Source organism: Callospermophilus lateralis, unplaced genomic scaffold (assembly GCF_048772815.1).
Source record: "Callospermophilus lateralis isolate mCalLat2 unplaced genomic scaffold, mCalLat2.hap1 Scaffold_182, whole genome shotgun sequence".
Taxonomy (NCBI): domain Eukaryota; kingdom Metazoa; phylum Chordata; class Mammalia; order Rodentia; family Sciuridae; genus Callospermophilus; species Callospermophilus lateralis.
In genome coordinates this window covers 2,190,730-2,334,908 of record NW_027512854.1, presented here as the reverse complement: position 1 = coordinate 2,334,908, position 144,179 = coordinate 2,190,730, and the positions used below count along the sequence as shown (strand labels likewise).

At 33.5% G+C, this 144,179-nt stretch overlaps 1 protein-coding gene and 1 pseudogene across 2 annotated transcripts; one reads left to right on the top strand and one right to left on the bottom strand.

Annotated features, from left to right (window-relative positions):
* The first annotated feature begins 33,350 nt into the window (after positions 1–33,350).
* Positions 33,351–140,771, top strand: LOC143387551 (transcription factor 12-like). Of its 2 annotated transcripts, XM_076841893.2 has the most exons (6): positions 33,351–33,562; positions 34,443–34,539; positions 35,473–35,545; positions 105,295–105,368; positions 113,189–113,250; positions 140,476–140,771. In XM_076841893.2, the coding sequence occupies exons 2-5, from the start codon at positions 34,465–34,467 to the stop codon at positions 113,204–113,206; spliced, it is 240 nt and encodes a 79-aa protein (XP_076698008.1). In that variant the 5' UTR covers positions 33,351–33,562; positions 34,443–34,464; the 3' UTR covers positions 113,207–113,250; positions 140,476–140,771. The 2 variants fall into 2 exon arrangements, with proteins under 2 accessions (XP_076698008.1, XP_076698007.1); XM_076841892.2 differs by lacking the exon at positions 113,189–113,250.
* LOC143387552 (U2 spliceosomal RNA) lies at positions 108,947–109,096 on the bottom strand (annotated as a pseudogene).
* Positions 140,772–144,179: the final 3,408 nt, after the last annotated feature.

Sequence of the window (144,179 nt, the reverse complement as noted above, 5' to 3'; positions counted from 1 at the left end):
GGGTGGGAGAGGAAAGGATTACAGTCATCTCTTTTTCATGTCTTTCATTTCACAACTTCTTCCTTCCCATGCCTGCAGGTGTGCTCACTTGCCTTGCTCCAGAGCCAAGAGACAGGTCAACTTTACTGCTTCTTATCCAAGTTGACAGAGGTTATGGCAGCAGGGTGGTAACTCTGCCCGATGTTCCCAGGCTGCAGTTGGGATGTATCCAACAGCAAAGTCACTCGGTAAACAGTTCTCTGTTTCTCTTTCCCCTAAGTTGGCTAGGCCCTAGTACCACCCACTCTTTAATTGAAGACAAGCCCACAGACCAGAAACTTCACAGATCACCCTGTCTTAAAACAAGTCTTTTGTTAGGTACAAAATATCATCTACAGAGTCATCCATACACTACATCATTTCAACTCCAAACCTAATAGAGGTCTTTTTTGATGGTTTGACTTTTCTATTTTCAGTAAGATTTCTTGACCATCATTGAGTTCAATGTTCAAAAACCTTATTGTGTCTTTTTATGCCTTTCTTTATGTCACAGGGGGAAAGGTGAAGGGGAGATGAACAAACACTGTGTTTAGCAGTTATTTATCTTAATATATTTATAAACTAATTGGAAAGATAAACATCAATGTGAAAAAATTAAATAATTCAGGAAAAAATATCTTTAAACACCACAAATGAGGGGTTGAGATCAGAGAGTCATGGAAAGGTTAGGAAAAGAATCAAGAAAGGTGTGTGCTGGAGATGGGTTTTGAAGGAAGGGTGGAAAGTTGAGAAGTCTCCAGGTGTGACAGAATGGTCAAAACCTCAGAGGGTAATTTCAGCAGAGCAGATTGTGGGACTGTCAGAGACCAGTCCTAATAAAGCAAAGCTGACTCCAGAAAACAGAAAAACAAAACAAGCAAATAAAACCAAGGGACCAGGGGCATTAAGAAGTTGGTGAAGAATATGTTGAGTCCTAGAGCTCAAATAAAATTTTTGAATCATGTTGTCCACCTGCACACCTTCATTTTACAGATGAGAACACTGAGGATTAGCATCATAAAACAATTTCACCATATCAGGTAACACATTAGTACCAGAGTAGAAATTCAACTCCAGGGCTTCTCACTCCCCATGCATCACACTTGGCTTCAAAACACAACACTCATGCTCAGATGACACCAAGGCCTGCTGAGGCCACTGACATACTAATGATAACAGCATGATTAATTCCAAATTAGATGCCTTATTGAAGGGATAAAGCTCATTTTGTGCATAGATATTTCTAAAAATTTCTTTTCTTGAATTGCATTACATATTGCATTATATTTCATCTCTAATTAACATTCAAAATCTTCCATGACTCTGACTGACCTTTCTGACTTTATTTCCCAACACTCCCCACTGTAGGGCCTCCACTCCAACAAGGAACATCCATTCTGTTTTTGACTTTTGCCAAGTTCAGGCTCACTTCTGGGGGGCATTGCTTCTATCATTTCAGCCTCTAAGATTTTTTTGCCCATTTTCAACCTCAACAAAAACCTGACGGCTCAGTTAGGGTCTTTAGCTACCTCCTCTGCACTCCAACTTAACTCAATGCAACCTCATTCATGTCAATAAAATTTTATAGAGGACCTGCCATGTGGTAGGCATTCTACTAGACAGTAGAATTCCAAGATAAGAAAGGCACAGGTCCTACCTATTCTCAGGGTGATAAGAGTAGAAAGGGAATGCAAACACAAAAACAAATCTTTGTCACCCAGACTCATAAAAGTAGGCACAAGAACCTCAGAGACAGTAGAGTCTAGAGGGGTGGAGGGGGAGGAGACCTCACTGAGACTGATGTCTCGGCTCCGTTAATGGTGGAACAGCAGTTCATCAGGCCTTTACTGGGGGAGGGAAAGGAAGGAAAAGGCCATTCCAGACAGAGAAGATTGGATGTGGAAATTTACAATATCTGGTGACTTTGGTTTTGGTATCAATTTTTTGACTCAAGTAGGTTTAGGTTTGGCACAAGGATTTGGTTTGCCTTCAAAATAGTGTGCAAATAAAGGAACAGAAAGTGAAAAGACCAGAAAAGTGGTAAGGGGCTCTGATGAAGAGCAGTGGAGACACTGTTAAGTGGGACAACTTAAATCAAGTGTGGGGGGAGGGTGGTTCAGAGCAATAAGGACCCCTCCTTATATTCAAGCAATTAAGTGAAGGTATGTGAAGAAAAGTTCTGGAGACAGACTTTGAAGAATGGGTAAAATTTCAACGGACTGCAATGGAGGTAAAGTCATTAATTACATCATTAGTGGAAACTGCAAAGCGACCACTTAATTGCTGATTGTTCCAGGTATGCTAATTTTTCTCTCCTGAGACATATTACCTAAATTCTTCAAGGGCAGGCATTATTTTTCAAATTTCTTTATAATTGCTCCTCCAAGTCACTAACAAAGCTCTGGATACAAAGTAGGTGTTTGATCAATTATCAATAATCTTTTGGAGTACAGCAAAAAAAAAAAAGAAAGAGAGAGATAAAAAGAAAACCCTCATATTTGTTCATGACAGGAGCTTGTTTTTGACCTAAATCTGTTGCTAAGAATGAAAATTCATAAGCTTTTATAAATCCATATTTGAAATGAAGATGGTGTGTAAAATTGGAAGCTTATGGTTGTCTAATAAAGAACAGAAGATTCGAATTAAAGCCAAAATTCCATCTCTAAGCAGCCTTTCTCACTGTGTGGGCATCGCAACTGCTAAGTTTGTTTAATAGATCAAATTAAATGGATTACTGCTTTTGAAGGGCATCTTAGGGACTTGGGACTTAGCTTTGCTTTGGTGTGAATTTCCCTAAGCTCACTACAGACAGAAGTATTCAGTCTTATTATCTGAAAGTCAAACCACTTTTAGATATTGGGGAGAATGATGTAAATACTTCAAGAAGGACCATTTATACGTGTTATTTATTTTTCTTGCTGAGGAAAAAAAAAAGGAGCATTGAGTTTCATCAATTCTTTCTCCCTGACCCAAATCTAATAGAGCTCTGAAAAATACTCTGACAAAAAAGTGCTCTAAGTGCAAGGGATAATTTATGTTAAATAAAAAGAAATGTCGTTTTCATGTGTTCAACAGTGTTCATATCACATTACATATGTTATTTTTAACTCATAAGTAGTGAGATACTGTCAAGCAAGGATGATATTTCAAATAGTTAACAGTGGTACAGCATGTAAACTAACATTCAGATGAACCCCTGAACAATCTGGCTGGATTCCAGTTGGTTCACTGACCTTGCATACACACCTACATGGAAGCCCTATTGTAGTAGACTGCAAAGCTAACTTTGTTCATCCATTTCCCTTCCAGTAGCAGCCACACTTTTTCCTTTGGCGACCTACCCTCCCTCAGAGGAAATGGCCATCATGGGACTCTACATTTCCTGGGTCACAAGGGAGAAGCAAGCAATCTGCATTTTAGCCAATCAATATGGGAAGCAGGGGGGGGGGGAATCCCCCCAATCAAAATAGTACATTTTCTTGATCTCAGTAATTAGTTGAGGGTTATGTGTATGAAAGAGTTTAGGCCAAGTAGAGTCCTCCCCAGAAATTTTCATCTGAAGTTAAGGGGATGATTTTCTCTATTTAAGAGATTGCTAAACTTGAAGGATGTAAGCCCAAGGCACTTGGAGCCCATCTTATCTTTGTAGAGAAGAAATCTTAACCAAAGACTGAAGACAAGAAGAAATAAGAGAACCCAAGAAACATGAGACACAAGGTTCTGAAAGCAATATTTGGGCTTCTGGAAGGCAGGCCTACAGCCAGATATGATCTCCTAGACTTCCTAGCTACTCAAGGAATATTTTTTTCTTTCTTTTTTGTTTTTGCATAAACTAAATTGAGTTGAACTTCTGTTCCTAACACTCAAGTAAGAACTGATTAATAATCATGCCCACAAAATACAGTCTATATGATTTGTATTACACAATACTGATGAAATCTTTAAAAATACAAATCTATGTAATTTCTATTGCACAATGCTGATGAAATCTTGAACTTGATTGAAAACTCTGCTTTAAATTAAGTTTTTCTAAGGCTCTATACCAATGTATCATGTAACTAGAAGCCATCATGGGCCCTTAATTGGGGAATAACAAAATCGAGATGGTGTTTTGGAAAAGTTTGGCAGGCACGAGATGTATGCAAATAATCAAAAAAACATGTTCATACATGTACTCAGGAATATATGTGTGTATGTGTGTGTACATATATATGTATGTGTATATACATATATATATACATATATATATGTACATATATATACACAAACATATATATGTACATATATATACACATACATGTATATGTATATATATACACATACACACATTCTTAATTTTCAAAGATGCCAGATGCCATTTCTTTTTGTTAGCACAACTGAAAAGAACTATTATTGCTAGTACCATTAAAATGTTTGGAAATTATTATACCCTCTTCCTTTAAATTATTTAGAACATGGAATCAGGTTTACTACATTCATTTATCCTGTAAGCATATTTTAGGAAATTGCTATGCACAGGTTACCAGTGTAGGCACTAGGGATAAAAAAGATGAATGAGACAACTTCTCTGCCCTCCAGGAGCTAACAGTCTAGTAAGAGAAACAGAAGTGTAAATAGATAAAGGGCATAAGAATTGGTGGTGTCAGCACCCTTCCTTCTACTGGAGGTGGTCTCCTCTTCCTCCTGGGAAGCACAGGTATCTGAGAGCTAGATACAAGGAGCCCAGGATAAATGCATAGCTCCCCAGTGTTCCAGGCTAAACTGCTCAGTAAAACCTAGGATTTTCTGGCATTTCAGGCTCAACTCAGATGCAATACTATTGCTTTGAATTTATTCTTTGATTTTTAAAGAACTTTCTCACCAGAAAGATAATGAGTTAGGTATCCAATAGTTGATAAATATAGTCTTGTTTTAACTCTCATTGCAAGGCTAGATATGGTCTTTAGGAAATTACTTTGGTTGATTTATGCTTCAAATCGAAAATTAAGGTTAGATTCTAAAAAGCTTAATTACCAACCAAACGCTGGAGAGCACAGAGAGGGAACCACCAAATTTACATTTTCAGTCATTGTCAAACCTATTTATTCCCAGCCATCCTTTCCTACAGAGGCAGAGCAGCGAGGTCTTGAAGTGGATTTCTTCACAAGAAATTCCTTGAGGCTATGTCATTTTCCTCAATTCCTCATTGGAATCTCATGATAATTTAACCCATAGCTGGAATTCACTTAGAGGTTCTCAGAAGCTAGAGGCCAAAAAGACAGAGTCAATTTCTTTCATCATTTTTCCCCCTCTTTAGTTCCTGGATCTTTCTGAGTGTTGTTTTGTTTTGGTAGATGAGAGAGATACTTAATAAATGAAGAGAAAAAAAAAAAAAAAAACAAGTCTCCCATTTCTTTTCCCTTTTTATTCTAACTGGCTTTTTTCCCCCACTGTGGACTTCCAAATGAGATGTAATCTAAAATGGCTTATTTTTTTTCCCAAAGTAACTCTTTCAAGGGGGAAAAGAAGCATCAATTGAGTTAGATTACTTGTTATAAACAATTTAGTGCCTGAGTTCTAAATTAAGCTAGAAAGCACTTTGGAAATTACCTTGCTCAAATTCCTCAAATATTTCAAATCTTCAAATATTCAGACTGGTTTTCCCACACAGAACTAGACAGTAGCACAGCCAAGAACCCAGATCTCAGAAGGCATTTGGTATTGCTAGAAATTCCCTGCCCATTTCTCATAACAACTGTTACTGCTTTCATGAACCTACTACTTTCCCATCACTCTGGCCCCCTACCTCAAGGGAAATTAAAATCTACTTAGCACAAAGTCCAGATTTCACCTCTAAAATTTCTCATCGCCCATAGCAAAATATTATCAACACTTTTCAGGAGTTATCCTGTCATTTGTTATCTGGGTCTCATGGAGTCCCATTCCCTCTAGAACTCTATTCTTTTGTTTTGTAATATTTATTTTTTAGTTATAGCTGGATACAATATCTTTATTTTTTATTTTATGTGGTGCTGAGGATTGAACCCAGGCCTCACACTTGCTAGGCAAGCATTCTAACTTCTAAGCCACAACCGCAGCCCTCTGAAACCCTATTCTACTAATAGTTTTGTTTTATCTGCATAGGGATCCTCACTCCATCTGCATCTCCTGTTCAATATGTAAACATGCTTGCATATGATATTTATGGTGAGTTTGTCCCCCATTCCACAAACTCTTTTCTTTTCATCATAACAAAACTTAAGAAAGTTTACACATTCTCAACTCTCAGTCACTCCTTCAACTTCAAAAATCCAACTTTTTTTAAAGAATTTTTTTATTGTAGATGGACACATCCCTTTTATTTATTTATTTATTTATTTATTTAGTTAGTTAGTTAGTTATTTTTATGTGGTGCTGAGGATCCAACCCAATGCCTCACACATGCTAGGTAAGCACTCTACATCTGAGCACAACCCCAGCCCCCAAAATCCAACTTTGTTACTACTATTCTACTAAAAATGTGTGGTCTAAAGCCATCTGTGCCTTTCAAGGACATTTTTTTAAATTGAGAACTTGCTTCTCCTTTGGCTTCCTTATTCTCCTCTTCCTGTTGGTTTACTTCTAGGTTTTTCTTTCTTCCTTCATTCATTCCTTAATTACTGATGTTTCCCAGGGTTCTGTTCTCGGCAGCATTCCTTCTTATTCTCTCCTACAAATGATAAGTCTCATTTATGCCTCAGCCCTCACACACATCTATATAATGTACACATACCATTTAAAGGAAAAGATTACTCCTAGATATTCAATGGTGACAAATTATTTTTATTGTAACATTACTTATTTAAATATAAAATTAAATTTCTATGTTTATAGTTGTTATATGACTTTACAACTAAAACTTTGCAAAATGAATGCAAATAAAACCAAACATCTTTAAAAAACCCTCATAAAATGAAATAAACATTAATTTGTGTGTTAGTGATGTTGTTTTTTGAAACTAAATTGCTGCCTCACCAGCAACTGGTTGCTAATAACATGGCTCTTCTTAATTGAAATAGAGCTGAGTGCTGTGTGATGATTCAGTTCTCCCACCCCTCTTCTCTATTCAAACTACAATGAAACTTCTTTCACATTGGCAAGCACAAAATGACACTTGACCTGATTGCATCATTTGCATATTAAGCCTGGCTCTATGACACTTGGCACCAGCAGGATTATAAACAGAAATACAAATGCTGTCACTAGAGTAAGTTGTCAATACTTACTTACATGGTGGTCATCCAAATAATCCAGATTATGGTTGAAATGAAAACATGAATATAAGCATGAATATAAAAACCAATGTAGTGAACACACAAATCCCTGAAAATACATGTGGAAACATCCCAGAGATCTGGGGACCCCAACTTTGTGAGTTTCAGATCTGTATCTGCAGCTCAAATCCCTCTCTCAAGTCTCTACCCTGTATTTCCAACTGCCTACTAAAAATTTTTCTACCTACATGACATCGCAGATGCAACATGTCCAAACTGAACTTGTTATCATTCCCCACACACACACCCACCTTAACTTCTATTCCCAATCTTAGTTAATGACATCATCATCTACCATGATACCTAAGCCAAAAATTTAAGTCTCATCCTAGATTCTTTCCTCTGCCTCACCGCCTACATTCAAGTCTTATTGATGTTACTTCCTAAACTTCTTTTAAATCAATTGTCCCTTTACCTTTGACCCAAAACTTCTATTCAGAAACTATCTCAAGGAAATAATCTACATATTTAGAGTTGAGGCAAGTCTAAGGGAACCAAGAAGGGAGAGTAAAGGATACTGAGACTGGCAACGGTGGGAAGCCAATACTAGAAGGCCCAAAAGGGAAGGAAATGTGAAGCTGTCATTGGACCTCAATGAGAGTTGTAGCTCCGATAGGAGCTGTGGCCATAAGAGACTTTGGTAATAACAGCCTCTGACAGAAGGCAGCCAGATAGAGGAAGCCACCCTCTCAATCTTATGGAATGTCCTATTTAGGAACCTAACCAGAAATCAGAGGGCAAAGGAACCCAAATGATAACCAGCCTTATAGAACACAGAGCAGAGCAGAGAAGAATATTTAAAAAGAATTGAAGCTCGTTTTTATTTAATTAATTTATTTTAATTAGGTATATATGAAAGCAGAATGCATTTTTGATTCATTGTACATAATTGCAGCATAACTTTTCTTTTCTCTAGTTATACATGATGTAGTGTTGCACATATGTGCAGTCATACATGTACCTAGGGTAATGATGTCCATCTCATTCCACCATTTTTCCTGCCCCCATGCTCCCTCCCAACCACTTCCTCCCCTTTGCCCAATTAAAGTTAAAGAATGGCATCTAGATTGCTTCCACAGTTTAGCTATTGTGAATTGAGCTGCTACAAACATTGATGTGGCTGCGTTACTATATACCGGATGCTGATTCTAAGTCCTTTGGGTAAAGACCAAGGAATGAGATAGCTGGGTCAAATGCTGGTTCCATTCCATGTTTTCTAAGAAATCTCCATACAGCTTTCATAAGTGGTTGCACCAATTTGTAGTGCCACCAGCAATATGTATGAGTCTGCCTTTTCCCCCACATCCTCACCAACACTTATTGTTGTTTGTATTCTTGATAACTGCCATTCTGACTGGAGTGAGATGAAATCTTAGCATTGCAGCTCTTATACTTGCATTCCCATGTTTATTGTGGCACTATTTACAATAGCCAACATGTGAAATCAGTCAAAGTGCCCATCAACAGATGAAGTGATAAAATAATATGATATATATATATATATATATATATATATATATATATATATATATATATATAGAGAGAGAGAGAGAGAGAGAGAGAGGAGAGAGAGAGAGAGAGAGAGAGAGAGAGTACTATTCATCCATAAAGAAGAATCAGATCATGTCATTTGCAATAAAATGGGGTGACCAAAGGTTATGTTAAGCAAGATAAGCCAGACACAGAAAAACCAGTACTATATGTTTTTTCTCATGTTTTCTCACATATGGATAATTGGGAGAAAAAAAAAGGATGACTTAAACACGGAAGACTGACTATTAGGAAAGGGGAAGATGACCACAGAGAAGGGAGTAAAAGAGAGTAAAGGGAGAGTGAAATGATCACAGCACAATGAATGCATATGTGGAAATGTCACAGTGAAACCCATTGATTTGTACAATTGACACATGTTATAATAACAAGAATTGCAGCTCTTATGAGTATGAGTTAGCTTTAGCACCCCTACTCAACAGATGGTTTGATTTACCAGAAAATAAAAGCAATTGAAATGGAAATACTGGAAGAAAAGGAGAAAGAACTTCTGGGAATTAGGGTGTTCTAAATAGCCAGATATTCTCAGAACTTAGAAAACCACGTGCATGCCCAGGGTGGGATGCATGCTGGAAAAGACCTGAGAAGATGAAGCCTTTGCCTCTGGCTGGTCTCCAGGCTCTGTGCAAGCAGGAAACAGAAGGCTGAGGCAGAGGTGTGGAGCCTGGTCTGAGTAATGAAGGATTGTTCTAAGCCAATCTCCCAAGACTGGGAGAAGCTTTTCTTCTTTCTTTTCCCCTTTCCCCTGCCATTTTCCCCCTTTTAAATTTTTTGTTTTTCTTTTTCTCTTATGTTAATCACGGCAAAGCTGACCTTGGAAAATGAGGGAGAGGGACTGGGTTGTGGCTCAATGGCAGAGCATTTGTCTAGTACATGTGGGGCACTGGGTTCAATCCTCAGCACCACATAAAAATAAACAAAATAAAGGTATTGTGTCCACCTATAATTAAAAATGAATAAAAAAAATGAGGGAGATAGTAAGACCTTCCCAGATAAAAGCTGAGAGAGTTTGGTCTTGATAAACCACTCTACAAAAGTATGTTTTAAAAGAACACTTTTTGCTGAAATGACAGGGCACGAGAGAGTAACTGGAAGCCATATGAAGAAGCCACAGAAAGAACTCCAATACAGGTGATCATATAAGAAATAAAAACCTCACAACTTTTAGTTTGTAACTCCTCTTTTATATTTCCTACATGATTTTAAAGATAAATACATAACAAAAATTATATCATTTTGTAGGTATAAAGGTATAATTTGTGACAATAACAACATAAAGCAGGGGGCAGAACTGTATAGGAACAGAGGTTATGTGATATTGAAGCTACATTGGTATCAATTCAAGCTAGGTTGTTATAAGTTTAGAATGTTTATTGTAACCCCCATGACAACCACTTAAAAATCTTTAAAACTCATATGAAAGAAATAAGAAGGGTAGGGCTGGGGTTGTAGCTCAGGGGAAAAGTGCTTGCCTAGCATGTGTGAGGCACTGGGTTCCATCCTCAGCACCATATGCAAATAAACAAAATAAAGGTCCATCAACAACTAAAAAATATTTTTAAAAAAGAAAGAAAGAAGAAGGGTATCAAAATTTACATTCCACAAAGTCAACCAAATATAAAAAAAGGACAGTAATAGAGGAAATAAGGCAGAAAAGGATAAGACACACTGAAAACAAACAGCAAATGGCATTCCGTTCTTATCAGTTATTCCTTTACGTAAATAGATAACATTTTGAAATCAAAAGATAAAGAGATTGGCAGCATGTGTGTTTTAAAATGATGCAACTGTAAACACTTTCCATAAAGAGACTTGTTTTAGATCCAAAGACCCAAATAGATTGAAAGTGGAAAGATGGTGCCATGAATCGAATTTGCACCCCCTACAAAATGTGTTAAAATCCTAACACCCAATACCTATGAATGTGAACTATCTATGAATGTGAACTCTTCTGGAAATTGGGTCTTTGCAGACAACCAAAGTATGATGAGGTCATTAGGGTGGATCCTAGTTCAATCTGAGCAGAAAGCTGATAGAAAGAAGGCCAAGTGGAAAGGCAGCAGAGATGGGAGCCATGTAGCCACAAGCCAAGGAATGCCTGGGACTCTCAGAAGCTGGAAGAGGCAAGGAAGGATTCAAGGAAGGTTCCTGCCAGAAAAACTCCAGAGGGAAGCCTGACCCTGATAACACCTCTATTCAACATTTCTGACCTCCAGAACAGTGAGAGAGATGTTCATATTACTTTATGCCACTCTGTGACACTTCGTTACAGTATCCTTAGGAAACTAATACAGAGAGGAAAAAGGTATTCCATGAAAATAGCAATCAACACAGAACAGGAATGGCTACACGAATATCAATTTAAGCCAAAAACTGCCAGAAGAGAAATAGAAGGTGATTTTGCATTGATGAAAGAGTAAATTCATCAAAAGGATGTAAAAATTATACACATTTACACCAATAGGATAACTCAAAAATGTGCAAAAATACTGCCATGATTGAAGGAGGTTCTACAACATTAGGTGGAAACTTCAATACCCCAAAATTGTTACAGCATCTAGAGAGAAAATCAAAAAGAAAAATTAAGTATTTTAAACAACCTAGACCAACCAGACCTTTACAAACCAACAAGACCTAACAAACTTCACCTAACAACAGCATTAACAATCTTCTCCAGTGAGTATGGAACATTCTTCAGGTTAGGCCACAAAACAGACTCAATGAGTTTTAAAAGATTAAAATCATACAGTGCACATTCTCTGACCACAATGTAATGAACCTAGAAATAACAACAAAGGGAAAATTGGAAAATTCATAAAATGGGAAATTAAAAAGCACTCTTAAATAATGAATGGATCAAAGAGAAATAACAAGAAATGTTAGAAAAATACTTAGAAATGAATGAAAAAGAAAATACAGCATATCAGAAATTACAGGATACAGCAAAAGCAAGAGTCAGAGGAAAATTCACAGCTTTAAACATCTATAGATACTCCCAAATTTATTATAGCATTATTATATCCTGATAAACCCATAATGAGTTGAAGATATTATAAGTCAAAAATGTACTTAATAGATTTAACACTTATTTACCAAATATCAGAGTTTAGTAACATAGGACAAGTAGAATGAAACAAACATTATTACTGTATGTATATATGTGACTGCATGACCAATGTGATTCCACAACATGAATGCTCAGAAAAATGAGAAATTATATCTCATCTATACATGATATCTCAAAGTACATAAATGCATTCAACTTCATGTATAACTAAAGCAAATTTTTTAAAGAGAGAGTGAGAAAGAGAGTGAGAGTGAGAGAGAGAGAGAGAGAGAGAGAGAGAGAGAGAGAGAATTTTTTAATATTTATATTTTAGTTTTCGGCAGACACAACATCTTTGTTTGTATGTGGTGCTGAGGATCAAACTTGGGCCGCATGCATGCCAGGCAAGCGAGCTACCACTTGAGCCACATCCCCAGCCCCTTAAAGCGAATTAAAAAAAAAAATTAAATTAAGTAAATGGGAGAATGTGAAAAAGAGTGAAAGAAAGCTGACAAAAAAAGGGATTGAAAAAGAATACTACAAACAATCATATGTCAAAAAAAAATTAATAATAGCTATACATGGTAGCACATACCAATAATCCCAGCAACTGGGGAGGCTAAGGCAAGGTCACAAGTTTGAGACCAGCCTAGGCAATTTAGTGAGACCTTGTCTGTCTCAAAATTTAAAATAATAATAATAATAAAAAGGGCTGGAGATGGAGATGTAGCTCAGTGGTAGAGTGCCCCTAGATTCAGTCCATAATACCACACACACACACACACACACACACACACACACACACACACAAAAGTGGATCAAAGCTCTAACTGTAAGAGCTAAAACTACAAAACTCTTAGAATAACACAAAGGTAAATTTTCATGCCCTCGTGTAAGATAAACAAAGTTAGATAATCTAGATGAAACGAGCAAATTCCTAGAAACACACAATCAACAAAATTGACTCAAGAAGAAATAAAAAATATGAGCAGAGTCCTAACGAGTAAATGGGTAGTTAAAAAAAAATCCCAACAAAGCAAAGTCCAGGAATAGATGGCTTCAGCGTTGAGTCATACCAAACATCCAAAGAAAAATTAACACCAATCCTTCTCAAAATTTTCAGAACACTAAAGATTAGAGAACACTTCCTACTCAACATATGAGGGCAGCATTACCCTGACACCAAAACCAGATCAAAAGCTGAAAAGAAAAGAAAATTACAAGCTGACATTCTCAACATATATGAATATTGATTGCAAAAATCCTCAAAAACTGCTAGTAAACCAAGTCCAACAGAATATTAAAAGATTACAGACCATGAACCAAATGGTTTTTATACCAGAAATGTAAGGATGATTCAACATTTTTTTAAAAAGCAGATGATGAAATTCATCATATTATAGAATGAAGGGAAAATACCATGTGGTCATCTGAATGATGCAAAAAAAATCATTTAACAAAATGACAAAAAAAAAAACAGAGAAAACTAGGAATAGAAGAGCTCTTCCTCAATGTTATTAAGGGCATTTATTGATTACCCACAGCTAGTATTGCACTCAGTGGCAAAAGACTGAAAACTTCCCTCAGGAACAAGACAAGGATGACCACTTTCACTTATGCTATCATTGTATTGGAAATATTAGGTAAGAGAAATATTAGGTAAAAAAATAATAATAGAAGACATACAATTTAGAAAGAAGTAGTAAAACTATTTCTTTATGCACATGGCATGATCCTCTCTATAGAAAATCCCCCAAAACCCATAAAAGAAAATGAGCTACTAAGCAAATTCAGTAGTTTTGAGTATAACATCAATACTAAAAAATCAATTTTATTGCTATACAACAACAGCAAACAAGCTGAAAAAAAAATAAGAAAAAAACTCAACTTACAAAATCATCCAAAAGACAAAAAAACCTTAGAATAAATTTAAGGAGGTGAAAGACTAAGAAAGCAATATGGCAAATGATTGCAGTTTGTGAACTTAGGAAAAATAATGTAAGATATTACCATGATTTGGACCTGGTTTATCTCCCAAAGGTTCACATGCTGGAAGCTTGGTCCCTAGTGGAGTCCTGTGAGAGATAGTGGGACCTAGTGCAAGGTGATTAGGGCAAATGGGGGTTCTGCACTTAGAAGGGTTTATCGTTGCTCTTGCAGGAACCCAGTTAGTTCTCACAGGAGTGGGTTGTTAGAGACCAAAGCCACACCATGCACTTGGCTCCTTCTGCACACAGTTCCCTTTCTGATTGTCTACCATGTGGTAACACAGACAAGGGGACCCCTCACCAGAGACTGAACAAATGAGGTTGCCCAATCTTGGACTTTCAGCTTCCAAAACTGGAACCCAAAGAAACCTTTTTTTTTAAATAAAATATCTAGCTTTGGGTTTTATTTGTTAGAGCTGAAAACGGGATAACACATATAGGTATTTGTTGAAGGGTTATTTCAAATTTTATAGAGAAATGACTTTTCAAAATAAAATGTTGAGAAAAACTTTTTCAAATAACAAAAATATTATTTTATTATACTATTAGCTTCAATATATAGAATTAAAAATTGGCAAAATTCCAAAGAGAAGTTGGCAAATTCACCATCCAAGTGAGAGATTTTAATGAACTCTGTTAATAACCGGTAAAGCAGCTTTAAAAATCAAGAAGCATGCACAAGGCCCTAGGTTAGATTCCCAGTTCCACTCCTCATATCAATAAGAATAAAGAATATCTGAACAAGTTTGATTTAATAGATACATATTTATACAACAACTGGAAAACAAAAAAGTGTAACCTTTATAATCACATAGAGTATATACAAAAATTGACCAGGTGTCAGGAGATACAGTGTCTCAATAAATTTGGATGAATCAATATCACACAGAAAACATCATGACTGCAATGCTGCTGATTATACTAAATCTATGAAGATACAAATTTGGAAATTTTAAAACATACTTCTAAATCTAATTTTCATTATGAAAATTAGAAAAAAATGGGACTAGGAATATATGTATAGTCAAACTTTAGAAAAAATAAAAACTAAAACTTAATAAGACCCAACTTTTTGTTTGTTTTTGTTTTGTGATGCTGGAAATTGAACCCTTGTGTTCACAAGGCAAGTGTTCCACCACTAAGCTACATCTCTAGCCCTAGGCCTAACTTTTAAATATTAGAAAGAGTGCAACATAACAAAGATATTAAAAGTTGGAAGATAATTAAAACATAAATTAATGAAATAAAAATAAATATATACCAAAGAGCATTAACAAAGAAAAAAAGTTATTTTTTGAAACAATGATAAAATTGGCAACAAAAATTATTCAATAAAAAGGAGAGGAATAAATTAAAGTATTAGAAAGTAAGTACAGATGCAGCATACATTAACAAACTAACATAAAACATTAGGAAGATATGTATACCAATAAATTTGAGAACTTGAATAAAAAAACAACTTAGAAAACAACCTGAAAATTCAAAAAATATTACAAGTTAATTTATAATGATAACATAATTTGATACCAAAGTCAAGCTAGGTTATTACAAGGAAGAAATTTCAACTCATTCTCACTCATAAACATAAATGCAATAATCATAATTAAAAAGTAGTAACCCAAATTGGAATGGTTCTAGACTTTGCAGTGTCTTCAAAAAAGGGATCCATGAGCTGGGGATGTGGCTCAAGCGGTAGTGCACTTGCCTGGCATGTGTGTGGCCCGGGTTCAATCCTCAGCACCACATACAAAAAATGTTGTGTCCACTGAAAACAAAAAAATAAATATTAAAATTCTCTCTCTCTCTCCTCTCTCTCTCCTCCCTCCCTCTCTCTCTCTCTCTTAAAAAAAAAGGATCCATGGGCTGGGGCTGTAGCTTAGTGGTAGACACCTGCCTTTCATGTGTGAGGCACCAGGTTCAATCCTCAGCAACACATAAAAGTAAATAAATACATATATTTAAAAAAAATAATTAAGGAAACTAAAAAAGTTTTTTTAAAAAAGTGACTCATCATGAATAAGCCTATTCTACAGCCAAATCACCTTGGTTTACTGTTACTAAATGCTTAACATGCATTCAACCTTCACATTAAAACCTTGCAAGATAGAAATTATACTATTATTCCTGTTTTACAGACAAGAAACCCAAGGTATTGACAATTTAAGGAAACAGTCCATGTCCTAAAGCTGAGTTGTACTCTCAAGAGCTTTCCAAGCTTTCAACACAGGTTAATTCTTGAGTTGGGACTCGTTTCACAAGCTGGGGCACTTTTTCAAGTGGCTTCATTTGTATGTAACTGTAATGCCCAACTAAAGGAAATATAAACAATGAAAAAGTCTGGCACTAGCTACTTTTAAAGCTGGGCATAAATACTTAACTTAACATGCGAGGCTTTGGTTGGCTTTTGTGTAATTCTCATGGCTTTCCTTCAGAGTGACAGATCACCATCCAGCTCTAAGCCATCACATTCTGACATGCTCACACAAAGTATTAAAATACAGTTGAAAATTGGTAGGGATTTTTCCTCACACATTTTTTTTTCTGGGTGAAAATCTTCCCAAAAGCTCCATGAAGAACTACCTAGATGTTTAATTAGCTATAAATAAATTTGTCAAACCCTAAACCAGATACACGGATATAGAATAACTATCAACAATTGCAATTTGCTGCCTAGACTGTCCACCTCCCCCAATCATGTTGCCACTCAATAACTGAAAAAAATGGTCTATTTCCAAGGGAGAAGAAGAAATGACTGCTGGGGTGGCAACCACTGAGATGTCAACAATCATTTTGATTTTACCTATGTACCATAATTTAATTAAAGTGATCCCATGTTGAAAGATACTTAGGTTGTTAATTTTACACTATTATAAAGAAAGCTACAATAAACATTTCTAACATTTTTATATTTTTAATTTTTCCTCAACATAAATTCCTAGAATTTTTGTATTGAAGCTGATTTTTAGGCCTTAAATATACATACATATGTATATCGCCAAGCTACAATCCAAAATATTTATGCAGATGTAAGCTCACACCAAAAGTATAAAAGTTCCCATTTCTTCACACTTTCAAAAATGTTAATTAACTTCACTATTGCTTTAAATATTTGAAAATACAAGAAAAATTATATAAATGTCTTCTTTTAAGGCTTAGCTTTAAAATTACAAAACAAAAATTGTTTATTGATAAAAATTTAACAGTCCAAATGTATAAAGCAAAAAGTACCTCCTTTTCCCAGCCCACTGCCACCATTCTCATTCCCCGGGGGGAATCACTGTCAACTATTTGTCAACTCCACAGCTGCAGAGATCTTGTTCATTTATGGCTCTCTAATTGATGGCCCGATTTTTCGCATATTCTGCACATTAATAAATGTCTGTTTATAAAAATGGCATCATAGCTACATTATTTTCCAACTAATAAATTCTACCCAACAGCATACTATAAATATCTTTCTGTACTTTCTATACTTTGCATATAGGTCTGCTTCATAAAAAAGTAAATAAATAAATGCAGGAGAGCACTTGCCTCCTGTGTGTGAGGCACTGGGTTTGATCCTTAAAATCACATTAAAAATAAACAAATAAAATTAAGGCAGGCTGTCCATCTACAACTACAATATATATATATATTTAAATGTAGGGCTGGGGATGTGTAGAGTTCTTGCCTTGCATGTGTGAGGCCCTATGATCCATCTCCAGCACCACCTAAATAAATTAATTTTAAAAATAAATAAATGCATAGTGTTTCATTGTACGACCATGACATAATTTATCAAACCCCTACTTAGATTCTTCCATTATTTCACTAGTATAAGCACCAGTCACAGAAATATCCTTGGAAATATATCTCTGTGCAAATATTTCTAAGCAATAAGATCCAATAACAGTTTCAAGGTAAAAAAAAATGTGTTTTTGTTTTTTTTTTGTGTGTGTGTGTGTGTGTGTGTGTGTGTCTCGAAACTGGGCATAGTGTCACATGCCTATAATTACATTTACTCAAGAGGCTGAAGCAGGAGGATAGCAATTTTGAGGTCAGCCTCAGCAACTTAATGAGATCCTGTCACCCAATACAAAATAAAAAGGGCTGTGGATATAGCTCAGTGATAAACACCCCTGGATTCAATCCCTAGTATTTGTCCCAAAAGTGTGAAATTGTTTTCTTCCGTATCTAAATGTTTCCCTATTCTTAAGTCAGCATTTGATATTGAAAATATTTAGGCATTTTTTACTATTAGACATAAAATTTTTCCTCATTATTTGAATTTTAGACATAATCAATTAGGCAATAACTAATATTTTCTTATGATTACTGGCCATTTGTATTTCATCTGTAAATGCCTTGTTAGGTCCCTTATCTATTTTCCTATTAGTTTTTGTCTTTTTCTTACTTATCTCAAGGAATTTGAGATATATAATTAATATATTTTATATATATAATATATATAATTAATATACTTTAATTACCTTTAGTCTACTACATATTTTGAAATATTTTCTCCCGGTTTGTTTGTTTTTTCTCTCTCTCTCATTGTGGTATCACAGATCTTATATTCAAGTTTCTTTTTTAATATACATAAATATTTAGTAGTAGAAGGATACAATACCTTTATTTATTTATTTATTTATTTATTTATTAAATGAAAGTTTTTTTTTTTTTTTTAAAGAGAGAGAGAGAATTTTTTTAATATTTATTTTTTAGTTTTCGGCAGACACAACATCATTGTTTGTATGTGGTGCTGAGGATCTAACCCAGGCCGCACGCATGCCAGGCGAGCGCGCTACCACTTGAGCCACGTCCCCAGCCCCAGTTTTATTTATTTTTATGTGGTGCTGAGGATCAAACCCAGTGTCTCACATGTACCCCTGACCTTCAATCCTGTCCCTTCAAATTTATCTTTTTGGGTATAGTACCATGGTGATTTAATTACCATAGCTTTATATAATATTTTGCTATCTGGTATCATAAGCCACTCATCAAAACTCTTTTCAAAAATGTTTTGATTTTAGGGCTGAAATTGTGGCTCAGTGGTAGAGTTTTTGCCTAGTGTGCATGAGACAGTGGGTTCAATTCTTAGCACAACATTAAATAAATAAATAAGTAAAGGCATTGTGTCTGCCCACAATTTATATATATATGTTTTGACTTTAGTTGACCCTGTCTCTAAATAAAATACAAAATAGGGCTGGGGATGTGGCTCAGTGGTTGAGTGCCCCTGAGTTTAATCCCTGGTACGTGCCCCATCCCCCACAAAAAAATGTTTTAACTTTTACATTTCCAGTTTAATTCATTAGCTTTCCCAGAAAGTTTTTCCTTTTATTCAAAATTTTTTTAGTGGACTACCATATCAAATCACCCAATGCAAACATCTTTGTATCTCCACTGAGTCTTTCCTCTCTCTCCCCAATAAACTTTCTTCAAGATTTCTCAAACCTTCCCCTGTTCACTGCTCCCATAGTCATTGATTTATTGCAGTCCTCTTTGCTTCTGAGTTACTGCAATAATCTCCTAACAGGCCTCCCAATCTCCAATCTCACCCTCCTCCAATCCATTCTCTACACTGTGATCAGACAACACTTCTCAAAAAAAGAAAATCTGGTTATGTGACTACATGCTTGAAATTCTATGAGGTAAAGTTTGGACCCTCCAATTTCTGGCAATGTTTACCTACCAGTCTAGTCTCTTTCTCTTCCTTCTTCCTTGTTAATTCATGGTGATTTTCTTCCTTTTCTTTCATGACTCTTCTTCTCTGTGTAGAAACTTTTCCTTTTCTTTTATGTTTAATCATCTTTTATTCTCCTGAAAACTCTGCTGAAGCATCACCTTCCCCAGAACCATCCATCTGTGATCCCACAGCATTAGTGCCCACATATTTCTGTCATAACACCTGTCAAACCACTCAGGACATGAATGTTCATAGTAATTCTGTTATAGCCCCAAATAATCTAAATGTCCATTAATAATAAAATGGATGAATAAATATGGTTTGTTCATACACTGGGATGCTCAATACCAATAAATAAATAGCAAGCCTCTGAGACATAAAACTACACGGATAAATCCTACAGACATAATGTGAATACAAGAAGACAGACTCTTAAGATGCATAATATACCATCCCGCACAGCCACACTGAAAAACCTAATGAGTCACAAGACACTGGGGTAGGGTATACAGCTGAATCATGCCTCCAAAGTGAGAAAAAAAATAGGTGTAGATTGAGCTCTTCTTCACTCTGCATAACAAATCTTTTTACAGTAAGACTAGAAAGAATCAAACTATTGTACAGTAATTAACTGTGTTCCAGGGCAAAGGTCAAAAACATAGGATACAAAATATCTAGCATCTAGCAAGGTGATATCACCATATCCTGAATCCAGTAAAAAATTGCCAGACATGAAAAACACCAAGGAAAAATGACTCATAATGAGGAGAAAATTCCATCAGTTGAAACCAATCCAGAATTGACAAAGCTGAAAAACTTAGTAAACATTATTATAACAGCATACTTGCTACTTGTTCAAAAATTAAATGAAGATATAGTACATATGAAAAAATAAATTCAGCTAAAACTTTCAGAGATTAAAACTACAGTGGATGAAATGGAAAACACTCTGAATGATATTAACAACAGATTTGACATTGTTGGAAGAAATTGATAACAGAGAAGGAAAGATTAATTGATTTATAGAAATAGCAAATAAAACCTAGAGACAAAAAGTAATTTTTAAAATAAGTAGAACATGAATGATCCACAAGATCAGAGTCCTTCATGGAGAGGAAATATGGTGGCAAAATTTAAAAAAAAAAGTATTTGAAGAAAGACTAAAATCTTCCAAACTTGATGGAAATTATAAACCCAACCTATTCAAGAAGTTTAAGCACTCCTGAGCATAAAAACATGAGGAAAAACTACACCAAAGCCCATCATAATTTAATTACTCAATACCAGTGATAAAGAGAAAATGTAAAAAGTAGCTGGAGGAAAAAAAGACACATTATGGAGAGAGCAATAAAGATAAGGATAATAGCATGGTTCTTATCAGACCCAGGCAATAGAAAAGCTAGTGACGCAACACTATTAAAATACCAAAAGGAAAAAAAAAAAAAACCTGTCAACCTAGAATTCTATACCTAATAAAAATATCTTTCAAAGAAAGGTGAAATAGACTTTTTCAAACATATATATAAAAGCTGAAACATCCCTCATAGAAGACCTGCACTACAAGAAATGTTAGTGAATGAAATGAAATCCTTAAGGCAGAAGAAAAATGATACTCAATGGAAATTAGGGATCTATACAAAAGAAGGCAGAACAGTGAAAATCATAATTCTCTGAAAAAATATATATGAAATTTTTATTTAAATAACTTTTAAAGACATTAACAAATAAAATAAAAGCCCTATATCATGGAGTTTATAATATATGTAAAAGTATAAAGACAACTCTCATATTATAAGGCTGTTATATATAAAGTATAGTGTAAGATGATAATATCACTTACACTATGCATTATAACCCCTACAGAAATCTCTAACAAAGAGTTATAACTAGGACAGGAGGTACAGCTCAGTGGGGGAGCACTTCCCTAGCATTGTGAGGCTCTGGGTTCCATCCCCAGCAAAGCAGGAAAAAAAGTTATAGCTAATAATAACATTAAATGTAAATATAAAACCTTTAGGGAAAAACATAGAGGAGAAGTTCTATAACATTGGTCTGAACAATCATTTTTTTTTATATTAGTCTAAAAACATGGGCCAAAAAAGCAAAAATAGACAAAAAGCATTACATCAAATTTAAAAAGTTCAGGCTGGGTGTGGTGATATGAGCCTGGAATTCCAGCTACTTGGACTAAGGCAAGAGGATTGCAAGTTCAAGGGCAGCCTGGACAAACAAAAAGTGATAAGGGTTAGGGATGTAAGTTTTGTGGTGAAGCACCCCCAGTACCACCACCAAAAAAACAAAACAAAAGCTTCTGCACAGCAAAGAAAGCAATTAACTAAAGAGACAACCTACTGAATGGGAGAAAATATTTACAAACCATATCTCTGATGAGGAATTACTATTCAAAATACATTAAAAACTCAATAACAAGAAAAAACAAATAATCTGCTTTATAAATGTAATATATATTTCTAAAAGAAGACATACAAATGGCCAAAAAAGTACATAAAAAACTCTCAACCCACTAATCAGGAAAATGCCAATTAAACCCATCAAGAGAAATCACCTCACACTTGTTAAAATTATTGTTTTCAAAAAAAGACAGCAAAAAGATAACAAGTGTTGGTTAGAATGTGGAGAAATTGTAATGCTTATACACTGTTGGTAGAATTTAAATTAGTATAGTCTCTGTAGAAAAAAGCATGGAGGTTCCTTGAAAAATTAAATATATGGCTACCATAGGATCCAGCAATCACACTTTCGGATATTTACTTAAAATATTTGAAGTCAGGGGCTGGGGTTGTGGCTCAGAGGTAGAGCACTTGCCTAGCGTGTGCAAGGCCCTGGGTTCGATTCTCATCACCACAAATAAATAAATAAATAAGATTAAAAGGTATTGTGTCCAACTATAACTAAAAAAATAAATATTAAAAAAAGTTGTGGGGCTGGAGTTGTGGCTCAGAGGTAGAGAACTCGCCCGGCACACATGAGGCATTGGGTTCGATCCTCAGCACCACATAAAAATAATAAAAATAAAATAAAGGAATTGTGTCCACCTACAACTAAAAATATATATTTTTAAAAATTGTGTATTTAAAATAAAAAGATTTGAAGTCAGTAAGTCAAATAGACGTCTGCATTCCCGTAGTCATTGCAGCATTTTTTGCAGTAATCAAGATATGGAATCAATTAAGTATCCATTAATGGACAGAAGAATAAAGAAAATGGGCCATACAGCCAGGCACAGTGGTGAACACTTGTAATCCCAGCAGCCACCGGAGGCTGATGCAGGAGAATTGCAAGTTCAAAGCCAGCCTCAGAAACAGTGAAGCACTAAGTAGCTGAGACTGTCTCTAAATAAAATACAAATTAGGGCTGGCTCACTGGTTGAGTACCCCTGAGTTCACTCACTGGTATCCCCCACCAAAAAAGAAAATGAGGTACACATACACAATGGAATACTATTCTCCCTTTAAAAGGAAGCAAATGCAGTCATTTAGAACAAGTGAATGAACTCGGAGGACATTATGTTAAGTGAAATAAGACAGGCATAGATAGATAAATATTGCCTGATTTTACTTACATATGGAAACTAAAAAAGTCAAACTTAGAAGATGAGAGTAGAAATGTGGTTACTAGGAGATGGGGGTGGTGAGGGTAGAGATTGGGATTGGGAAGATGTTGGTCAAAGACACAAAATTCCAGTTAGGAGTAATAGGTTCAGAAGATCTGTGTACAACTTGGTGATCATAGTTAATAAGATTATATTGTATAGGGCTGGGGATGTGGCTCAAGTGGTAACGCATTCACTTAGCACTGGGTTCGATCCTTGTGTCCACCAAAAACTGAAGAATAAATATTACCAAAAAAAATTATATTGTATACTTAAAATTGCTAAGAAAGTAGGTTTTTGTTGTTTTGTTTTTTCAGTGCTGAGGATCAAACCCAGGACTTCATACATGTAAGGCAAGCTCTCTACCACCGAGCCCCAGCCCCAGCCCTGACAGTAGATCTAAAGTGTTCTCATCTCAAAAAGAAAGAAGTATGAGTGGTGATAAACATATTAATAAGCTTGTTTTAGCCATTCACAATGAATATTTGTTTCAAAACATCATGTTGGGACTGGGGACTTGACTCAATGGTACCACGCTTGCTTGGCACGTATGAGGTTTGGGTTTGAAACCTAACAGTGCCAAAACAAAAAAAAAATATGTGCCATAAATATATGTGATTTTAATTTGTCAATTAAATGTATAAAAATATAAGCAAAAGTGTAAATAACATAAACATACCCAATTAAACTGCAGAGCCTATCAGATTGGATAAAAAGGAAAACATGATATGCTGTTTATAAGAAACATACTTTAAATACAAAATATCAACAGGTTACAAGTTTAAAAAGTAAAAGAAAAATACATCATGTTAACACCAATAAAAGAAGGAATGAATGCCTATACTAATCACTAACAAAGTAGATTTCAGAACAAAGAATGTTATCAGATCCTTACAGGTCATTTCATAATGATGAAGGGTTCAATTCGAGCATACCATAATCTAAAAACATTCACCAAACAAGATAGCTTCAAAATACATGTAACAAAACTTGATAGAACTACAAAGAGAAAAATAAAATCCACAATTGTAATAGAAGATTTCAATAACCCTCCTCTCAATAGTTAAAAGAGCAAAGTAGCAGAAAATCAGTAATGGTAGAGTAGGGATTTTACAAACATTATCAACCAAGTTGACATTGCTAATGTGTAGAGATGTCTACTCAATAATAGCAGAATACACATTCTTTTCAAGTGTGCATGGAATATTCTAATACCTTAATTTTTGTTTAGTTATAGATGGACACAGTACTATTATTTTATTTATTTATTTTTATGTGGTGGCGATGATTGAACCCAGTGCCTCACATATACTGGGCAAGCACTCTGCCATTGAGCTACAACCCCAACCCTATTTTAATATATTGATAGATAACATTCTGTGCCATAAAAAGTCACAATAAATGTAACAGTGCCAGCCGGGCTGCAGCATAACAGGATTCAAGTCATATGAAGCATATTCTTGAACTTAGAAATTAAATCAGAAATCAATGATAGAAAGATGTCTGCAAAATCTCCAAATATTTGAGCACTAAATAAAATATTTATAAACAAACCATGGATGAAAGCCGTAATAGAAAAAGAAATTAAATATTATTTTACACCAAATGAGAGTGAAAACAAACATAAAACTTTCTGAGTTTTATAAAAGCACTACTTGGAATGGGAGTTCTTTCTTGCACTAAAGCCTATAGTGATAAAGAAGAACAATCTCATATTGATGACATAAGTTTCTACCTTAAGAAACTAGGGTGAAAAAAGAGCAAATTAAACCTGATAAAAGCAAAAGAAAGGAAAAAATAAAGATCAGAAGCAGAAATAAAAGAAATATAAAAGGAACAGCAAAAAACAGACAAAATCAATGAAACTAAAAACTGGTATTTATGAATTGATAAATTGCTAAACTTAACAAGAAAAGAGAGAAGACACAAATTACCAATATCAAAATAAAAGAGATGACATCAACATAGATTCTACAATATTAAAAGAATAATAAGAGAATATTGTGAGCAGATTTTTGCAAATACATTCAACAATTGAAATGAACAAACTCAAAATCAAACTAGAATTATGTCCAATCTAGTTTTCTTAAGTAAGAAAACACAGGGCAGAAAGATCACAGTATTGGAGTTACAGTCAGAAAATCCAGACTGGAAAAATCCTATAGGACAAACAACCCAGTTTTGCTTCAATAAATCGATAGGGGGGGAAAAAAGGAGGGAGAAGCAATAGTTTAAGAGATTTTAAGACATGTATCAATAACGCAATGTCTTCCAGGTGCAGTGGCATACACATGTAATCCCAGAGGTTTGGGAGGCTGAGACAGGAGGATTGCAAGTTCAAAGCCAGCCTCAGCAACTTATCGAGGTGCTAAGCAACTCAGTGAGACACCATCTCCAAAAAAAAAAAAAAAAAAAAACACAAAAAAAGGCTCAGTATGGGGCTCAGTGGTTGAGTGACCCTGGGTTTAATCCTCAGTACCAAAAAAGAAAAAAGAAAAAAGAGAAAAAAGAAAGATATGCAATCTGTGAACTTTATTTTGATCACAATTTGAACAAATCAGCTGTGATAAAATAATAAAAACATTCATGAGACAATTGAAGGGAATTTAAACACTGACTATTTTATCGTAAAGCATTTTTATAAAAATTATAGATGTGATAATGGTATTGTCAATATATATTTTAGAAGTAAGTGCCCTTATATTTTAGCTATAAATACATAAATAGCTGTGGGTAGAAATGATTTGGTGTCTGCTTCAAATTAATTTGGGGGTATGTTTGAATAATTGTTGAAGCTGAGTGAAGCTTCAAAGGGATTAATTTACTATTCATTCTACTGTCTTTTGTGTTTGCATTTTTTCCTAAAATAATTAGATTATAAAATTATATTTACAGCATGATGTCAATTTAAGTTCTTTATATATATATATATTACTTATGTGTATTAATGCATACATAGAAAGGAAAAGAAGCTTAAAAATTCTTGGTGATTAGCACTTTTTGATGAAATTAGAAATGAAAAGTATAAACTGGTTAAGGTGGTACATGCATGTAATCCCAGCAATTTGGGAGGCTAAGGCAGGAGGATGTAAAGTTTGAGACCAACCTCAGCAATTTAGTGAGATCCTGTCTCAAAGTAAAACTTGAAAAAAGAACTGGAGATGTAGCACCATCAAAGGAATCTCAAAGTAAGGTACCCTTGGGTTAATTCCCCTGTAACCATCCCCCTTCAAAAAAAATGAAACATGCATGTTTTTTATTATTATTCTCTATATTCTTTATTGGGGGAAAACAAATTTCAAGAGGCACAAGACCCAATTATTTTCAACTCTTTTTAAATTAGCATTCACAAATAATGAAGACAAGAAGAAAAGTCCCTAAACTACTAAAAGTTGACATTATATGGTGGAACCACATGACATTTTTTTTCATTTCTGTATTTTTTAACTTTAATATAAAGGTTAATTACTTTTAGGATTAAAAAATTCAGGAGCTGAAGTTGTGGCTCAGCGGTAGAGCGCTCGTCTAGCATGTGCAAGACCCTGGTTTCAATCTTCAGCACCCTGTAAAAATAAAAATAAATAAAATAAAGGTATTGTGTCCAACTACAAACTAAAAAATAAATATTAAAAAAAATTTATAATAAAACACCACTAAATCTACAAGCACAATTTACTAAGCATAAACAAAATTATGTACTGTTTAGTAAGATTTTAGAAAATACTAACAGATGTAGGTAACATTGTCTAAACTTCAGGTGCCTAATTGGTTGATTATCCCTGAGATGATGGGTTAAATACCAGTCTAAAGGTCTGGAGAAAGAAGGGGGAAGGAAATCAGACTGTGAAAAAGCAGAGGGTGTTCTTGTGATTCCGAATCGCAAAAGCTGAATATTACTATCAAATATAAGGAAGCATACCTCCAGAAAGATATCATGCTTTGATGATTTTGTTGCCTCAATTTGTTTTGTTTTGGCATAACGCTATATCTTTAGCAATTTTAAGTAAAACTTCATAGATTTCATTTTTAGAAATACTACATATTTTAAAAATATCATGGCTTTAATAATTCATGGAAGAAAAATAAATTTTAAGAGGCATAAGACCCAATTATTTTCAACTTATCTTAATGTTATCACTTTCTCTTCATGATATCTTTTTTAAATCTGTTTTTCTTTACACATAAAACTTTTTCCTCTATTTTCTTGTAACTAGAAATTTTTTATAAGTGGAATCACCTGGTCAGGAGTATGAGCATTTAGAAGGCTCTTGATATACATGATTGATAACTTGTTTTCCATTGTGTTTTTTACTAATTATTAATTTACTAATTCATAATCTACCCTCTACCCAGAAGTGTTTGTGTGTCACTGAATATTCACCAAATTGATCATTATGTTATTTATTTATTTATTTACTTACTTACTTACATTTTTGTGGTGCCAGGAATTGAACTTATGGCCTGAAGCATAACAGGCAAGGGCTCTATCATGGAGATTTTTTATTTCCAGCCCCATCATTATGTTTTTAAATATATTTGGGCTAATTTCTCAGTCATAGGATTTTATTATATTTGCATATCTTTGATAGATATTTGTATTAGCTATTTTAAAGTCCTTTTTCATTAATATTCCCTTATATACATTGTCTGCAATGTAAATCTTAACTGTCTACATTTCTATTTAACTAAGAAAATAAACAAAATCAAGGACCCATTTAAATATATTGAGCACAAAGGCATGTTTTGAGAACATGGCATAGTCTTTGAAATGTGAACTAGTTCCCATTTGAGCTTGTGTCTTCCTCCCAACCTCCAGTACCTATGTCCTACCTAATAGTTCATGCTAATTATCATAATGTTTCAAAGAATTCTTGTCTTTAAGTTCTCTATTTGCACTTATCTATAAATCATTTCAATTTACAGATGCAGCAAAGAACACCAATGATATTACTGGTGGGCTAGACGCATTCTTGTGCTCTTCCTTCTGGGTCCAAAACTTTTTGAGATGGTCAGGAATAGAAGACTGATCTGTGGTGAAAAAAAAAAAAAACCTGCCTCTCTGAGAGAAGTTAACAGATACTTTGGGAATAAGTCTATGATTTTGATTTGTTATTAGCATTGTGAACTCCATTCAAGTGTGACTGACAGTTACACAAGTCAATACAGAAACACTTTAGGACAGCCAAGTTTCAGAGGTTTGTTTTCTTTTTTCTTTTTTTTCTTATAAATTAGTGCTTCTGTTTTTACAGAGTTCATTGGAAAAATAAATCAGAGCACTTTTGATTCTACAAATAAATGTAATGAAGCAATGTTTCCAAGAAATCTATCATTTGGCTAAAAGAGGACCAAAATAATAAATTGATTGTTTGAGGAAAATACTACTGAAGGAACTGAAAGTACATTCTAGATGATTATTAATGCTTTCATTTTCACTTTAATTATTGTTCAAGTCATACCTAAAGACTAAATGCAATTGCACAGGTTTAGAAGGCAAAGAATATTTCTGGGTTTGACAATTTTGATCTCATCAAGCATTCTTTATAAAGTGTTGAATAATGTCAAGATGGAACAGGGTAGTCAAAGACCTAGGAGATAATCAGCCAGTTGCATTTATTGATTTTTGGTTTTCATTCCCAATTCCAGAGGAGGTGATATCCCTCAATGTAAAAGATTTTAAAATATTCAATGGCATCTTTTCATTATGCTCTTGAATATAGTTCAAAAGCTTATGGTGATATGTTTAAATATTAGACCATAAAAATCCTGTAGGTTTATAATACAAATAAAACTGGAAAAATTACAGTAAGAAATTCTGGATTTAGAGAAGAATGTGCCAATCACCAAAACTTAATGTGTAATTGCATAAAAATGCTGGTTTAGTGAAATTAGAACTTCAGCAAATGGATCCAAAATAAAATATTTTGGTAGTATAGGAAACCAATTGTTCTCTAACTCCTCTTAAATAAAAGTGTGGATAATCAAGTGCAATTTAAATAATCTAATCCAAGTCAACCCATTCATTTCATCAAATCATCCAGGGAAAAGAACTTTAAGACAAAGCAACTTTCACTGAAAATACAATTTCTCATTTAACTAATAAATAATTACTTAGGGATTCTTGGCATTAGAAGAAAGATGGTTTTTAATAAGAAACAGAAAATATAGCCTTTACCCTTGAAGAACTCATATTGGGGGGGGAACAGAAAATATGTGCCCCCAAATCTCAGAATATGGACCATGTTCTCCTATTTTCATGAATGTTAAAAGTAAACAACAAGTTGACTGTAATAGACTGCATTTGCCAAAAATGCCAAAGACTTGTAAGCAAAGTTTTATAAGCTCTGACATATACTGAGAGTTGAACCAAGTGTCCTTTTTTTTCTGGGCTTTTCATAACTTTTTCTTTTGCAATCATTTGAAAGTGGTTTATTCAAATACATCTTTTTTTTTTTTAGCATTTCAGTATCTTGTTAAGTACTTGCTCCAATGGTCTATATCTATTTAAGGTAATATATGCTGGCAGTCCAATTCATGTTCAACTTAATTATCCTGAGTAGTAGTTGGAGAGTCACTACTCTGAGGGCACTGTTTTCCCACTGTAGTGTGTGCCAGAATCACAGGAAGAACATATTACAAAACAGATAACCAGTCCCACTCTCAGAGTTTCTGAGATGGATGAAGTTCCATTAACTGAGTAGTTCTAGGAGAAGTCCAAGAATTTGACTTCCTAACTAGTTGCCAGGTCATTGACATGCTACTGGTCCCACATCTGAGTTTCAGTCCTTTTTTTTGTTCTCTCTGGAAGCTTGAAGATCTTTTCTTTGTCTGCTATGCACTCAGATTTCTGGATCATGTTTTCAAGTTGATCTATTTTTATTTTGTTTTATTGTTCGGTATTGGAGATTGAACTCAGGGGCACTGGACCACTGAGCCACACCCCCAGCCCTATTGTGTATTTTATTAATAGAGAGGGTCTTACTGAGTCGGTTAGAGCCTCACTAAATTGCTGAGGCTGGCTTTGAACTTGCCATCCTCCTGCCTCAACCTCCTGAGCCGTTGGGATTACAGGCCTGTGCCACCATAACCAGCTGATCTATTTTTATACATTGTAGCAGACATTTAATGAACTTGTTCAATTTGATAATTCATGTATTTCAGTTCTGGGAATTTTTTTTAGATTATTTAATTAATGACTTTTTCCTTTTTTTTTCTCTTAATTAATGATTTTTTCCCTTTCTCTTCCTGCCTTACTCCCTCAACCCCCAATTTCTCTGTTATTATGTGGATTTTGAACCTCCTAAATTAGTTCTTTCTTTTTTGCTCTGATTTCTAGGAAATTTCCTTAACTTTCTCTCTTTCAATAGTTCATGCCTCCACCATTTATATGATTCCATTATCAATTCTTAAGGCTTTTTCTTGTATTCTGAATATTCCTTTCTTTCCGCTGAGCCACAATGTGCTCACCTAGCATGAGCAAGCCCTGTGTTCAATCCTCAGCACCACATATAAATAAATAAAATAAAGGTATTGTGTCCAACTATAACTAAAAAATAAATATTAAAAAAATATTTTTCTGCTTACTTGTCTTTCATGGTTGCAACTCTCTCCTAAAGATAATTTTTTTTCCTTGAGTAGGAGAAAAGTGTTCTTGTCATTTGTTTTGATTTCTGTCTTCATGATAGAGGCTTTTGTTATATACCTAATAATCTTTGGTGTCTGCTCTTTTACACAAATAGGGTAACAAAATGCTGATGGGAAACTGAGGAAAGAGGTAGAGGTTTGTTAAACTGTAAACTTCTCTGCAGAGTTTGGGCTTACAGCTGGAAAACCTTCTGTATCTTCAGGACTTTTCACTTGGGTTGATCAGCTTACATGGAGAAGGATCATCTAATCTCCTGAGAAACAGAAGGCCTGGCTGCTGGATTCTGGGAACCAAATTGGTAGCCAGGAACCTCAATTTTCAACAACATTCAAATGCTGACTCAATATCCCTGTCGCCTAGAGACCTTCTGCTTCACCTTTTGCAGATAATACATTTGTATTACTTTTCTTGGTTAGGAGAGAGGCATTTACTCTACTGTATGAAGTAGGGAAGGAAATGGGTGGGAGGACTGATTGCCTTTGTGTGTGTGTGCTGGGGATTGAACCTGGGCAGTGTGCATATTAAGTACAGGCTGTACCACTGAGCTACACTTCCAGCCTCCTGACTGCTTCTTGAATAAACTTGTAATCAATCAACCTTGTGGTAGTTCTTCCTTTCCTTCTCTTCACTTCAAGAGGCACCTGGAACTGGATAGTTAAGTCTTTTATTGACTCTGTGGTATGCATGGGTTTGGTTATTGATTTCCCTCATTTGTTACCTTGGGATTCTGTTTTAAACTGAGTCTCATATAACTCATAAGTGTTTAATCTTCTCAGATTTTGTTGCCATTGTCTTGTCTCTTGTCTTCCATGCTTTTAATGTTTAAAATGTCATTTTATGAGTGGGGCAGGGAAGTGAATGCCTGTATTCCTAGTTGCTTGGGAAGATAAGACAGAAGGATCTCAAGTTTGAGGCCCACCTGTGCCAGTCAGTCAGTCCCTGCTTACAAACACAACAATAATAACAACACAAAAACAAGGGCTGGGAGTGTATCTCAGAGGTAGAAAGCTCCTGGGTTCAATTCCCAGTATGGGGTAAAAAATCTTATGAAATTATATGATGTATTTGGTTAAATTTTACTTAAGGTAGGGGATGACAATGAAAAGATAAATAAAAAAACATAATTATTAAAAATGGGCAATTAAATACATAGATGTTCTTAATACTATTCTACTTTTTTATATACTTGAAATTTTCCAAGAAAAAATTTTTTTTAAAAATCCCTTTGCTCTTGGTAGGTGGAGGCAGGAGGATAATAAGTTGGAGGCCAAACTCCTCAATGTGTGGAGATCCTGTCTCAAAATAAATAGAATAGGAATATATCTCAGTGGTAGAGCGCACCTGGGTCTAATATGTAGTGCTTAACAACACAGTCCTTTTGTTGATGTCTTAGAGTAGTTTTGAGGGAGTGTTTAACTGCTATGTTTATATAGAAGAGTGGAATCATTCACTTTTTAATAAATCTTTATCAAATATCTATTATGTGTTAGGCCCTATGCCAAAATGTGCATGGGAATACGCACATTTTACCTGATCAAGTATACTGAGTTAAAAAAGCCCAAATCTATGACTCTTTTAAGTATGATGTTTTAGAGTGTTTGACAGTGTTTTCCCTTTTCTGACCTCTGAATGTTTTGATTTAAATACGTTTTTATGAAGTATGAAAGAAGGAATCTTAAGGGGGTAAAAGGAATTGAGTGTAAGATGGACCATAAAGGGGTATCTTCTCAAATCTGAGTATCATATTCATATGAGACATCTAAATAGCTTAAATAGTGGATAAAAATCATACTAGCAAGGAGTAGATAACTATTTTTATTTACTCACATTCAGAGAGAAAAGATAAAATCTCTACCAGAACCCACAAAGGTGGGAGATTCTTGCTGGTAGAAAAGAATGGGGAGTATACGATAAGTGATTGATTAGTAGAATCTGGTTTATGATTAAGTGAAAAATCTTGGTTTTTAGTTTGTCAGTAATGAGAATACCATGAACTGAAGTTATTAAATTAATTGTTACACAAACTTGTTCCTGTTAGTCTCAAGGGGACAGTCTGCTCCAGACTGTCCCCCCTCCCCTCCCCTCCCCTGCCCACCCCTCCCCTCCCCTCCCCTCCCCTCCCCTCCCCTGCCCACCCCTCCCCTCCCCTCCCCTGCCCACCCCTCCCCTCCCCTCCCCTGCCCACCCCTCCCCTGCCCACCCCTCCCCTCCCCTCCCCTCCCCACCCCTCCCCACCCTTCCCTCCCCTTCCCTTCCCTCCCCTCCCAGCCGGCCTCAACTCCGGCCTGCCTCACCCGACCGCGGGCTTTGTCCAGCGTCCGCACAGCGGCCCCTCCCCGTTTTCGCCGGCTCCGCCTCCCTGACCCCCCCAGTCAGCTCCACTTCCTGGGTGCAGGAGGCGGCAGTGGGCAGGGGACGAAGGGGTTAACCACAGGCTCTTCCCGGTGCGGAGGGATCCGGAGGGATCCGGAGGGATCCGGAGGGATCCGAACACGGTGCTGAGGGAGCCTCAGCGAAAAAAATGTCCGCCTGAGAAGACCCACAAGTTCTATTCGGGGACCGCCAGCCCGCCCCAGGAGGAAGGGGCGGCCAGGCCAGAGAGCCGCCTCCCCCGCCCAGACCCGAGAGCTCGCACGCGCCTCAGTGAGCCGTGCCGCTGGGCGGTGCAAGGGGAAGCCTGAGTCCGCTCTCCTGGGCAAAGTGAACTTTAATCCGGGTGGTTGGATGCAGAGACGGGGCGGCAGGTAATTGCGGGTTGGCGAGCTGGAGGGAGACGGCGTGGTGGGGCTGGAAGCCCCTGCCGGAGCTGGGGCGTCGGCCTGCTCCCCAACTCCGCGCCCCATTGTACACAGCCAAACCCGAGGTCCCCTCCAAGTTGAGGCGCGGAGTCGGGTGGAGGTGCGGAGTCGGGTGGAGGCGCGGAGTTGGGTGGAGGCGCGGCCCGCTGGGCGGCAAGGCCCGCGCGCCCCGCTCGCCGCTCGGTTAGGGCCGGCACCCGGTTCTGGGGCGCGCGGGAGAGCAGAAGGCTTCCGCCGCTGAGCCAGGCTCATTGTTCGGCAGGTCCGGGGCAGGGCAGCAAAAGTGGGAGGAGACCAAGCCCGGGGAGAAGGACGCCCAGCGAGACCGAGACTAGTTGTTGGAGTTCCTGCTTTCTTTTTTAAAACGCCCCTTGGGCGCGCGGGGCGTGCTTGCGGACCCCCTGGGCCCGCCGGGGACGTCCCTTCGCTACTGCTTCGCTCTCTGGCAGCCGAATTGCCCCTCACCCCTCCCCACCAGACCCCCGCCCCGGGCCGCCCCGCGCGCCAAGCTCCCTGCGACTGCGCGGGGGCAGTAGGGGGGGGGACCAGAACCAGCTCGGAAACTTGCGGGAGAGGCAGCGAGTTGCGGGAGCCACCGCGTCGCTCTCAGGCTGCGTGATTCAGGGACGCGTAAATTCAGGGACCCGGCGCGGGTGCTGAGCTCTCCCGCCCCCTGCTGGCGCCGTGGTGGGAAGGAGTGGGGGAATTGGAAGTCAGCTGGGCGCCCCCCGCCAGTGCTTTTCCTCCTCCCTTAGGCCTCTTTCCATCCCCTCACACACTTTGGGCCTTGGTGCTCTCTCGCTCAGCCCGTTTTCCCCTGCCTTAGGACCTGCTAGAAGTGGCCGAAGATGAATTCCCAGCAGCAGCGCATGGCCGCTATAGGGACCAACAAGAAACTGAGCGACCTGCTGGACTTCAGTGCGGTAGGAAAGCGTTCCACGGCATCTTGGGGTTCTACTGAGGTTTACAAGAAAAAAAATCAAGCAGAAAAGAGGGGAGAAAGACCTAGACACTAGGTGGGGTGAACTCCATCTGTTTTGAGCAGTAGTTCTCAGGGCTGGAGTTCAGCTCCCCCAAGTTGGACACCTGAACTTTGATGTAATGTCTAGACTTGCAGATTTCAAATTTTAATGCCAGAGGGGTCGTTTGATTTAACCAGTTAAAAGAAGAACAATATAATCATGAGCTTTGGTTGAGTCATTCTTTGACCCTGATGATTATTAGTGATTTTAAACTGTATATAAATACAAATTATTTTTTCTTCAACTCTCCTCACCATTTTCCTCCCTAAGATATGTTTATGGTACCTGAAAGATGTCAGCTGCAAGAAAGTGAATCCAGGGCTAAAATTTTCAGCTATTTGAGCCAGTACTTTTATTTTAAGGTGCACATATGGTATACATGTACGCACTCTATCTGTAGTCTCAACCGGGAAATATCTTAAAAATATATGGTGAAACCAGAGAGCTGGCTTGAATTTCTTTATCAGCTGCTATTAGAAGACAGGACTAATACCTGCTTTGTAGGACTGTGTTATCCTTACTGTACATAGTAATTTCATTGGACATGATTCTGACTGTAAGTGCATATTAAGTAATGTTAATATAATGTTAATATAATGAGATTCACTTAGTTCCAAAGTGAAGATCATGGGTAGAAACTTACTATTTAAACTTAATTAAACCGGAATCTTTATGTAAACGACTGGGTTTTCAGAAAAGACTGTAGTCAGTTTTTTCCAAATAGTATTAGTAAACAGTATCAGTGTTTCCATTCTGAGTCTGAATGTATCTCCAATTTTATTTCAACTTCCCTATGAATTCAGGATTAATAGAAACATTTGGGGTATTTTGCAGATGTTTTCCCCACCTGTTAATAGTGGGAAAACCAGACCAACAACACTGGGAAGCAGTCAGTTCAGTGGATCAGGTAAGATGTCTAAAACTAGAAACTCATGTTTTGGTGGTGTGACACATTTTAGTAAAAAAGTATGAAGCATTTTAGTATCTCTTTTCATACCATTTTCTAGTGTGTCGAGTTAAAATTATAAATAAAAACAAAAAAGCATCAAACATGGACAGTTTGCTAAAGATTCATTGATTCAGTTACAAGAATTTTAATACAGATTTAAAGTTGTTCATTTTCCTATGAATTTAAAATTGAAAATCATCTTGAGTTCAAAGGATTGTTTCCAACCTTTATATTTAGAAACATGTCACAAAAAAATAGTCCATGAGTGGTCTTTAAAACAAATTTTTTCATATATATATATATATATATATATATATATATATATATATATGTAATTTGCTAAATTTTAACTCACTGTTACTAAACCTGGATTCTAAAAAAATGGTAAAATACTATTATTGATTATGTGTATACAATGATTGAGTCCTGCTATAATTAGTAAGATGTATTTATTTTAAAAGTTGGCTACTGGAAATTTATAAGTAACTAATTTCATGGGCAGTTATTTAAAATATTAATGGATGAAATGTTAGAAATGAATATAAACTTATGTTTTTTTAAATTACGTGTCTTAGATGAATAAGTTCTGTCTGTTCTATATTCACATTACATTAGGGTAATGTTTATTAAATTCCTATTTCTATACCAATGCTGTTATCTTTGAATTTATTTTTGGTGTATTTATAACTATTCTGTTCCATTATTAGACATTCCATTTTTTTCTAACTTTTTTTAAAACTCATCAGTTTAAAATTAATATTCCAGAAGTAAAGTCGAAGCCGAAATGAAAATCACATAGAAAAGATAATTCAGCATTTCAATACTGTAGCTTTTATTTTCTAGGTCTTAAAATGAGGTTATTTTTAGAACTTTAGCAGGTCATTGCTTTTATTGCTCTTTTATAGTACTTGATTTTTGGATTTTATTTTCATGGTATTTGCTGTTAACTTGAGTAATACTTAAGTGTATAGAAAACCAGCTTTATTGGTTTGGGAATGTGGGAAGTATAAGTTGAAAAGAGATTAAAAAGCAGTTTCTTTGGGTTAGAAGTAATTTACATCTGAAAATATATCCTTGAAGTCTGGTTGTAGTTTTTCTGTTATTTGCAAATACATTTGTGATGAAATTTTGATAGTATATCCTATAGAAATGATTTCAGAGCCTCTGTTTTCTTTCTAGAAAAGCTGTAATTGTAAGCATAATTTGGCCATGTTGGTTTTGAGTAGGGTGTTAAATCTTGCAGGTAAAAACAAAAAAGGGTAGGGATTATTCTTAACCAAGATACCATGCTTGTATGATTTTTAATCTTTATTTTTTAAAAAGAGTGCTTTGAGATATTAGAAAAGGAAGAAATCTTTGATCAAATTTGAGTTGTTCTCAGTGTTTTATTTTGGCCTTCATACTTGAGAATATCAGTTTTATAATATGAAAAAGGAGGTTCCCACCCACAACCTTCCCTCACCCTTTCTGCACACAGCTATTTATTTTAAAATGATCCTACTTCTTTATGAACTGTCAAATATGGCCTGATTCTTTATATTATAGCAAATAAAAATTGGTACGGATGTGGCAGGATGTGACCTGTGCCTCAAGGAGGAATCAGACAGAGTTTGGACAGCGTTCATGTATGTATCATAGGGTGCTGCTGACTTGGTTCCCAGGAGAACATGAGATTGCCATGGCAACATAGGCTCTTTGAAGGCAGATATCTTGGCAGAGTGGTTGGGTCTTTTGAAGTGCTGGGTGTGTTGATAGGAAAAGATCCACTCAGCAATAAGCAGACAACTGTAGTCCAGCAGTCAAGGAAAATAAGAATTTAGTTTTAACTTTAACTTGAGGACAGATATCTTTTGAATTTTCCACTCAATCCCAATCTTCCTTTAAAAAAATATTTATATAAGATTTTCTCTTTACATTGTATACTGTTTCAAGGACAAGTTTCTAAGCATGTGCTCTGTAATGTTTTTGCTAAATAAAATTGTCTGAATTTTTAGTGAAATTAATATGGTGTAATGCATTCTGATATTATTGGTAGCTTCTGATATTGAAAGAGTTGGTGAAGGTTATTATAAACTATTCAGTTTAGAATTTGGTAGTGTTTAAAACTTGTAGCAAAAAAAAATATATCCCGACTCCTTGATCTGCCTACTGTTTTCAAGATCCTTTTCTTTAGGTAACAACTTTCTCTCTCACATTTCTTCACTCTGAATGTCAGCCTGCTTTTTTGGTTTTGTTCTGTGGAGGCTCATGTCTGCCTCTGGGCCTTTACTCAAGTTTGCCTCCTGCCTAGTATGGGTTCTCATCTTTATGCCTCTCCAAATACTACTTGGAATTCACCTTTATTAGTAAAACTTTCCCTGACTCCTACAACTCCAAGGACCTTTCTTTCCAAATGCTTGATTAAAAATTGCATATTAAATTGTTTAGAACTTAATAGGATTTTTGTACATATCTTTTATTAAGTGCTGGGTGTTGTATTTAATTCCTGAGTAATAAGCCTTTTATGATCAGGAGTTGTGTCCTTTAGTTTTGTGCCTTATAATAAGGACCAGACACATAGTAAAACTAGTTGATTATTGGTTTTAACTATGTTAATAGTAAAAGTCATATTCAAATAGGGGATTATTTATTTAGTTATTTTTCAAAGTTATATAGGCAATCTCCTTAGCGTACTAAATTGAAGATCTTACTTTTAATTGTCCCAGAACTAATAATAATTTGCATGGAACTTTAATTCTACATCTAAACCATAATTAATCATCTAAACTGAAGAAACCAGAAAATAATTTATATTTGGGTCTTCTTTTTTATTTTTTTAAGTTGAACTTTTTTTAAAAAAAATTATGTTTGTTTAGTTGTAGTTGGACACAATACATTTATTTTATTTGTTTATTTTTATGTGGTGCTGAGGAGTGAACCCAGGGCTTCACATGTGCTGGGTGAAGGCTCTATTGCTGAGTCACAACTCTAGCCCATATATTTGAGTTTTCTTAATTCTCCCAAGAGTGATACATAACTAATACTATTCTAGATGCTTAGGAGAGAAGTCCATTTAGTGTACACCGTGACACCATGACAACTCAGGGCACTCGTGCTTATTAATTCTTGTGGAACCACTATTGAGAACTGGACAGATAGTGTAATTTCTTTATTATATTTAGTTTCCTAATATTCAGTGGCTCATTTGAACCTTTCTGTATGTGAAATTTATTCTGTTCTATTACTTCTTTTTATAAGAAATATTGGTAAAACTTTTAAAGAAAGCCATGTCAGGGACCAAGTAGAAGTTTTGCTATTGTGATTTATTAGAAATGATTGAAATGATTACCTAGTTTTGAACACTACTGTCTGCAGATGCAAAATACAGTTCCCACATTATAAAATCAATTCATTGTAAAGTTGGGAAATTTTTGGTTCTACAAAAACTTGGAGATTTTTCTCCTTCCAATCTTGGAATGAAGAAGATAAAACCAGTTGCTGAATCCAATATTTTAGAATTTTTTATGATGTTTGTAAAGAAATCTGTTAGTTATTTGCATATGTTTTACATCTGAAAGTGTTAAGCTCCCCGCCATACTTTATTTTTAAAAGCAATCACTCCTTAGAGAAATATTTAAAATACATAGTTGTTCAGAATCACTATTACCTCTTTGCTTTTGTTTATTTAGCATAGGGGAAATGCCTAGAGCCAAGGGGAGTACCAGGATCTTGTGGGTCTGATAAAACATTAGGGTTATTCCCATTCACAGGATAGTTATTATTCCCTTAATGCAAGTGTACTAAAAAAGCTCCTGCAATTATCCTAATAGGGGATGGTTTGATGGTTAATGATTTATATGTACTTCTTCACTGGTACTGAAGAAGCAGCAATTTTTATTAGTTTTTGATTAAAATCTTTATACAATACATTATGAATTTTATTGTTTTCTGAAAGTTTACCTCAAATATTTGGCTTCATCAGGCTTATAGTCATGAATATTTGTTGTATTTAGCATCATAAGACAATACAGTGATAGTATATGTTTTTTTTTTTAATGAGGCTATGAAGAGGCTTGGAGAGGTGATTCTTAACTCTATTATGAAGAAGAGACCATGGGTTTATTGAAGCTCTTTTTCTTGCTATTTACCCATCTCTGGGTGTAATACATTGATTTTAATTACTTGATTCTGACTACCAGATATATGGCTGTTGGTAATTCTTATTCAGGTGACTTTCATATTAAACATTTTTTTAAACACTTATTTCTTCTGCCTCATGTATGTGCAAAGTTTGAAGATATAGAAATGGTTTATGCATTTAGGTGTGTTTGAACATGAACTTTAATGTCAATAATTAGAGGTATTTCAAATGATAAACAATAGAATATTTTTAGCATTAAGATTGGTTTATATTTAAAATTATTGGTAGTGAATATAATTTTTTAAATTTTTTAATTGTAGTTGGACATAATACCTTTATTTTATTTATTTATTCTTATGTGGTGCTGAGGATCAAACTTGGGGCCTCTCACATGCTAGGTGAGCACACTACCACTGAGCCACAACCCCAGCCCCGAGTATAAATATTTCAATAGGCTGAATTAAATTAAAATATGTTCTGATAATGCATATTTAATTTTACTTGTTCTTTTTAGATGTACATGGTAGTAGAGTATATTTTGATATATTTAACAAACATATAAAGTATATCTTGTTCTAATTAGGATTGCATATTCTTTTGAATACTTTATACCTAGACTGGTGTGAAGTCTTTCTGTAGACATAATGGGGGAAAAAAGGACAACTTAAAACATCTTTTGGTTACTGCTAGTAGCGACTGGATTGGTCAGTGAAGAAATATGCGTCAAGTCCATTGTTTGATACTGGATAGAACATAAGAAGCTTCCTATGATAAGTTCTATATAGCTCCTGAAATCTTGGCTTTTACTTGAGACTTTCTTTAATGAGCTGCTTCTCCTTCTTCTATGTTTATAAATCTGTCTAGTTTATTGAGTGAGATGGACAGGTAGAGCTGTGTTTGCCAAGGACCAGATGTGCCGCTCTACTTGCTATGGCACTCTTGGTTTGGATTTCACATATAAAGGATTGGTCCAGACCCAAAGGAGGAGATGTAGGGAGTCAGCTGATTAGAACTTGCTCTGGATTTAAGGAGTAGACAGAAGATGTGCATTGCTGAGAATGGAGCGTAGGGTACTGCCCCAGGTTTTTAAATTTATTCTTCATTAGAGTGAAAATTGGAGATCAAGCCTCAGGGCAGATACTGTATCTGTTAGAACCTCTCTTATCTGAGGGAACTTGAACATAGCAACCTTAGTGGAATTGCCAGAAAAGTGTAAGTGTTGTTTTATTATAATCTAGTTAAGTGGAGAAATTTTTTTTTTTTTAGCTAGATAAAGATATAAATCACATTAGTAATTCAGTGGTTACTAAATGAGAATATAATTTTGATACCTGTGTTTTGGTTTGGTTTTAATTAGAAATAGTAGGAAAAACTGGGTCCCATTATTTTGTATTTATTCATATTAAATTTTATAGTACTAGTGTAAGAACAATAAGAGTGCTTTTCAGCCAATTTGAAATAAATAGGGGCTATCTGTAAGTACAAGACTATTGTTTGGCTTTCACTGAGTTACATTTTACCAGGATCATGTTGTCTTCTGAGTGGAGAGTAAGGCAGAAAGAATAGATCATTTAGGAGGCTGTAGAAGATATGGCTAAATTTTAGATATATACTGAAGGTAGAACTGATGGATATTGGGTCTGTGTAACAAAATAATGGAGTTACAGTTATTTGAGAATGGGGAAAACCGAAGAAGGAGCATAGTTTTGTTTTTTAGAAATAAGATGGAGAATTCACTTTTAGACACATTAGACATTTAGTTGGAGAGATTAGTAGGTTATTAGCTACTCTGGTCTGTGGCTTTGGGTAGAGATGTGAGCTGAAGATAGTAATTTGGATGTCATCTAAGAATATATGGGATTGGAAAATAATGAGGTTGGAGTGAATGTAGATGAAGAGGAGATCAAAAGACTATGTATATACTTCAACATTTAGATGTTGGAGTGATGAGCAAAAGAGACTTGAAGACATATTCAGAAATACAAGTGACTTAATCGGAGTTGACTGTGACTATGGTTTAAATTTCTTTTTAAGAGTTAAATATAGCTTGGTATTCCTTCCATTCTATATCTATCTCATTTTGCAGATTAGATTTTTTTCAATGTCTTATAAACAGACCAGTGGAATAGAATAAAAAAGTGGAGATATACACCCAAGAGTATACAGAAGTATGTGGCAAACCTGACATTTCAGAGCACTGGGATAAAGGTGAATTTTAGTTTTTAATTTTTAAAATATTTTAAGTGGTAGATGGATACCATACCTTTATTATAAAGGTATGGTATCCATACCTTTATTTATACCTTTATTATAAGACTTTTGCATGGCAAGAAATCCACTAAATATAAAGTCAAAAGGCGCATTCAGAACTGGGAGAAACATTTACTGCAAATAAAGGGCTAATATTCCTCATATGTAAAGAACTTTTTAAAATTGAGAGTAAAGAAAGACGAATAGAAAGGGACCCAGACAATTCTCACAAAAAAACTATAAAAATTGCCCTTATACATATGAAACATATTCACTGTCACTGAGTTATCTGTTTTTTACCTATCAAATTGGCAGCATTTAAAAGTATAATCAAATACATTGTTGTGAGGAGAAAAGTATTTTAACATGTTGTTGATTGAATGGAAACTGGTAGTTTGGTGTAACTGTACCCAGGGTTTGCACAGTACATCCTGACAAGTGGCCTTTGAGAACAAGATGGAACTAGAGAAGGGTTCATTTTCTAATGCCCTTTAGGGTATATATCTGACCACTTGTTCCTTTTTTCAAAATTCCTGGGACCAGAAAAAGGTGGGGATTTTCCCTCTTGCTACTTATTTTGGTTCTATGTTACTTAATAGTAATGTCTCTCCCTTCAAAACTGGCTTTTGAGATGCTACAGGACAGTATAGGGGAAAACAAACAAATAAATAATCCTTTCTCTAGAGAGTAACTGAACTACAATGTTGAAAATTGTTTTTGATGGTTATGAACATGTTTACTAGCTCTATTATCTTAGATTCCTTTAGTAGCAAATCATAATTTCTCTGGAGATAAATGGATTCATTAGGCAGGTGCAAGCAAATGACAAGTGATTCGAAATTCCAAAATTATTTTAATAATTAAAATAATCCACACTATTACTTGCAGAATGGATGCATTACATATGTATAAGTGGAGAGATGTGTTGGGCCTTTATTCTGTGGAATCTATTTAAAAATGTACTGAGAATGAATGGAAACTATCATGTACTATGTAAATGCAAAGCTCCTGCCTTAGCTCACAGCAATTATTATATTTCACACTCTTATATACAGTAACTGATGATTGATATTTAGATTAATGATAGTACAAGGAATCTCAGTAATGCCTTGGTTACATATCACCATACTTGAGTTATTTGTTTATACCAGTCATCAGAACTGTAGAAGAAGGTAATGTTAACTAATAGATGTAGAAAGAATGATTTAAAAAATCATCAGTGTGCAACAACTTGATAGTAATTTGTTCAGATAACGATCATTAAAGAATGCTAAAAACTAGTGAAGTGAGCTGAGTGTGGTGGTAGTACACACCTGTTATCCCAGCTACTTGGGAGACAGGTGGGAGGATTGCAAGTTTGAGGCCAGCCTGTGCAACTTAGCAAAACCTTGCCTCAAAATAAAATCAAAAGGGCTGTGGACTTAGCTCAGTAGTAGAGTGCTTGCCTAGCATTTGTGATCCCTGGGTTCAGTTGCCAGGACTGAAAAACAGAACACAGCTAGTGAGTTGAAAGTTTGATGATTAACGAGATACTTATATACATTCCAATTATCCTCCTGCAAGATACTTATTAATTTCAGAGGGAAAATTATAAGTTTACAGTGGAGAAACCTTGCTGACAGTACATTAAACATATGGTTAAAGTTAGATCACCAGTTAAAGGACAAGTTTACAAGTGCCTCCTGACATAAAGCACTGAAAACATACCATCACTTCTGTGTTACACCTGCCAAAAGTATAAAATCTGAATCTAATCATAAGAAGAAAATTCAGACAAACTCACTTAAGGAACATTCTACTAAACAGCAGAGCAGCAGTACTCTTCAAATGTATCAGTATTGTGACAGATGAAAATTAAGGAACTATTCAGATTAAAGGTGCCACAAAGAAGTGCATGTTCTGGAATTTTCTTTTTCTACAAAGAGCATTATTGGAACAATTGGTAAAATCCAAATAAGGCCTGTATATTAGATAGTAGTGTTGTATGAGTGTTAGTTTTCTGATTTTGATAATTGTATTTTGACTTTAAGAGAATATTCTTCCTTTTAGAACAAGTATTTAGAATAATGGAGAGAAGACAGTGTTTGATAGTTACTCCCACATGGTTCAGAAAACCTTTGCAGGTAAACGTATATAGAATAAGAGAAGAAAAGAGGATATAGCAATTGTGTCTTTGAAAAGAATGAGATAAAGTATTTATGAAGTGTTAGCATATCTGGGATTTGGGTGAAGAATGTGGGAATTCTTTTCATGATACCCCATTTACTCTCCTGTTTTTCCTCCCCTTTTCCCTTCTCCATCCTCTACTTTATTGGACTTCCTTTCACTCATCTGTTAATTAGTATTTGATTGTTTCTTTATGTAATCTTAACTTTCCCTCTCCCTTTCCTTTATTTTACTCTAGCTTCCTCATAAGTGAGACAGCAGAGTATGTAGAGCAGGTGGTAGAGTGCTTTCCTAGAATGTATAAAGCCCTTGGTTCAAGCCCTAGCACCCTCTGCACGCCCCCCAAAAAATAATCTAAGAGAATTAGAAAACATTTGACCTTTGAATTTCTAAGTTTTAAATGGAGCATGATATTCTTCATTTCCATTCCTTTTCTAGCCAATGCCATAATTTCATTCCTTTTTATGACTGAGTAGAACTCCATTTTGTGTGTGTGTGTGTATGTGTGTGTGTGTGTGTGTGTATACATACATACATATACACCACAGTTTCTTAATCCATTGATTTATTAACAGATCTGGATGGATTCCATAATTTAGCTAATGAGAAGTGTGCTGCTATAAACACTGATTTGATTCTGTTGTAGTATAAGGCCGATTTTAGATCTTTTGAGAAAATTCTCTTATTTTGAAGTATTCAATTAATTGTTGTCAACAACAGTTATCCTGACATGTTATAGCACATTAGAAGTTATTTCTCCTATCTAGTTGCACCTCTGTACTCATTAATCATCCTCTTTCTCCATCCATTCCCACCATTACACCCTTCTCAGGCTCTGGTAACCACTCTTCATTTCTCTCCTTCTTTGAGATCAACTTTTTCTAGCTTACATATGTAAGCATGTCATATTTGTCTTTTTGTACCTGACATTTCACTTAACATAGTACCCTCCATTTTCATCCAAGTTTCTGCAAATGGCAGAATTTCATTCCTTTTATGGCCAAATTATATTTCAATGTGCATATAGGCCACATTTTTTATCCAATTATTGATTAATGGGCACATAAGTTGATGACATATCTTGGCTATTGTGAATAGTGCTATAGCAAACATTTTAAACGTATGTACAAATAGAAATCAACATGTTTGTAGCTCTCTTTTATGGTTAATACCTTAAATTCATTTTGATATTTAAAGGACTTATGTACCAGCATCTTGCTTATGGCTATGATCTATAATCAGGATATGGTAACAGGTAATTTAAATAATTAGTACTCTATATGTTTTATCTATAATTGACAAAATGTACTCCACAGTAAGAATTAAAGGGAATGAATGTGCTTTTAAACCCTGCATTAAAAATATTTAGCAATAAACTTTATACATCATTATATTCCTATACTTTGGGAAAGAAAACCATGTATGAATCATCATTACCTTAGATTGTTAAAAACTAGGTATATTATATTGCATTCTCTTTTGGCGATTTCATATTTTTAGAGTGAGTTGTCTTATGGAAATTGGAGATGCAGATATAGCTCAGTGATTGAATGCTAGCATGAGTGAGATTCTGGATTTTAATTTCTAGTACCCACCTGCCCCTGACACAAGTGTTTAGGGCTGGGTATGTAGCTCAGGGGTAGAGTACTTGCTGAGTATCCACAACGTCCTACGGTTAATCCCTAGAACCACAAAAGAAAAATTAATTTACCTAAAAGTCTGCCTACCTTTACTATTTCTATGAATATGTTAACAAACAAAATATGCTCACAACCAAAAGCTAGTATTTTATTTTTACTATTTAATATGAGGCAGATAACTGACAAATAGCTAATTACAAGTTATAATTTTAACACAGCTTTAAAGTTTCTTTGAATATAAGTTGAGGTATTTACATTATTTTTCACTAAAAGTAATCAGAGGTATTTGGAAATGGATTTGTTTTCTATCTCATGCAAGGAACATACAAAATAAGATTGGAACATTTTGTGATACCTGTAATAAGAAAGCTTTAAAGACTACTGGGGTTAGAGAACTTAGGGTGCATTGAAGAATTTACTGCTGAATTAAAAATGGCACAATTTGAGCATTAATAATGATAATATCTACAGTGATTTGAGTTATATATGTTAAATGTATGAGTTCATAGTGACTCTTAAAATTACTGATTAAAAAAGTGGAGGAAGCTAATAAAACAATCATTATTTTAAAAAGTGAAAATGTATGAAAGAATTGCACTTATCCAGTCTTTTCTATTGGAAATGTACTGTTGGGCAACTAAATAGTAGATGAGGGGATGTTTCCTTATATAGAATTGTTCAAGTTAACAAATAAGGTTGTAAAATTAGACTATTATCATTTTGTATTTAAGACCTTGTAAATTAACATATGTAGGTATTGAGCATTATACAATTCGTATTACAAGAAGAAAGAGATCCAGACACATTTGCTTCCTGAATAAGACAGTGTCACATTCAAAGTAGTCTTTTCTCCCCAGAAAATAATCTAACTTCAGTATTAGACCATTCCAAGTACTAATTTATGGTGAATACAACATATAAAGAAAATGTTAATTAACAGGAAATAACAGAAAAATCCAGATTGTGGGAAACACTGTAAATTTGGGAAAGCATTTGTAATATATGACAGGGGATTGAGAGCCTTTATACATAAGAAGCCTCTATTGTTGTCGTTGTGTGCCTCCTTCCCTCCCCTCGCAATTCTTATTAGGAAAACTGGAAAAGGACAGTGAACCTTGCCATCTAGAAAAAGTGTTAGAAGAATTACCACAGTTAGAAAATGGTTAATTAAAAAATTAAACATTCTTAGAATAGACATTTAGTTAAGTTTGTAGTGCTTTTTGTTACCAAGAATTGAACCCAGGGGCACTTAACCACTGAGGAAATCCCAGCCCTTTTTATTTTGAGACAGGACCTTGCTAAATTGCTTAGGGCCTTGCTAAGTTTCTGGGACTGGGTTTGAACTTGCAATGTTTCTGCCTCACCCTTGGGAACTACTGGGATTACAGGTGTGCACCATCATGCAATTTTTTGTTGTTGTTGTTGTTGTATTTTGATCAGTATTGTTTTGAATTCAGTATTTTTAGTAATTTAAACCAAAATTTAAAAAAAAATCAACAAAGAGAGTAATTGAGTTTACTGGTTAAATGATAGAAATTTCTGTGTCTACATGTGTTTATTAAACTGTTATGTATATTATTAGGGTACTTCTTGAGAAGGTCACAAATTTTAAATTTCAGCACTTGTGAGAATCACCTGTAGTGACTTTTTTTTTTAGTACCAGGAATTGCTTTACTACAGAGATATATCCCCAGTCCTTTTTTATTTTTTTATTTTGAGATGAAGTCTCCTTAAGTTACTGAGACTGACCTTGAACTTGTGATCTTCCTGCCTCAACCTCCCCAGTTTCTGAGATTACAAGTTTGTTCTACTGCTTCCAGTTTATTTGGAGGGCTTTTGGAGGAGATACAGACTATTGAACCCCATCACCAGGAGTTTGTATTCATTGGGTTTGGGATGGTGCAGGTACTTAGAATTTGTGCTTCTGACAACTTCCCCTGAGATTTGAAACTGCTTGTTGAAGCACTACACATTGATGATCAGTGTTCAACAATTAAATAAAAATAAAAACAAAGGATACATATGTATGTGTAACCATGAAATATTTGATGCACAAAAAGCTCTTCCTATTTTGGTTTATGATCAGTTAAATGTATATTTAAAAGGTTGCATTTGCTTTATAGAGAATGATTGGAGCCTTAAGTTTTTAACTTGAACATCTTTGACTCATAAATGATAAATTTATCTAAATAAAACTTGTTTCTTTGTGTTATACTATTAATTATATGGATGAGAATAAACTTCAGAGTGAGACTGAAAAGAGTAAGTAAAGAAAAACTGATTCTAAATATAGAACAATACATTTTTACAGAAACATTTGGTAAAATTATTTTAAAAATCAAGTAAATTCACAACATTGTGATTTACTCTCCAGTGGAGAATTTCTATTATTTGTCTATACCTCTAATAATAATTTCTTTTTTTTTTTAATTCAGTAAGAAAAATTAAAAACTAAAGTAAAATACTGTTTCCTTCCTGGAAAATAATAAATTACAAAGAATAAAGGTCTCTTAGGCCTTTTAGTTGGGCTAACTGAATACATAGGCCAGTATTGTCTGATAGAACTTCTACAGCGGTGAAAATTTTTTATTTATTTTTTTACATCTATGCTGTCAAATAAATGTGACCATTGAGCACATGAAATGTGACTAGTGTGTATTGAGCAACTGAATTTTAATTTTAAGTATCTAAAATTTGTATTTAAATAAACACATGCACCTGGAGGCCATCTCATTGGACAGCACAATTCCAGGCAGTTTGGAATGAGACTAATCTCTTGTTATAAATATATTAATAATTTTAAAGTATTTTTTTACATTGTAGATGAACACAATATCTTTTATTTATTTATTTATTTTTTATATGGTGCTGAGGATTGAACCCAGTGCCTCACATGTTCTAGGCAAGCATTCTGCCACAGCCACAACCCTAGCCCTATATTAATAAATTTTAAAAAGCATATTCAGCGTTTGGTTTGCTGATGTTTTGCTTTGTCACTCATTTTGTTATTGTCTTTTTTCTTCGACTACCACTTCTGCTTCTTTTGTGTAATGGTAGCAGTTTGGCTTACTTTCATGTACTAAATATTCCTAAAATTAAATCTTTAGGATTTGAAGGTTCTGGTTTAGAGTTTGTTGGCAACATAATAATATTTCTTTTATAATATTATTTGTAAATTTTATAGAATCATGTTTTTTTATGAGTTTTAATTGTTTATATTAACTTTATTAAAAATCTCTCCCATTGACTCTTTTGATTCTTAAAACAAAATTCTTTTTATTTTTATTTTGTTTAGCTTAAACCTGGAGTTATTCAATGAATATTATTTGCTTATTTTGAAGCATGCATTATTGAGAGATAGGGAATGGTAGAGGAAATAGACCCTGTCATATGATGTGCTTATAACCAGGAGAGGCAAACATCCTGTTGTGATCATATTTGGAAGTGTTTTTAGGAAGCAAAATGTGTGTGAGGGAAATGCATTGAATAATCATATAAAAACTGGAAGAATTGGAATAGACAAATACATGAATGGCAAGGGGCCAATCAAGAATCTTTTATAGATTTCTACTTTCTATATTCTTTGTTTTGTGACTTGACGGTAATGGAGATTGAGCCTCACAGTTCTTAGCAGTGTTGTGTACCTGCTACCATTTCAATGTTTTGAGGTTTTTCTTTGGTATGGTGTAAGGGATCAAATCCAGGGCCTCTTGCTTGTTGGCAAGCATTCCCAGCCGAAATCTTATAAACTTTTTTATTTTTTCAATTTTATTTTTTTAATAACTTTATTTGTTAATTTTTTTTTATGTAGTGCTGAGGATCAGACCCAGTGCCTCACACATGCTAGGCAAGTACTCTACCACTGAACCACAACTTCAGCTCAAATCTTGTAAATTCTTAATGCCTACTTTACAATTTACTTCTACCCTGAAAATATTTATTACTTTTGTTTAGTTGAATAAGCTTTAGTGAACAGTTTTAACAAACATTCTGTGAAATGTAACTGAAATTTTCCTGTTAATCATAGCAGTGGATTTGTGTCTGTATTATGTTTCCTTAGTGTTCCTCAGTTTGAAGGCTAGGTCATTAATAAAAGTAGAATGCTTGAAACTATTAGATTTCTATAGTCATAATTTGTATACATATCAACTGTTGTTTATGTCAAGACTTTATTTCATCATGAACCCTGTTATATGGTGGACACCAACTTTCCTAAAATCATTTTGCTACGTAAAATACTTTTTGCCATTTATGGAATCTATTATGTTTTCATTTATGTTTCTATTTTACCTACAACTCATATTTTCCTAAAAACTGTTATGACTAGTCAAAATTTCTCTCTCTTAATGATTCTTATATCCCCTCTGCTACCTACATGGTAGTTACTGAGTTTACTAATTTAATATTAATATATGAATTTGTGACGCTATAGCCTTGTTCATCATCCTAGGTTGAGAGCTTATTATATTGTGTTTTCCAAATGTCTCACACCTGCCATTTAGTGCTCAGAAGAGCATTTTTTAGCATGTAGTTTTTAGTTGAGACCTTAAGAGTATCCTGAATGTGTAGAATGAAAATGGTTGAGGGACTTTTTTTTTAATTTTAATATTTATTTTTTACTTTTCGGCAGACACAACATCTTTGTATGTGGTGCTGAGGATCGAACCCGGGCTGCACGCATGCCAGGCGAGTGCACCACTGCTTGAGTCACATCCCCAGCCCTGGTTGCAATCATGAGCTTTTACTAACTATTGTTATAGTAAAAGCTCATGATTGAAAAAAAAAATAGAAACAATTTTAGTGTTGAAATAGAGATATAAGCTATCAGGGAATTCTACATTAAAAAAAATAACATTTAGGTCTTATAGGAACAGAGTTTATTTTTATTTCCTTCGGGGTCCTATAGTTTCTTGATTCAGGTTCCAAGGTGGGTGTGTTTGCCTTTTACTGTGTTCTTTTTGCAGACTAATTTCTTCACTTATTTATTAGTTTGACAAAATTTATAACATCTCCAGCTTACCCACTATCTCTGTGTTAACTTCCTGATTCTAGTTCTCAAGATAGAGCATTTAGTGATTAATAAGCCACTGAATTAACTAGTCTTGATTTGGCTATGTGTGCATATCTGATCCACTTAGCTTGTGGTAGGATCATGGTTGTTGTTCACTGATATAGACATGGCTGCCCTGATCTCATTCAATAGGGACTGTAAGTGATTTTATGCATATGTGTATTTCAAAAGTAATTAAACAGATTCTCCATGCCATCAGTTCCTTTAATTATTTTTATGCATATTCATTAACAGACTTTTTTTAAGCACATATTATAAAAATATACAGTGTTGGGTGGTGATGTTACAGACATAATTAGAAGCCAGTGTAAACCTTGCCTCCAAGCAGCTCATAGTTTTAGCAGTAGGGGTGACACATAAACACTAATGTCATAGTGATAATAGGTAATTCTAATACAAGTGGACTACTCAATAGTCACATTAAATGAGAGCTCAGAGTTGAATTTCTATCCCTAAGAAAAACTGTGTGACCTAGGGGTGGGCACAATGGCACATTCCAGTAATCCCAGTGGCTCCGGAGGTTGAAAGAGGAGGATCGAGAGTTCAAAGCCAGCCTCAGCAATGGCAAGGTGCAAAGTAACTCAGTGAGATCCTGTCTCTAATAAAATATAAACAAGGGCTGGGGATGTGGCTTAGTGTTTTGAGTGCCCCTGAGTTCAATCCCTGGGACTAAAACAAACAAAAAACCGTACATGACCTTGAGTAAGTTTTTAAAAATACCATTATACCAATTTTTTATTATTAGTTGTTCAAAACATTACATAGCTCTTGACATATCATATTTTATACATTTGATTCAAGCGGGTTATGAGCTCCCATTTTTTCCCTGTATACAGATTGCAGAATCACATTGGTTACACATCTATGTTTTTACATACTGCCATACTAGTGTCTGTTGTATTCTACTGCCTTTCCTATCCTCTATTATCCATTATACCAATTTTTAAAAGGAGAGTGGTATGTGTTTTTATTGTGGAACTTCAGATAATATACATGAAAGTAAAAGTATGAATGAAGTATGACAAAAATATTAAGAGTTTTAGTCTAGTGACTGATTTCATTGCCTTTCAGTTCTAGTGAAGTCTTTTTTTCTTTTTTTAAACACAAAGATTGTTTTCCCTTTCTATTATGTGATGATACATTGAGAAGGTGGCTGTATGCAAGCCAGGAAGTTTTCCCTTACCAGAGCGTGACCATGGTGTGCCCTTGATCTTGGACATCTGGCTTCCAGAATTTTGAGAAATAGATATCTATTTAAACCACCTAGTCTGGGCCAGAGCAGTGGCTCTGTGATAGAGTGCTTACCTAGCATGTGTGAGGCACTGGGTTCGATCCCTGGCACCACATTAAAAATAAAAACAAAATAAAGATATTGTGTCCATCTATAACTTAAAAAAATACCTAGTGTGTGGACTTAGTTATGGCAGCCTGAGACTTCTACAGGATGGGAGAAGGAGTTGGACCAATGTTACTCTCTTTGAAAATAAGGAAGAGAACCATGGAAAGTAGTCAGCATCTAGAAACTGGATAGGAAAAAGAAATAGATAGTCACCTAGATCTACATGACAGGAACATAGTTTTGCCAATACCTTAATTTTAGCTTTGTTAGATATTTGTGACCTAGACAACTGTAGGATAATACATTTTTGTTGTTTGAAGCCACCACACGGTGGGGGAGATTGTTTTCCTGTTCTTACCAGGAGAATATATTATCTTCTTAAGACTTGACCTTTGTATTCTTTTCATGTAAGACAAAACTTTGTTTCTTTGGGACTGGGGTTGTGACTCAGTGGCAGTGCACTTGCCTAGCATGTATGAGGCACTGGGTTCCCTCTGCACCACATAATAAATAAATAAACAAATAAATAATTTTGTTTCTTTGACAATATTGTACTTTTTATATTACTTATGTTCTTTTGGTTTGGGTAGGTTCTTTGACATTTTTCTGATTCTTTCCTTCTAGGTTCTTTTGCCTTTTTGTATTTATTTGTACTTTCTCAAGGAATTTAATTAAAAACTTGAACTTTGTTTTACATATTTGAAACTGTAATTTTATCCATAAGCATTCTTTTTTAAATTTTTTTCTTAGTTGTTGATAGATCTTTATTTTATTTATTTACACGTGGTACTGAGAATCGAACCCAGTGCCTCACACATGCCAGACAAGTGCGCTATGCAGAGCCACAGTCCCAGCCCACATAAGCATTCTTAAATGTGTATATGTATATTATTTCTAAGTTGCTTTATTTTAAAATCTATTTTCTTGAAAATCTATCTTGCTATTGTTTATATTGATATTATTGTTTTAATGATTTATCTGAAGTAAAATTACCTGCCTCTTCTGTAATCATGAATAAATACATATTTTTTCCCAACTCAACTACAGATTTTATTGTTTAGAAGCTTTAAAGTTACTTTGACCTTTTTTTTTCTTTTTTGTGCTATGAGAAATTGAACCTAGAGTCTTATGTATGCTAGGTAAGCACTTTACTATGTCCTTAGCCCTCCTTTGCTATCTTGAAATTTATTTTGTTGGAAAATCTGAAAATGATAATTATTTTGTTTCAGTCAAGACAAGAACATGCCTTTGACCCTAAGTCACATATTGTTAAATATTCTGACACATTTGAATGACTTGAATTAATGAGTATGCCACTTAATTTTTCTACTTGGGCTACTTCTCCTGAAGGTCCATGGTATAGTTGTATTTCTCTGATGTGAATTTGGTACTTTACATAGTCTTCTTTCTTTATTCTTTTCTGGTTTGGGACTCAGTAGTAATTGAAGTTTGCTCCTTATGAATTCAGAGACAAACTTAGATGGGAGAAAGAAACATGCATTGGATTATCTGCACTAATTCAGTAATAGTTTTTTGATACTTTGTTTTGCCTTTCAGAATCTAAGCTGAGCTTGCCAATTTTGATCAGATGACCCTTCTTTTCAAATCAGAATTCCCTGCTCTATTGAACATAAGGATTCTATATTTAAGGCCCGGTTTTAATTTCCTTTCCTAAACTTGAATTAAAAACAAACAAACAAACAAACAAACAAAAAAAACAACTTTTCATGCTAGGTCATCTCCTTTGTTTCATTTTTTTAAAAAAAACTATGTTTACATTCCTCGTTTTCTCATATGCTCACTTAAGCTTTAGAAAATAATCATTAATGGCCCTTAGTACATTTTTATCTGCAATTCTATAATGCAAGCAACATGAAAATGTTTACCTGTTTTCAGATGTTTCTTTTGCTTCACTGGTCCCTTCTTTTGATTCTCTTCAAGGATCACTCCCACACTGTAAATTTTCATAGTGTTAATTTAAAAAAAAAGAAGAAGAAGAAGAAAGAAAAAGTCCAAGTTCAAGTTTAAAGGAATATGGGAATAGAAGGCAAAAGCCAGATTATAAGCCCTATGTTTTTACAATAGAGTAATTTTTGTATCTGGTTAGTAAATTATCTGTGATGCCAGTTTCTAAAATATAGTTCCAAAATAGTTTAAAAAGTAGAAGCATAAGTTAAGTATTAAGCTTTTCAAGGAGTCAGTTTTGAAGAACAGAATTGTTTTGGTATAAGTGTTGACATGCTTATTTTAAAAAGAATTAACTTTACTGAAGATCTTGTTGAATAATTTTAAGTTATTGTTGTAACCAAAAATTGGTAGTTGTAACCAAAGATTCTATGGTTTTTTGGCCCCATTAGGAAAATTTCCCAGTTTGACTTTTCAGGATCAAATTGAGTTTTCTGTGCCTTTGATTTTGGTCACCATTTAAGACAACACGTGGGACTTACTGAGGTCTTAAAAGTAACAATGTAAAGATATCAGAGGATGACAAGTTTGGTGAAGATAAATGCTGGTTCATGATACGTAGAGGCAGAGGCAGGTATTGTACATCAAGAGTGTCTAAAAGAAAATTGAAACTTGTAGTACTCCTGAAATAACACCTCAAAACAAAAGCTTTTCTTCTTCTGAGATATTAATTATACAATAATACTCTGTCAAGAAGTGAAGAGGGAAAAAATGATAATTGAATAGATGCAGGTCCGTTTTATTTATCTGAAAGATATACTTTTTATAGATCATGGTACAAATTGATTATAAACTTGTGGGGACACAAACATAGCTTTATCTTTAGAACCTCGTGTTTCTATTATTAGGTAATTACAAAATCCTTCTTCAAAGTATTTTTTTTAACCCAGACAATGGTAGGCCCTCTTTCTTTATAAAGAATTTTCCAAAAGTAAAGGACAAAGCAGACCACACCTCAATGACAGCTAGCTATAGGCAAGGCTGTTATGTTGAAAAAACACTGCTCAGAAAACAAATCTAGATTTTCCCCCCCACTTTTTCTTTTAAAGAAGGGCTTGGGTTGGGGTTGGGGCTATAGCTCAGTAGTAGAGGCTTTCTTAGCATGCATGAGGCACTGGGTTCAATCCTCAGTACCACATAAAGATAAACAATAAACAAATAAAATAAAGGCATGCGGTCCATCTACAACTACAATAAAAGTGTGTGTGTGGGGGGGGGGGTTGGGTTGGAGCCTATCAGTGAAATGAAGGGATTAGTATAAAATTCTCTTAACAACACCAAGATTAAAAAAATCTAATCAACAGACAGCTTGTAGTTTCTGTGACAGTAATTTCTGTGTAGTTCATTAAGTGAAATAAACCAGTCACAGAAAGATAAATAACAGTATGACTGATAGAACTTTCTCCGAAGCTCAGAGGTTGTAGTCAAACTCAATTCGGGGTATGATGGCAAGGTGCAAACTAAAAATTTTTAAGAGAATAATTTCTACCTATTTCTTAGTTTTCTTATCAAGTGTGATCAGCTATAAAGAAAAGCTACAAGGCTGTCTACCTCTTTGACATATTTTAAAGTACTCTGTGTTATAAAAAAGTAAGTGCCTTCATCTCAGTAGATAGTAAGTATTCAGTTGACTACTGTATTTCTAGATCTATGTAGGGGAACCCTCAGACACTCTTTAAGGTATGATTTTTGTCCTAAAGGAAATTATGTTTCACTTTGGATACATAAGATTAATAGCTATGAAAAAATTAAAATCCAGGAGTTTAGAGTGACTGATGTGAAGGTCATAAAAGTGCTGAAAATGAAAAGTAAGGATTTGAAGCCATCACTGATGTGATTTTAGACGTAAAAGGAAATGATATAAGGTTTGTTCTACTTATTAAAGATAACAACAGGTTGTTATTTTTCTAGGACTATTTATAAATTGTATCCTATAATTTTAGATTCCTAAGAGACTAACATTTGATTTAGATTATTTTGTTAAAGGGTGTTGTAAGAAAAGAATGCTTTATGATAATGAGATCCATCTCAAAAATGTTTTAATTTTAATTAAACTGAAATGGTTTACTTTTAAAATACAGGTTTTTATTTCTTTTTTTCCTGGGGATGTATCTTACTGGCAGGGTGCTTCCATAGCATTGTGAAAGCCATGGGTTCAATCCCCAGCATCAGCAAAACCAAAACACTGTGTTTGTGTGTGTATTCTTTACTTTTCTCTGTGTGTGTGTGTGTGTGTGTGTGTGTGTGTGTGTGTATTCTTTACTTTTCTACCTTTGTGGTATTGTTTAATGTTTGTCCCCTTCAAAATTCATGTTGAAATTTAATTTCCATTTTAACAAGATTAATATGAGACTTTTAAGAGATAATTAAGCCACAGAAGGGATTAACGTCATTATAAATGGGTAAGTTTGGCCTCCTTTGGCCCATTGCCTTCTGTTTTCTGGTACATGAGGATCCAGACAACAGTCTGTAAAATGCTATCTTGGAAGAATTGAATGGTTTCACTAGTCACCAAACCTGTGTCATCTTGACCTCATACTTCCCAGCCTCCAGAACTATGAGTTAATAAATTAATAGTTTTAGAAGTGACCTAGTGTACAGTATTCTGTTAGAGCAGCACAGGATAGAATGAGACACTTTTTTATGCTGGTATGCTGTTCTTAATATCTTTTTTTGATACCTTGGATTGAGCATTCCCTCAGTTTTCACATATTGCGCTCATTACTGTGGCAGTCAGATAAGTTGCCACCTCATCTGTGAACCACTTTCAGTTATTTTCTGTAAGATTTGTTAACTCTGCCAGTCATGTTTGATTATTTACTCATCTGGCTTTCCTCTTACATTTATGTTTATATTGTTTATATATTTATTTGGAATATCTGGCATAATGCTAAGCACATAGTAGATAGATTGTAGATAAATAAGTTACTTAAATTCCCATACTAAGGAGTAGAGGTTTTTTTTTCACATTTGTGGAAAATTAGGTCTTTCATTTTCAAAGATTAGATCTTAGGCTATAAATCCTTAACTTTCTGTATTTTCAGTAATAAATTCAGCACCGATGGTGACTTAGAACATGAATTTATAAAAGTTGCTTGTTAAAACAGTTTATTGAAATAATAAGCTTGGAATAAGAGAGACTTAACAGAAAAATTATGTTTCAGTAGTCCATTTTATGCTGCTATAACAGAATACCTGAGTCTTGAAAATTATAAAGAACAGAAATTTATTCTCCCAACTGTTGTTTGCTGGTTCCAAGATGGTGCCTTGTTGAGACAAGGAGGAATGGTTATAACCTCATGTGACATAAGAATAAGAGTGAACCTATCCACTCTAAGCCCTTTTCATAGCAACTTCAATTCATTCATGAAGGTAGGCCTCACCTCCTAACACTGTTGTATTGGGAATTAAGTTTCAAGATGAGTTTTGGAGGGGGGAAAAACATTCAAATCATAGCACTTTATATATTTTTACTGATTCTAAATTTAGATGTGATTTATTAATAAATTCATTTAATAAGTATTTATTGAATATCTGCTAAAATCCAGGGACTGGGGTGGACTTTGGTGGTATATTGGTGAGCAAGATATCTAACAAGGTCTTAAAAAAGGCAACAAATGAATACGCTGAGTTTCAGGTTTATTCAGTTGATATAATTGAATTAATTTTAGACAATCCTATTTTATATCTAATTAATATAGTTTAATAATGTTAAAAACAAGTTTTAGAATCCATGTGCTCTTTTTTTTTGGGGGGGGGATACTGGGGATGAACCCAGGGGTGCTTAATCCTTGAGCCACATCCCAGCCTTTTTTTTTTTTTTTTTTTAAGTTTCGAGACAAGGTCTCACTAAGTTGTTTAGGGCCTCACTGAATTGCTAAGTTCAACTTAGACTTGGTATCCTCCTGGGCTGGGGCTGGGGCTCAGTGGTACCGCACTTGCCTGGCATGTGTGAATCACTGGGTTTGATTCTCAGCACCATGTATAAATAAAGGTCTATCAACAACTATAAAAAAAAATTAAAAAAGAAAAAAACTTGCTATCCTCCTGTGTCAACCTTCTGAGCAGATGGAATTACAGGCATCTACCACCGTGCTTAGTTTACTTTTTAAAAGTAATAAATTCAAAATTCTCTTGGTTTTGATGGTATTACATGTAATACTGAAGTTTTTCATAAAATCCAATTAGCCTGGGGCTGGGATTGTGGCTCAGCAGTAGAGCACTCGCCTAACATGGGCAGGACCCGGTTCCATTCTCAGCACCACATAAAAAAAAAATAATAAAGGCATTGTGTTGTGTCCATGTACAAAAAAAAAGATATTCTCTCCCCCCCCCCTCTCTCCTTTAAAAAAAATCTAATTAGCTTATTGGATTGGAGCTGATTCACCATGCAATGACTTAATAATTATCTGTTTCATTTACCATTGTAAATTCAATAGCTAGGTTATTCAGTTGTCAGACAAATTTGCAAAATTAACTTCAGTAAGTATTAACTATAGTACTGACTTAAAGTTTTAATATATATGGAGAGAGAGAGAGATAGATATTTCATTTCTGTCAAAATCTGTTAGTGATTTTTTCTGTTAGCTTTTTTTGGGTTTTAGGTGGACACAATATCTTTTTTTTTATTTTTATGTGGTGCTGAGAATTGAACCCAGTGTGTCACACATAACAGGTGAGTGCGCTACCACTTGAGCCACATCCCCAGGCCCTAAAGTTATATATTTTTTTAAAGAAAAGAGCTATATCTGCAGGTGATTGTATAGAGCATGCTTTATAATGTTTTAAAGAAGATTGTATTCTCTGTAGAAGATAGATTAAATGGAATCTTCTTGACTAGTGATGATTTAAATTGGTTTAATTCAAAACAAATTTTATATCTTCAGTGAAAATAGTTGCTCATCAAATTTAAAAAATAAATGCTAATTGAAAAGTAGATATGTATGTGAATTACTTTTGAGGTAGCTGTTGAAATAGTTGTATGTGGTATGTGTTAGTGTGGGATTAAAAAGTGCAACAATTCTGCAAATGGTAGGGTGTAGAAAAGTCACATGACTATATGGTAGCTTGGAAGAAATAAAACATTGTTATATAAATGTTGTTATTAGAAAATAGTAGTAGTCTTTATAATACAAGGAATTCTTAAGATTAAAGATTCCTGGCTTGAATCTTTTCTGTGAATCTTGCTATGCTTTAGCCATGTCCTGTTGTCTCTCTTATAGTCAAATAAAGAAATAAAGAATATCATCCAGGTTAAGTCTTTCTTGGCAAAAGAGATTAATAAACATTAAAGAGAGGAATTAAGACATATGGATCTTATTCTGACTACTTTGTCTTTGAGATTAGAACTGATAGAAGGTTACAATGAAGGAAAGTTGTAGAGGGAAAGAAATTACATATACATTAAGAAAATGAAAACAATGAAGATATTATTCCATAGTTCCTTGATTCAAAACCTTGATAATGTATTTGTTTTAGAATTCACAATTTTCTTTTAATTTTAAAAACCTGAATTAATATTATGTACTACATATTATTTAACATTCCCTAGATAACACTATAGCAGGATCCTATAACCAAATACATCAATATTTCTGAATTGAAACACCAAAATATACACAGAGCAGAATAAAATAGGAGTATGATCACTCTTACTTCCATTCAAGTGAGGTTTTACCACCAAATAACTTATTTAAAACTTTGTTTTTTAAGAACTTTTTGAATTTTAGTTAAGGAGTTATGGACCTCTTTCTGTTTTACTCTTGAGTGTCTGTACAGGCTACTCTTGTGAAGAAAAGAAGATACACTGCTCTGTTTTGATTTTTATGAAATACATGTTTCTGGTGAAGTAATGTGTATGTATATGAACACAGTTTTACATAATGCATCTATACAGACAGATGTATATTATCTATATACAAATTTAGGAAAACTTTGTGCATGTTTTATTTGTGAGTGGGAGAGAGATAGTGAGATAGTCGGGAGTAAATGGATTGTAGGGAGAGAAGTGGTGAACTGGGTCATTAACACTGTTTCCTCCTTGTGCTAGTAGGTCAGGTTTGGTTACTAATGTGTGAAATAAAACCTTGATTGTAGTTTCACAGCTGTGTTAGCACTTAAGCTGATCACTGACAGATTTTCTTGACAGAAATAAAACCTAGACATTCCAGGACTATGTAAAATCACCAGTAAGCAGAATATTCCATATGCCACACAAAACAATGGTAAAAAAATTGAAACAGTCACAACAGAATGATTTGAAATACTGCTTTATTAATCTTAAGGAATTGGAAGTGTTTAGTGCAGTATGTAGGTACCCAAAAGCTATTTCAATTTGCCTCTTTAATAACTAGTACAAGCCTTGAGCTTTAAGACAAAGAAATAAAGAATAACTGAACCAATTGAATAGATAGTAGGATTTAGGTAAGCAGAATCTAATGATTCAAACTGGAAAAAGGCCTGGGCACAGGGGATTAACACCCCAACCATTATGAAAAGTCACACAGGATCCTCAAGAGGGTTGCACTTTTGTTTATTAAGAACTTTTGTAAGATTGTGCTAAGATACTATGAAGAATACTTGGACTCTAGTATTAACAATTTAAGTGCCAATACATGTCAATAGAAATTACCATTATTTTTACTCAATTATAGCAACTAAAGGTCAGGCCCTGGATCAAATGAAATGAGTTCATGGGTTGGAATGCATGTATGTATTTCTTTTTAAATATTAAATATTTTTACAATTTAATTTAATGTTCCAGATCCATATAAACATTAAAGTAGGATTATGATCACCCTTATTTCAATTCAAGTGAGGTTTTACCACCAAATGCACAAGAAATGTTTTCATTCCCTTCCATTGCTTTTTACAATGCTTTTTCTCCAGCCTTCTGTTCTTTGCTGACAACAGCAAGTGTACGTACTTTGTTAGATCAGTTAATGCTGATTCCTGCAAGAAGAAAACTCAGGAAGTGAGCTTAGACATTGTGAAGAGGAAGCACAAAGAATGAGGCAATTGAATGAGGAATATTGGAAGGATTATTTAAAAGTGTGAGTCATGAGCTGTATTAATATTAATTTCCCAGGTTACCAGTCTTCATATATGTATCATGGTTTATTTTACTTGGTTCATTTATCCACATATATAGATGGTAGCAAGTGAGTACAAAATGGTGAATACAAAGAAAATTATCAAATTTTCTTTCAGACCAAAAAGCTTAATAAGTATGCCTGTAACCACAGTTCTTGTCCCATAATCATGTACTAATAAACTTGAGCCATGCAATATAAGATTATAAAACAGAAGACATTTAGTGAAGCTAAAGCAGCTTTTACATAAATCTTTATTTACCACATGATGCATACTTGATGAAATATATTTTTAAAGATTCCCTTTAGGACACTAACACTTATTCTGTTATGTTATAATAACCTGTTTAATTCTGAATAATTGTTTTTTTTCTATTTAAATGAAGAGCTCAATGATGGAAAAAAACATTTCCTGCAGTTTTTATTCCATGCTAGAATTTGGAAATTATATGTGGTAAAGCCAACAGGAACAGCTGTGAGACTGACGGAATTTCAATTATGAGGTTTTTATTTTATTAATTTAAACTGTGTTTTGGGGAGTGGACAGAAAGGGAAGAGGAAGATTTTTAAATCATGCCCAATAGTTTTTGGTTTTCTGTCTTTTCTTTATTAATGGTATAGATGGCTATAACTTCAAATTTATAATATGGGAGATTTGTGTATTATTAGGTAATTCACATCTTGTTGCATTTTCTAAATATCTTCAATCCTTTTTAGAAACAGGTTAAAAAATATATAACATGAAAATAAGATCATATTTATTCTGCAGGATTGTAAAACCAGCAGTCTGTATTCCAAAGATGAAAATATGGTTTTGTTCAGCACTATAAATAAATAGACTTTATATTGCTGCTTACATTTCTGTTTTCTTTTGATAAATTATCAATATTAACTAAAATGAACTGAGTGTGTTGACAGACCAGGAAAAAAATAAAAAAGCTTGTGTTGCTTAAAAAAAAAGCAGCTTTTAAAAATAAAACTTTACTCCTATAGACTGTTATATATGATCTGTGTTTCCACAAGGAAATGTTGATTAAGTAGTTTCCATTTTGGTATTACAGTATGTCCTGTTGTAAGTTGCTGACTGTATGAAAATCTTTTAAGTCAAAAAAGCAGCTCGGCTTAAACCCCTACTATTCATTATGGCAGAAACCAGAAATAGAAATCCACCAGATTTATAATCTTTTGAGTTCCTGCATATCTTTTAGAGTAAATTAGTTTTTTTATAAAGTTTTAAGAAAGGCTATTAGCTATAGAACTAAGTCACATTATGTGTTCTTATACAAAAGGTCTTTTAAAATGTGATTTACTAAATGCATATCTAGTGGTGGTGGTGGTGTTTTTTTAAAGGAAACCTTAGCCTAGAATTAGTGCCCAAATTGTCTGTTAGTGGAACTGTAAAATATATTGTTAAACTATAAAATAGGATAATTAAGCATAACTGACAAAACTTGTTTATATGTAATACTTGTCAGGGTAGACTTATTTTGGATGTAATAAAAAGTCCAGATATCTTTTCTGTTAAATAAGTAACTCATCCCTGGATATATTGAGGATATTTGACTAAGTTTTTGCCAGTAAGGTCAATACTGAATTGTGAATATGTCTGCTTGCAAAAGTGTAGTAGTAATTCAGTATAAAGTGAGATTAAGTTTTTGTCTTTAAATGTTACAAGTTCTGAGGAGTGTGACTTGTGTTTTCTGAATAAATGATTCAGTTTCTATCAGTACCTGGAAGAGGAAGGGAAGGAAACATCCTTATATCTGCTATTTTATAAAAAATTTAAGACTAGTCAGTGTTAAGTTGCTAAGTTATTACTTTTCAGTAGTTTTGATACATGCCATGATCAGTAATTTTTACTTCAAAATTATTTTTATGTTTAATGAGATTTAATTGTTTACAGGTTAATATTATACTATAAAGGAGACAGAAACTTGAGTGGCACTTGGAAAGAAAAACTGTCATTTGTAGTCTGATATGGCGTTCAAATTTAAATTTGTGATTTGGGAGAATTAAATTAAGATTTTAATATCATTTAGAAGTAAAACTTTTATGCCATTTCAAGATAAACTAAGGAAATAAACCATAAAGCAAAGACTTTCTTTTTTTTGTTCAGATACAGTAAAGATGGGACTTTAAAAATGCTTTCTAATGTTTATAATACACCTTTCATTTGTCAAGTTAGAGTTCAATTTGTCATATAGTATTTTATATATCATTTATATTAGTATGTTGTCTTATACTTTGAAAGTTAATGTTCTCAAAATAATAGCTAAATTTTATAGTTAAAGATTATTAAATAAGAAAAATTACTATTCATGAGAACAATCAAAATTGTTTAATTGTACTTTAGTTTATTGGAATGCATTTTAAAAAATAAGTTATTATTATTATTTTTAAAGAGAGAGAGAGAGAATTTTTTAATATTTATTTGTTAGTTCTCAGCAGACACAACATCTTTGTTTGTATGTGGTACTGAGGAACGAACCCGGGCCGCACGCATGCCAGGTGAGCCTGCTACCACTTGAGCCACTTCCCCAGCCCCAGTTATTATTATTTTTGAGATGTGTCTTGCTATGTTGTCCAGGCTGGCCTCAAACAGTTGAGCTCAAGTGATCTTCCTGCCTTGTCCTCCTGTGTAGCAGGAACTGGACTATAGGCTCAACCCAGTTATTCTGGGCTAAAATAGTAATCTTTTCTATCTGTAAAGATGTTTTTGTTTGAGTTGTTTAGTGACTGTCAACAAGAAATTTTTTGTTCAATATAACTTTAAATGTTAATTGGTATAGTAGTTATAAAGAGTACATGAAATATACATAGAATGTATTTATTATTTTGTTCATAGCGTATTTTGAAAGAAACATTGAAGCTAATGTGAATATAGTAAACAATATTGGAAATGAACTTCAAATTGTATTAAGTATCTTAAGATATGTCTAAACTGTTAATTTCAAGGAGGTAACCCTGAAAAGTTAGATCAACAACACTGAGTAAAGGTTTTCAAAATAGAGGGCCTTCTCTTTTTTATGAATGGCAAACAATGTACAAAACAGTTTTATTTTGAGGTAATGGTGAATACAAAATGTAACTGAAGCTATGTAAAGTAACCATGGAACTAAATTCAAGACATTGGTATTTTTGATCTATATAAGTACCCTATAGTTTGTTTACTGATTTTAACAGTGGTTGCTCACTTTAAGATTTGGAAAGTACAGAAAAAATTAAAAGTGATAATAGCATTTGCTAAGATAAGTACTTAGGAACATTTTGGTGTTGATTTCCTTCCTTTTTTTTTCTCTGTATATTCTACATATTACACATGCATGTTTATACCAGTGTTTAAATTGGGATCATCCTGTTTCTGTAATAGCATTAGATTTTAACATAAAAAAATTGATTGTTTATATGATCACATTCAGATGTTACAATTTGTAGGAACATAGTTTTTGCTTTTGAGAAGAATTCAACAAATTGTCTGAAAAGGCCAGACAGTAAAATATTTGAGCCTTTGCAGTCCAAGAGTCAAAATGAAGATATAATATAGGGTTTTATAACCACTTAAAATGTGAAAAACATTATCAGCTTATGCGCCCCACCTCCAAAAAAAAAAAAAAAAAAAAAAAGCAGCTGGTTGGGTATGACCCACGGCTTTAGTTTACTAACCTCTGCTTTGGAAGATTATTTGTTTATATCTTATTTGTATTTCACTCTGTGTGTATGTGTGCATGCACATCTCTCTGACTATCCATCTAAATCTTTTAACACTTCTTGATAGGACTCAAAGGCACTAAGCTAGGCTGTGTGTTTTTAAAAACTAGGGAGTTTGGGCTGTGGCTCAGTGATAGAGTGCTTGCCTAGCATGTGCAAAGTGCTGGGTTCAATCCTCATAAAATAAAAATAAATAAAATACAGCTATTGTGTCCAACTACAACTAAAAAGTAAGTGTTTAAAAACAAAAACAAAAACCAAGAAAACCGAAGAGCTTGTTCGCAATCCCAGTCTTATCATTGCCAGAATCAGTTTGCTGGCTCCTGGAGAGAGGGCTGATCGTCACTTAGTGAATTCTGCTGCTTATAGTCTCCCAAGTAGATGTACTTGCTGAACTTAGAAGTGAACTTGATTTAGCCTTTATGGGAAACAGGAAACAGATATACTTGGGTCTAATGCTAGGAAATGAGGATACTGTATAGAAGATATTAGACCTAGCTGAATTTGGCCTTGAAATATCATGGGCTTCTTTCCCAAATCTAGTTTTTCTTGACCTCTTGTTATTTTAGTGTCTTTTTTTTTACTTTAGAGATGATCTTAAACTATTAATAAATAATTTTATATGTTAATGTAAAAGAGTAAAGCCTAAAATGAGAGCAATAAGTTAGCTTTAAAAAAAGTCTCTTTTTCTTGGGATATGAAGTGTGTCCTACAGTGTATTCAATTGGGAACAACTGCTGTAATTTTGATATTGCCATGGTACTGTTTTTAAATATGTTTTTTTAGTTGTACATGGACATAATAACTTAATTTTATTTATTTATTTTTATGTGGTGCTGTGGATTGAACCCAATGCCTCATATGTGCAAGGCAAGTGCTCTGCCACGGAGCCACAGTCCCAGCCCTGCTACTGTTTATTTTTAAAAATAGTTTTTATTTTCTTTTTTTGGGAGGTCTATATGTAAATACTATAACTCTCATTTTTAACTTATGTGTGCAAAGCTTTTCTAATTAACCTTTAACCCAATGAGTCTCAAGTTTTCAATTCTGCAAGTACTTCAGTAAAATTACCAGGTACATTAAAGTAGGTTGGAAATTTTAATCTGGAGCTTATATATATTACCATAATTAATATTATAATCTATTATTATATATTATATATTGTGTACTATATTTATGTTTTTATAGGTGTTCCACGTCTGGAATGATGGAACAAAATGAATTAAACAAAATGTATTTGGAACAATATTAGTAAATAAAATTACAAGATGTTACTTTAAGCTGTTATCTTAATAATATGTACAAAAATTACATGGTTTAACTCCCTTTTGGGGGACAATTTACAAGCTTACAGATTTGTAGTTATAGCACAAATTTATACTGAATCTTTGTTCCAAAAAATTCTATTTTAAGATGTCTTTCCTTCTTGGCATGTTTATTTCATAGGAACATGAAGAGGAACACAGTCGTTTGTATTTTTCTTTGCCCTTCTAGTGAGCAGTTAAAAAAACTAGTAAGCAGTTAAAAAATAGGTGTGAATGGTAAACTAGGATTGCATTTCATAGCTTGGTGTTGCCTTTAGTACCAGAAATACTTATTTAGATAAGGAGTGACAATAAGTTTCTAACTTGAACAGATTTGCTGTTAACACTACTCTGCATGTCTGTTGGCCTGTAGGTTCTTTCCTGCAGAATTTGGAACAGAGGATAATATGTGTTTTAATGGCTAATGTTTTGTTCTTATGGTTCTGACATGTTGCTGAACTTTTAAAAACTTCTTAATAATTTTCACCATAACATCTAACTCAAAATTTCCTTTTAATAAAGCTCTTCAGTTTGTTAACTTTTTTTTTTTTTTTTTTTTAGTTTTCGGCGGACACAACATCTTTGTTTGTATGTGGTGTTGAGGATCGAACCCGGGCCACGCTCATGCCGGGCGAGCGCGCTACCGCTTGAGCCACATCCCCAGCCCTTCAGTTCGTTAACTTATTCTCAGATGTTTGCTTTAATTTCACAATTTCCTTATATAGGACTATGTTTTAGATTGAAAGATGATTTTCCTGACTTACTACTTCACTTACTGTGTTGTTTTCCACTGATGGTGAAGGATTTGCACTGTTGTATGTTTACATTCTTTGCTGATTTCATTCGCATTTTTTCCTGTCACCAACCCTCATTTTCCATCCAATGCCAGTGTGCCACACTTAACAAGAAAAAATGGTCAACCAAATCTACAGGCATAGAAGAAAGGTTTGAACTTGTGATGTTTTATTATTATATTATGTTATAATGTCTTAATTGATTTATTCAATTCAGACATTTAACTGGTTAACAAGTATGGACTTATTAAATAAAAATTTGGAGGAAATAAGATCTCATCAGTATTCACTACAGAAAATGCGGGTTGTTTTTTTCATTGTGTGGTTGTACAGATATGCCCACTGCCTGAATGAAGATGGTCTAAAAGATTTAAAAGGTTTTTAGAATTAATACTTTTTTATGGCAAAGCATTTAAAATTTTTTGAAGAAATGACAATCAGGGCTTAGGATGTAGCTCAGTAGTTGGCGCTTGCCTAGCATGCATGATTCCCTGGGTTCCATGCCCAGTACAACAACAACAACAACAACAACAAAAGAAATAAAAACCAGTTACTCATTTTTGAGTATTTGTTGCTTTTTTGTTGGAACTACAAGATTAAATCTCCAATAAACAACTACAGTATAGTACTTTTTTTTTTAACTTAGGGAAACATTTGTCTTTGACCAGTTGTACAATGTATTGCAAACTGTCTTTTAGTAATCAGAATGTAGAAAAAGTATTGATTAAAACACATTAGTAATGTTTTTAGTTTGTAGAGACAAATGCTTCTGTATGTTTTCCTAAATTTCCTTAAAAACTGACCCAAAATTTAAAGGTTTGCCCAAAATCAAGTTTTCTTATTCCAAGATTTGTTGCCATACTCTTTCTGCTTTTTTGTTTGTTTGTTTAATCTAAATTTTGAAAACTTATTATTTCCCAGATAGGAGCTAGAGTTTTTTTTTTGTTTTTTGTTTTTTGTTTTTTTTTTTTTTTTTAGTGAGAGAGGGAGAGAGAGAGAGAATTTTAATATTTATTTTTTAGTTTTCGGTGGACACAACATCTTTGTTTGTATGTGCTGCTGAGGATGGAACCCGGGCCGCACACATGCCAGGTGAGCGTGCTACCGCTTGAGCCACATCCCCAGCCCGGGAGCTAGAGTTTGAAAGAGATTAGGGATCACTCTTTGGAAATAAAAGATGTTCTTAATGATTTTAATTTGGGTCCACAACTGAAAATCATTTTAGTATTGTGTTGAATAAGAATTCTTACCTAGTTACCTATAAAAGGATCATCCACATAGATTCCCATTGCTGTGCCATCATTATGTCATTGCAATTTTCATAGAGTCTAAGGAGTGAGGAAGCATAATTTTTTCTGATAGTGCACTATACAATTCTGAGAACCTTGCTGTTGCAACCTGAAATCATAAAAACTCTTTACTTAAAACATGATTGGATTTTTCTGGCAGTGTGATGGCTGTCTTTCCATGACTTAGTTTTTGTGTAAACTAGGACTCTTGGTGAATGGAAGAACTCATTAGACTTTTCTTATTTGAGATTATTAATATCTTTTGATAAGAATTTTGAGTAGTTAGTGAGAGTTGACTGAGAAGTTAGAAGCTAGTTCCATATCTGTGTATAATGTATTAAAAAACACATACACCTAGTCTCTTCCTCTGAAAATGCATCTATAAAACCAGGCTAAAATGGATGGAAGAGCTATTTGACGACTCTGCAGAATAAATAATACCAGGTGGATTGAAAAAGAAGAATAGAATTCAGAGTATCATCAAAATGGCTGTTACTTTACAGTTTTTTTCTTCCAGTGACCCTAGGACCTGAATTCAACAGTCTGAAACCTAGATAGTGGAGAGAGAGAGAGAGAGACAGAAAAAGAGAGAGGGGTAAAGATGGAGATAATCTGCAAAAGAAGCCTGATAGCTGTGACTCAGGATCAAAATCCTTTCCCCTTTTCCCCTTCTCCTTTCTCTCTGTAACTCTGTGATAATGTCATCAGAAGCTGTAGTGGAAGCCTGCAGCTGCAACTCTGAGGGATAGGAAAGTTACTGTCCAATTGACAAATCCTATTGCTTCCACCTTCTTTTCTCTGACTTTCTACAGCTTGGTCTCAAAGCAGATATAGTATCAGAAGTGTGTTACTAAGCAGGATGCTGAAAACTCTAGCATTCTGGTAGGAGAAATGAGAAAGGGTGCCCCTTGAGATTGGAAAGTGGTAATTGTGAATGCTCTAGAAATGAAGAGAAAAGTCTTGGCAGACTGAAGATAAAAAGAAGACATGTAAATGTTAGAACTAAAAAATACAGTAGGTGGAAAAAACTCCACTGGATGGCTGACTAGTAGAGTGTGATGACACAGGGAAATATCAATGTATTTGAAGATAAAGTAGAAAAAAAAATTATCTGAACGACAGTTTTAAGATTGAATAGAATCTCAGTGAAGTGTGGAAAAAAAAACATTAGGCATTTTGAGAAAGAATCGGTGCTAAGGAAATACAGAAATAAGTGACTTGAAAACCTCACAGATTTTGTGAAAGCCTAAACACAAATTCAAAAAATCTAACATGGAATAAACCCAAAGAAGCCGATCCACAGAAATGTCATAATCAATCAGGAAAGTAAAAAGAAAGAAAAACGGTCAAAAGCAAGCAGAGAAAAACCATATGTTATTTTTGATAACTGAATTCCTCATCAGAAATTATGTAAATGAGAAGAAAAAGGCAAAATATTTCATAAAATACTGAAATATAAGCATTGTTTATAAACAGCAAAAATACCCTTTACAAACAAAGGTGACATAAGGGTATTTCCAGGGGAAGGAAAACCTGACAGCATTTGTTTCCAGCAGGCCTGAACTGAAAGAATTCCAAAGGCGGTTCTTAAGACAGAGGGAAATGGTATCAGATTGGAATATGGATATTAGGAATGAAAGATGATAAATGGAAATGCTAGCTATCATAGAAACTGTTCTCTCCATGTCAGTCCTAAAAAAATAAATGGGCTATTGAAAATATAATGTCAATTTATTCAGCAATTTTATAGTTGAAAGCAAAAATTATGACATGAACAGATGTGGTTTTTAATGGAGGTAGTAATATATATAAAATCTACAATCGATTTGAAATAGTAATATGCTGATTTTACGTGGATTCTGAAAAGTTAAACATGTTTTATAATGCCTAGAGCTTGTACTTATAAAATAGATGTTAGAATCACAATGGATAAATTAAGATGGAATGTTAAAAAAGTGCTCCAGTAACCTAAAAAAGGGAAGGAAAGGGGAAACAGAAAACAAGCATAAAACAAGTAATAGAATCATAGATGTAATCCTTACACATCAATAATTACATAAAAATTTTAAATGCTATAAACACAGTAATTAAGACTTTGTCAGAGTACAGTAAAAAATGACCCCACTTTATGTTGTCTCACATCAAATGCAATAGTGTAAGTAAATTGAAAAGGAAAAGATGAAAATAGATATAACCTGCAAACAGTAATGAAAGGAAAAATATTTGCTATATTAATGACAAAATAAACTTAAAATACCCAGCATTCAGAGTATAAAAGGATTGATAAAAGGATTAGTTTACCAATCATAAGTGTGTGATTACATAACAATAAAATCAAAAGTACACGAAGCAAAACTTTACAGATCCTTAGGGAGAAATAGAGAATGCAGTGTTTATAGTTGAAGATTTTAACATTCTTTCCTTAGGAATAGATAGAACTAGTAGACAGAAATTACCAAGAATATAGAATATTTGGATGACACTGCCAACCAACCAGCTAGATGTAATTGACATTTGTAGGATATTTTATCCAACAAGAACAGAATATTCATTTTTTTACAAGTGTACCTGGAATAGTCACCAAAATACACCACATATTACTCTTAATACAAATCTTAACAAATTTAAGACAGTTGAATGCATACAAAATATTTTTCTCAGATTATAATGGAAATCTACATGAAATAAGGAACAGGAAAATTTTCGAGTATTTAAATAATTGATAGGGAATGTCTAAGTAATGTTTTAGTTGGGTAAAAGAGGAAGGGGTCATGGAAAATTAAAAATCATTTTCAACTGACAGTAAATGAAAATATAATGTCAATTTATTCAGCCTAAGCTGTTCTTAGAAAAACAAAAGCAGTTCTAGAAAAACAAAAAGACCTCAGATCAATAATCCATGGTTCCGTCTCAACACTAGAAGATAAAAATGAAACCAAAATGAGAAATTAAGAAATTCAAAAGAAAAGAGTAACAACCAAAGTCAGTGAAATTAAAAGCTGTGTTTCTTTTTCATAGATCAGTAGAAATTGATTATCTTTAACATTATGATAGAAAAGATAAGACAGGAAGAACCAGTGTTATCAGTGAAAGAAGGAATGTAGTTAGTCTACTGGAATCCAGAGGACAATGAGGAAATGTAGAAAGCCTCTCTGGACATAAATTTAACATTTTAGGTGAAACGGACCAGTTCCTTCCAGCAAACTTCCAAACTTTACCTAAGATGAAACAAATAAGCTTAATTAATTCCTTATTAAAGAAGTTGAATTCAGCTGGCCTTGGTGGTGCATACTTGTAATCCCAGCCACCCAGGAGGCTGAGGCAGGAGGATCTCAAGTTTGAGGCCAGCCTCAACAACATAATGGGACCCCAAGAAACTTAGAGAGGTCCTGTCTCAAAATAAAAAGGATTGAAGATGTGGCTCAGAGGTTAAGTACCCCTGGGTTCAATCCCTGATTTAAAGAAAAAATAGTTGAATTAATAGTTAAAACCTTCCAAAAATATTCAAACCCTGAATAGTTAAAATGGTCAAGCCTATGAAATATTTAATGAAAAAATAATATTATTTCACTGACGATGTTTTCCAGAACATGAGAAGTGGAAACACTTCCCAACTTTATATGAAGCAGAATAAACTGATACCAAAACCAGACAAAGACAGTAAACAACAAAGGAAGAAGGAGGAAAGAAGGAAAAAAACATTGTGGACTAGAATACCTCATAAGTATAGTTGTGTAAATTAAAAAAAGGAAAGTGGATCCTACTATTCAAAAACAGAATAATATACCATTACCCACAAAATCTATAGTTAATGCCATAGTTAACGATGAAAGCATGAAGATTATTTTCCTCCATGAATGAGAATAAGACATGGATTTTATTAAATATTTTTCTAGACATCCTGATCAGTGTTAATATGGTAACAGAAGGACATAAAGGCATACAGATAAGAGGCAATGTAGAGAATCCCTCAAAAAACCTGAAGTTTAACAAGGTTCCAGAATGCATTGCATTTACCCTTCCCTGCAGTTTTTTTTAACTTTTTTTAATATTTATTTTTTGGTTGTAACTGGACACAATATCTTTATTTTATTTATTTATTTTTATGTGGTGCTGAGTATCTAACCCAGGGCCTTCCATGTGCTAGGCGAGCGCTGTACTACTCAGCCACAATCCCAGCGCCCCCTGCAGTTCTATTTCTATGTACTGTTGCCCTTCTGTGTTTGCAGGTTCTGCCTCTACAGGTTTAACCATTTGTGAATGGAAAGTATTTGAAAAAAAAAATTCTGTCTGCACTAAACACATAGAGTCTTTTTTCTTGTTCTCTAAACAATATAGTATAACAACTGATTATGTAGCATTTATAGTGTATTAGGTATTATGAGTAATTCAGTGATGATTTAAAGTATATGGGGGCTGGGGATGTGGCTCAAGCGGTAGTGCACTCGCCTGGCATGCGTGCGGCCCGGGTTCGATCCTCAGCATCACATACAAAGCAAAGATGTTGTGCCCGCCGATAACTAAAAAATAAATATTAAAATTCTCTCTCTCTCTCTCCCTCTCTCACTCTCTCTTTATTTTATTTTTTTAAAGTATATGGGAGGTTGTATATTGGTTATATATAAACACTATGCCATTTTGTATGAGGGACTAGGGCAACTATGGATTTGTTATCTGTGGGTGGTTCTGGAACCAAATTGCTCTGAATTGTGAGATAGCTTACTAGCAATGTACAATTAAAAAAAGTAACAAACCCAGTTCACAGTAGATCCAAGGGAATAATATACTTTATACATATAACATACTAAACAATGATGAAGCAAATTAAGAAAGACCTAAATAAATGTAGAAGCACACTGTGTCTAGGGATTGGAAGATTAAAAAAATTTTAAACTGTCAGTATTTCCCAATTTGATTTACAGATTTTTGAAGAATTCCATTTGCAACTCTAGCAGTATATTTTGTAGACACAGGGAATTAGACATCAGAATTTATGTGGAAAGGTAAAGAAATAAACTATTGAACCTTCAATATAAAACATAGACAACCTTCCTGATCTGGGGTTAGGTAGAGTCCATGACATAAAACAGCATGATTCATTAAAGAAAAAGTTAATAAACCAGAATTCATTAAAACTAAAAATTTTGTAGTATAAAATCCAAAGTTAAGAGAATGAAAAGGTATGTCATGGAGCTAACTATGAAATCAATATAATATTTGGAAATCACCAAAGAACTTGTCTCAAGAATACATAAGTAAATAGGGCTGGGGCTGTAGCTTAGTGGCAGAGCACTTGCCTATCATGTGTGAGGCACTGGGTTCGGTCCTTAGCACCACATAAACGTAAATAAATAATTTGAAAAATATATATGTAACTCAAAAAGCAATAGGGAGAAAAGTAGAAAAGTAATAGCTCAATTGAAAAATAGGCAAGCTTGAACAGATAGTTCACCAAAGAGGATTTAAGGATCTTGAGTAAACATCTGAAGAAAATATTCAACTTCATTAACCTCTGGGAATTTGCAAATTAAAATGATAATGAAACATACACATTGTAACAGCTAAAATTAAAAACAAAGAATTGTACAGTACTGAGCTCATGAGATATGGATCAATGGAACCGTCATATGGTGATGATGGGAATGCAAAATGATAAAACCACTTTGGAAAATAATTTGACAGTTTCTTATAGAGTCAATCAACAATTCACTGCTTGATATTTATGACAGAGAAATTAAAATATATGGTTACACAAAAACCTGGCAACAAGTATTTTAAATGTTGTATTCATAATTGAAAAAAAACTGGAAACAGCTGTTGACAGGTGAATACAATATAATGCATTAACACAATGAAATAACATTAGTAACTTAAAAGACAAAATATTCATGTATGTAGCAAATTAGTTGAATCTTGAATGCATTATACAGAATCAAGGAAGCCACTTTTAAAGATTCAGTGATCAATGTGATTCTGTTTACTTAGCATAAATTAATATGAAAAGATGAAACTGGTTATAGAGAACATACTAGTCTTTGCCAGATGTTAGCTTTGAAGGGAGTATATGATTTTAAAGGCAAAAGGGAGGATTGTTGTTGATGCCGTGTAACTGGTTTGCTTCCTTATTGGTACCGGCTCAAGAATCTATACTTGTGTTATAATTTATAGACTGGAATACCAAAAATAAAAAAAAAACAATTTTATTGTATGATAATTTACCAAGTTTTTATTTTTTAATCTCATGCTAACGTGTCTCATTTCCTTTTGTTTAAAGCAAGCAATGAGTTCTGTAGTAAAATTTGAAAGACAAAATGTATTCCTTATATATAAAATGTCTGGCCAATATTCTTTCTGACATTTTATAAATTATTTTAGTTCTTAAATTTTTTTTTAAAACTTACAAAGTAAGGAATGATAGCATATTTCTAAAAAATAATGGCTTAAAGAGGAAGTTGCAAGAGAAATTAAGATGTTTGGACAAAATAAAAATAAAAGCAGCTCATCATAATTTGTAGAATGCAGTGAAAACAGGGCCGAGGGGAAATTTGTAGCATTAAATGTATTTATAAGAAAAGAAGAAAAATCCAAAATCATTATTCTAAGCTGCTACTTTAGATTAGAAAAAGAAATGCAACTTAAATCTAAAATAAGCAAAAGAGAAAACACAAAGAGCAGAAATGAATGAAATTAAAAATAAGAAATCAATAAGGAAAATCTGTGAAACCAAAAGTGGGATCTTTTGAAAGATAAGAGCAGATGCTTTTCAAATGTCATTTTCAGAGTCTAGTTTTGTTTTTATTATCTGTGTCTATTAACGAACAAAGTTCTGTATGCCATGCCCTGTTATTCTCCCCTGAGGTATTGTCTAATCATACCTAACATGACTAGGGCTTGGCTTTTATTTCTCCATTATAGTCTTTTACCACTAAATTCTACCTCAGTGCTTTAGTTTGTTATGTCTCTACAGCCATATATTTTCTTTTAGCCACAAATTTTACTTTATTTTTCTACTGCTTTTATTTATATTTCATTGTTCAGAATTAGCATATCTTCTATTGGGTTTTATTGGTTTTATAGTTTAGAGTATCAGTGTGCAATATTTCAGTAAGCATTTCCACCAAAAAGAATTTTTCCACTGAAACTCACCTTCCAGTGTCAAGGAAAAGTAACATTATTTGTTTACATTTTTTGAATTGTCCTCCAAATCTTCTATGGATTAAGAAATATCTATTGCATTTTTAGTTTTTTAAAATTTGAAATAGTTACCTTTACAATTGACATTTTAACTAAAGCAGAGCACCTGTCTACTACAACTGTCTCACATTTTGAATTTGAAGTGTCATTTATTTCAGTGTCTCTGATATGCTAAATTATTATTATTTTTTGGTTGGTAAAACTTTGTAATTGATGCTTGAATCTGGAGGGACATGCTATTGAAGGACTGGTTCTTATTTTAACCTTTGGCTCCTGAAGGTTTTTTTTTTTTGGTGAGAGTTCAAGGTAGAGGAACAGTAGAAGAATTGCCCACTGTCCCTAGAAAGACTTAGGAGTAAAAGAGTGAGTCCAGGTTTGGTAGTTTTAACAACCCTAGCAAAACTGTTTGGATTGAAGGAGATACTAAACTTTTTAGGAAGACAAAACCTGTGTCTCCATTTGGGATTATGGGTATTTTGAAGTTGTGCATTTTTCTTTCCTTAGTTCTTCTGTGCAGAGTTTTTATTGTCCATGTTTAGAAGTCATTCCAGGAGCACAGATGATCTGCACTTAATTGCTCTAGAGAGAGATTTGGAGCTGGCTCTGCAGGCAAAGAGCAGTGATCAAAGTTTTCCAAGGCTAACCTGGGCAACAGCCTAGGCTCAAGCATGGGCTACAGGCACAGTTGTTTTTGCTTTATTTATTTATTTCTTTTTTAAAAAAACAAACTTTTGTTGTTGCTATTGTGCTAGGGATAGAACCCAGGGCCTGCTCTAAAACTGAGCTACATCCCTAGTTCTTTTTGTTCTATTTTCTAAAGAGTGAAAGGAGAAGTATGGTCTGGGGTTGTGGCTCTTCAAAGAAATAACATCATTATCTTTTTTTTTCTCCCCTCGATAACCGCCTTTAAATCATATTCAGTTACAGTTGAAGTTTGGATTATTTAACTTGTGATATCTCTTAAGACAGAAGCATGATCCCCTAACATTCTCATTTTCATAAACCAAAAACCCGAGATTTCTTCCTGTGTAGAGACCTCTATACATGTTGATTGATTATAGTTAAATGACTTTTTCATGTATTTTTGGGTAGAGTACTCCATCAGCAGAAGATAATTGCCAGTTAAGCATGACATTTCTAGAGAGTCATACATAGATATACCCAACCCACAAAGGAAACTGATTTTAAAAAAGTTGCTAAAAGTGTTCCTTTTGATTTACAACCTGTTTCCATTATATCTGTGTAAAGCTTGAAGCTTAAATGGGTAAAATAAAGCAGAAATGGTCTGTGGTGCTTCTCATATTATACTACTTTTGTATAATACTGTAGCACTTTGTGAGTAATAATTAGTTCAAGTTAATCCTTTGCCATATTTATACCTAGAAAACCAGCAGATTACATGAATTCTGCATCTAAGAAAAGTTAAAAAAGCAATGAATTCAATTTGTGGGTGAGATGAGAGAGTTCACCATTAGAATTGTGTTTCCAGAGTGCTTTGCTACTTCATTAATAGCAAATGTAGAATAAGTCATTCTTCTACATGAGGAATGTAATTATTTCCTAAAGCCTCTTATCAGAGAACTATTGACTAACCTTTATTCATTTCTGAAAACTTTTTCAGCAAATCCCTGTTTTCTGTGGGTTGAAGGAACCCGTAGGCGATGTTGTGTAGGGCACTGGTTAACTAAAATGGATCTCTTTCTCACTAGTTATGTTCAATAAAGTCATCATGAACTTAATTGGCACATACTGAACTACTGCTCTGAAGGGAAATACAAGATTAAATCCCTTCCTGCAGCCATTCAATATACAACCTTGCTTTATGTATATTTATGTATGGTTTTGTTTAAAGATACCTTATTTAATAAATCTTATTGATTCATTAATAATAAAAAGTCCACAGCCAGCAACACAGTATCTGATGCCTGAATAAAGCTTATCTAACATGTTTTGTCTATAATGCATTTTATTTTTTCGAGCTCAGGAACACTAGACAGTGTTTAAGATGGCTTGGGGGCCATTTTTAAACAGCAGAATTACTAAACAAAAACACAAAAAATTAAATAGTGTGGCACTAAATACACTGCAAAAGAGGACACTTGTTTATAATACCAGCACTGAAACAAGAAGGCCTTGTTCCATCTTGGCTGAGAACATGCCTGGTTGGTGACTCAAATTTTTGCTGTATTGCACATGTCGACAAATGACTGAAAGCCCAGTGACTGTGCAAATAAATTTTAGTACATAAAAATTTTTAAAGACAGATTTGCAAGTGTGGAATCCATGAATAATGAGAACCCATTAATTCCTTGGGTACCTGTACAGACTGAGGACAGAATTTATATAGTCCTTTTATTTCTCTTTTGTGCTTTTCACTTCTTCCTCTCTTTTCTACTTGGTAGGTCCAACAGACATACTTGGAACCAGATGGAGCATTTTGCTGAAGCTCTATTTGGTAAAGATTTATTGGCTCAAGCTTCTCAGGGTAATGCCTCAGTCTCCCTTCATTTTGAAGTATAGATGGATTATTTTGATTTTTCCTAAGTGATGCAATTCATGACTTTTACTTCAAGTAGTAATAAGTTAAACTTCTTACATTTTTCATATGAACAGTTAATATAGCTAGATAATTTTCTCTCTTCCTGTCAGAATATTGGTAATTAAGAATCCAACTAATCTAAATAGAGGACTTAACATTTTTTCTTTCTTTTTACTTCATTTCGTGAGTTTACCCTATGTTCTCTAACTTAGGAAAATTTAGAAATTCATTGTGTTCCTTAAAGTGATATCTGTACTATTAATTTTACAATCAGTAATTTGAGAGCTTGTTTGGAGGTTCTAGCAGGGGAGCGCAGCTACTCGTATACCCTTGACCGAAGAACGGTCCTCCTCTATCGGGGAAGGTCGTCCTCTTCGACCGAGCGCGCAGCTTCGGGAGGGACGCACATGGAGCGGTGAGGGAGGAAGGGGACACCCGCCTAGCCAGCCAGATCAGCCGAATCAACCCTGGCGATCAATGGGGTGACAGATGTCGCAGCCAGATCGCCCTCATATCCTACAATCAGTAATTTGTACCTAGGAACGAAATCTCAACTAAATCATCTACTGTTGTATGTATTTTCGGGAAGTCTTTCTTTCTTTTTTTTTTTTTAAAGAGAGAGTGAGTGAGAGAGAGAGAACGAGAGAGAATTTTTTTTAATATTTATTTATTTTTTTAGTTTTCCGCGGACACAACGTCTTTGTTTGTATGTGGTGCTGAGTATCGAACCCGTGGTGCTGAGTATCGAACCCAGGCTGCACCCATGCCAGGCGAGCACGCTACCGCTTGAGCCACATCCCCAGCCCGAAGTCTTTTTTCTGAGATGTATGATCAGTGCATCATCATTAGAAAAACATTATTGATACTTCACAGTATTTCTAGCTATTTTTGAGTATTAATTAAATAAACAAAGTAGTATAGCAACCATAAAAACTAGTGGTGAAATATTTGGAGAACACCTGATTAAACAAAGTTTAAAGAGGTTTCCTTAGTATAGGACCTTAATGTCATGTACCTTTTTTAATCTTCCAGAGAAATTCTAGTGTCAGATATACTAAATAAGCACTGTTTGTTTCTTGGATTTATATGAATGTGGAATTCTTTGAAGCACTTGAGGAATTACATGCTCTATGGAATAAACCTGGGGAGATGCTGGTTTTTAGTAGCCTCTCTGCAGTTCCTTCCTTTAGATCTCATTTCTACTGTTGAAATAAATGAGTATTTTTCTTCTCTACAGTAGTTCACTGAGTATTTTACTAAATTGGCACTAAGTTTTTCTTCCCAGATAGACTGCCCTTTGTTGGATTACCAAATGTATTTTATTGGACATATATAGGTAGCACCCTTATTAGGCTGTCAGGCCAATTATGGCAAAAGATGTCTTTATATTTTCTGCCTGTAGTGTCTGTCATAGAGCAGTGTAGTACTGTATGCTTAGATAATAATTAGTAAATAAACACAAAACCTTTACTTTTCATTTCAATTCTATTATTTCCTCAAAAAGTACAAGGAACCAGTGATATGTTAGATGTTTGGAATTTTATAATGAAATCATATAAGGTCTTTTTTTTGAAAGAGAGAGAGAGAGAGAGAGAGAGAGAGAGAGAGAGAGAGAGAGAGGGAGGGAGAGAATTTTAATATTTATTTTTTAGTTTTCGGCAGACACAACATATTTGTTTGTATGTGGTGCTGAGGATCGAACCCAGACCACACGCATGCCAGGCGAGTGCGCTACCGCTTGAGCCACATCCCCAGCCCCATGTAAGGTTTTTATTGTCACAGAATGTACTCATTTTGTGCCAGAAATTATGACTTTGTCAATGCTAGAATTGTTTTAAGATTGCTGTTAGTTTAAAATATCTTTCCTTTTAAAAAGAAGAAACAAAAAGAGATATGGAAATTCACAAGTTAGTTAAAGCATATGTGGCATTGTGGTCATTAAAATTTTTTCAGGTAAAAAATTTTAGTAATTAATGCATAGTGGTTGTATTCTTATAAGGTTAATGAAGTGTTTAAAAGATTTTAGTTTTTTTAGCCTCTCTATTTTCTACAAGGTATCAGTAGTTATATAAGTATATAACATCACCATCTGAATTTCTAAAGAAAATTTAGTATCCTAATGTATAATTAATTTTTTTTTTCTTGCAAAAACAATACAACCTGTAGGTTAATGGGCTATTTTATAATCTGCTCAGAAAGCTAAGCATAGGTTAATATTTTCTTTCTCCACCATTATGTTTAGGAAGCCATTCCTAGCAAACATAATCTGTGTTGTCTCAAGAAAAAGGTGTATGTTTCAATTGATGTGAGTTACTGGTTTCCTGTCATCTTCTGTTCATATGAAGGAAATAATCAGTGTGAAAGATGAAATGAGGGATTTGTTTGGTAGAATTTTCTAAAGTGCATTCAACAGTCTTCACTTTGTTATAAAAGAATGCTTTCTTTATTAAGATCCCTTGCTCTGCCATTAACGATTAATATCAAACACGTCACTTTAACTTTCTGGGCCTAAGTTTTTTCCTTGAAAGATGAGGAAGCAGTATTAGATCATTCCTAAGTTCTTTTCTAGCTTTAAAATAGTTTGGCTGTGTGTGTGTGTGTGTGTGTGTTGCTGGGGATTGAATCCAAGGTTTCATATATGATAGACAAGTGTGGTACCACTGAGATATATCTTCAATACTAAATCTTGTAGTTTAATGTGTAATGCTAACTTCCTAACATAATATATCCAAGCTACTGACAAACTGAGAAATATTTTCTGAAAAATTAAAGAGAAAATGATATAGTTGAAATATTCTTTTGGATATATTTTATTATGTTTTAATTTTTTTAAATTTTATGGTATATGTGATAACTCTCACATGAACTATTTTTTTCTCAACAATTTTTTCTTCAACCAGTGTTGATTAATAAAAGTTCATTTAAAAAATTTCTGAAGTCCCTTAGAATCCCTTAAATCAGTTTTGTATCAAAATCCTTACTATATAAATATTCATAATCATAAGGCTCCACAGAGAGATTGCACAGGGGAGCAAGAGTTAGGTGAATCTACTCAGTGTTGGATCAAAATCTTTATTGATTGCTCTCTGGAGACAGTATAGTATAAACTGAACGTAAAGTAAAATAGAAAATGCAAAACTTGAGTTATTTCATGATGTTCACGAATGAGTCATGAGAAAACAGTTCTAGTCACAGGCAAAACCATGGATAGGAGAGAGACTGACAGAATAGTTAAATTGCTGAGGCTGGCCTGGAACTTGTGATGTGCCACCATGCCCGGCTTCTTTAACTTAAAGTCCATTTTATTTTTTATTGGTTGTTTTTGGTGTCATATCTCAGATTTCTAAATGGAGCTAAGGAAAGAGAGAAATAGTTTCTATGTTGTTTCCTTTTGTGTAGAAGAATTTTTTGAGGTTTTCCTTATAGTGTGTCATAGGTTTGGGTCAGTTGCACATAACTAGCATTTTGGAATTATGTGGTTAGTTCAAATAAGGGGAGAGATCAGCTTTTCCCTGGACAAAGAAGTTAAAAACAACAACGACGACAACAAACTGATCATTTTCTTAAATTAATGGTTGCAAGGTGATAAAATGTAAAGTAATAAACCCAGAGTAATTTGGAAGATGATTTCCTGTACAGATTTAAAAAGGAGTATATGCTGCCTAACTATAGCATGATGTGGGAGGTAATGGGAAAATTGAGACCCAGTGCAAATGTGTAGAGGCAGAGATAGATAGGCAAGTCCAGGCTGTCATTTCCTTACGGTCATTTTGGGTCTTGTTAACAATTTTTGGTAGCCTTGGAAAATTGTTCCATTTCTTATGTACATATGCTCCATTTTTATTCTATGATGCTGTAAAAAGTTGCCCTTGTCTTTCAATGGGCAAATTAGTTGAAAGGTAGTATCCATTTTATTACTGAAATTTGTTTTCTTGCTCTATTCTTATGAATATGTAGTTGACATTCTTATGAATATGTAGTTGATCTTTCCCTCTCTCCCACCTCCTTCCCCCCCACCCCATACACACACTTGATTTAGACATAGTAGAAACCAGTATTCTCTTTTTAAAATATTTATTTAATTTAGTTGTAGATGGACACAATGTCTTTATTTTTATGTGGTGCTAAGGATCCAACCAGTGCCTCACATGTGCGAGGGGGTGCTCACCACTGAACTATAGCCCCAACCTGAATAACCAGTATTTTTTATCAAAGAAGAATTTTATCTCTCATGCTAAATGTGTGTATTAAACTAAATCATGTGGTCTATTGAGAGTCATCACTATAATGTGAAATAAATAATGTTTAAAACTGCTTGATGGGTTTCTAGAAGAAAGGAGTTTTAAGTACAAAATGAAATAGTCTTTAAAATAAACTGATGTATTAAGAATTTAAGGAAAAACTAAAGTGAAAATTGTTCTGTTGTAACTTTATTTAGAAAGGGTTAATAACTACAGACTCACAACATCTGATTTAGAAGCTGGTGCAATGGAAGTCATCATCAATAAAAGAAATAATTTGGGTACTTTTTTTATTGTCACAGATTGAGTTTTTAGCATCTTCTGCTTCAGATTTTTAGAGATGAATCACCTTAAAGTCTGCTATATTCATCTGAACATTCTTGCCAAAGCATGTCCTACATTTAATTCAGAGAGGACAATGAAATATAACTGGTATACAAAAAAGGAAAAAGATACAAAGAAGCCATAGACTTTACATCAATTATTTTGTTGTTCTTTCAGAAATATTTTAGTTATCTTTACTGGTAAACTTCTACTTTGTGAACAGAGACAAGGAAGGTTAAGGAGATCTGTATTTTTCTTTAGCTCTTTTTTACTGTAAAGAAATAAAGGTAGAGATAAAGGTAAAACAGAGTTGTGTTAAAGTATAGTGGTTTCCTAGGTATTTGCAAGTATGTTCATGTCATGTGTATTATAGTTGGCTAATAGCAATTAAGCCTTTCTAGTGTGTTTTTCCTTGAGTGAAAGAGGGAAAGGGAAAAGGTAATTGAGATGCTTTGATTTTTATAGTGGGGTGCCTTGCCTAACTCTTAATTTTCAAATGATCCCCTCTCTAAGTATCCTACATTTCTGACACACAGACCCAGCTTCAGTGTTGGGGCAGTTCTTCCTGACATGCTCTTATCTTCATTCTGTACCATTCGTTCACAAAAGTATACTTAAAAATTTTCTTGTACTTGCATATTTTTTTGTTTTAATTTGTTAAAGGTATATTGAGGACTCTTCTTGTAGAGCATTAGGTTTGAACAAACACATCCATATTCACATCTCTTTGTATAATTGATTATTTAATCATGGCTCATTATTTGCTGATATCTTGTAAACTGAGCTTGGATAACTTTTTTGTTTTATATTTGACCATATTGAAACTCATTTGATACTTTCCCCATCTCCAAGGCCCTGTGAAATATTCCAACAGTATTTTAAGCATTCTGTTAGCCAGTTACTTCATTGTCATTTGTATACCCAGCTACTTAACTTGGTTTTCTGATATTTTCTGATCAGTTGTGGATATGTTTGCATTTCATTTACTTCAGTACATATTTTCCTGTCCTCATCATACCTTTACCCATGACTAAAATGGTCCTTAATTCCATCATAACTTAGCTTTTCTATTTGTTGTTGCTTTGAATAGTCCATATTGTAGAATATTTTTTATGTCTTTAAAAAGAAAATAAATTATGCCTTTGGGTTACTCTTTGACATTATCTTTACATACCCTCTCATGGAATTCTAATGGAGACCAGTTTTTGCTCTCCTTTCATGACTTTCTCTTTCAAATAGACTACATTCTCAGAGGTTATGCTTGCTTACTGAATCAGTGGAACTTTCTCCTTGTTCCAGGCCAGATTTTCGGGTATCATGAGACAAGTGGATCTGTAAGTTTAGGGTTTCCTCTGCACCTTCTCAAGGACAAATAGTTACTGATCTTTTTGCCCTCTGACACAGTAACTACTAATCACTCAGGTGCCAGGGATCTTTGAGATTTTTCAGAAGTCATAGTTGGCTAGCTTTCTGACCTGGTTCTATCAATAATATTTTATTACTTTTTGATCTAATATTTTAAACATATGCTTCAAAAATTTTTTTCAAACCACTCTTGATTAGTTTTTCCAGTAAATGCTGAAGCTCAGAATCCACATTATGTCTTTTATCTTTCTTCTCTCAATGAGAATATTTATTATTATTTAAGTTACTTGGAAAACGATTTCAAATGCCTTTTTCAGGATTCTTATTTCTTCTAAGGAAAACTGTCTTCTGTCTGTGAAAGTGACTGTGGATTCTTATTTATCTTCTATTATAGAATGAATTTCTAATGCAACCTCTTAGAAAGGAATTCTGAACCAGTAATTTTTTATTCAGTCTGGATTACTGATTTTTTGTTTATAATGTAGGCTGTAGATTTGATTGTGCAACCTATTTTGACATTATGCATGATGTCTTTTTATACTTTAATGATGTTTGGTTTAAAAAATAAAAGTAAATTGATTTTATTCCATTTGTCTTCACCAGTGGATTCAGAATCCAGTGAAAGCTCTTTGGCAAGTGCATACCTGACTAAAATGTCAGAGAACAGATGGAAAGGAATTCCGTAAGAATTGGCTCTACTGCCTTTTCTCTTCCCTGAAAGTGATCTGAGGAAGAGCTTAGCCTTCAAATGAAGAAATAGCTGTTTTTAGGCTGATATTCAATAGAGGATAAAAGCTCTTTCAAGTAAGTTCTTAACCCTATGATTTCTTTCTTTTTGAAGAGCCATGAGTTTCAGAACATTAAGAATATCTCATGATCAGATATCAATATAAAAAATAGTTCTTAGCCAATATGAACAGTTCTTTTGAATTTTCTTGATGATATTGCTGCCTTGATTGGGCTAAAAATGAATTTAGGGTAATTAACTTATAGTATGAATATTAAAGCAGCTGTGTCTATTCCTGATTATAACTTGGTGTTGGGAAGGTTCTTACAGTCAACATCTCTGTTTATGCTATTCATATACATTTTAACATTTCACTATAGAATGCTAAAGATCCAATTTATTACATAAATCTCTTTATCATTATTGATACAACTATATGATCTATTTATGTGAATCTGTAATGAGTCTCTGACATTAACTTTTGTAAATTTATCATTTTCACAATTATATGAAGAACTTGAGCCAGGACAGCGGCGTATCTGAAATCATGTACTACTATATTAGATTAAAACCAAAATAACACTGGAAAACAGATACAGTACATTGGAAGATGAAATAGAAAAGTACAATACAGAATAAAAGAAGGATGGGCACTTTGGCAGCCAAACACATTTAACTTTGCTGAAGTCTCGGTTTTCTACTCAGTTTTTAATGCAATAAAATCAGATATAATCTTCATGATGAATCTTTTGTATATATAAAAAATCAAATAGTTTTTTTTCCCCCTTACTTGTTTTTTATGTCATCTTCAGGTGAAAAAATTAGATGATGGTATTTCTCTTTGTTTTTCCTTTTGGATCCACCTAAGCATATTTATAAGCTGTTGCCATAGTGGAAATTAATTGTGGAAATGAAAGCTAAAAGTGTTGTTTCATGCTAATTTTATAATGTGTATATACTGCAGAAGTTAGACAAAGGAACTAAGTTAAACAAAGATCTAGAGCTATTGCCAAACCTAAAAACAACAATGGCACCAAGAAGAGAACAGAATGCAGGGTCCAAAGCCAGCAAAATCCAAATGTAAATTTGCTAGTTGACAGGCATCACATGTAAATGGGCTTATTTTGGCAACTCTGAGAGTTAAAAATACAAAAGAAATCACTTATACAAAAGCAAAAGTAATTGAAGGTTGTTTTTTTGGGGGGAGTGGGTGAGTGGTGGGTGGTTGGGATGATGATGGTGGTTTTAAAAAGAAAATTGTCTTTGGAAATTTATGGTAGTCATTTAGTTTGTATGAAGAATGCTGCCTTTTACTTTTGTTAAAACTCATTTATTGTTTACTTAATCCCATTACTAGTGTACTGTCTTTCTTCATATTCATAAAAGTTATTTTGGGTGACATAGAAGAAGACATGACCATTATGCCAAAAGCTTACTGAACACATTTTTTCCCCCAACCTTTGGATTGGGGCCCATAGTTAGAATCTTTTCTTGGTATGTTTGCAGCTTATTTTATATTGTGAATATAAATTGCTATTTTCCAGTTCTTGCTTGTGTGGCCATTTACTTGATATAATTAGAAAAATAATCTTTTGCTTTATTTTAAGGGAAATAATAAGATAAAGTAACTCCTTAGGTACTTCTGGGTCTGGCTTATTTGTGGCTCATCAGGTGACTGTAGGTGAAAGGAAACAAAAATAGACATACTCCTTGGAAAAAAGGGAATTAAAACAGCACTAGTGCAAAAAAAAAAAAAGATAAAATAGGATTCTTAACTATATATGTGGTATTATATAGCAGAACTCTAAAAGTCTGTCATCTTGTTCCCCATTTTATTCTCCCCCATTTGCCCTGGCAAATGCCATTATATTTTCTGCCTGTGTGAAAAAATAGAGTCATGCAGTATTTGTCCTTCAGTGATTGGCTTATTTCAGTTAGTATTTTGTCTGTCAGGTTCATCCAAGTTCTTGTAGATGACAGGATTTCCTTTCTTTTTTCCCCCTAAATAATATTTCATTATATGTATATATCACATTTTCTTTGTCTATTTCCATAAAAATATTGTGAGGATGCTGCAGTGAACAAGGGAGTGCAGACACATCTGTGATATCCTGACTTCAGCTGTTTTGGGCAGATGTCCAGAAGTGAGATTGTGGAATTATATGGTAGTTCTATTTTTAATTGTTCAAGAAACTTTTGTGCTGTTTTCCATAAAGGCTGTACCATTTTTACTTCCTGTTTCTTTACAATTTGCTAACATGTGCTGTTTTCTGGTGTTTTGAAACTAGCCTTCCCAACAGGTCAAGATTATACTTCATTGTGGTTTTGATTTTCATTTCACTGGTTATTATTGATGTTTGACATCTTTTCATAAGCTTGTTGGCCATTTGTATGCTTTCTTTGGAGAAATTAGATGTTCTTAGTTCATTTAAAGTAGTAATCTAAATCAGTGAAATAGTAGTGCAGAAAAAGACTGAATTTCTTGAAAATTTTCTGATGCATTTGAATCATACATAAATATTTAGATGATATAGTGTATGAAGTGTTAAGCTAGCATTAATCCTACATTTGTCCAATAATAGCTTTTTTTATAAGTAATTTTTTTTGGTGGTGGGGGGTGGCAGGGTCTCATGTGTTGCCCAGGGTAGTCTCATACTTCTGGGCTTAAGTGTTCTTCCCACCTCAGTCTCCCAAGGTGACTCTAGATGTGTACCATTGTGTCCAGTTGTTGATTTAAAAGGAAGAAAAATCCAGCTTTTAAGAAATTATAGCAAGTAATATAAATTTATTTCAGGAATTATGAAAAAGATAAAGATAGAACTTTGCATTAAAACTAAAACTAGTTTTTGTAGTTCTCATAACTGTTTTGCCTCATACATTTAAAAAAACCAGTTTTCATACTAAGCATCCATTTAATATCTTGCTGTTTTATTTAACAATATGATGAAAGGAAAGTTTTTATTTAAAGAAGCTTTATAGATAAAAGAGGAGAAAAGGTAGAATGAGTTTCTATATTCAGATTGAATACTTTTTAATTGGAAACAAAAAGAAAAGCATTTGGAATTTAATTGAAAATGAAAAAAAAAACAGGGATGATGGATGCTATGCATAGTTGATTTATATGATCTTGGAAACATGGAAATGAATTAGTACAACTTAAATCTATATCACAATATGCACATGATTCTACTATCCACTCTACTGTTGTTCTATTGTTTAGGAATTTACTTGTGGATTATTTAAATAAAATTTAAAATTCCACACTATTGTTTACTTATTATTAAAATGCAGTTTTTGTTCATTAGAACATCTTCCAGGGCATTAACTGTATTGTTGGATGAGTCATCATGCTCTGAGAGTGTTTCACATTTGTGACTGATTCATCTTAATATTTTTTCTTTGCTAGTAATTATTGTTATTTTTTTTCAGTCTTTTATACATTTTTTTCTGATTTAAATTCTTTGCATTTGTCCTTTGAACTGAAACTTCTGACTTCTAGTCAGTGTGATTTTTAGGTTAGTTTATTAGAGGACTATTTTAGGATGACATCATCATCTTGGAAACAATTCAGTATTTTCAAAAAGTTTTTGAAATTGATATGTTTGGGAACTGGAGTGTTTGATATAATGGATTTTTTTTTAAAATTGTGGAATATTTGCACAGACTGAACTGATTGAGCATCCCTCACCTGAATATCTAAAATATGCTCATATTCTTAAAGTGTCAGATTTTGTATGTTCAAATTAGGAATGCTTAACCTGTATATATCTTGAGGTTGGACAAAATATGGAAGTGGGAATATTGGGATAAAACTTGGTTTGTTTTATTGACTTTAACTTGCTTAACCATTTGTGCTGCTGATGAATACTATACAAAAGAGATTTACAAAAGAGAAATTTGGTGGAGGAGTAAATGACAAATTATTTTGTCTCAATAGGTGTTTGCTAGATACTTATTGAATAGAAATTGTTAAATTATAGAAAACAGATTTAATTAGATCATTATGCAAAACAGTGACATAATATTATTTTCTATCATGTGTTACCTTAATCTTTTAAAATGACTCAGTGAAATAGTGCAGTGAAATAGTTTTGCCAGGATAGATGATCGTAAGTATTTAGAAACTACTACTTGCAAGATGCTTTCCAGTCACATTATATGTTGTTATCTGGTTCTCACAGATGAGGAAACTGAGGCACAAAAGATGTGACATTCAAGACACACAACTTGAACTATGGATTGCTACCTCAATTTTTTTTATTTCTCATGTTATGAATACCATTTCTTTTTCATATTCTAGCTTTTTATTCTCATAAAAGCAGGGGTGGTGGGAAGGTTGGTTTGGGAAAAATATGTGTGTCTTTGTAGATTATGGGTTCCTTTGAAGAACATGGGTCCAGGATTGTGTCAACCTTCCCAACCACCACCCTGCTTTCTATCGAGACCATTTAAAAGTAGCATTATGAAAAAGAAATGGCTATTCCTAACATGGGAAATTAAAACACATTGAGGGTAGCCAATCAATGTAAACAGCAGGCTACTAATAAATATAGTTAGAGAAGAACAATAATTTGAAGAGTCAGTACCACAAATCGAAAATCCAACTTACACTTGGCCACTTCATTAAGCAACAGATGGCCACCTCCCACAAATTTCTTCAGTGGCACAATTTTCCGAAAAGTTCTGTAACCATGGGATTGAAAAGGCCTTCCATACAGTTTCAGGTAGTTTACACTTACTGGCACGTACTAAGTGCCTTACAAATTCAATTCTCAACTCACTCTGTAATTTGTGTACTATTATGAAACCCCATTTTGTAGACAAAGAAATACACTTAGGATAGTCATCACATAGCTAGTAAATGTCAACACCAGACATAAATGGACTGTAAAACTTATTTTCCTGAGCCCTCCTTCCAAATGTTGGTAATTATAGAGTTTATTATATTTTGCTTGCTGTGTTGACAAGGAAGAAATCAGAAACTTTGGTGTGAAAGTCAGATTCTTGGTATGGAAGAAAATCATTCAGATCCATTTTTCTGGTAGTCTTTATTGTACTAAATATATTGAACTTCAGAATGTGTCAAATTTTCTTCAAATTATCAACAGATAAGTATCTTTCTCTAACTACAAGTACACCAAAGGAGATATGGAGAGGATTTTCTGGGACACCAAGAAATCTGAAAGTCTATCTGATGAAAGAGAGGAATGCTATTTTGAAGAAAGTCTGGAAGAAAATGTAGACCAGGGGTTCACATATAGAGGGCAGGTGGAAAGGGATCCAAATGACTAAGGTATTTGTTACTGCCTGCACGTATAGAATTGGATAAACTAATGACTGAAGCCATTCCATATTGATTCTAACAAGGAGTCGGAGGTGGGAAGCAGTACCTCTTTAAATGGAGATGTACACTTAGAATACAAGTGTGTATTCACTTGCTGAGTTGGTGAAAGATGCATACTTTTCTGTTACTATGGCATAAAGGAACATCATCGATTTTCCCTTCTTCCTCTCAAAGGAACTCTGAACAGCTTGTTAACTTTATGTATCACTATCTTTTTCCTAGTCTTAGGATTGACATAAATTTGAGGAAATCTGTAAGCCACATCAAGATCCTTGATCTTAAGCAGAAATGCTTGTAAACCATGTCTTTAATCTATACAAGTTCTTTGGGTTGAAGATTTTATGGAGAGGATCATGGCCAACTCAGCCAAAGGCTATGGAACAAACTTAAAATGAATGGGTTCTACTTGTGATAATATGTTAGCTAAATGTAAATTGCCAGCATTTTGTCATAACCATTTCTTTTTCCAAAGGATTTTTAAAAACTTGAAAAGTATTCTGTGTGATACTTAGAAAAATTTAAAATGATACTCAGAAATACAAACAGGTCATTTTATCATTGTGTTTAGAGAATAAAATTGTGAGATTCTAGCCCTTTTCATGTATTTGAGGGTTAACAAAGAAGTAGGTCTATAAACAGTTCTAGTAAGTAGACTTTCTTCTGTTTTGTCTTGGTTACTATCTTCATTTCAGAGAGAGTACAAGATAATGATTTTATGTACTTAAATCTACTCATGTAATTTAAGTAATTTAATAAAGATTCTTAAATAAGAGACTATAATGCAGGTAAATGAGCAAGAAATTGGTTGACTGAAGATCTCAATCTTGAGCAGTAGTTAAAGGCCAACTTGTAGATATTAGACAGTAGAGTGGTATTGCAATATCTCAAAAATATCAGAAAGTAATTCTTGGATTGTGAGGAAAACACGTATTTCTGAAGATTTTATTAACAAAATAGTAGCTTCAGCTGAAAAAAAACCTTTTTTCCCTCTTGAATAGTGAGTCTAAATCACAATGTTTCAACATGAATTTTATACTTTTTACTTGCATTATGGTTTCAAAAAAAAAACATTGCATTTATCTCTTTTTAAATTCAGTTAATCTTCTAGTTATAATTTGATGGACTTAGTAACCTTAAGCTAGTGCTTATGTTTCTCCACTGCAGTTTTTTAACCATAGTGGAAGACCGAGTTGTCTTTTTTATCTTGAAAAAAAGCATATATTGTCCACTATTTAGTTTTTTTTTCAAAGTATATCAGTTTACATTGGTAGTAAGAATGACTTGTTGCTATTGGCTTAAATGTGCATTTCTTCTTCTCTGAGAACTTAATGTGGATGAAACAGAATATGAAGTAAAATTTACATACAGTGAGATAGATGAATCTTTAGTGTATAATTCATTAAACTTCATACAGGTATGCACCCATAACCAATACTCCAATCAAGATATAAAGTTGATGGGCTAGGATTGTGGCTCAGTGCTTGCCTATTATGTGTTAGGCACTGGGTTTGATTTTCAGCACCACCTTAAACCAAAAAAAAAAAAAAAAAGATATAAAGCTGTTCACTCATGACATGTGGTGGCTTCAGTGCAATGCTTCTCCAGCCTTGAGCACTTATTTCTCAAGCTGCTGGGAGTGTGGTAGATAACTCTCCCCAGTGTTGTTCTTCAAGAATTATCTTCTGCTGAAGACAGTCATCTCGATCATGGTCTTGTCTACATTCTGGGGGTAACGTATAATCTTTGGGGTATATGTGTGTATTTCTAAGATGAGAGATTCAAAGTTCTTGGTCTGCTTGCTGCAATTTATGGTAATTTCCAAAGGCTCTCAGCCCCAAAACTCCCCTGTTAGGAAGCTGAGGCATTTGTTGATATTGTATCACAATTCAACTTTTCTCTCTATCTCTTTGTACTTCCTTTAGCTCATCAGAGGTATTCAATAACAGCATTTTCCAATGGAATTCTTTCTCATTGGTATCCACCTCAAAATCTACTTCACAGGAGATCCAAATTGCAGCACTCTAGAAAAATCTTTTGGGCTGGGTTTGCAGCTCAGTAGTAGAGCCCTTGCCTAGCATGTATGAGGCCCTCCGTTTGATTCTGAGCATCACATATAAATAAATATAGGTCTATCAACAACTGAAAAATATTAAAAAAGAAAAATCTTTCATGTCCCTTTCCAGCCAGTTCCTACCCATCCCAAGCAACCACTGATTTGATGGTTTTGCTATCTAAATCATATTTAGATTGGTTTTGCCACTTCTACAATGTTATAAAAGTAGAATGATACAGGATATCTTTTGTGTCTGGTTTCTTTTATTGAAAAGACCCACTAAGTTGTGTTTGTTAGTATTTTTTTCTTTTTGTAGCTAAATGGTAGTATTGCATTGTGCTGATAAACCATTTATTTATCCATTTAGGTGTGTCTAGGCATTAAGATTATTTTATGGATTTGACTATTTTGAATAAAGCTCTATAAATAGTTCTGTGTAATTCTGTTTGTGTTCATTTCTTCTGGGTAAATACTGTGAGTAGAATTTCTAGGTCATATTGTAGAAGTATGTTTAACTTCCTGAAAAAGTGCCAAAGAATTTTCCAAATATATGAGAGTTCTAGTTGCTCTACAGTCTAACATTTTGTACTCATTGGTGTGTTATATTTAGTTCCATCATAGTAATATTTTGGTACCTCTGTTCTTTTTGATTAATCAAATAGTTTTTGTATTCAGTTTTAATCCTTCTAATGGATTTTTAGCTATACTTTCTTTATTTTCAGGGATTTTGATAGGGATTATAATATATACTCTTATCACAGTGTACTCGGTGTTTATATTATGTCATTATTATAAAATTAAGAATCTAAACAGGTATTGTTCCATTAACTCTTTTACGTTCTTTGTCCTAAAAATACCATAAAGGTTTCAAAAGGATTTTATGATTTTCAATTTAAACAATCACATGCATTTTAAAGATGAAAGGAAATAGTCTTTTATCCTTACTCACATATTTGCTGTTTGTATTTTTCTTTTCTTTGTGTGAATCCAAATTTCATCTCATATCATTTTCCTTCAGTCTAAAATCTTCAGTTGGTATATGTTGCAGTTTACATTTATGGTCTGTGATTCTGAGATGACTTTTGTTTTTCCTCCTCTCCCTTTAAGGGTGTCTGTCATTCTATTACCTTCTAGCCTTTGTTATTTCTGATGAGAAGTAGTGTTTCTTGGTATCATTTTCTCCTTAATGTAAATTGTCTTTTTTCTTTCTGATGAAATTTAGGATTTCTTTCTTTACACAAGTAGTTTAGCATTTTGACAATTGTGCAAATTGGTGAGATTTGCTTTATGGTTCCGCTTAGAGATTGCTCAGCAAATTAGATCTGCAAGTTGATGTTTTTCACTGATTTTGGAGAAAGTTTTGCCAGTTTATTCACTCCCATCTACTTCTGATACTCCATGTTTTGGACCTTTTAGCTGATGGTCTATTCATGTTTTACAGTGTTTTCTACTTTCCTACTGAAAACTTTTTATTGATCTGTGTTCAGTTTCACTTATCATACTTTCTGTTCTAGTCCATTGTTAAGCTTATTCAGTGAAATTTTCAAGTATTGTATTTTTTTATTCTAGAATCCCATTTTTAAATAGTTTGCTGTTCAGTGAGTTTCTGTTCATTTATTTTTTAACCATAGTGTTTGAATATTTATAACTCTTTTAAAATTCTTTTCTTCTTATGTCAACATTGCTGTCATCTCTGTATGTTTGCTCTGTATGTTTGTATGGCATGCTTTATTCCTAATAGTTATATTTTTATTTCTCCATGTATCTAGTAATTTTTAATTTCATGTTGTAAATGTAGAAAATCTGTTGTAAAGTTTTGCTTTCTGTTAATTTCTGCGGAGTTTACCAAACTATTAATCAAAGCAGAAACTAAATTTATTATTGAGGCTTTATTTACATAGATAATGGCCAAATTTTCCAACTAATTTTAACTTATTCTAAAATAAAATGAATTTTGGGATAGCTTATTGATAAATTATAGACTTCTAAACTGTGAACATTCTTAGAATACTTTACTTTTTTTTTAAGGTTTAGACTAAGTTCAAAATTTAGAAATCTGTTCACAGCAGCAATTTTTGCTTACTAGTTACAGTAATACATATGCATGAGTGCTTTAATTTATTCCATAGAACACTGTGCTAATGTCAGGGGTTCAGCTGAATGCCTTTTGGTTTCTTTACTTTTGTTCTGATTCTTGGTCATCAGTTGTTTCCTTTATAAAGGCTGCCTTGCAAAATCATGCTGTTTATCAGGACTGGAATGAATGTAAGTAGGTTAAGTAAAAGTTTAAATCTGCTACTAGGAAACAAGTTTTTATATTGAGTAGCAGTGTCATTGTGTACATCAAAACTTTTTTATTGCTGCTTTTATGCATTCAGTATTATAGGTGATAACAGTTTAAGAGCTGAAAGTGTGGTCTTTATTCTTAATTTGAGGCGACATATTATTTGGTGTTGATTTAAGAAACAATGTAACTTCCATTCCGTATGACACAGATTTATAAATACGATACTAGTATTAAGGTGAAGTTAGTAAGGTTAGGGAAGCTGAGCAAGTTGTACAAAAAATATGGAATTGAAGGTGAGCATTGTATTAGTGAGATTTGATTAAATGGACAAAAGGTAGAAACACTAAAGAACCATAAAATATTTATGACTGAAACCATGTAGGAGTATTAATCTGCCTTGTGATTACAGTTGGATGTAACCAAGAGTGTTTGAATGGTAAGGCACCAAAGTTCACTCCTTGAATGCAAGGTCTGCGATTCTTGTGCATCTCTGACCCTAGTGCCTATAATCCTCGCTAGATGATGACACTAACATGTGCCATTGTAAGAAAATTAATATATTTTTTTAGGGTTAGAAACACTGTTTACAATAAACACTTGTGGAACAGATTAGAATAAACATTCCTTTTCAGATTGAAGAATTTGAGAGTCTGTTGACAGTGAAGTACTGAAAATGCTCATTTACCTCTTAAATCTGGGAGTAATGGGTTTTTGGAGAAGTATTTTAGGAAGATTACATTATAAGCAGGTGATGTATTATGAAAGTGTGTTTTAGGATGATTAAGAGTGACTCTTGCTCAGGAGTTAAATAGATATGTCACAAAAGCCCAATGTAAAAAGTAACTCGGGAGATATAAGAAAAAAAAAATAATTATAAGGATGGTGGAGAAAGAAATAATGGGGAATCAAAGATGCTGCTAGTTTACAAATCTGGTTGACTTGGATGATTATAGTACTACTTGTGGTGTTAGAAATATTAATAAGGATTGATATTGTCCATAGTCATAGGAGGAATAAATGAAAGTTATTTGATGAATTTGGCTTTAGACATTGTGGATTTTAAGTGATGGCAAATTACTAAAAATGAATGCTTTCAGTAGAAATTTGGAGGCTCAGGATCCAAAATGCAGAACTGAATTTAAAACTGGGAATGTGCATTTGGAAATTTATTATCCATAGAGGACAAAATCACAAAACTAAACGAGCCATTCAGGGGTTACAACATAAAATCAGAGCACATAATGAAAGGCAGGTGCTTTCAGTTTTTAGGGTTTTTTTGGAAACAGAAGTGAAAGTATATAAAAGAGACCCAAAGTTTAAATCTGAGTGAGGCCAAGTGATTCATAAGGTTTGATGCCTTAGTGCAGGGATGGGGGAAATATAGCCCATGGTTCATTGTCTATTTTCATAAATAAAACTTATTGAACACTGCCACTCCTACTTGTTTACATATTGTCTATGGTTGCTTTTGTGGTACAGTAGTAGAATTGAGGAGTTGATATGGAGAGCAATTGGATTCTGATTGCCTAAAATATTTGCTGTCTGGTCCTTTACAGCAAAAGTTTGCTGACCTCTGCTATAGAAACGTAAGAAATGAAGAACAAGAGTATAGCCATATATATATATATATGATGCTTTTGGTAACCGGAAATATTTCAGTTTTATCCTATGGACAAATATCCACTGAGAACCTGCTTTGTGTCTGACACTGGGTTTTGCTGGTATAATCTAGGAAGAGGCTGGGTAGCAGGAAATTAATTAACCAGTATGTAAATGGTCAAAAATGGAAATGGTGAATGTAGAATTTTATTTTATGAATCCAGAAATAAATGATTAGTAATTCAAAGTGTATATAAGGAAGAAATTTTTTAAATACAGGAAAAATATGAAAGGAATATTTTTAAAGAGTTCCTCTGGAGAGGCAGAGTGTGATGCCATTAGAGGAATTAATGGTCTAAGACTGGAACACAGGGAGTACATGGGCCTCATTACGGGAAATGAATAGAATTGTTTGTGGAATTAAGTTAAGAATAGTAATTGCTCACACAGCTGTTTTTAAATAGCAATTTGTGTTAGGTAATCAGCAAAAATTCACTAAAATGTACTTGATAGTTATACAGAAACTGCTTTATTGGTACAGACTTATGGTCGTAATGGGTATTATAAAAACAAACAAACAAATAAAAACCCTTTGTATGCATTTTTCACACTGGTATAGCATTGTATCTTTTTTTGTTTAATGTGTAAGTGCAATTGTAATATTTTCACCTTTTTTTCTAACCACCAAACCCAAATATAATTGCCTTGTTCAAGAAGAGCAGCAGCAAGAACTTTATGAGCTCACAGAGCAATGAGGTGTACTCTTACTGAAAGGAGGAATATGTTTGATTGCTTTTCTGTCTTCCTTCTAGATAAAAATGGAATATTTTATTTGTGTGACTGGATTTAGGTCTTTCTAATTTATTTGTTTTTTGTTTGTTTCATGTAAGTGTATTTTGTTTGACTATATTTCCATCCTTTTTCTGACATTTGGATTTTCTTTGGACTCCATTTTAGGTTTTTTACTGACTTTTTAACAATGCCTCTGTCTTTTGTTTTGGTTAGCTTCTCTAGATTTTAAAATACATCATTAACTTTTCACAGACTATTGAGAGTTAATATTGTACAACTTCATATAAAATGCAGAAATCTTTTGACCTACGTGTCTGTTTACTTTATGGGTCCAGTTGCTCATCTCTATGCTGTTATTGCCTTGTGTATTATATTTAAAAGCATTGTGACTCCTATGAGATAATGTTATTTTCCCTTTAAACAGCTGTGTTTTAAAGACATTAAAAGGAGAAAGTCTTTTTACTTATAATATTGATGCTTTTTTTTTTTCCTTACTCAAGATCCAGGTTTCCCTCCGATAACATTTTCTTCAGCCTGAAGAACTTCTTTTAGTGTTTTTTGTACTGAAGTTAGTTGGGAATGAATTCTTAAATATTCTTTTACTTGAAATTGTCATTATTTCACCTTTATTCTTGAAGGATACTTTTGCTCTCCCTGTTCTTCTGTCCATGCCCAACTCGATCTCCAAGCACTTTAAGGATGGTTTTGCCACATCTGTTAGCATCCATAGTTTCTGAAGACAAGTCTACAGTAATTTGAATTGTTCCTCTCTATGAAATATATCCCTTCCTAGTAATTTTTGAGGTTTTCTCTTTAATTTTGGTTGTCAGCAACTTGATTATGATATGCCTGTGTTTGGTTTTCTTTGTATTTGACTTGTATGAGTTGGACTGAGTAGAGTCTTTAATGGGCAAGTTTGTCACATTTGTAAATTTTCTGGGGGGTCATTATGAAAATATTTTTCCTACTCTGTTTTCTCTGTTCTGTAATTATTATCTATGGATAGCTTTTTATATCCTCCCCTTAGGTCTCTGAAGCCCTGGTTATTTTAATCTTTTCTTCAGTTGAATAATTTCTGTTCATCTGTCATCAAATTTACTTATTCTTTTCCCTGTTGTGTCTCTTCTAGGAAATTTTATTTTAGATATTTAATTTGCTGTTTAAAAAATGTTTTTGTTTTCTTTTAGATTACTGTTCTTTTCATTCATTACCTTCATGTGTCCTTTCCTCATTGAGCACATTTATAGTATCTATTTTTATGTCCTTGTTTAAAAATCTTAACCTATCATTTTAAACTTACCCTCTGTTGACTATCTTTTCCCTTGAGATTGAATCACATTTTTTACCAAGGAATTTTAAATATTATCAATGTTATTTGTGGAAATTTTGGTTTCTTTCAAAGGTTTTTTTCAAGGTTTTTTTTTTAATTTCTTTGTTTTAGTGAGCCTTTAATTTTGTTAAACTCAAATTCTAACTTGGCTGAGGATAGCAGCTGCTCAGATCTCTGTTTGTCTGTCCTCAGCTGCAAACTGGCTTGGGCCTGTCCTTTAATGTGGGCTTAAAGACTGGGGCAAATATATACCAGAAATTTGGCTTTTTTTTGGTGGGGGGTGTCTTTTTCCTTTTGGAATTCTCTCCTGACTTTTTGGTGATTGTGACTGTCCTGGCTGGGTCCTCTTTTTCTTCAGGCCAGGATGATAATGGGTTTTCTGTTGTAACTGTAATAGCTTGAGGTTATCGATGCTTACCTGCAGGACAAAGTTTTTGGAATGGGAAACTCACCTGTTCTGGTCTCTAAGACCTATTAAAAAGAGCAACTCATTCATCCTGGTACCCCATATATACTGAGGATTAACTGTGTTCCTCCCTCCCTCCTTCCCTCCTTCCCTCCATCTCCCCCCTCCCTGCCCTCCAGGATTTATTGAAGCTATTTGTAGGAGCTTTCTGTACCATATTGAAAGCAGAGTTCTTCTCGTCACTTTTAGGATTTCCCCTACATCTTTGTAGTCTGCCCTTAAAGATAATACTCCTTTTAAAAATAATAATTATTATTCCACTCATTCTTAAAAATTTACTTAGATTGCTTGACATCATTGTTTTATTTTAGATTTTTTTGGGGGTGGGTAACAGGGATTGAATTTAGGGGCACCACTGAGCCACATCCCCTGACCGATTTTGTATTTTATTTAAAGACAGGGTCTCACTAAGTTGCTTAGCGCCTTTCTGTTGCTGAGGCTGGCTTTGAACTCCCAATCCTTTTGTCTTCGCTGCCCCAGCCTTTGGGATTACAGCTGTGCCTGGCTGATTTCTTTTTTTTAAGCTTCCTTTTTTGTTTCTAAATTTTTATGACAGATTGTCATGTGAATGCACTAATTTTACATTTTCTTTATTATGCAGTAGTCATCTGAATGCAGAGTAGCATATTTCTACTAGGTACCAGAAGAATGTAGAGATGAATAAGTATGTTACATGCTATAAAGTTTTGCTGATGTGATATACATGAAAAGAGTCATTTGTGTTTAAGACAAAATAAATGCAAATTAATTTCTGATTTAGAATTAATTAATATAGAACGCTTTAGGGGAAGGGTATTTAATTTTAGCTTGAATTACAGAAATTCAATAGGTAGGAGAAAGATTAGGGTGGATTTTCTAGGGCAAGGAATTAGTGGAGAATATAAATATATGATCAGTCTTCACATGTTTAGGGAATATTCGGTTAATGTCTTGAGGATGGAGCATTGAGTTTGTGAAGGGGTATAATAAGTACTAAAGCTGAAAAGGTATATTGAGACCATGCTCTGGAGTGTGGATATCATTCCTGGAGTAGCAAAGGATCACAAATGAGGAATGAATGGATTTGACCCAGTGTTCTACTTGCTTCTCAGGTGCAGTGGGAAAGCCCTTTGTTTTTACCAGAAACTCGATTGCTATTTCAAGAAGAGATTCAGAGATAGTTCAGTAATTTTATGTCTCTTTGGATGGAGCAAATCTCTACCAGATCACTCGATGGTTTTCATTAAAAAGTCCCCAAATTGGGGGATGGGGTTGTGACTCAGTGGTAGAGTGCTCCCCAAAGCATGAAGCACTGGGTTTGATCCTCAACACAACATCGATGTAAAAATATATTGTGTCCATCTAAAAACAACTAAAAAATAAATATTAAAAAAATCCTCAAGTTGTCTTCTAGGAACTTGTTAATTTCAATTGTTGTTCATCAGATGGTTTCTATTTTTTCTTAGAGACTCAACATTTTCTTACTGCCCTGCATCTTACCTCTTTTTTTATTATTAATTAAATCACTAGATTTTCATGTTTAGTTAAATCTTTATATGTGGCCTTTATGTCAGAATAATGTGGTTATTAACAATAGCATATCTTTGGAGATTATTTTCAAATTTGGCCATGATGTTGATGAGACATTTGGTATGATATTCCACTGTATATTGTCACTAAAGACTTTACGATGAATCTGTATTTGTAAATCTTTGTTTTCAACAATGCCAAACAAAAAATGTGCTTGAATTTTAAAAGGTGACCTGAAAGGATGATTCCTTCTAATCTTTTTACAGACTTAATTTCTCACATGTGTTTTGTTTTTAAATTAGATTGTTTTATTTGACAGGCTATTGCACAGAATCTCTTGTAAATAAAAACAAAAAACTTTATAACCCATTTTATACCTTAGATGAGGCAGCATATCTTTAAATTCCTCTATGACATTAATATTTCCCTAGCCTTTCCCCCCCCTTTTTTTTTAATAATTGTAGCATAATAACAAAGAACCTGCTATTCTAATTTATCCTGTGTTGCAGTGAAATTCAGGAAGAACAAATTGATAGATTATTTCAAGTGTATTTAAAATCTGAAAACTACAATGAAAAATGTTGGTGGTAGGTTTTTAAATGCATATTACATAAGTTGATTGCAACCTTTAAATCTTATGTAAAGGAATATCTTACTAAGTGAACAATTGAATAAAGAATCTGTCAAAGACAGACACTTTCATAGCTTTGGTTATCAGATACAGTTATCTCCAATCAGTTTTCTTTCATCAAATCATTTATTGAATCTCCCTATAGCAGATGATAATCCTGCAACGTATATTACTTTTCACTTATTTGTGACAGTGCTGGAGTTTGCAATTTTTCAAATATGTTTTACTTGCTAGAGTAAAAAAAACTCAATTTTATTGCTGGAAAAGACAGTGTTTGAGGGGATTGAGTTGTATAGGCACCCCTATGCTCTTCCTTCCAACTCCATGTGTATCTCTTCCACAGGGCTGGAGTCTAATGCATGGTGCCTAAGCATTGTGGCCATATTGGCTTGCTATTCTCACTGCCTTTGCTGTAGGGATGTACCACTTTCCTTTCTTTGTTTTTTTTTTTTATCTCCCTCTTTCTTCCTTTCATTGTTCATCAACTTGGTAAACTCTCCCAATTCCAGTCTTCCTTCTCTGTTTACCCTAGTGTTTGGTTTTCTAGGGAAAAGTAGTAGAAGAAAATGGGTTGTTGTGTCAACAGCTTTCCACCTTTTTTCAAACCTTTTTACCTCTAGGTGGGTCTTGTCTGAACCTGTTTGCATCTTGAGTGATGTCTCCCTGAAGTGCTTTAAATTCTGTAGTGTTGATAATCTTTGTTTGTAGGGCCTCTGGGGAAAAAGCAGTTGTTTAGGGCATACAAAAATCATTTCCCTTAAAAGGAATCTGTTTCCAGTTTTTGGTGATGGATGTAAACCTAGAAAAGCCTTTAGGAAGGACTCTGCTTTAGCACCATGAGGGGGAAAAATGGTTTTGAAGCTGAGAGATGATTTTATGATTGACTATAGATAGTGTCCTCATTCAAAAACAAATGGTGGTAGTGGTGGTGGTGGCAGTGAAAGAGAAGCAGGTAGACTGTATCTGAGTTTTTTTAATTGAAAAGGGAGTAATTTAATGCTATATAAAGACTATCTGGTCCTCAAAGAATATTACTTTCTGATATCTTTTTAATATTTTTAGTTATAGGTGGGCAAATACCTTTATTTTGTTTATTTATTTATATGTGGTGCTGAAGATTGAATCCAGTGCCTCACACATGATAGGCTAGCACTCTACTGTTGAGCTAGAGTTCTAGCCAACTTTCTGACATCTAGAAAATGCAGTTTCAACTTTTTGTTCCTTCTCCCAACCTCTGAGAGAAATATTGGTATGTTTATAGTTTCTGGATTGCTTTAAATTACTAAAGGAGGCATATTGCTTTCATTAAATTCACAAATCATTGTTTTAAAAAATGAAGCCTCAAATCCCATGTTTGTTCTTTATGGAAAATACAAAATAAAAGTAAGCATTTTTTTTAAAAAATGAAGCATGTGAAATAAAACATATTAGATTTTGTTTAAATTGGTTTTATTCAGAAAGGCAGGTACTAAGAGATTCTGTATATAAAAGATTTTAAAAGGAAAGGAATATTTAAATTTGTATATTAATTCTTGATTATCCTTTAGAAAAGAAACAGGACAGATTAACTTACCAGAAAGTTCTAACAATACTCTAATTATGTCTATCATTCAGTTATTTCTAAGCCTTAGCCTTCTCTTAAATCTGTTATTTAAGTCTGTAAAGGAGCTAACTTCTCCAAAATTATTTAATTTACATGTCTGTACTAGACATGACAATGAAATAAAATACATGGGAATGATATATTTTCAGATATATCTTAACAGAAATGTTGCCCCTCCTCATCACTCTTTTGTAATTGTGGTGTATTTACTTGTTTATTAGATTTTGACTGATTTGTATAATATCTGTGTTAAGAAGTTCATTTTCTATGTTCAGTTTCTTTCTTCTACTTACCTTGGTCTTAGGCTAAAGCTTTCAATGCTTTATTATTCCTGTCATATTTCTGTGTTTATAAATCTATTGTCTTCAGTAAAAAAAGAGTCATTGATACAAAAAGATGACTCGCGTCTTTGTCAGTGCCAGCCACGACCATTTACTTGGAGTCTGAATGTTAACAATAAAAGTACAGAGTTCTGACTTTAAAACCTAGCCACATCTTTGTTATTTTATAGCATCCTTTAAGTCCTTTGCCACATCCAAGAGCAGTGATATGTAGTGTTCTTTAGCTCAATTACCTAATTAATAACTATTTTATTTAATTAATGTTTATGTTTCTCTGTGGAAGGAATTAGCGCCACTTAATAAACAGAGTATATGCTTTCAGAGAATTTCATATCTTTTAAATTTGCCTGAGATTTATCTGTGGCTAGCACCCATCTTTTCTGTATTTTCTTTTACAAAATGTATTTAACATAATGTGGAAGTCTCATATATTAATCATGCTATGAGAAAATTCAGTCATACAAAGAATCAGTTTTCTCTGATTGTTTTCATTAGAATGGGACTAATCAAAATAAGTTTTCATTATACAATCAATGAAAGTGTGGTATTTTTGCATATAATTTTTATAAAATTAGTTGCAGTTTCATGTACCATTATAATGTAGGTGAATAGTTTTGTAGGTAAACAGAAGCTTTTGTTTTTTGATTGGGTCTTATAGGAATTCTGTCTGCCACTCTGTAGTGTTGTTTGCACAGAAAATGTTTGGTACATAGTTCATATGTAATCGGTGATACTGGAAAGATGATCACAAAGTGTTTTTTACATGACACTTTCCAAGTTAGTAGATGCTTTCTTAAAATTTGAAACTTTAATAACAAAGTTTCTCCCAGAATGAACAGAACATTCTAAATTTTTATACATAATTTCTGTTTTCAACTATTCTGGTTCTCTTGAAATTGTACCAGGAATATTATCTATACACAAATCACCTTTATCTACAGAGGATACATTATTCCAAGGCCAAATTCTGTACACACTTATTTTCCATATACATAAAACCTGTGAGAGGGTTGAATTTTTAAGTTGAGCACAGTGAGAGATTACAGTAAACAATAATAAAATAGAGCAATTATAATAGATATACTTGTAATAAAAGTTATTAAAAGTTAATTAATTTTCCATTTACTATTTTGAAATTGTAGTTTGCCAGGGTAAGTGAAACCTTGGACATAGAGAACTACTGTATGCAACACTATGTTTTCTCTTTAACTCTTTAACATGTTTTAACAGTTTTTGTTTTTTTTTTTTTAATCACTTGCTACAAGAAGTATAGACATAAAAAAACAGAATTCTAAGAACTGAATTCTTATTAATTAGGATGCTCTTCTTTGGAAACTCTCACCCCCTTTCCCTGTTATTTTTATTTTATTTCATTTTTTAATGTTGTAGTTGGATGCAATATCTTTATTTCTATTCATTCATTTATTCATTTATTTATTTTTATGTGGTACTGAGGATTGAACCCAGTGCCTCACATGTGTTAGGCGCGTGCTCTACCGCAGAGCCACAACTTTGTTACCCATCCCTTCATTTGATAATTCTGTCCTATAAAAGAACTTTGGGAACCATGGCAAGTTACCAGAGAGATTGTGGCATTTTATTTACCATACACCACAATTTCACCTAAATTGCAGAGACTTTCCAGGAATGTTCTGAAAGAGAAAGAGGGCCTAAATAAATTTACTAGAGTATTGTCATTGTAACACCTTGATTTTCACATGCACAAATGAAGCAAAGCCAGTGTTTTATATTTATCTTAGTAAAAAGCTCAATTTGGGATTAGGGAATATACCCTCCTAGAAATCAAAGATATGAAAGACTGGATATGAAAGACTAGAATTATCAAAAAAGAAAAGGCAGAAGTGTCAAGATAGGAGATCTTCAATTCCTCCAACTTCATCTGGGGACTGATGGGGAGGTAAAATAATGGAACCCAAGCTTCAGAAGGTGCATTTAGAAACAAAGAATTGTTTTTTTAGTGATGGTCACTGATCCTTTCTCACAAAGTGGTTCTGCTTATTTGGAATTAGATTGTGTGTAATTTTAGAGAACATTAAAGTGTTACCAACAAAATTACTAGGGTATGTTGTCATGTTTTGATTAGTTTTGATATAACTAATGTTGATTTGATATGGTTTGATATAGTTTGTCTTAATTTGATATCTCTAGTAAGGAATATCTGATCACTGATCTGATAGAAATCAATTTTATAAAATTGATCTTTGTTTGACTTGCTTCGTTCATATTTTGTGGTTTAGGAGATAAAGTTTCATATTTTCATGTAGGCAGTACTAAGCTAGAAGAAGTTTAGAATCTACTCATAGGAGTATGAGTGGATGGGAACAGAAATGGAGAAGTCTAGAATGTTAAAATATCCAAAGAAATATTTTAGTTCTGAAATTCCATAATTACATAGGGTGTTGCTTAGAGAATACTGGAATAGTGATGAAGGAACTCTGAAGTAGCATCTTCTTCAGATTCCTAGGGCAAGAATTGATATTCAGCTAGTTCCATAAAAATGCAAGTATACTTACTGAATGTGAATTATTCTCTGCTATACCATACAAAAAACATCCACCAAAATATTTTTTTGGATTTATATATTTTACTTTTTTCTTTCCTTAGGTATGGATGAACGTGGAGGTACAACATCTTGGGGAACAGGTGGTCAACCAGGCCCGTCCTATGACTCATCTAGAGTAAGTTTTCTTATTGACTCTTTTTTGGGGGCATTACTGGGGTTTGAACACCCAGAGGCTTGTAGGTGCTTAGGCAAGCACTAGTTCACTGAACTGTATCCCTAGTTTTTTTGTTTGTTTGTTTTTTGTTTTTTAATTTTGAGACGTGGTTTCAGTAAATTGCTGAGGATGACCTTGATCTTGTGGTTCTCCTGCCTCAGCCTCCTTATTAGCTGGGATTACAGGCATGCACTACCAGGCTGGCTCTTATTAATTCTTGAATAGAAGGGTAAAGATAATTTGAATAAGTAATTTCTTTGCTATGTGAACTCTTAGATAAATGAAGATAATTTATTTTCATGAAGATAGACTACTCAGTCACTTCACTATAGACTTAATTCTTATTAAAAACTGTCATACTTTGGGGATTTATTGTATTTTGTGTTATTTCTGTATTTGAACTTGCCTGCAGTACTCCTCATGAAATCTAGAGGAGCTCAGAGTGCCTCATTATATTTATATAGTCATGTTTCTTTGTGCGAATTTGATTTGAGAAATGACATTAGCTTTCAGAGCACAGGCTTTCAGCCTCTCCTCTTTTAGTCTTATTCTACTTGCCACCAGCTATTTCTGTGAGGAACTATACAGCCCCATTTCTTAGAAAGATATCAAAACAGAGACAACATTTTTTGGTTGACAATTAAGAGAAAATAAGACCAAGCAATTACTGTCCTACATACAGAAAGTTCAAAGATTAGAACCTTTTTTACAGAAACAAACAGAAATCTCAAAAAAAAAGGAAGATGAAAAATTAGATCAAAGAATTGCAATGAAATTATGCACTATGTTCCCAGACTCACTTGTAAACTGGTGAGTTTAAGAGATAATTTCCCAAAAGGTCATATTTAAATGAATAATGAACTATTTCTTATTTCTCTCAGAATTAACCAAGAGAAGATAAACAGGCATAAAATTTATCAGTTCTTAGCCCTTGAAGTGAATTGGTTAAATAGAAGTAAAACTGAATGTGTGATTTTAGTTCATAGTCTCAGAATGGATTATAGCCTTTTGCATTGAAAATTCTCTGTTAAAGTACTTCTTAAAATAATGAGGTTTTGCTGTTGTATTTGGTCATAGTATGTTTATTTAAATACTTTGTGAAGAACTGGATTAGTTATGTGGAATCTTAGAGACTGCAAAACATAGGATTTTAAGTTTTTCCTTTGGGAATCAGTGGCTGAGAAATCTACACTGCAGTGTAAAGAGTCCTGTGCTGCCTATCTGAAGACTTGGATTTTACTGTTGACATCACTATTAACTAACCAAAATTTAATCTTGGACACATTATTATTATTGGGGATTGTTAACCAGATGGATATACACATTTCTTTCCACCTTTAAAAGTTTATGATACTTTGAATAATATTGTGAATAATATTATTATATTTAGATTTTGGAAATAACAGCTTTATTTGGTGGGGAATTGACAATATGCTATTTATTAATATTAGAATAGTTTCTTTTAAAGGCTTGAGTTACTATGTAATAATAGGTTATTTCTTAGAGTGCTTTAAATGGTGCATTTGTATTTGATATTCATTTCCTTCTCAAAGTTTTTTGCTTTCCTACTGAGCACTATATAGGATTTTAAAAGAACATAATAATGTATCTAAACATTTATGTAACTTGTGATCCTGGAATTAAATTTGGCTTCAGAGATGGGATCCAGAGAAAACTCTGCCTTTCTTCTTGCTATTTGATTTATAGGTTAGATGTGTAATGCTGTCTTTTATTCCTACTTTATTTTTTTGAGTATAGGTTATTTGCAGTGCAATGTTAGAATTGATTATATAGTGAAGTAGTTTTCTATAAAAAAAAAAGATTAGTCTCTAGGTATTCCCAGCCTACTGTACAACCTTATTTGTATTTCACCTTGTTTATTTGAGTGATCAAATAGGATGATGATCCAGTGCTATCCTTCTTTATTTTTGTTCCTACTGAAATCCACTTTTCCACCAATTTCCCTCCTTTTATTGTGGTCATAGTCTGACCCTAAAATGATTTAGTGAGCTAATGAAAAAGCCATGTTGTTTGTTTGCCTGTTTTATTTCTCTCAGAATTAACCAAGAGAAGATAAACAGGCATAAAATTTATCAGTTCTTAGCCCTTGAAGTGAATTGGTTTAAATAGAAGTAAAACTGAATGTGTGATTTAGTGAGCTAATGAAAAAGCCACGTTGTTTCTTTGCATGTTTTTGTTTTCTGAATCCAATTTTAAACTTTCTTCCCCCTTTAACTCTTCTCCCTCAGATAGATACTCACGGTTACTTTTGAAGCTTCCCTCAGGACTAATTTTTATAGGAAGATTATCAACTTTTAGTGTTCCATCATTAGATACTGTTTACTGTCTTCACCATGTTTTTCATAATTTTAAGAATAAATGGTTATAATCGTGTTAATAAAACTCTAATTTGTACAAAGTGATTCATTCTTCTGCCAATTTTATTATGTTGAGGTTTTTAAATTCCTGTTTTATATTTTAGTACATTGGGGTTTTTAAATTCAGAAATAAATATTAGATGTTGGCTAAAAACAAATTTTGATATGCTCCTAGTAAAATAGTTAACTCAATGTAAACTTTAACAAAATTACAAATACTTTTGTAAAAATCATGTGAAAAAATTAATTTAGATTTCATTATATTGTATTGACTGTACATTCCATTACAGAAAGTTCAAAATTGATTCGATTTTCATTAACATCACTAAATAGAAAATTTTGTTATTTTAGTTTTCATAAAATTTGAAGGGCCTGGTATACAAAAATAATACTGAAAAAACTACAGAGTACTTGGATGGAGTTATGAAACACACGCTTTTGATTTACATGGGTTAAACTATATAAGCTGCTGTTTTCCCCCCTTTTTGGCCCAATTCAATGCTATAAGAGAAAAAGAATGATTTTTTTTTTGCAGTAATGTAAAACTGTATTTGGCACCTGAGCCCTATTAATACTGTATGCCATATACATAGTTGTATAGAAGGGGCTATACAAAATCATGTAGGTTGAATTTAATATTTATTTAACAACTTTTCAAAGGAAATCTTTGTGTGCACCATACATGGGTCCTAAATTTACCATATAGATACTAAATTTAAGTCTGATTCTAAGGTATTTTTCTAGAATAGTAGACTTGTGCACATGAGCTCCAGAAAAGTCAAGTAGTGAAGAGGCACAGATTTTTATTTAGCATATTAGTCTTACATCCCTTCTCTGAGCATGGAAAAGTCACTTAAGCAGCTCTCCAGTTAGCTGTGGCTATCCCTCTTTTTACCAAATGCACCAGAAATAGCCTCACGGTGTAGATGTAGAGGTAGTTAAATTTCTGGCCATTAGAAATATCCACACAGAACCATTTAGTGAAGAGATTTTATGAGGTAGACAAGAAATATAAAGTATTTTTAGAAGAAATAATAGACATATTCAGCTTTCTTGGGGAATATGGATTTGAAATAGGACATGTTTGAGGCAGTCAGAGGAAAAGAGCACTGCATTTTACCCTTAGATCTTTCTACCCTTGAGTCTTGGTTTCTGTACTTTTAAATGCCTGCTTACTTGTGCAGAATAAAAATACACACATAAAAAGAAGAAAAAAGCATCATAATGTGAAAAACACCTTCAATTTTTAGAAATTTTATAAAAGTCATGATCAAGGTACACTTGATCTTAGCCAAAAGGCCGAGAAGCAATCATGATCAAGGTAAAGCATCAGAGAAAATGAAGGATTTAAGTCTAAGGTAGTATAGACAGGGCAAAAAGAAGTTTATTTGATGAGTTTGTCCCCTCCCTTTCTTTTCCTTTAGTGCAAAGAAATGCTTTCTATATTTGCTATTGTACCAGGTATAAAAGCCAAATATAGCATAATTTTTCTTTCTTTCTTTCTTTCTTTCTTTTTTTTTTTTACTAAAAAGAAATGATGATTTATTCTAGATTCAGATTTTTCTCCCTCTTGATACCAGGGTGATTCTGACAAGTTATTTAAGTCCACTGTACCTTAGTATATTTATCTGTGAAATGACATAATGATACCTACTTCATAAGGTTGTTTTGAGTATTAAATGAAACAATATACATAAAGTGCTTAGATCAGTGTCTGGTACATAGTGCTATGTGAGTGTTGGTTTTAAAACTGTTTCTCAAAATTTGTTAGATCTATATATAACAATTACATAAATGTAAATGAAATGAGTACATTTGCAGATATACTATATTTTAAGTGTAATGACTGAGAATTATTTGCTCAATTAGTCTTACTTAATATACTTTAATTTCTTTAGATCAATAAAGGACATAAATAAAATCAATTTTTCTTCCCATACAACTGCTCACTTCTTTTTGGGGGGGAAGCAAAAACTTCTTGCTATTCAACTTTGATATAAAAGTTTTTGTATCTGCCTGATATGATGTTTTATACATAATGTGAGCTGTATATGTGTTTGCTGAATATAATCAAATTGGGGAATAATGATTATATTTACTAGGGTAATTGGATTTGGAGATTAAGGAAGGAAAACTTTAAAATTGACTTAAGATGATGAAGTTTGATGTAGATGATAGTAATATTGATGGTAGTAAGACATTTGTCCGAGTTTATGCATTGTTGTCCCTATGGTGATTCTACTTAGAAAAGAATTTCATTTAAGATCAAAGGTAATGGATACTTTTATGTGATCTTAGAGAAGTTACTTTACCTCTCTGGGTTTCAATTTTTTATCTCTAAAATTATGATAATTTTACACATATCTTGTACAGTTTTAGTGAAAGTGAAATATAATAATAGCTATTAAATATTTCACTTATTGATACTAAATGGAAGCTGCTTATTATTAATATTACCACTGTTATCAACAAATATCTAATAATTTAATGTACATTTTTATGGCTATATTTCCTGATATGTTTGATCTTTTAAGTCAATGGACATTTCAAGGGACTGTGTTGTCTTAGTTTCTCTGCCCTCTTAGCAATGTTACCATTAATCTAGATCAAGCTCTAAAGAAAGAGGAGTTTTCTGTTGTTATTCTTTTCTAAAATATCAAGTTTTTCATTCCTTTATTTAAAAGGTAACCTTCAGTTTGCTGGTAGTAAAGTACTCAGTGATTATACTTATAGGTGCCATCAGGGATCAGGAATTGGCATTCATTTTCTTTTTGTGATAAGGTTTGCAGATTAAAAGTCATTTATATTTTTGCTCTTTCTTCCCTGTGCATTTTGCAGTATTATAGAGTTTTCAAAGATGAAAGGATGTTAGTTATCTGTTTATACTCAGTCCCTTTATATCATAGATGAGGAAACCAAGACTTGGAGAGTTTGAGATTTGTGCTAGTTCCACAGAATACATGAGATCTGGATAGCTGTATGACTATTTAATGACAGCCTCTGACTTAGAAGTCAGACACTGAATATTATGCTAGTGTATTTTAATCTTTTTACCTTAGTAGCTCCCAAGTCAAAGAACTGGCCTAAATATTATGCCATATTCTGAAGGAGTGGGAGAGGAGAAAGGTGAAAAAAAGAAGAGGATCTGCTGCTGGTGAAAGAGGATATGGGGAATGATATGATAGAAAAATTTTCCTAACAAGTATAGTGTATTGTGAAGTAAAATAAAATTTAAAGACTAAGCATTAAAATTGACCCAGCTGATTGATGGAGAATCAATGTCTATTTCTGGTATTCCTAATTCTTCCCTTTTTGGCTCTGACCAAGTTATTTCTGTTTAGCCGAATGCCCCACCCCACCCCATGCCTATCCATTGATAGAAATGTCATGGATACTAATTATTTCACTACAATTCTGGACTTATGCCTGTTAGCGAAGAAGGAGAAACTGCCAGTGACATGGTAATGAATTGGCTTTAAAATACTTCATTTAGCTGATGTATATGACTCAGCACAAAAGGATTTTAAATAAGTAGATATATTTTGAGGCCTTTCATTTTAATACTTGCTGTGACTTCTGCTACCTTCAGCAATGAAAGGATGCCAGGGTTCAGCTTATTAAGACAGCACCAGCCACGTTCGCTTCACAGAACATTTATCAGGAACACACATGGACGGCAACCTGATAGACCAGATCAGGTAGAAAATGAAAATGTGAGGTTAGAAAGACTTTGGAGTTGATCCAGTATTCTAAATTTTGTATATAAAGCCATGCATTGGGAACTTGGGATGAAGAAAACTATATTCTTACTTTAGTTTTTATTTTTTGTTTTCAGATTCTGTGGAAACTAAAATTAAGTGTGTAAGGTTATCTGGATGAGATGAATGTTGTTTGTCTTGCAGTTCCTGGACATTTCTGCCACATGGGGCTAAAGGGAACTTTAATTTTGCTTAGTGCTCCTTCCTTTCTTAGCAGTTATTCAATATCTTTTCATCATGTGCAAGAGCTTTGCCAAGAGCCACTCCATAGTTTGTAGATAGAGAGCTAGATATGGGATAATAGAGCCTTGGCTTCCTTCATATGCTATCTATAAAACATACAGAGGTCATTCTGACCTCAGAAGGATTATACTGGCTAGAATTTTGGATTGACCAGTTGAGTAGTTCATTTACATTTGACAGCAGAGGCCATCAGAATTTCTAGGGCAGAAGGAATATGTTTTCATCTCCCATTGGAGCACAGTAGTATGAGAATCTCCCTTACAAATAAGGATATTAATAAGTGTCTGCTTTTAAGAAATTTTTGCTTCCCCAATTTTAAGATTCTGAGATTATTAAATGTATTCAGTTTTTGAAATATTAAAGGTAAAGAAATACATACATATTTTGGAATTCAGGAAATATGCTTAGAAAAAAAGTCATATTTACCTAAGGAGTTACACTTTAAAGCTTAAATTCTTCTAAGACAGCAATGGAAGAGCTATTATATGTAGCGAATAATGAATTACCAAAATAATGTCATTGGTATTTGAGGCAGGGGAGAGAGTACTTTGAGTTGTCAGAAAAGAGTTACTATATAAGACAGTGGACATTTGGGTGAATAGAGGGGAAAGAAAGACAACTTTCTGAAAAGGTATAATAAGAGGGACTCAAGGACAAAGGCCTCCAGTGACTAACCTCAGTATAGAGTAAGTCAACTCATTCTGTCCATCAATGTTATGAGATTGGTAGCCTTTCTCTAAAAGAAATTGGCCTATCCTTCAGGGAGTAGGTAGCTAATTAAAAATAGATTTTATTCAGGGAATGAATGAATGAAGCATGGATGCAAAATAAAAGAATGACAAATTATAGGACAATGCAGAAAGGTTAATTACATAAATCCATTTGTGTTGAACTTAAACTTAGATTAGGATGATAGGAGCCAGATTATAAAGGAATAGAAAGCAGAAAAATTTCACAAAGTAGGAAAATGAAAGTTGCCCCCCCCACACACATACTAGGTGACTGGGAAAGATATAAAATTATTTAGGTTCACTACTCCCACAGAAAGAGGATACCTGAATTAAACTTCCATTTTTTTTAAGACTGTGACAAGTTAGTTATGGTTATTTAAACAAATATCAGATTATTTGATTTTGATAAATAAAATTTATTTACAAGTGGGAAAATCTAATCATATGAATAAAAATTGTTTTTATTGTCCCTTATTTGTCAGTATTCATGGGTAATTAAGCTTAGGATACCTTTAATATAGCATAGGTATTTTCTCCAGATTGTTTATTTGCTAATGTTTTATTTTTGAAGGGGAATAAGGTATAGTTTTTGTAGCTACTAGGAGTTCAAATGGAATAATTAGAAAGGACACACAAATTTTGAAATAGTATTTTATGCCTCTTGATCTCAGGTACAAAACACGAGATGAAGCAGTTAAATAGCAAAGCAAGACAGAAGGGACAGAGACTTAAAGTAAGTGTTTTCTATATATTGCATCTATGTTCCCATTAATCTCTGTTTTGTTACGTAACTGCTCCTTCAGAATGTTCTGAATGTGAAGAAAACTATGGGTAATAAAAGGGTGTATTTTAAAGTTAGGTTTAAATAAACCCATGAGAGTACGTATTTGTTACTCTTGGTGGTATTCAAAACAGCACCTACCTGTAAACTGTAATCTCTGTAATCTGTATGTTAGCATTTCCATCTCCTTGAATATTACCATATCTATGTGTTGAGAACCTTCAAACTTTTCTCCTCTAGTTATCTTGAGATATGTTAATTGACTATACTTGTCTTATTATTCTACAGACCATTATTTTGGTACCAGTTACCACAATCTCATGTTTAACACAGTTCTCTTTTGAGGCCAGGGCCTTCTATATGTCATTTTCTTCTCAACCTCTTTCCAACAAAGTATTAAGACTTGTAGTTTCAACTAGTTTAAAATATGAGAGAATTATAAAATTCTGAGGTATCTTTCAGTATGTAGAAACCAAATAAAAAATGTTTTAAAAATTCTTGTCATTGGCAAGTACATGCATAGGGCTTTACCCCTCAAATTAAGCAAATTATACAAGTTTTGGGCAAATTTAATTAATTATACAGATCAATGTGCCAAGCAAAGCGATTAAAGGAAAATGGATAAATGACTGAATACATCTTATTCAAATGACTAAAAATTAAAGATAAAAGGATAGTTTTAAAGACTGCCAGTTGTAAAAAGACATGTTATATACAACAATAAAAATTAGACTATTCATCAGAAATTATCCAAGCTAGAAACAATAGAATGAAATATTTAAAGTGCTGAAAGAAAAAAAAAAAAACTTTGTCAGACCAGAATTTTATATTTCATGGAACTATATGAAGAAGAAATAAAGGCTTTCAGACGAAATTAAACAAAGAAAATTCATTATCTCCAGATCTGACATTTCTTCAAAAAGAAGGAACCAGTGTCAAAAATCTGGATCCACACAAAGAAATGAAACATAAAAGAAATTTTCCCCTTATTTTAATTCTTCTAAAAGATCATTGGTTGTTTAAAAAAAAAATAGGTGTTGTGTTTTGGGTTTACAATACATGTAATGGTGAAATATATAAAAAATAGAACAACAGATTGGAGGGAAGAATTGGGAGGATACAGTTATAAAGTTCTAATATTGCATCTACTGGGAAGGCTAAGGCAGGAGCCTAAAAGTTTAAGGCCTGTGTGGGCAACACAGTGAGATTCTTTCTAAAAAACAAACAAAAAACCCCTTGGCTGTTGTGATACAGGTATGCAATGCATACATAATTTAAAGGAAAGGGGAAAAACTGAAGGGAAAATCATTTAAGTTATTTCAAACTGTCTAAACAGTTAGTGGGAAAACTTTTATTCATCATTAGATGTGAGGCTGGTATATGCATACATCACTCATTAAGATAAGAAAATTTCTCTGTAATTCTGTTGAACTAAAATGGTTTGCTTTCTACTTAAAAATGCTAGTGTCACCACAGGTGGTGGTAAGTGCCTTTAATCCCAGGAACTCTGCAGGCTGAGGCAAGAAGATCAAGTTTGAGGCCAGCGTGGGCAACTTAGCAAGTCACACCTCAAGTTTTTAAAAAATAAAAATAAAAAGGGCTGTTGTTTACTGGTACAGTACCCCTGGATTTTCCCCAGTGCTGTAAAAATAAAACAAAACTAATATTATATAACTTAAAAATACGAGGGTCCAATTGCATCAAATATTTTTTGCTCTCCTTAAGATAATTATACTTTCTTTAATTTGAATATAATGATTTACATTTATATATGCTGAATTTCAAATCAGCCTTGGATATCTGAGATAAATCCTACTTATATTTTAAGAATGTATTCTGAGAAGTCAAAAGTCTAATGTTTTCTCTAATATGCAGAAGTTATGGGAAAACAAGAGAATTTAGAAAAGGGGGGACACCAGAAAATGGAAGGGATATCATTGTAATAGAGAAGAGACGTTTAGGGGAAGTGTAGAGAGATGGGAAAGGGGAAGAACAGAAGAATGAGGTTGACCAAATTATGCTGAATGCATGTTTATTTTTCTGCTTAATGGACTCAAGAGCAATTTCATTTGGAATTGAATATATCTAGATATTATTTGATGGTACCTTTTGCTCTTCTGTGAATTCAGAATTGTTGTGTTGAGCTTGGGCCTCTTTTTTTAGATGTCTTGCTAATCTGTAAGAAGAAAACTTTTTTTTTAGAACTGAAAGCAAACTATCTCAACTGCAACAAAGTAAAACAAATTAAATTAACTCTCTTAAAAACAATAAAGTGCATAATACTTTGCTATGTTTTTGAAATAATTCCACATTTTCAAGGCAAATCTACATTACCCTGAGATTCAAACTTTTTACAAAAAAAAAGTTTGTACAAAATAATGATGAAATAAGATACTTTTTATACCATTTCACTGGGACAAATTTCAGAATCTTAGAGCTGCAAAGAATCTCAAAAAGCACATAATTCAACTTTCTTTACTATGCACTAATTTCTTCTATAAACAACCAACAAATAGTTGTCCAGATTCTACTTTAACACTTCCAGTGAGCACCAATAATAGTATAACCATAGATACATTATCATTCTATCATAATTAACTTCCCAATAAGATTTGCCCAAATCCAAATTACAGCCATGACAATAACTCCATCAAAATATGCTTTTGAAACATTTTTTAATGGAAAATAAAGAAAAGCTGTCTACCAATCAAAAACAGAAAATACTGCTTGCCCAGTTATCATCATATCTAAAAATGGCAGGTAGGCCTTGAGTGAGTTTTCCAGGATGAATTTATGATGCTAGTCCAAGCTCAATGGTGAAGATCCAAAGCTATTTCTGAGACAGCAAAAGGCAAAGACTTACTCTTATGAAGAAAGAGAGGGGAAAAAAAGACCAATTTTAGACACAGTATTTGATTAGACATGTTTCTAAACAAGTTATAAAAATGGTCAATAAACACATGAAAAGATATTTAGTATCATTAGACATCAGGGAAATGCATATCAGAATCATAAAATAATTACTTAGCACCCATGCAGATGGATATAATTTAAAGAGATGAAGAAAATAATAGGCGTAGGGAGAGTACGGAAAAAAACTGGAACCCCCATGCATTGCTAATAGGAATGTAAATTGGTGCCAGCCATTGTGGAAAAGTTTAACATAGTTAAATACAGAGGAACTGTATGCTCCATCAAACTCCTAGATGGATATATCCAAAAGAACTAAAAATAAATGTTCACACAAAGCACATGTACACAAATGTTTACAGCAGCATTATTTGTAATAATCAATAAGTCATAAAACCAAAATGTCCATCAACAAAACGTGGTACATATATTCAGTAGAATATTATTCAGTCATAAAGAGGAATGAAACTCAGATAATATGCTAGCTACAGTTATGAATGAACTTCAAAAGATTATGCTATATAAAAAGAAGTCAGATGTAAATGGTCATGTTATATGATTCCATTTACATGAAATGTCCAGGAAAGGTAAATTCATAGAGAAAGAAAGCAGATGAGTGGTTTCCAGGATATGGAGAAATTTAGAATGACTGATAACAGGTATGAAGTTTCTTCTTGGAGTGGGAGAAATTTTTAGGAATTAAAATAGTGATGGTTATAACACATTGTGAATACATTAAAGACCACTTCACTGTACACGTTAAAATAGTGAGTTTTATGGTATGTGCTAAAAAATGCAAAAAAAAAAAAAAAGCTAGCAAAAGATTTTGAAAATAAGATTGCTATTCTGGTTGAGGTCTGGGAGTAGGAATGACAGCAAGTGCTAGGTAGAAAAGGCAATTAAAGAAGAAGTTCATCACAGTTCCAAAAAAACAAGTACTAGATAAGAGTTCTATTCTATGCAATCATATCCTTAAAGATCAAGTAGTATTCTCAATGGCCTCTATCCTCTTTATGAAAAGTCTGCATCCTTTATCATTAAGCAAGAAATTCTTACAAGAAATCTTAACATTTGCTAAGATAGCTCCACCATGTTACTCAGTAAATTTTCATCCATTTACTTACTTGCTTCCAAAGCTGGAAACCACACAATATATTTTCCTAAGATGTCATTCATTGACTCATAGTCTCACATTTTTATGAATTCTTATGCAGGAGAAGGTACAAATAAATATGGCCCATTGTCCTTTTTCTGTATTTGCTTTCTTTTTTTTAACTCTTGCTGACCTATGTGGACTCTTACAGGAATTCATGGTCTATACACCCTTAGCAATGTCAACTATATATCCCTGAGTTCAGGGAAGTTATAGTGTAATAGTTTCTTTATTTGAATATTTCTACATATAATTTGCTAAGAGTGGCTATCAACCTAAGCAGGATTCTTTTTTTTTCTTTTAATAGTTTTTGTTTTGTTATTTTTTTAGTTATAGTTGGAACCAATACCTTTTGTTTTATGTATTTATTTTATGTGGTGCTGAGGATGGAACCCAGTGCCTTGCATGTGCTAGGCAAGCACTCTACCAATAAGCCCAAGCTCCAGCCCCAGCCCCTAAGCAGGATTCTTGTCAGGAAAAAAAAGTATAGCTTTCAACTCCGGTTTAAATACTAATAATCAGGGCTGGAGTTGTGGCTCAGTGGTAGAGTGCTCGCCTAGCATGCACAAGGCACTGGGTTCGATCCTCAGCACCACATAAATGTAAAATAAAGATATTGTGTTCATCTAAAACTTAAGAATAAATATTTTAAAATAAATAAATAAATACTAATAATCAGAATAAAGGAGACTAAATTAAAATAATCCTGTTTTCAAAAATTAGGCAACAGATTGGGAGGAAATATTGTAAAAATAAAGAACTTTTATCTGTAGTACATAAAGAACACCTACAACTCAATAGGTAAGAGATGATTCAATTTAAAAATAGGTAAAAGATTTGAACAGACATTTCACAAACAAGATTTACAGAGGGAAAAATAAGCATATGAAAAGACATTCAACATTATTAGTCATTAGAAAAATGTAAATTAAACCTATAGTTAAGTATACTGATAATGGCTACAATCAAAAAGACAATAATAAATGCTGCTATACAGAGAAACAGAAAACCCCTTCATACTGCTGGTGGAGATATAAAATGGTACACCCAATTTGGAAAATTTGACAGCTACTGTAAAAAGTTACCTACTTAACATATGACTCAGCAATTCTACTTATAGGTATCTATTCAAGAGAAATGAAGAATATGTCTACATAAAATATCACACATGATTGTTCAGTGCAGTTTTATTAATAATAGCCAAAATTCAAATGTCAACCAACTAATGAGTGAATAGGCACATAAAACATGAGACAGCCATACAATGTAATACTGTAAATTCACCAATAAAAAGGAATAAAATCATAATACATGCTATGACATGGAAATATTCTAACTGAAAGAAACTATATGCACAAGATCACTTATTAGATGCTTCAAATCATATGAAATGTCTAGAAAAAACAAATCTATAGAGAGAAAATATAGATAGTGGGAGTGGTTGCAAATGGGCACAAGGAATCTTTTGAATGTAATGAAAATGTTCTAAAATTTGATTGTGGTGATGACTGCATGACTTTTACTTTTAAAAATCAACAAATTATACATGTAAAACTAATGAACTTCATGGTATATAAAGCATACCTGAGTTGTTTAAAGAAAAAACTTTTTAAAGCCTCAGCAAAACGCCCCCCCAACCTTCAAAATCTAAATCCACAAAAGATTGTATCATTTTAAGACAAAGTGAGACCTGATTTTGTCTACTGTGAGAAAATCTACATGTTCTGGATTTTAGATGAGCAAATATAAGAGTCAACATTCTACTGGTAAAGGTGGGAAATCTATCAAACATTCTTCTCTAGAGACTCCTCTCACAAGTAAAAGAGTATTATTCTCAAGGGGGAGTTTTAAATATACTTTAAATACATAAACCAGTAACTGATGGAAATTTCACATGATTCCAGACACAGAAATTAGAGCTTTTCAACCTACAGCAAAGGATAGTTTTTCCTCTCAATTTGTCCCAAGCTAATATTTTTGTAAAACACAAAAATATGGTCAAGATGTCAAGTTGCTTTAAAGTTCCTAAATGTTTACTCTTTATTTCTTTCTTTATTTTGATGCAGACCAGCAGGTTTGTGGTCCGGCCCCAATGCATGGACCACACTGTAAGCAGCAGAGACAAAGCTTTCTAAAGATGATGAAAATCAGGTATTAAATTCTAATTTTAGATGACTAAAACCAGGTATTAAACCAGGTCTTTAAATTCATCTACTCATTTAACAGATATTTATTGAGCATCCATGTGTTAGAAAAATATCTCAGGAGTAATTCTGTGGAACCTCTTATTCTGGACAAGCTTCTATTCCACTACACACAAGTTAAGAGTCATGTATGCCCAGGTAGCTGAAAGAGGTAGCCTGATGAATGGAGATATTGTTTTTAACTGGCCATGTGTATTCTGAATAACAATTTTAATTTGACATTATTTCTTTAAATCTTCTAATAGTATTTTGGCATCAGCTCATTAATGCTACAGTGTACTCCTGAATCCATACATTCAATAGAATGTGATAATTATATAATATATAAATTAAAAATTATGTCTTAGTAGTACTCTGGAACACTAAGTTTACAGAAGAGAACAAAACAGATACTGCCCCCAACCCTCAAAGAATTTATAGTCCCTTGGGTAAACAATAAGCAAAACAAATACATAAAATATATTTTAGATGAAGTTTAGATTGTAATAAGTCCTGTAGGAAAAAATTAAGCAGGAGGGAGGGAGGAATGGTAGGAAAGGGAAGGGTCAGTGGAAAGAAACAGACTAAATCAGAAGAAAGGGGGAAAAAAAAGCAGGAGTGGGGAGAGGTGCCAGAGGGGATGTGCCAGAGGATGGAGTGGGGATGGACAGGAGGCTTTGCACTTTTAGAAAGGGTGGCCAGAAAGGACCTTGCTGAAAGAACAATATTTGAACATAGACCTGAAGAGGAAAAGCCCTAAGGCAGAAGTGTGCTTCAGGAAACAGGAAAAGTATGGGAACATTCACTTTTGTTTTTCACTGACTGAAGTACCTTATTAGTCTAAAATGTTCCTGTAAACTCAGTGCTTTGGGGTCAGATACCAAATTTTATTCATCTTTCTCCTCCCAATCCTCACTGTTCAATGATGAAATTGTTTAAGTTATAGTATTCTCACATTATGGCAGTAAAAACATTCTCTTCCCACCCCTAAATCATGTTGACTATAAAGACATCACTGCCTACTTAATTAGGAGTCACATTTATCCTAGACTTTTCCTCCTTCACTCTAGATATCCAGTGACTAAATCCTGTCAATGATCATTCACATCATCATTGCAGTCCTCATTTGTCTCTTTTGCTGTAGCCTTTCTATCCAAATAGTTCTTTCAAATGCAAAATATAATTTGCCTTTATTTCTGAATATATTCGAAAATTTAAACAAACACATTTTACACGTGGCCTGTATGTCTACAAAACTGAAGTCAATCATGACATATTTCTATTGAAATTTTCACTGCAGATTTTATAAATGGAAGACTACTCCAAATCCTGGAGTTCAAAGGACAGGGCTGAGATCCAACAATAGCTTTGTATGTGCCTATTACCTTCATTCAGAAGTTTCTAGAAATTCCAACTAAACAGCTTGCATATTCGATTTTCCTTTGTAATTTCAATTAGACATGGTATTCTTCACTTTCCATTGGGAGGTCTGCTGCTCAGTGCCCACAGCTGCTAAGTCCCACAGTATCACAAGTAAGAGGCAGCTTTACATTTCAGGCTATGCAATTTTCATTATCATATAGGATAAGTATACATAGATGCTAACTGGTTAGCATATGGAAGGGTATGTTCACCAATGAAAGAAATCCTGAAATTTGTCCAATTCACTTACAGAATAACTCTATCAATGCTTTATCAAACAAGCACCTTAAGCATTTATATATTAAAGAATACCAGATTTGGAGTGAAAAAAACTTCCAGACTTCAGTGATATCATTTTGCGATTGTGAGTAATCTGTTAGCTTGAATTTCAGTTTCATTATTTTGTAAAATGAAAAATAATTATATTCACTGGACAGTTGTAAAAGCAAATGAAATAAAGTGGAAGTGAAAAATAAATGCCAAAAGTTGTTAGGCACAACCAGATAGCCCAGAGCATAGTTGTTTCCAGGTACTTTTTGAAACTACAGGTAATTCAAAGTCAGAAAGATGGGGTAGAAAACATATACACATCTAAATTATGTGGTGGTCAGATAAAAACAACTATTGTTCAGGAGAACAGAAGTTTGGATTTTCCAAGTACCAATTTTGTATTCTTTCCAAAAGGTGTGTGTGGGGCAGGTGGTGGTGGTGAATTTTACTCGTGCATGATTTTATATTCCATGAAACCTCAAACAATAATTTGTTTTAAACCAATAAGCAAGTAATGGCAAGTTTGGAAACAATAGCATTTTAGTAGGCAGTTCTTAAGTTCAGTAATATGTTCAAGAAATTAAACAAGGTTTTTATACATACATAAATCTTGTCTTTTCATTTTAAAACCATCTTTATGTCAGGGCGCGCGCTACCGCTTGAGCCACATCCCCAGCCCAAGGTTTTATTTATTAATACCTGGGATTAAATACAAGGACTTTTTATCCATGGGGCCTTTTTTTTGTATTTTCTTTAGAGAGAAGACCTCACTGAAATGCTTAGGGCCTTGTTAAGTTCTTGAAGCTGTCTTTCTACTTATAATCCTTCTGCAAGTCACTGTGATTATTAGCTCCACTTAGGTATTCAGAAATGAAATATCACTGAAAGCCAAATACACTGATATTTTAATGTGACTACGGTGAGATGTTTTCAGCAGACAGACCTAAAAATATATCTTTTCATCTTATTTTATTCATATATAACCCTTGAAATCTTTATTATTTTATGCCAGGATTGACCCATTTTGGATCCATGTTAGTGGGCTAAAATCAGTTTTTCATGATTGGTAGCCTCCAAGATGCAAGTCTTTTGCTTTGGAAAACAATAGCTACATATAAAAAAAGTTTTCCTTCAGAGGGGGATTGTTTACATTGTCTGAGAATGGAAGAAGTAATTTTCTTTTTCTTTGAGAACATTCTTTCTAACTCGGGCAATAGAGGTATTTTCAGACTTGAGATGGAACACCAAGATTACCAGTCTACTGAGAGATAAGCAAAAGCTGTCTCTCTCATATAACCTCATTTTGGAAGCCCCAGCTCCGAATCTGAGTTAAAGTGGAGACAGAGGAGTTTCTTCATAGGCCCTAAGAAGAACTTTGAAATCTGACCTTACTCCCTCATAACCAGCAAATAGGTATGCTTTGAATTGTTATATATCTGAATTTTTAAAATATTTATTTTGTTGCAGTTGGACACAATATTTATTTTTGTGTGGTGCTGAGGATTAAACCGAGCTCTTTGCACATGCTAGGCAAGCACTGCCACTTAGCAACAAATTTTATAGAATTACTTTTGAAATTTTATAGAATTACTTTTATCTTATATTATTAGTATAATTTATAATATTAAAATTAGTATTGTAAATGGAAAAAAAATTCAATATAAATATCCACAAGGAATAAGAATTTATGCACAAGAAAAAAGAATTAAATACTGACAATTCTAGCTTTAAACTACTTTGTAGTACTTAACATATTTTCTCTCTTCTTACAGCAGTTCATAAACTCAGGGACACACATACTAAAAATCCTAGCTAACATATTATCAGCAGTAGTAGTCATCTCAAATAAAATGTGTAGTTTGTGTTTACAAAAATTAATAAAACTTTGTTCATTGAAATGTTTACAGTTTTATTACATGTAATGACTAAATTATGCTTTTCACTACCACATAGATATTATACTAAATTTGAACAATCTCAATGCCTTTTGAAACTATCATTACAAAAGGAGAGGAAAATCAATCAAAACCGAGAAAAAGACCAGAAGAGTAGATGAAATGTATTGAAGGGAAAGGAGAGACAGGAAAAGAGAATAACACTTGAATGAATCTGCCCAAATTTTATATCTGTTAATATACCACAATGAATCAAAACATCAAGTGTATTCACCGTGCAATAAATTTCAAATAAAATTACTCCATATATATTGGGACAGTGCTTGAAATACTGCATACATGGAATATATTAAGAGCATCTGAATGGCAGGCCACTCCCCTCATGCAGGGCGTGTGAGTGGCAGATGTTTTACTCCATAGGCACATCCCTGGGCGTGAGGCCATGTGTTTCAGACACTACAGTTTCTTTATTGTCTACTTCTTAATTAGTCACAGCAAGGACAATTAGCCAGAAATTGTATTGGTGGCTGCCTATAATCTGCTTGGCTACTGCCCGATTACATATACATCACATCTGTGCAGTAAAATCAGACCTACTTCTAGATTGGTCTCTGGAGTACTTGATTATTGACTCTGCAGCCACACTCTGTTCCATGGACCACCTCACTGGAGAAGATAGCCCACGCAGCTGGCACATGAGCAGGGAACTGGTAAGCTTATAAGACAGGGTGTGGTCCCTCAGAGATTGGTGAGGAAGGGGAAATGGGAAACCTACCAAGTTCCACCAAAGACTCACAGCTACAAGTGTTTATACTCTCATAGATACCAGAGGTATGTTCCTGAATAATAGAGAAATCCAAAAGTTCTGGGATTTAATAACCCGTGCATGAATGCTGCTGATATTTTTGATCCTATGTTATAGGACAAAATATTGGTGAATGCAGGCTGTAGTGAGACAGGGGTATACTTTACCAATGTATATTTTTTGTATTGTGACCTTAGAGTTTTAGATAATACTACCTATAGCCATAGACTATTGACAAAAAACAGTAGATTAAAGAAATGGGAAGATGGAGGGAGGAGGAAAGTGCTGGGGAATAATATTTGTCAAATTATATTGTTATACTGTGGGCATATAAGAATATATAACAACAAATTCCACCATTATATACAACTATATGCACCAAACAACAACAGCAAAAATAGAAAAAAAAGGACTCTATTGCAATAAAGAGTTATTGTCTGGTTTGATCAGTTTTATAGTTGAGGAATACAAACACAAGAGGGGGGAAGTGGATATCTGGGAACTTATTTACAGTTCAAAATAAATTTTTAAAAACTGCATTTTTACAGGGATATTAACAAAACGTTATATGAGGAAGGCATGGTGGTTCCTGCCTGTAATCTAGCTGTTTGAGAGGTTTGGACAGGAGGATGGTGAGTTCAAAGTCAGTCACAGCAAAAGTGAAGTGCTAAGCAACTCAGTGAGACCCTCTGTCTAAACAAAATACAAAGCAGGGATGCAGATGTGGCTCAGTCGTTGAGTGCTCCTGAGTTTAATCTCCTGTACCAACTTATAGAACCTATAAGTTCTAGGTTCTCCTATGATGAGGCAGTATCTTCAATGTGGACTTGGAACTCATGTTGTGAACCATGCAGCTTATGTGACATGATTTTAGATTTCCTGGATATTTCTCCTATTAAGCAGGGACATACACATCTCTGAGTCCTACTATTGTATGCAGTGATATGTAGTGATTAGCTGGCATATGACAAAGGTATCAACGCATTGTTTACTATCACTTGTTCATTACCATAGTAGAGCAGAGTATAGTAATTAGGACATTTGTACTAGAAATGGATTATCGTGGATCTGATTCTATTTCTGTCATTTAGTACTGTAAAACCTTGAGTGAATTATATTACCTGCCTGGATCTCAAATGTTTTGTTCATAAAATTATGATCATAATTCTACCACTTAATAAGGATAAATGGAGAAAATGAGAATTAAATTAGTTACCAAAAAAATGTCTGGCATATAAACAGTTAATAAGTATTAGCTGCTATAATAAACATCACTACAAGCAATACAAAAGGAAAAGGAAAAAAGAAGGAAGGCGTATATACAGACAACAAGTAAACACAGGAATAGATGCTTTACATTATATGTCATAGAATGTGAAGCTGCACAGTTCAAACCATGAGGACCAAGGCCACATTGAAGATCCTACTACATCATGGGGAACCTAGGACTCAGAAAATGCTTTTTCTTTGTACAGGAGATTGAACTCAGGAGCCCTTCATCACCAGGCCATATCCTCATCTGTGTTTTGTATTTTGTTTAGAGACATGGTCTCACTGAGTTGCTTAGCACCTCACTTTTTCTGGGACTGGCTTTGAACTTGCTATCCTCTTGTCTCACCATCTTGAGCAGCTGGATTACTAGATCTAGAAATTACATCTATAAGCATGGATAAATCAAAAAATCTGACAATATCAACTGCTTTTTGTAAGTGGAGGTTTAACAGAAACTTTCATTCATTGCTAGTAGGATAACAAAATTGTACAGCCACTTTGGAGGAGTTGGACTTTTTCTTACAAAACTAAATCAAGTCTTAACCACAATTGTAGCAAACCACATTTATGTTAACTATCTAATGGAGTTGAGATCTAATGCCTACATGAAAACCTGCATGCACATTTATATAAGGTCTTAAATTGTGGATACACCTAGGTGGTACTGCACTTGCCTGGTGTGCATGAGTTCCTGAGTTCCATTCAATGATTACACAAAAATAAAAGTATTCATACTTTATTTATTCATAGCTTCCCAGAACAGGAAGCAAACAAGATATCCTTCAGTAAGCACCCATCACAACTCTGTCTTTATTTCCCTGTATTTCCATGTGAGGTTTTGGTTATCGTTGTGTGAAAAATAGAAAGTCTACTGATCCATTTTCAAAATACAGTAGTTTAGTTTTAATTGTGAACTCAATGAAGATACACAAATATCAGAAAAGAGGAAACAGAACAAAGGGTCACCAGCAGGTAACACCTGAGTGGAAGTGAGTGGAAATGGTCTTGCCTGACCAACACTGATCACCAGTGAAGACTTTCCATCCACAGCACAATAAGGGAGGGAGGACAACTAAGAAGACATTTATTTAAACAATTCAATAGAGACAGTTAAAGTTAGGCAATGTTCAGAAAGACTGTACATCCCACATACTCACTAATGAGGAAAAAGGGGAATGACCTTGTGAACTAGAGAATGAAATTCTGATTGTTTCTGCTCAGGGTGCACCTGTTTACCTACACACTGGATATTACAATATTATCAGTAAAAGCCTCATTTAATGGTATACATTTTGTCTCTTATGAGTACTTGAGCTTGTTTCTCACACTCTCCTACCAAAAACACTGTCAAAAATTTCAATCTCTTTATAGAGAATGGAAAACAAAAGACCTTATAGGGGAAACCAGTATCTTTCCTACTCAAAAAAAAAATTTATTCAACTTTAACTCAAACATGAGTGACAAGTTATCTTCCTGTATAATAGCCAGTACTTCCTTAAAGACTTAGAACTTTTGTTCCAATGTAATTTTACTACATTCATAATGAACAGAAAATGATCTGAAATTGCTTTTTTAGGAAGTCCATACCAAAGTCAGGCACAGTGAAGCATGTCTGTAATTCTGGTGTCTTGAGAGGCTGAGACTGGAGAATCATGATATTAAAGCCAGTTAGCAAATTAGTCAAACATTCTGTCTATATTAAAACTGGATGACGATGTTACTTAGTGGTTAATACCTCTGGGTCCAATTGCTGAAACCCCCCTAAAATTCCACCATGTAGCTTATAAAATGATAATGCTGGGCTGGGGTTGTAGTGCAGTGGTAGAGTGTCATATCTTATGAATAAACACTCAAAATCACTCCAAAAAAACTGGACTGCATGAAATAACCACACAGAGACAGATAAATACCTTCTTCGGGGGGGGGGTCCTATGTTGACTCTTCAGACCTAAGGTTATCTGTGGAAATAAAGAAAGGAGCATGTAGTGAACCCTTTTATTGGGGAGAAATCTTTCTAATGAGGAAAGGGTAGGATTACCAAGGAACAGGTGAGTGTAACTCAAACTGTTATGTCTACACATGTAGACCTTCCTTGCTATCTGAGCTGGGAGAACTCCCAAGTTACCAAGAGATGTAGTGACTAGTCAGAGCCTTGTGGTTCAGAAATGGAAAGTGTGGTCATTCAGAGCGGCTTCTCACTTACTCCCCCTTTCTTAATATAAATTCAAAAGTCAACTAAGCAATTATATATTTCAGTCACTGGATTCTTGATCCAAGGTCATCATGATCTACTATTGAAACAGAAAATGAATTAGTAGCAAACATATAATTTCAAGACCACAATCAACTTGGAAGATCCAGGTTATTATTATCACTCTGCCAAACATATATCAGAAGATTTTAAATATTTTTCCCAATTTTATTGTGAAGGATGGTATTTGACTATAGTAAAAGGGACATTTTTAGTTAGCATGCAATTTAATGCTTTCCACAAGCCATGAAGCACAGAGCTCATTCACATTATTTATCACAGTGGCTTCAAGAGCATTAACTTAATTTCAATGCTTCCATCAGCACTATCTGACTATGAAGAATCTTGGAAGTAATTTGAATCAAATATTAAGAAAATTCGCTTTTTCTAATTTTTAAAACATAGCCACAAAAGCTGTGTTGTAGTGGCAAGGAATAGTACTTATAAATGGTCACTTCAAGGATTATGAGATCATATTCAGAGTTTGCCTACATCTTGTTTATTGGCATGCACCTCTTTCAAAGCCTGAACATTAATTTCAGCACATTATAGCTCTGAAATATTGGCTGGCAATAACTAGTAGTAAAATAAGAAAAGTTGTATTCTTACATGCTACAGGATATCCATTCTCCTTTCTCTTAATTCTCACAGGAATTTATTCGGTCTGTCAGTAATGTAAATGTTCTGATGGTAAAAGTCAAACAATAAAACATCTTTTTGGTGTCTTCTTGCTGAAGGTTAGGGTATTACCAATAAACCTCTGGCATCATGGCATCCTTGTACAGTCATCTTTTTGAATTCTACAAGACCAGTGTAAAATATACTCAGTATTTCTAGATACCTTATGTCAAACTGGCAAGACATTTGCAAAATCTATTCACTTAGGAATGGTGCCAATTTCTATTGTAGAATGATTCACACAACAATACATTGATGGATAATTTATGAAAATAATTGGTCTGTATAAGAAAGTTCTATTTCAATAATCTTTCTATTTGACAATTTTTTTTTCAGATTCTTAGTCTTAATCTCTAAGAACCAGCATAATTGGCTATCTCAGATTTCTTATATGTTGTCTTTATCTCAAAAGATACTCCTAGACATCCTGTTTACCATAGGATCAATATATAAAAACAACTGATCATTATAGTCAGTACAATTAATCTAGTTATGTGAGTGAGCTTTTGAGTCAACTCTGCAATGCACATTAAAGGTGAACCTTAGAAATAAGTCCTTAGAACTTGTTCATAATTTTTACATTCCTGACCAGCCCATGAAGCTGCATATCTATAAACTCTGTATTTGGGAGACTCAATTTTCTGTCAGGTTTTTCAATAATTTTCATAATTACTGGGTCAAACTGTACCTTTTGAAATCTGATTAATTTACTGATTCATGTTCAGTACAGTAAGACTCTCCATATCACAATTAAGAATTTTTTTTTTTAATATTTGTAAAGTTTAGTATGTACCTATGGGGTTCTGTTTTCTCCCTTTTGCTCACTTAATAAAATTGAGTAAAGGCCTAGTGTCAGCACAGTATCATTAGTTTAAGTTATAGATAATAGTACACATATTTGAATAATAAGAAATAAATTACTATCTGTAATTATCCTGGATTTTGACAAAAGTTATTTAAAGGGACCAAGACAAATAGATATTTAGGTTTCACTAAATGTATAACTTGATTTTGACTTTAACAGAATTATCAAAAGTAAAGAATACAATAAATTGTATATAAAGTGTGTATTTTGAAATTAGCTCTAGATTAACTTAAATAATTATCTTAAAATGGAATGTTGATTGTAACACAGTTTTTAACTTAGAAGCAGTGGTCTTTATTAGGGGCATGAGGAATTATATAAACATCTATCCAAAATAGGAAGTACATATGTTAAATAATACTAGAGAAGATGTGTGTGTGTATGTGTGTGTGTGTGTGTGTGTATGATATGTACATGTATATAAGATATATATATATATATTTACTATTATATATAAATAATATATATTATTATAATAAATTAATACAATAATTTAAAAAATTATTTAGAAAAATGAATAATCTTTTGTCTAATAGTCCATAAATATTGGACTTTATTGTCATTATTATTATGAAACATAGTAAATAGCGGGGTGTTAGTATCTCAAATATCAATGGGTAAAAATAAGGCAATAGTATTGTTTTAGACAGTAATTTAATTAGAATTTAATGGCATTAAATATAGCAATTACCTTGAGGGATCCTTGTTAAAGCAATTTTGGTTATAAATAAACAGTTATATAAGCATGTTATATAAGTATACTTAATACATAGCAAAATTAGCTTCAATTATTGTGTATAATTTGTGGCCTTATCAATTTTAAAAATATCAACTATTCATCATATTATATCATACTATTAAGATTGAGAAAATATTCACCATGTTAGATTTCTTATTGAGATAAGCTATTGGCTGTTAAGCTGGTTTATTATTGTCTGTCTCTTTAATATTTTAGAGTAACCATTTTTAGACTTTTTTTTTCCAGTAAAAAACTTTTGGCAAGGTTTTGAAATAAGGCTCTGTTTTAATGTTCAGAGGTCTCTAAAAAGTTTTTTCTACCTTAGAAGAGGAGTAAAATTTTTAACTAGGAAATCTGTTTTCTTTGCATAAGACTAGCATTTTAATTCTTTTGTCTTTAAGTTTGCCTTGCTTTTTCTTTGTTTAGACTTCATTTAATTATAGTGTAATATTGAAATTTGACTAGAATTGTGTTAACCTGTGTAAATGTCTTGAAGTATCTAGGGCTAACTGGGTGGTAAATTCATTTTTTGAAAATGGGTGGCCACTTGTAAGTTAAAGGTGCTGTATTGTCTCTTTAGTTCTCTCTGTGAAAACAGTAAAATTTTTCTAAAGGGTTAATAAATTATTTTTCTTAGGCATTTTCTTTTTCTATTTAATACCAATATTTCCCAGGGAACTGTCTGTTCACCAGACCATCTGACTTGTCCCTATTGTGTGTTACTGGAACATAGTTGAGATAAATGTTTTTTTTTTAACTGTTTTTTTTTAGATAACCATATATTTTAATGTTTAGCTAAGTAATATTTTAATGTTTAGCTAATGTTAGACGTCTGACATAAATTTTGAAAGATCCAATATATGAGTTTGCATTTTTGAAAGTCTCTTTTAATTTCTTTTGGTTTATGTTAAGTTTGAGAGTTTTCCTTCAATTTTAATTTCAAGTAGGCAATTTTCTAAGGCCATCTCTGTTAATAGTAATTGAGGCTAGTTATGAAAATTAGACATCTTTTATTAATCACTATAATTTTTAGTATATAAAATAGTTAATTTATTTTGATATTATTTGTAATTTGACAATCTTAAACAAACCCTCGATCTCTTTTTGAAAGAAGGTTTCAAAATATCTTTATCTCTTAGAATATTATCCTTTGAAAAGGTGTCTCTTGTCTCCTAGAAAATATGATTACGGTTACTCTCCAGTGTAGGAAGTAGTATATACATATTACCATACTTTTATGGATAATAGGTCTTGTTAGAGAACTTATATAATATTAATATATTTCCAACAAAGTTTGTAATTTTTATTGATTAAAACTAACATAGGACTTTAATTTGGAGAGCATCAGTCCTAATAAAATGTTCTCCCATATCTTACAATATCCAACAAACAGAGGTAATTTGCAAGAAACAGCAGTGACTTTGAATTAATCGAATTTATTCTTCAAGGAGAATTGTCAAAGTTGGATTTAAGTCAGTCATTTACTATATTTAGTGTTTAATCAAGAACATGAAATTATTTATTAAAATTAACCCCAGTTTTAGAAAGTAAAAAATCATTAGGCAATAAAGACCTTTCTTAAATAAAATAAACTTAACATTTTAATTGGTCTTTGTCATATCAAAATATGGAAAAAATCTTAGCTAATACCATCATAATAAAATCAGGGAAATAACCTGAAATATCCTTGAATTAATTAGTTTATATTTTTATAATCAGTCCAGTTACATGCAAATCTATTTCTCAATTGTTTTAATTTTCCATATAATCTGCAGAAATAATGATATAGATTTTTCTAATTAGGAAAGTAATTTTATTATTAAAATTTAGAATATGAAGATCTTGTTTTAATCAAAGATGATATATTTCTTCTTCTTAAGACCTCCAATGTTTTTCTCATCTCTGTGGAAGTATCTTATTTTTCTTTTAGAATTCTTACTGGTTATACTCTGGAATGATTTCTCAAAATCTTAGAATCTAAACAAATTATAGTACACTGATTAAAACAAATAAAATATAGTTAAATTTTAATTAAAATATAGTTAAAGCCCTTAGACATTTTTGTAGGCATAAATATATTTTTTTCATCTTATAAAGTTTGTACAATAATTTGAGAATTAAAAATCACTTGATTATCTCTTGAAAGTAAGTTTATAGTAAAATATGTTTATCTTAAATATTTCTAGTTAGAAAGACAACAATATATATATATATATATATATATATATATATATATATATATATATATATATATATATAATCAGATATATACATATCTGTATATTTATATATGTCTATATATGCATATATAAATATATTTATATATTTATATGTTCTCTATTGAGAAAAAATGATTAGATAATATATATTAACTGAATAATTAGGCATGTATGCAAATTATTTTGTGGATTAGCAACTATGGGTTTTCCAAATACCTAGAAAAATTTGCATTGAGAATAAGGGCATAATTTATAATTGTATTAACTTTTCTTAACCATGCATTTCTTGAGATATTTGAGTCCATTTTAATTTTACTTGGATTAGTTGTGCACTTTTTATATTTGTGAGGTCACATAATAAGATCTTTGTGTATACATTTACGTATTTCTTGTAATTATATAGTCAGTGATGAGAACAGAATTTTTTGCTCATCACAGGGCCATTGCTGTCTTTGTTTCTTGTGGTGAACAAATGCATTCTTTTAAGCTCAAAAATTGAAAGTAAAATACAAAGAAGCATATGTTTGATACCTTTCATCAATATAAAATTATTAAGTAATACAAACATGGAGAGGAAAAATATCCTAAAGGAAGCTTTTGAGGAATAATAAAAAATCAAGTTATTTAGTCTTGAGTGCATGTCAGGCTTAGGGCTGCAATGTAGAAACCTGTGGAATTAGATTTTTGCCTAAAAAATCTTTTGTTCCCACTTACAGGTGGGAATTCATAAAAATGTAGGCTCTATGTATTTTCAGTAGAAGGTCTGTGTAAATCTGAATGTACAGGTTAGTGACTGTAGGCAAGGTCAGATGTCCTCATTGAGTGACAAGGGAAGGACCAATGGGAAGCCCCCAAAAATATGGAAGGAGGGATCAGGAAGATTAATTGGCTAGCCATGCTTCCTGCTGTTGCCCTGGGGATGGAAACAGCTTGGAGCTGGTTGTCTGTTGTCTGGGAAAAAGGCTCCATGTGCTGGTTTCATTCCATTTGATTTGTTTGTATTTATCTGCCAAGTGTGCAGTGGCTTGCTTTGTCTTTACTACCTGTGCTTGAAGTGTGTGTTCTCTTGATCTTTGTATTTTTGCTTGCAGCACATGGGCACTTTAAAAGTGAGTTTTAATGGCAAATGCCAGGGTTACTATCAGATTTAGGGCAGTTTTCATTTGGAATCTACACCAGGTTTTTTAATGGTTAAAAGCACTGCTGGTGTTGGGTCTAGTTACAGACCCCATAAGAAAAGCAGCTAAAGTCTTGTACACAGAGGCTGAGTTATAGCCATTCTTATAGGGTAGGACAAGAATGTGGTAAAAAAGTTTTAATATAAATTGTTATAGCACGTTTATAAAATAGCAAAAAATAACTAAAAAAACAAAAATTTCCTCTCTAGAAGTAGAAAATATTTCTTATCAAGTCTCACCATAAATAATAATGACAATAATAAAAATATTATATTTTTCTTTTACATTCTCCAAGATAAATTTCTAGCATATACACCCCACAAAAACTTTACCTATTTTTTAAGTATATATATTCACAAAAACAATCAAAAAAATTCCGTAAAAGTGATTTTCTAATGGGAGAGGACTGAACTTAAAAACATATCCCATTAATAATCTTAAGAATTCTTTAAATTTATTTAGAGTCTCTAAAATTGCAATTTTTTTTATCTTTCAAAAGATAAAATATTCCCAGATATTTGAAAAAGTTTAACATTACAGATTTTTCATCTAATTCACTTACTTTCTAACAATTCTGTCCAAAATACTTTGAAATCTTAAGTGCACTTAACTTCTGAAGAGATTCCAAATTCAATAAATTTCTAAAATTTACCCTGAAGACCCAGTATGAGCCAACAATTGTCAGATCTAAGGATTAAACACTCAAGGTGACTCCAAGAGAACTGGGCTGCATGAAATAACCACACAGAGCCAGAGAAATACATTTTTCTTTGTGTCCTGTTTTAGCTCCTCTGACCTATGTGGGTCCAAAGATAGAGAGAGAGGAGTATGTGCTGAATCCTTTTATTGGGAAGAGCCATTCAAATGAGGGAAGGGGTAGGTTACAAAGGAATAGGTGATGCCCTTGGTTATGACTACACCTGAATACCAGTCTTGCTATCAGAGCTAGGAGAATGCCCAAGTCAACAAGAAATGTACTGACAAGTCAGCCTTTTGCTTCAGTAATGAAAGGCATGGTCATTCAGAGAACTTTCTCACAGTAGAATGCTTGTGTCACCTGTGTGGGAAACTGGGTTTGATCCTCAGCACCACAAAAACATAAATAAACAAAATAAAAGTATTGTGCATTTACAGATAAAAAATATTTACTTTTTTCTTCTAGATACCTGATAAGGCTTGATGGGTATTCAGCAGGATAATTTGTGCAAGTAAGAATGCTGGAACACATTCAGTACAGCTGTGTCTGATAATATAAACAGAGCTTTTGATGAAAAGAATAATTGATATTTGGCATTGGGGCATCCCCACATATTTTTCTCCATTTTTTAAATAACATAACCCTTCCACCTGCGGGTGATCAATTTCTGGACTTTAGTACTAACTGACACTATCAAAAAGAAGCATGGACCAGGGCCAGTGAATCAATTCTGGCCAGCTCAGTTCCTCTGTATTCTCCCTAAGGTGGACACAACCACAACTAGTTATGAGCTTCCCCTACATTAGTTAGCCAAAGTTAACATAAAGATGTTTCCTTTAACAGAGACTAAAGTGAGAAGGAGAGAGCACTCTTGGACTGAAATCCAAGGTTCTCACATTACCTGCTCTTGGCTAAGCTACAATCTATAGAAGCTACAGAACAGAAATTACCTCCAAGAAAATCAATGACATATGTAGATTTTGTGATGGATTTGTGTACAATAAAGAGGACAAATCTGAAAATTCAAGCCTTACTTGAATGACAGAAGTGAAGAAATGGACTAAAATGGGAGAGTAACTGAGGACACACAGTTATTGACGAAGGTTACAATCACCTCAATGCAGAGAAACCTGGCTCCCTCACACGCAGGAAGCCTCTTTACCCTGTCTTCATGCCCAAGTATCAAAATCCCATTGGTCATAAATTTCTTCCTTTCTTCTTAGTTTTTTTTTTTCTCTGTCTTGTCTCCTATCTATTAACTCCCTTCATTTCATTCTAGAAGTAGTTGTCCCAATTCAGTCTCCATGTTTGTTTGTTTGTTTGTTTGTTTTTTGCCAACCAAAACATTTGGAATTTAAACCTCACTGTGAGGTATATAATGGGTGTCTTACACTAAGTTGTTTTCAGGAGATACATGAGATGTCATCAATTAGTTTGTTATAATTAGTACCCACATAAAAACCTGGGGTCACTTACCTTGGAAAAAGAGAAGTACAATCAAAATTTTTATCCAGATGGTGCTTGTTTATAATTGAGAATGAAAAAAAGGAGTTTTCTTTTTTCCATTGGGGACTCCCTCTCTGTCTACAGTAAGACAGGTACTCTTAAACTTCAAGTGTAACACCAAGATTACCAGTTTACAGAAATGAGCTAAAGCTATTGGTCCCATATAACCTCATCCTGGAAGCCTCAGCTCCAAATCTGGGCAGAGAGGAAGCAGAGAAGGCTCCTGGGTAGGTGTTGGAGGAAGGCATTTTCAAGTTTATTGCTACATCATATCCAGGACACAGGTATTTATTCCCAACATGCAACAAAATGTATTTGAATTAAAACTTATTCAAAGTTTTATAATATTACTTTTGCTATTATATGATTTATAATATGAACATATTATCTTACACAATTAAATTATTTTACAGAATTGTTTCATCCTAACGACTCACAAGTGATAGTAATTCAAATGGTCAGTATATCTAGACTTACATAATTGTCTAGAACTTGAGAAGTTCAGGGCTGTGGTTGTAGCTCAGTGGCAGAGTGCTTGCCTAGCAACTGTGAGCCACAGGGTTTTATCCTCAGCACCACATAAAAAAATAAACAAAATAAAGGTATGCTGTCCATCAAAAAATGTTCAAAGTACTTATTCATATTGAAATAATAAATTCAATAAGAAAACGTATAAGGGCAAATTTAGAAAATATTTTTATTTTAAAAACTGAATTGTACAGAAATTCTTTGTAGAAAAATAGTGTGGTCCATATGAAGTGTGTTGTGTATAGAAAAGAAAATTACATACATCCACTAAAGATTCAGTGAACTAGCAGCACATTGTACCATCAAATCAAGACAAAATCCAGTATGTACTATGTTTTAGCAAATAAAATACTTCTGTTATTTTGTTTTGAAGGGCTGATATTTGACCTCAGGCTTTATATATGCTGGGCAAGTATTCTACCAATAGGTTACACTCCTTTCCCCTGAAAAATATAGTTTTATTGGAATACCATCATAAATTAAGTTAGTATATATTGCAGATTTTAGGCTGTGACCACAGCAAAATTCTGGTCCACAAAGTTGAAAGTCTTCATGATGTGGTCCTCTGAAGAAATACTTTGGAAAATCCATTGATATAATTTTAATACCACCAAATACATTGACAGGTTTTTGGAACATGGATTCCCATGTGCAATCTCCCAGCAGTATTCTGGTTAATTTGAGGATCAAATGTTTGAGCATTTATCTACTGGTAATAAAAATAAAAATCTAATTATGAGTAAAATTGAGGTAACCAGGTAGAATGTGAGTGTGGCAGGCAGCTTCTTTCTGTATCTTGGCAAGGTTTTAGAAGTATTAGAACAAAATAAACTTAAGATGTGTTATCACACTAAGTGTTTTAAATATGCTTTATATTTGAAATAGTACATACTCTATAAATTTCTCTTCATTTAAAAATTGATTGCATACTACATTATTTTACAGATATAAAAACAGAATTCTTAAAGAGTATTTGGACTATTTTTAATTCACAAGAAAATTCTATAATATGTATATGTAAAATATCAGTATAAATATGTATATGTAATATATCAGTATAAATAATTTTATATATGAATATATACATGCAAAATATGATGTATACAAAAGATTCTTCGTGCATGTTTTCTATATAAAATATGCACATTTGGGACTGGGGTCGTGGCTCAGTGGAAGAGTACTTACCTAGCATGTGTGAAGCACTGGGTTTGAATCTCAGTACTATACATCAATAAAGAAAACAAAGGGCCATTGGCAACTAAAAAAGTATTAAAAAGAAAAAAAATATACACATTTTTGTTATATATATGATAATTTTTCTTACGATATAAACCTCAAATGCAATAATGACAACCATCACAAATACTGGACAGACATTTCTCCTGTAACAGAGAACAGAGCTTCTAGGATACATGGCTAATTAAAGGTCTGGAATAAGAAAGTAAATGATGTGCTTGAAACATCTTGTTTTGTGAGAAAGTGAAAAGTATTCCAGGATGAATCAGAACATATCAAAAAGATGTGTAATTGGCTTTAAATGGCAGCTGCTGTTTACATTGGGGCATGTGAGTAATAAAATGATAAACTTCATCTTTTTGCCCACTTATGGTTGGTTTTGCTATATTTGTTTTTGTAGAATCAATAAAAAAGTCATTTCGCCAGAACATAGTAATAATTTGACACAAGGAGAAATCATCTATAATATATTAATTCCAGTGAGTGAAAATTTAAGGACCAACTAGATATTTATAAAGTCACAAAGTATCACCACCCCAAATATTTATGAAATCCAAAGGGTAAATAAGGACAAGGATTATCATGGACCAAGCTGGCAGACACTTCTTAACCAAATAATTATCCAACACTAACCTATGATGGAACAAAGTGACACTACATACTGTCAGTTTCTTGTGCTTGTGTTATTCAGGCTCCAGATATTTGCTTACTCATAAGTAGAGGCTAAATCTAGATTCTAGAAATTGTCCACCATCACCAGAGGATGACCATAGTGTGTGACCATGTTTGTCAGTGCTGCCAGAATATGCTCTAGTGTAAAAACTAGGCATCATATGCATGAAGGTCTTTCTCTAATGGCATAACCTAAATCCACTCATGAGAACACATCATGTGATTCTAAACTGAAAGAAAATAGATATCATAAATAGCCCAGAAAAACTCAGGAATTGTCCCAGATTAAAAGGGAGACAAAAAAAAAAAACAAGACCACTGGACACAGTGAATAATTGATATTAAAATTTCCCAAAATTGGATTTATTTTGGTTCAAAAACAATTGTTGAAATAACGGGCAAATTTTGAATAAGGTTTGTAGAGTAGATATTCATAATTTAATTTTTTTATTATGTGACTTTTTTTTGAAATGGAGAAAAAGAGATAAAACAAGTTAATAAAATAATAACATTTGAGAAATATATCCTAAGGATTCTTTGCACTACTATTGAAAAATCTTCTATAAATCTGAAACTGTCAAAAGAGAATATTTCTGAAAGAAAAATATTTCTTAAAAATATTAACAAGTAACAGCATACTCAATTAAATAAACCATGGATCTGTATAGGTATAATTAAATAAAAAATTCAGAGGTGGATGACTACAAAGATATTTACAGTCTCAAACTTTCTCCCTACAAAAAAATTAATTGCAAAGTAAAATACTGTGAATACCACCTTAATAGTCAATATTAACATCAGCAGTAATGAGGATATTATAAGTCACATAATGTGACTCAAAGAGAAAATCAGGGAATTGATTCTGTGATACTCTTGCCAAAAAACATGTAATCTAGTTCCAATCATAAAGAAACCAGAAAATCCATCTTAAGCACATTCTACCTGCTTTCTCCCTGAAAAGATTCAAGGTCATGAAGGTAAAGAAGAGACTGAGGAATATTTGAATCTGAAAGCATCAATAAAATACAATGCTTTATTTAATTTCATGGATCTGAATGAAATATTTTCCTATAAAGAAAAATATGAGGCTACTAGCAAAAAATGAGAATAATTTGAGCATTAAGTGGTTGAAGGCACTATGATACAATGTATTAGTATTGATTTGAGATAAAGCAATTGCTTAAAGTTTTTCTTGCCTTTTCTCTTCATACAATCTTGAAAAATAATAGTAAAGTTTCAGGTTCTAATATAAAGTACTTTTGTATACTGAAGCATTTTAAAGTGAATTGCTGACATATGCCATCATTCATGATACATTTAGTTTTTACTATAAGTCAGAACATATATAAGAATATAGCCTTTAAAATAAAACTGATATGATTAACAAATATTCTGTTACTTTTTCAAATATTTTGATATTTGAAAAACTCATTCATGATGAATGAAGGTTGTATTTTAGTTATGTAGCCTGTTCTGACCTGTAGAAAATACTAAAACTATCATGAATGACAGTGTATGTCAGCAATTCACTTTAAAATTTTTCAGTGAAATAAAGTACCTTATATTAGAACTTGAAACTTCACTTTTATTTTCCAAGCTTGTATAAACAAAGAGAAAAGGCAAAAATAAAACCCAAAAAACAAAACAAGCAAACAAAAAAACAACCTATTAAGCAAATTCTGTTTTCTATTAGAAAGAAGTCTTAAGGCAATGCTTCAAATTAAAATTATAAAAATTTAAATGTTGTATGTTTGATGGAAGTATAAAAATTAAAATACATTAACCCATTAGTCAATATAATAACTTGCATACCAAAAAATGTTGCCTAAATCTCTGGGTCCATATTCAGGGATACATTTTTATAATACAAATAATTCATCATTAATGTGATATTTAGATTCACCAAATTAGTGTTGACCATTTGCTTGTTGAATGAAGTTTAAATGTTAGCATTATATGGTTTAAAAACATCTCAATAAGAACTGGTTTGCACTTGCACTTCAAATTTTCTTAAAGATGTAAATGAATCTTTATATTTTGAGATTTTCATCATATATATGATACACACTTCCATTTCAATAAAGTTTTTATATCATACATTTCAGCAAACAATACAAATATTATAACAATAGTCTGAAAAAAACACAATATTATTTTTCATATGATTTTTCTTAATATCTCTGTATATCTTTAAGGTTTTTTCAAAAGTCGACCTTGTCTTGGCTTATTAGTAATTGTTCAGGCAGAAGCTCACATAGTCATGATTCAAATTCTGTAGCAAGTGGAGAGAAAAAAATATAGTTTGTTTCAAAGATTTTGTAAGCATGAATGAGTAAAAAAGTTGAGAACTTTTCATTGCTCATAAGAATGCAAAATAGATATAAATGTCTACAATTCAAAATTACTATAAAATGCAATGTGCCTATATTTTCATACATAGTTATCATTATGACTGTTTCAGAGCTTTTGATATTCCACCCCTTATGCTTAAATTTGACAACCATGAATTAGGGTATTCTGGCAAGCACTGGAATGACAACATGAAGATGATAATGGACACCCATCAACAGCCATATTTCAGAGCTTGAAAAGCAGGCAAACAGACAATTTCAATACAGATTCATTGGCATTATGACAGGGATAAAAGAGGATACTACTGGAAAACTTCTAAGGCACATCTTTCGCAAATTTCTTTCAGTGTTTGAGGTCCTCCGTGAAGAAGATATGTAGAAATTGTGATGGAGAAAGAAGAGGTGCATGAAGACAGTGAGATAAGAAAAACACTTGTGGAATCACCTTGGGTTCAATGTCACTAGAATCTAGAGCAAAGTGAAAGTGAAGCAAGTGAGGGGAGAGAAAGGTGAATAACCTTAAAACAACCCAGCTGATTTGGTGTTTCAACTTTTTCCTAAAAAAAATTATACTTTTCTTGAGGGCAAAATGTAAACTAATGACAGAGTCATTTAAATGCTTGACTGTTACTAGGTCAGTCTAGGCTTTGGGCCATAAACCACAGAAAATGGGTGATGCTGTTTTTTTTTTTTTTTTCCACAGAAGTCTTCCAGCATACAGGCTGAGAGTTTTATAGTGGGGCAGAAGCCATAAAAGAGGCAGTTTCAAACTTAAGATTTTTTATAAGTAGACTTGGAAGAAATTTATAGCTCTTTTATTGTAATTGATTTCTTCTCAGTAGTTATGACGAAAATTTTTGAAGCATTGGGCTCATTATTGTTGTGAACTTGATGAGAAATATGTGAAAATACAACTAACTTTTTGTACATGGTCATCCAATTTCACGACTCTCAACACTTCAAATCTGATTCTCTCATTTTTTTCTGAAAGATATTTATGTAAGCTAAGAACCTGAAATACATATATGTATGTATGTTATTAAATTACATTGTAATTTATGTATTAAAACCTATTTCTTTGTGTCAAAATTATTTAACTGCACCATTGTTTTTAAATCTTAGATTTGTTCCCCTGTGATATTTTTAGGTCAAAATTCCAAATAAAAGATTAAGTTTGAGGCAAATTTAAATTAAACATGCACAGCTTTACTGTTTTTTAAGAAGATCATTAAAAGTTCGTGGAAGCAGGGCGTGCTGTTGCACACCTGAAATCCTAGTGGCACAAGAGGCTGATACAGGAGGATCTGGAGTTCAAGCCAGCATTAGGAGCTGTGAGGCTCTAAGTAACTCAGAGAGACTCTGTCTCTAAATAAAATACAAAATAAGTCTGGGCATGTGGCTTAGAGGTTGAGTGTCCCGTAATTCCTGGTTAAAAAAAAACAAACAAACATGGAAACTGTAAACCAAATGCCATAAAATGGGTATTCTAACAATAATAACACACAATGAAAGCAAGAGGCTATATATTATTGTTTTCATTTTCAAACAGATATTTCATTGTTGTAATATTTGTCCTGATTAAAAAAAATGATTAGATAATATAGAAGTATCTTCAAATGGGTTCAACATAATTGAATGTTGTTTTTCTTGTCATATCTTAAAAAATATAGCCTATCATTGTTGGAATAAGATTTGAAATTCCCACATGAAGTCGTAATATGGAGTAAATCACATAGATATACTGAAACTGCAACCCTAACCCTAACCCTAACCTTTACCCCAAACCAACCCAGGGAGTTAGGGAAAGCACTCAATGTGGAATAGTGAAATGAATCTGATCAAATTTTTATCTGTATGCATATAAACGTACAACACTGAATTTCATCTTCATGTATACTCATAATCCACTAAAAAATACAAATAACTATAAGATCAGAAGAAGAAAGAGATAGATAAAGAAGAAGAAAGATAAAACAAAGAGAAAGCAGGGGAGATAATGTGGAAGAACTGGTAACTAAATTAGAACACTTTTTATTTCATTCTTTTTCAATTATGTTGAAATTAACCTCAACATTATGTATATCTAAGTGCACTATATTTTTTATCAAATAAAAAAATAATTTACAAGTTGCCATAATAGTTAGTGGAGGATTGTGGTGAAGTGGTAGTGTACTTGCCTACACATGTGAGGAACTGGATTCAATTCTAGCACCACATAAAATAAGTGATGATTCTAGGATCTGCTGGTGATTCTAGGATCTGATAAGATAAATTTAAAAATAAGCCTTAACATATGAAGGAGGAAGAGAATGAAGCATAGAAGGAGACTCACCCAAGGTGTCCCACATGTGGATTCTTGACAAATGACATAAGAACTAAAGTAAAAGATCCTGAAAGAATGAAAGCTGAGCAATTAAAAAAAAAAAACCTTTACAGTAAATTATAAGTGTAAGCAATAAATGAATATATATTTACTGATAAAACATAAATTACTTCATTGATAAAAAGTGATGGGAACAGACAAATCTTTCATATAGAAGAGTTCAAAACAATGAAGGAGAATAGCATCCCCTCCTGCATGTGGAGGTTAGTATCCTTGTCATTTTATGGGTGGGCAGATTCAGTGACTTGATTGCAATAAATAGTGAATGAATAAGGCAAAAGTATTACATTACCAAAGGATGAACCTGATACAAACTACCTTGAAAATAATTGGACTGTAGTACTTTAAATATTTCAGTGACCATCAGATAACCTCATCATGCTCTGACAACAAGGCATTTGAAATACATACTATTCCTTCCAAAATTATTTAATCAGTTCTTTTTATAGGTGACTAACAATGACCATTTTCACAAACAGGAAACAAACCATAAGGATACTCTTTCCCTCAGTGTTGAGTGAATACCTTTCAGTGATCAAATAGAATATTAGTTTCAATTTGTTTTTAATTAACACAGTGATCATATCTAATCATCTGTCTTCTATTTTCATCCCTTGCCCTGCCCCAGCACCCTTCCTACTCTCCATAAATTACTATTGTGCTCCTTTATTACTTCTAAAAAACCAACTCTAGTGTGTACGTGGCAAATATAGTAATAGAAAAGAAGATTTCTGCAGCCACAGAAAAACATTTGCAGAAATGAACTCTCCCCACATCTCAGAGATCATAAATGTTAACACCTGGCTGTCTCCCTTTATCTCATTGTATACAATCATAAAAACAATCTCCAGCTATTGCCTTCACTATGCTGACCTTAATTTTTCCATAAATCTTCCATTTGGCTTCTGTTCCCACCACCTGAGGACAGGGGTTCCACTGAGATCATCAGAAAGCACTATGGCACCAAATATCAAGGTCTCTCCTTTGCCACCCTGTAGTTGACTTTTTGTGGTTTTTAGAACAGGAAGTTCTGCCTTTTTTAAAAAAAATCATCTCTTCCAGAAATCCATGTCATTATATTTCCTTGGTTTTCTGTCTCCTTAACTGGGTGCCCTCATTCTCTGTCTCCTTCATATAATTTCCTTCTCCATTGCTAAATATAGGTGTGTCTCCATCTCAGAAAAATGCTCCCTGCACTTCTATATCTTCAACCACACCCAGTATCATTCTGTGTCTCATTGCAATATTTTCCACATTACCTGCCTTTCAAATATTAATTATCTTCCCAGTTCTCTCCACTCACCTTCAGACATGTTCATGTGGATATCAAGGAGAAATCACAAACATCAACACAGAAGTGTTCTTCAAGACTAGCACCCTTTTCCCTGCCTCATGTGTTTTTTCTGCTCCATACAGGATTGGGTATCAACAACTATCCTAGTGTTCTCAAGTGAAAAATTCAGCAATTTTCCTTGGTCTTTTCACCATTACACTTACACCAATCCATTCCCAAACCTGCTTATCCTAAAGACAATATTATAAACATATATGTGTGAAAGAGAGACACAGAGAGATACACGTATTCAAAATAATTGTTTTATAAGTATATAATTATATGTACATTAAATGTTTATAAAATATATGATTTTAAAAAAATAAATCAGGTTA

Bases quoted from the DNA above. Each gene is read 5' to 3' on its own strand.
- LOC143387551 (XM_076841892.2), top strand. From the start codon at position 34,465: ATGAATTCCCAGCAGCAGCGCATGGCCGCTATAGGGACCAACAAGAAA. The intron at 34,540-35,472 runs GTAGGAAAGCGT...GGTATTTTGCAG, and splicing joins ACCTGCTGGACTTCAGTGCG to ATGTTTTCCCCACCTGTTAA. The intron at 105,369-140,475 runs GTAAGTTTTCTT...AATTTCTTTCAG, and splicing joins CGTCCTATGACTCATCTAGA to TGTTTGAGGTCCTCCGTGAA.